General features: G+C 33.5%; 9 protein-coding genes, 2 long non-coding RNA genes and 4 pseudogenes across 17 annotated transcripts; 7 read left to right on the top strand and 8 right to left on the bottom strand.

Annotated features, from left to right (window-relative positions):
• Positions 1–11,585: 11,585 nt before the first annotated feature.
• Positions 11,586–12,981, bottom strand: LOC146925821 (aspartic proteinase CDR1 pseudogene; annotated as a pseudogene).
• Positions 12,982–16,690: 3,709 nt separating this feature from the next.
• On the top strand, positions 16,691–21,224 carry ZML2 (ZIM-LIKE 2). Of its 3 annotated transcripts, none has more exons than XM_085758275.1 (8): positions 16,691–16,884; positions 17,572–17,908; positions 18,221–18,307; positions 18,388–18,521; positions 19,998–20,129; positions 20,285–20,390; positions 20,722–20,790; positions 20,889–21,224. In XM_085758275.1, the coding sequence occupies exons 2-8, from the start codon at positions 17,594–17,596 to the stop codon at positions 20,946–20,948; spliced, it is 903 nt and encodes a 300-aa protein (XP_085614401.1). In that variant the 5' UTR covers positions 16,691–16,884; positions 17,572–17,593; the 3' UTR covers positions 20,949–21,224. The 3 variants fall into 3 exon arrangements, with proteins under 3 accessions (XP_085614401.1, XP_085614402.1, XP_085614403.1); XM_085758276.1 differs by having other exon boundaries at positions 16,692–16,867; XM_085758277.1 differs by having other exon boundaries at positions 16,777–16,888.
• A 62-nt stretch (positions 21,225–21,286) lies between these two features.
• LOC146925819 (KH domain-containing protein HEN4-like) lies at positions 21,287–25,666 on the bottom strand. Its single transcript, XM_085758273.1, has 7 exons — positions 25,149–25,666; positions 23,563–23,949; positions 22,751–22,999; positions 22,216–22,617; positions 22,014–22,087; positions 21,786–21,900; positions 21,287–21,705 (listed from the first exon to the last, which is right to left on the bottom strand). The coding sequence occupies exons 1-7, from the start codon at positions 25,596–25,598 to the stop codon at positions 21,562–21,564; spliced, it is 1,821 nt and encodes a 606-aa protein (XP_085614399.1). The 5' UTR covers positions 25,599–25,666; the 3' UTR covers positions 21,287–21,561.
• A 5,449-nt stretch (positions 25,667–31,115) lies between these two features.
• On the top strand, positions 31,116–36,846 carry LOC146925818 (uncharacterized). 4 transcript variants are annotated; one of them, XM_085758269.1, is made up of 6 exons: positions 31,117–31,660; positions 33,004–33,135; positions 34,080–34,235; positions 35,398–35,529; positions 35,731–35,836; positions 36,313–36,846. In XM_085758269.1, exons 1-6 carry the CDS (start codon positions 31,299–31,301, stop codon positions 36,334–36,336), a joined length of 912 nt encoding a protein of 303 aa, XP_085614395.1. In that variant the 5' UTR covers positions 31,117–31,298; the 3' UTR covers positions 36,337–36,846. The 4 variants fall into 4 exon arrangements, with proteins under 4 accessions (XP_085614397.1, XP_085614398.1, XP_085614395.1 ...); XM_085758270.1 differs by having other exon boundaries at positions 31,118–31,660; positions 34,092–34,235; XM_085758271.1 differs by lacking the exon at positions 33,004–33,135 and having other exon boundaries at positions 31,116–31,660; positions 34,092–34,235.
• A 1,170-nt stretch (positions 36,847–38,016) lies between these two features.
• Positions 38,017–40,059, top strand: LOC146925817 (uncharacterized; annotated as a pseudogene).
• A 3,308-nt stretch (positions 40,060–43,367) lies between these two features.
• LOC146925816 (uncharacterized) lies at positions 43,368–46,173 on the top strand. Its single transcript, XR_015008091.1, has 3 exons — positions 43,368–43,715; positions 44,326–44,396; positions 45,914–46,173. It is a non-coding gene; the product is annotated as an uncharacterized LOC146925816 (long non-coding RNA).
• A 1,706-nt stretch (positions 46,174–47,879) lies between these two features.
• Positions 47,880–49,022, top strand: LOC146925815 (uncharacterized). The gene is made up of 3 exons (XM_085708048.1): positions 47,880–48,031; positions 48,209–48,361; positions 48,567–49,022. The coding sequence occupies exons 1-3, from the start codon at positions 47,977–47,979 to the stop codon at positions 48,890–48,892; spliced, it is 534 nt and encodes a 177-aa protein (XP_085564174.1). The 5' UTR covers positions 47,880–47,976; the 3' UTR covers positions 48,893–49,022.
• Positions 49,023–49,761: 739 nt separating this feature from the next.
• Positions 49,762–52,016, top strand: LOC146925814 (myosin-12-like). Its single transcript, XM_085701832.1, is given in 9 exon segments — positions 49,762–49,806; positions 49,954–50,103; positions 50,191–50,327; positions 50,409–50,555; positions 50,665–50,834; positions 50,893–51,020; positions 51,103–51,140; positions 51,286–51,663; positions 51,737–52,016. Coding segments are annotated over 8 exon segments (939 nt in total). The 3' UTR covers positions 51,410–51,663; positions 51,737–52,016.
• Positions 52,017–53,071: 1,055 nt separating this feature from the next.
• Positions 53,072–53,916, bottom strand: LOC146925813 (uncharacterized; annotated as a pseudogene).
• A 1,922-nt stretch (positions 53,917–55,838) lies between these two features.
• On the bottom strand, positions 55,839–57,334 carry LOC146925812 (uncharacterized). The gene is made up of 5 exons (XR_015008090.1): positions 57,114–57,334; positions 56,951–57,019; positions 56,763–56,862; positions 56,594–56,668; positions 55,839–56,475 (listed from the first exon to the last, which is right to left on the bottom strand). It is a non-coding gene; the product is annotated as an uncharacterized LOC146925812 (long non-coding RNA).
• Positions 57,335–79,463: 22,129 nt separating this feature from the next.
• On the top strand, positions 79,464–80,582 carry LOC146925811 (B-box zinc finger protein 32-like). The gene has a single exon (XM_085758268.1). The coding sequence runs from the start codon at positions 79,678–79,680 to the stop codon at positions 80,428–80,430; it is 753 nt and encodes a 250-aa protein (XP_085614394.1). The 5' UTR covers positions 79,464–79,677; the 3' UTR covers positions 80,431–80,582.
• Positions 80,583–87,036: 6,454 nt separating this feature from the next.
• Positions 87,037–88,094, bottom strand: LOC146925810 (aspartic proteinase CDR1 pseudogene; annotated as a pseudogene).
• A 517-nt stretch (positions 88,095–88,611) lies between these two features.
• LOC146925809 (uncharacterized) lies at positions 88,612–94,116 on the bottom strand. 2 transcript variants are annotated; one of them, XM_085758265.1, is made up of 9 exons: positions 93,825–94,116; positions 92,233–92,370; positions 90,989–91,946; positions 90,649–90,896; positions 90,369–90,572; positions 90,174–90,266; positions 89,968–90,072; positions 89,496–89,876; positions 88,612–88,897 (listed from the first exon to the last, which is right to left on the bottom strand). In XM_085758265.1, the coding sequence occupies exons 2-9, from the start codon at positions 92,365–92,367 to the stop codon at positions 88,865–88,867; spliced, it is 2,157 nt and encodes a 718-aa protein (XP_085614391.1). In that variant the 5' UTR covers positions 92,368–92,370; positions 93,825–94,116; the 3' UTR covers positions 88,612–88,864. The 2 variants fall into 2 exon arrangements, with proteins under 2 accessions (XP_085614391.1, XP_085614392.1); XM_085758266.1 differs by having other exon boundaries at positions 88,631–88,897; positions 89,795–89,876.
• Positions 94,117–97,898: 3,782 nt separating this feature from the next.
• LOC146925808 (uncharacterized) lies at positions 97,899–98,237 on the bottom strand. The gene has a single exon (XM_085701769.1). It carries the CDS (start codon positions 98,235–98,237, stop codon positions 97,899–97,901), a length of 339 nt encoding a protein of 112 aa, XP_085557895.1.
• Positions 98,238–99,377: 1,140 nt separating this feature from the next.
• On the bottom strand, positions 99,378–104,068 carry LOC146925807 (beta-glucuronosyltransferase GlcAT14C-like). Its single transcript, XM_085758267.1, has 4 exons — positions 103,327–104,068; positions 102,875–102,950; positions 102,593–102,708; positions 99,378–100,197 (listed from the first exon to the last, which is right to left on the bottom strand). The coding sequence occupies exons 1-4, from the start codon at positions 103,841–103,843 to the stop codon at positions 99,644–99,646; spliced, it is 1,263 nt and encodes a 420-aa protein (XP_085614393.1). The 5' UTR covers positions 103,844–104,068; the 3' UTR covers positions 99,378–99,643.
• Between the last annotated feature and the right edge of the window lie 5,770 nt (positions 104,069–109,838).

The following is a 109,838-nucleotide window of genomic DNA, read 5'->3' as shown; positions in this document are numbered from 1 at the left end:
TGTCTTCCATGTTTCGTGTCAATCACTGGAATGATGTGCCTGTAATCAAAGTACAACGTCTTGATAGACCCGCTCATGTGTTTACTATTGAAAATATGCCAGATCAAACTGATGAAGATGTGAATAATAAAAAGCCTTGGTATTACAACATCAAGCAATTCTTGCAGAATCGTGAATATCCACCTGGTGCTTCCAACAGGGATAAAAAGACCTTGAGACGATGGGCTAGTAGATTCTTTCTGGACGGGGAAATCCTATACAAGAGGAACTATGACATGGTCTTGTTAAGGTGTGTGGATAAACAAGAAGCTGAGAAATTGATGCATGATGTACATGACGGTACCTTTGGGACCCATGCTTCGGGTCACACCATGTCAAGGAAACTGTTAAGAGCCGGCTATTACTGGATAACTATGGAGCGTGACTGCCACAAGCATGCTAAAAGATGCCACAAATGTCAAATTTATACTGACAAGATTCATGTGCCTCCACATGCTCTCAATGTTATCTCTTCCCCATGGCCTTTCTCTATGTGGGGCATTGACATGATCGGAAGAATTGAACCAAAAGCTTCCAATGGACATCGTTTCATTCTAGTGGCAATTGACTATTTCACCAAGTGGGTTGAAGCTGCCTCTTATGCAAATGGTACCAAGCAAGTGGTTGTCAAGTTTATCAAGAATAACATCATCTGTCGATACGGTGTTCCCAACAAGATCATCACTGACAATGGCTCTAATCTGAACAATAGCATGATGCAAGCTTTATGTGAAGAATTCAAGATTGAACATCACAACTCTTCTCCTTATAGACCTCAGATGAATGGTGCAGTTGAGGCCGCTAATAAGAACATCAAGAAGATTGTTCAGAAGATGGTCACTACTTACAAAGACTGGCATGAAATGCTACCGTTTGCCTTGCATGGTTACCGTACTACGGTGCGCGGTTCAACCGGGGCAACTCCTTTCTCTCTTGTGTATGGCATGGAAGCAGTTCTCCCACTGGAAGTGGAGATTCCATCTCTTCGAGTAATCATGGAAGCAAAGTTAACTGAGGCTGAATGGTGTCAAAGTCGGTACGATCAATTGAATCTGATTGAAGAGAAACGTATGGATGCTATGGCTCATGGACAATTGTATCAAGTGCGAATGAAGAATGCTTTTGACAAGAAAGTCCGACCTCGAGAATTCAAGGAAGGCGAACTTGTATTGAAAAGAAGGATAAGCCAGCAACCCGACCCAAGGGGCAAGTGGACACCTAACTATGAAGGTCCTTATGTTGTCAAGAAGGCTTTCTCTGGTGGTGCTTTGATTCTTACACACATGGATGGTGTTGAGCTTCCAAATCCTGTTAATGCCGATATAGTCAAGAAATACTTTGTCTAGAAAGAAAAGAACAGCGTGGTAGGTCGAAAACCCGAAAGGGCGGCCTAGGCAAAAATGCGCTTCCCGGTGGATCGAAAACCCGAAAGGGCGATCCAGGCAAAAGTTAGGGACAAAAAAATGAATATGAAAGAGCTCGCTGAGATTGTACGCAACTCAGGCAAAAATGAGCGCCTCGATGAGCCGAAAACCCGAAAGGGCGGTTCATGCAAAAATGAGGTTGACAATAAAAGACAAGTAACTATATCTGGCAAATCACCATCACCTCTTGGGGCATCTGCAACTGTCAATGATCATCTTCATCAGAAGCTTCTGTACTTGTGAATTCAAAATTTCTATGAAATGTAGCGGTCATCGTGTTCAATGTATCACCAACCAATAAAATTACCATTTTCCAAGCTTTGTAAATCCGTGAAGTCATGCCTTTGGCTGACTTTCACTCTTCTACATCAGTTTGAGCCTTTCTACTGTTTGAAACTCCATTTTTCTTTCTACTTTCAATGCCATATACAAAACATTTTCTGTCTATTTGATAATGTCAATGTCTGAAACAAACATTTTTGAAAATTAAAAAATCTTTTTCTGTCTATTTTGAAAGCAAACCTGAGCAACAGGGTACATTTCAATGAAACATGCATGAATGAATGAATGTCAATGTCTATTTCAATACATGTTACAAGCAGGTTACTCCCCAGGATGATCTGTGGTCAATGGCAAGAATGAAAAAACAGAATGAAAATGAAAATGGAAAAAATGAAAAAATGAAAAAAAAAAGCTCGCTAAGTTGAAAACCCGAAAGGGCGGCTTAGGCAAAAATGAGCACCCCGCTGATTGACAACCTATGAAGGCAATTCAGGAAAAAATGGGGCAATGAAAAGAATTTATTCCCCGGTGAATCGAAAACCCGAAAGGGCGGTTCAGGCAAAAGTGGGGTTTGAAAATGAAAAATGAAAAGAATATTGAAAAAGTATTGACCACAGATGCGAACATCCAATGTTTACCCAGCACTGACACGCCTAGCAACGGCGACCTGTATCCAAGAACCCTCCAAGGGTCTATCCTCTACAAGTTTTATTGCCCTCAGCCATGGTTTTGATACGTCTCCCAACGACGGTCTCTCCAAAGAGGTTTTTCCCCTGTGAATATGTCGCAGCACGAGCCACTACGTGCCCAATCTTCCAATGTCTTGTCTGCCTTTGTGAAACTTCTCTGCCAAGTTACAAACCAATCATGCATTTCAGGCATTCATACATGCATAATCATGCATTTTATGTGCTCATATATCCAAAAATCTTGCTATACCATACATACATGTTGCATATCCAACTGTCAACTGTCAAATTCAATGCCAATTTCAATTTCAATTTCAAATGTCAAAATCAATTTCAATTTCAATTCCAACTGTCAATTTCAATTTCAACTGTCAAATTCGATGCAATCTCAACTCTCAATTTCAATGTCAATGTCAATGTCAAATGTCAATGTCAAATGTTAATGTCAAATGTCAATGTCAAATGTCAATGTCAAATGTCAATATCCAATGTCAATGTCAAATGTCAATGCCAATGTCAATGTCAATGTCGAATGTCAATGTCAAAATGTCAATGTCAAATGTCAATGTCAAATGTCAATATCCAATGCCAATGTCAATGTCAAATGTCAATATCCAATGCCAATATCAATGTCAAATGTCAATGTCAAATGTCAATGTCAAATGTCAATATCCAATGCCAATGTCAATGTCAATGTCAAACGTCAATGTCAAATGTCAATGTCAATTTCAATTGCCAAGCCAATGTCAATGTCAATGTCAATTTCAATTGACAAGCCAATGTCAATGTCAATGTCAATGTCAATGTCAATTTCAATTTCCAAGCCAATGTCAATGTCAATGTCAATTTCAACTTTCAATTCAGTTCAAATCAATGTCAATTTACTCTCAATTTACTCTTGGGCCAACAAAAATGGTCATGTCTATTTTCAAATCAAGTCAATGACAATTTACCCTCAATTGGTATCTTGTTAAAACAGACTTTCAATTTGTATCTTGTTACTGGTCAAGTGCCAGGTTCAATCCAAAAAGAACCACTTGTACCTGCTTATATACCTATGCTTCCGAACAAACGGCAAGTTCGATTTAAAGAACAGTTTGTACCCAGCTTATGCTTTGTTATCGGTCAAACGGCAAGTTCGATCTAAAAGAACAGTTTGCACCTACCCACATGATGTGATGATAATCCAACGGCAAGTTCGATCCAAAGAACAGTTTGTGTCTACCCTTTGTGTCTATATCTCCAGCCAAACGGCCAGTTCGATCCAAAGAACAGTTTGTGTCTGTCTATTTGTTTGTATCTTCAATCAAGTGTCAAGTTCGATCCAAAGAACAGCTTGTATCTGCCTATATGTCTATGTTTCCGGTCAAGTGCCAAGTTTGATCCCAAGAACAGCTTGTGCCTATCTCTTGTTTTGTATTCCTTGGTCAAGTGGCTAGTTCGATCCAAAGAACAGCTTGTACCTTATTTTTTATCCCCTGGTTTGTCTACCCTGTCAATGTCAACCTGAATCCCCAGTGACATGACATGTTCTATAGACTCCAGTCGTTTGTCTTGCATTCATAATCAAAGTATTGCATGACATTCATATTTTTGAAAATCTGAAAGCGTATTTTTATGTCCAAAAGCAGTGCAAATGTTAATATTTAAGTATCTTCGTCCCGTCAACTCTAAGACTTCGTCTCTTGACTCTCCGGACAAAGAAACTTAAATAGGGGCAGCTGTTATACCCTAATTTTGGACCTAAAAATACCAACTCAATTCTTCTTTTTGCATTTCAAGTCATTTGAACTATCTCTGATCAATTACATCTTTCTCTGCACTTTATTTCAATGTTATTTGCAAAATTCACATGTAAGGGTATTTTAGTCATTTCCTATGTCAAAATTTCTTCCAGTCTTTTAAAATTTTGTTTGAGTCCTTTCAAGTAGTTTGAATAAGTCTCTGCTTCAATCTCATGTCAAAATCCATTTTAAAAAATTGCATTTGAAGTCATTTTGAGTCAGTTTTGCCCCTAGGGGCATTTTTGTCTTTTCATGTGTTAAAGCCCTGTGTAAATTCTAAAAATTGTCTCTGAGTCTTTTAATTTGCTTGCACAAGCTCTTGCTTCAATCCCTTGTTAAAAAATCATTTTAAAAATTTCATCTGAGTCATTTTTAGTCGTTTTAAGCCCCTAGGGGCATTTTGGTCATTTCATATAATATCTCTGTTTCATTTTAATCTGCTTTGTTGTTTTTAATCGTCTCGCTTTACGTTAATTTTCAATTTACTTTTTCAATTCAATTTTGGTTTTAATTTTCATTTCGGTCCTTGTACTTTTGTTATTTACATTTTAATCCCTTTTAAGTTTGTTAGAGTCCAAGTGCCATGTGTCCAAATGCTATTGGTCCTTAAGAGTTTGTTACAAGTCCAAGTACACATGGCATTGTCTCATTGGTCCAAGCATTCCCACATCACCTATAAATAGGTCAAAGTTGGTCAAGGTTCATTCAACTAATCATTTTTTTTTTCCACTAATTATTTTTCAACCCTTTTTCACAAAAATCACAAACTTCTTCTCTCAATTTTTCCCTCCCATTTTCTCATCTCTAACTAACTTTCCTCCACCATCTTCTTCCTCCCTAACAACCTTCAACCACCACTCCACAACCTTTAACCACCATCTCCATCATCCATAACCACCACAAAATCACCACAATCATCATCTTTTCTTCATTTTTTTCCCTTTTCTTTCTTCTTGTTCATAACAGCAATGTATTATTGCTCAAAGTCCATCAACAACCTTCGATAAACCCTCAAACCACAAGAGGTTCATAATCAATCAACAACAACGATTCCTATACCATTCGCCAATCCACCGAAACACAAATTCATCACCACCAATATAAAACAAGTCTGAACCAAAATGAAAAAGAAGGAGGAATGGAAATCGAATTGAAGCAGTAGCAGATTCGCAAGACAATAGAAGACAGCCGTGAAGAACAACAACAGTTCGGACCGGATCGGAATCAAGTTCAAGAAAGACGAAGCGGAAATTGAGCGGCACCGTCGAAAGAGAGGTAATTTCGTGTCCGTCGTTATCTGTACTGCTTTCAAACTGTTGAACATTAGAATCATCTTTCCTAATTCTTTCTTCTTCGAATCGGATCCGGATCGATGATTTTCGTGGAAATTGATTTCTAAAAAGTGAAAGGCTTTGAAAACTGTAGAGATCTTGAACTCCGGCGTAGTGGTGACGTTTCCGGCCACCACGCCGGAGGAACAAGCTCACCGGAACTGTAAGAAGAAGAAGAGATAGCGCAAGGGAGAAGAAGAAGTGAGAACTTTGCTCACGTGTTTTCTGTTTTAAAACATTCATGCCATTTTATCCTGTGCGTGCTCACCTACCATATTACCATGCTCCCTAGGCCTCACGATGGTTGGATCTTGGATCCGATCCAGTTGGATTGATCCAATGATCCCTGTGCTTCCTGATGACCCGTTTTTCCACCTTGGACTGGGCTTGGGCCTTAACTGTTTGCTATTTTCGTTTTTTAGTGAATTTTGTGCTATTTCACACACTGCTTTCACTTTTTACACCTCTGCGTTGCTTCAAAGCTTCATCAAAAATTCTAAAAAAATTGCTATTAATTTTCTTGCATTTTTTGATCAATTTTGACATATTGCATGTCAAGATTGATCAAGAAATACCGGAGAATTATTTTTTGCTTTGGTTTAAAGTGTTTCTTTAATTTTTGATTGAAAATCTTGTTAAAAAACTTGTAAAAAATGAGTGAGTTCTTGTTGCAATTGTGTCGGTGGATTTGGGATCGTTGCATAGGAATTTTGTATGCTGGAAATTGTTAGAGAAAATACAAGGAGAAATTGTTTAATTTTTGTGTTGTTTTGTCCAATTTTGTGAAGTTTTTTTTTGCATATTTTAATTCCATTTGTTTGATTCATAATAATTGTGGTTTGTTGAATAATTTTGGGGTATCATTTGGTGATTGATTGGTGGTTTTGGTGCTGTTTTGAATGTGTGATAATTGGTTGCTTAGTTAGCAAGTTACTTGTTATTTTTAATATGTGAATTAGTGTAAAATTGGCTTAATTTCATACCATGATTCCTTGACTTATAATTCTCTTGTGACTTTCACAATCGGGGCTGAACCTAAAAACCCTTTGAAAATGCCAAAATGTGAGAGTCATGGACCTTTTGCTTGCTTAGGAATTTTTGGTGTTTTATTAAGTGCATTTTTACCACTTTTTGTCGTTTTTTACCATGTTGATATGCTTTATTTTCTTGCCATTTTTTTACTATTCAATGCCTATTATTACTAACCCTTTGTTCATTGTTTCATAAGCATCTCACACCATATTTTCATCTCTCATTCCTTGCACTTCAATTTCTTGCATATTAATTTTTACCAAGGCCTAGAATGTAAAACTTAGGAATCTTGTAATATCTTACCTTTTATGCAATTTTAATTTCTTGCAAGACCATAGAATGTAATTAGGGCATGATGTAATAAGGACAATGGACTCTAATGATGTACACCGACACAAGCACCGACACATGCACACACATCACTATATAGTTAGAATATGCATGTTTAGATGTATGTTTAGGATTGTATGTTTAGATGAATGTTTAGGCTTTATACTTAGAAAAATCAATTTTCCAAAAAATGTAAACAAACTTCACTCAAATCATTTTCAAAATAAACCTTGGGATCAAAATCCCATTGTATTTTCCTTTTTCATTTTCTTAATCAAATTTCTAATGAACTTTAATCATACTTAGACCTTTTTGCAAACAACTAATTCCACCTCACCTTTTTCTAAATCTCATGCCCTTGAGGCCTCTTTCTATTCTTCAAATTCCAAATTTTCAAACTTAAAATCAACCAACAAAAACAAAAACATTTTTGGAAGAGAACTACGGTGGATTTGATCCCTTAAACGGGTACGGAGGCAAGGAACAAAATTCCTTCAATTCAAATAAAATAAAAATCCAAACACATTCTTCTCCCTCCAATTCTTCACTTAGAATACCTTTAGGTTTAATACCACTTTCAAAATAGCATTTAAAAATAAAGCGCGCGTAGAAAATAAAGACGGTTCCTATAGGATACTATAGTCGTTATGGGTGCCTAACACCTTCCCGTAGCGAAAACAACTCCCGGACCTCGATTCTCAAGGGTTTTGCTTATTTTTTCCCTTCCCAAGAAAAAATGAGATATCACCGGTTAAAAAGGTTCAAACGTAATCAATGTTTGACACCCGAAAACCAAGATAAAACATGTGTGTGTGTGTGTGTGTGGCGCGCGCGCGCGTGAGTGTGTGTGAATGTGTGCGCGTGCGCGCGCATGAGTTCTAAGATAAGATTTTGTAACTTACGTTGTGCATTATCTATTAATATTTATTTCTCCAAAAAAATTTAGTCTTTACTTCCTTCAATCTCAGATCCGTCCCTGGTGAGTGGATGAGAATAATGTATAATTTCATGTTTATCTCTGTTTTGATTATAATGATTGAATAAGAATGTCAAATTTCAAATTAAATGCCATAGTTTGTTGTTTCAGAATTGCTATATAGTGCGAAAATTTGTAACGCGACTGACACACGATACAGGCAGCTAGTGTTGTTATATTTTTCAAATAAATGAAAGTCAACACAGCATGCAATCTCAAGCATATCCAAAGGCTGATATTTATTTAGATGATTGACTATGAATTGATTTTATACATGCTATGATCGATTTAGGTTGCTGACTTGCTGTCCTTATAAATATATTATACTGTTTGTTGTTTATATGAGTGATTCTTTATATGATAATCATAAACCCTTGCTGCTATCTAGTATTATGGTATATGCTATATATACTTCTTTTCTTCTTGACAGAACCGTATATAGGCAAGTACTTCATTTGCTAGTTATTACTATTTCATCATTATAAGCTTATACACTATACCCACAAGATATGATTATTGCTACAGGATTATAAACAAATTATCATATGTAGCATAAGTTTATGTACTGTATATAGGTATATATTCCTTGACGTACTGTATATAGGTATATGTTCCTTGACGAATTGTAGAGCAAATTAATAGAATTTATTTTTATAGTGATTTTATGGAAATGAAAGTTATAATGAAAATTATGTCTACTAAGATGAGCTATGTGCTCCATATGGATGAGTCTTGAACTCCACAGTCACTTACCCAGATGAGCTTCGTGCTCCATATAGATGAGTCTTGTACTCCACATGAGACGAGCTTTGTGTTCCACATGGATGAGTCTTGTACTCCACAATTACTTACTCAAATGAGCTATGTGCTCCATACAGATGAGTCTTGTGCCCCACATCAGATGAGCTTTGTGCTCCATATAGTTGAGTCTTGTACTCCACATAAGATGAGCTTTGTGCTCCATATGGATGAGCCTTGTACTTCACAATTACTTACCCAGATGATTTATGTGCTCCATATAGATGAGTCTTGTACTCCACATGAGATGAGCTATTTGCTCCATATAGATGAGTCTTGTACTCCACATGAGATGAGCTTTGTGCTCCACATGGATGGGTCTCTTACCCCATATAGTTACTTGCCCGGATGAGCTATGTGCTCCATATAGATGGGTCTTGTACCCCATATTAGATGAGCTAATGCTCCACATAACAATGATGTTTTGATTGATTTAATAGTATTAACTATATATATTTTAAAGACTATTTTGGAAAGAAAGCGGATACCAAGGTTGATTTTTTCAGTTACTGTGCCAGCTGAGAACAATACTCGTTTTTAAACTTGTGTGTATTATTCACTGGGATTTCGTATCTCATTAGAGTGTTGTTTTCAGATTTAGAGATTAAGACGAAGACCACCGATGACATCGAAGCTGAGGAGTTCGCCATTCTAGAAGTATCCCTTCATTATATTAGGTTGATAGTTTGGGAATTAGTGGACAAAATGCCTACATAGTACTCTGATTTTGGTAGTAGTTACTAAATGTCCAGTTTTGAGTATTTTCATCGTTTATGATTTTTGGATGTATAATAATTAATTATGAATTTTACGAAATTTGGTTATCAAAGGATTTATAATTAATTTTTCGTCTATTTCTTCAGAAAATTATTCTTGATATTTTCCCCTAATTTTAAAAAATTAAAGTTTTAAAAGTGGACGTTACATTACACATAGCTCATAGCATAACTTAATCGTATCATGTCATAATTATTCATAGTTATTCATTATGTTAAAAGGTTAGCGTGTAACAAAAAATATTATATTGGTTCGTTTTACGGATTGTCCCGAGTGGAGAACCTTGGAAATAATCCCATGACATAACCGGTGAAATTCCTATCTAAGGCTAACACCGGTACTCCTCTCAATGCCGTGCAGGCATACCTTGCGGAGCGTATCTCCTCCCCCCTAACGTGAACCTTTCGTATCCCCATGGCGTGGATAACGGAAAGACACGAATGTTCATATTACTTACATAGTCTTAATCATACATGAAGGATTTAACATAAACTTGCTTGAACGATTACTGCGGGTCTATAACCTGCCCGATTATCGGTAACTGCTTACATAGTTGTTCTTGTCCATACATAACTTAACCTACCATGACTAGGTTACATACTAACATGATTATTCTCGACTATCTAAGTCGAGGCTCTAGGATTTCCATACTTATGAATCAAGTTGCTACCCGGACATAATTCATGCCTATGCTATCACATGCCATTCCCTTGATGAGTTTGTTAATGTTTGCCTATATATTTCATTTGGAAATCTTTGAATGTAAGGTACAACAAGCACTTGATGTTCGAGGGGTTTCAATGATAGAAAAGACTGCAAAAAGATGTCTCGGAAGACATCACAGGACCTCTGAAACAAGCCAAAAACTTCCAAGAGGCTGTTAAACTCGCCAATGGCAAGTTGCCCTTGGAGGTTTTTGGCTATTAGTGAAATATTTCGCTAATAGCGAGTTTCTTCAGACATGCATTTCAAAATTCGTATTTTTGATCTAAAACCCTCAAAATCAAGTTCTTGGCACCCACAATACATCCAGAAAACGTGGTAAACAATATAAGTTCATTGCATGGCAATAATTAACGCAATTGTAACAAAATCAATGGCAAGAGGTACTAATTTCTCTAACTTACATACTAACATAATTCATAGTTCCTCACAAATCCAATGGTAGGAAAGCTATCTATAGAACTCACCTTAACATGATCTGAATTTGATCCCAAGCTTCCAATATGTTAATGATCCAACTTCTCTTCAAGTTCACACAAAACCCTAGCCCTTTGATTGGTCTTGGAAAGGAAGAAATTGGATTCAAGTTTACACCAAGTCTTTAATCTTTCTTGTATATAATCACCAACACCACCTTAAGCTAGTATAACCTTGATCTTGTCATGATAAGAGGATGAATTGATGCATAGAGGGAGAGAGAGGGTGATGGCTAGAGAGAAGGAGGAGAGAATTGTTGAGTCTTTAAACCTAGAGATAGAAATATTCATGAAGAATGAATATTAAACCACTTATATAGGCTCCTCATGAATGTACCATAATACCCTTCGGTCTTAAACATGTTTATTCTGACACTGATAATTAAACCCGTGCTTAACTGACATTGCACGATAATATTTTCTGTCATATCTATCTTTCCTGTATACTTGTCCTCTGACACGTTCAACTGATAAAACTCTTATTGCTGGCGAGTGGGATATTACAGGTTTGTTTGGGGATTGGTTGGCTGTCTTTTCTTTTCTTCAGGATTCGTTATTGTACTCTTGATCTGCTCTTCTGTGGACACCTTATTCTAGGGAGTAGAATTTGTTCTTTGTGGTAATATAATTCATTTTTGCTTGTTCAAAAAATAAATTATAAAGAGATGTGCAGTATCACAATTAAACATTATATAAGAACATATCAAGTAATGTTGAAACAAACATGTTGACTTTTATATATGAATTATGTAAATTTGTAGCAATTAATAGTTAAATATATGCCTAGTGAGCAGTGTCTTAATACAACACTACTTTTTATATTTTAATTAGTATTTATTGTCTTTTTCAAATATTGTCAAATAAAAACAAGAACAAATATAATGGACCAACCCAAAGTAAATTAACTTTAATAACAAAGAGAGATGAAGCAAAAAATGAATTATTATTATTATTATTATTATAAATTCAAGGAGTAAAGTAAACAAAGTCTACACTCAATATGGTTTGGTACAATCAGTAGGCTTAAAAGACACAATTTTTTGTTGAAGATCATAACCAACCAACAAATTCTGTTGAGCCAAATTCCCAAAGATGCCTTTATTGATTCGAGATGGGACAAGAGCCAAACAAACAACCCCATCGGCAACTTGAACAAAGGTGCTATTAGAATGCAACTTAATATCTGCACCTTCAAAATGTGCAGTGATTATAGGAAAATCATTTTCATTTGATGCAAATGGATAACAAAGGTTTAAAATACCACCAGTTGGATCCTTTGCACGCTTCAGTTTAACCGATTTTGCCACAGCTGATTTCAAATTATGATAAATACCAGATGGTACAATTGTCAATGTTGTACCTGAATCAACCACGATGTTACCATCAACACTACCATTTGATTGCTTTGAAAATTCTACTCTTTTGTTTCCAACACTAAATGCTTTCAATGTTATTAAGTAAGCAATTTTTGGGTCTTTTTTCACTAAAGGAGTTGACACAACTCCATGACCAGAAACTACAGCAGCTTCTCCAAAATTGAGTTTGCTTGTCGAGTTAGACGACTCTGGCCCCAAACAATAAGAGAACTTTCCACCAATTGATGAACCCAATTGATTTATTAGAGACACAGGTCCATTTCCAAGGCCAACCACACCAGAGCTCTTGCCTTCAAATGACAATGTATTGTTATGTCCAAAACCTATCACGGTTTTAGGAAATGAAATAGAAGAACCAGAGGTGGAATCTAATGTAAGAGTTTCCAAACTAAGATCTCCTTGTGATATTGATCCATCACCATACTTAATAGTATATTCGCAAGTTTTATTTTTATTACAAGAGGTAGATTCAAAAGACTTACATTTTTTAGACGAACAAGGAATATTGTTTTTGTAACTTGATGATTTCAAAGGATTAAAGATAGGAGTCGTTTGGTTGTAACAGTGTTCACAAGGCTTAGATTGAAGCCAAACCATGTCACTACCTGTATCAACAATACCATATAACTTAAATGGTGGGGTACCGACTGAATAGGTCATAAGAAACTCACCTTTAGCGGGGATCACAGTGGATTTGGGTGTGTTAGTAAGGGAATGTTTGTAGTAATGATCGACACGATCGATGGAACGACGCATGGCATTGACAACACGTTGGTATTTGTTTTGTGTAGGTTGGTAGAGTGGTGATTTTGAAGAGTCACGGTGGATGAGTTCAACACTAAAGCCATTGCTTAGAGCATTAGAAAGAGAAATCATAAAACAAGAAAAAGAAAAAAGCAGAAGAGTAAGAAAATAACACATACTCATTGTTACTATCACAAAAATATTTGGAGAGTTTGAATTGAAATAAACACATACTCATGGCCTTTTTATAAGACTCTTTGTCACGTTTGCACACAAAAATTACCATTGTTAGTTCTCAATATAATAATATTAATGATTAAAATAAAGAAATTTGTTTTAGGAAATTTTTATATAGAATTTTTTTTTGAAGGAAAAGAAATTTGTTTTAGGAAATTTGTTTTTGAAGGAAATTTGTTTTAGGAAATTGTTATCAATGAATAATGATATGGTCAAACTTATGCCACATATTTTTTATTTTTTTGGAAACTTATTGAAGGTAGGTAATTTGATAAAATTGATAGTGCATGGCACGACGTATACTTTTTTTTTTTATTTAAAAAAACGACTGATACTTCACGGTACCAATTATTGTTTTTAATTTTTTAAACTCCGAAAGAGAAAATTATTATCAACAACGCTGATGATATTAAAAAAAAAAAACGCTGACGATGATCAATTTTACACTTTGTCTCTTGAAGTTATAAAATTAATCTTTTACCACTAAACTGATATTTCATGAACAATTTTTTGAGTAATAATACTTCATTAAAATGACACCACCTATCTATTAAAATAAAATATATTATTGTATATAGTATAAAGTAAGGTTATTGCCTTAAAAAATATATATTTTTTATTGTCAAAAAAAACTTATTTATTTTTTGAGTAATTTTTTTTTGAAATTTGTTGTATATAGTATAAAGTAAGGTTATTGTAAATATGGTAATTTAAAAGTGTCTCTCTCCTATGCATCTAAATTTACATGATTTATTTTTTTTATTTACATTTGAATTGGAATATATATATATATATATATATATATATAATAATTTTGGAAATTTTTTATATAGAAATGGTTGTTACAAGATAAATATTATATTATAAGGAAAGGTTTTGTAAATGTATTAACTTACAAGTGTCTCTCATATTCATCCAACTTACACTTGATTCATCTTTATTTTCTTCTCTTTTTTTCTTGCAAAAAAAATCTTTATTTTCTTTTTGAGTAAAAAAATCATTTTGTTTACATTTTAATTGAAATAGAAAATTTAAAATATATAAAATATTTTTAGGAAGCTTTTCTATAGAAAAATATTATTACAAAACAAAATTTATATTATATAATATTATATTATATGTCCCCGTGAGCTTAGCTCAGTTGGTAAGGACGATGCATAAGATATGCAAGGTTATGCTTGATCCATCTTTTTTTAATTTTTCAATTAAAAACATTTTAATTTATTTCCATTTTAAATGAAATAAAAAATTTAAAAAATGAGGGTACTTTTGTAGAGAAAATGGTTGCTACATATCTCTCGAGATGTCACTTGGTTGAGAATTTATCTTTTCAACCTCGAGGTACTCGGTCCGAGATCCGGTGCCGAGAAAAAATGGTTGCTACGAAATGAATGATATACTATATTTTTTTTTGAGGAAATATATACTATATTTTATATCCCTTTGAAAAAAATATTATGTATTATAATTTATAGTTCTTCTAAATATCTTAATTGACTAGATGTTCATCCAAATTTCTTCTTGATTAACCTTGTTTTTTTTATTTAAATTGAAATTACGCAATATAAAATAAGGTAATTTAAAATAAGATATTTTACAAGCATTTCTCTCGTCTTTGTAACACATTAAACCTCAACTTTGATTTATTAAATAATAATAATTTATTTAAATAAAAAGGTGTTACACATACTCATCATCTATCATTTCATCAAACAATAATAATTCATATTTCAGCAGCAGAAATAATCCAACATATCTCAATAATAAACAATTAGGTCTTCAACATTAAATAATATCAAGGTTCACAAGACTTTAACTCCATGGAAAATAAAATTCAACGTTTAAACCCCAACCCCTAATGTTACAGACCAGAGCGTTGACCCAAATTACACTCCTAAGAAGAGAAAGACTGACGAACGTCATACTCCAAGCTCGCAACATCTAAAGTCCATTGTCCTGCGTATCTATACCACAAGAGCACATGCGTCTGATGGTCTGATTATGCAAGTGTACCAAATCGTTTACCAAGTAATAAAGTGATAAGTAGAGTATCGTATCCACAAGGGTTGTTGTTTCGTCTAAAAAATTCACGTTACTTGGTTTGTGTCTTTCTCTTCTCTTTCTCTCTCTTTACCTTATACGTTGCATAAGACTCTGAACCTTGTTCCAGACTCTAGACATTGAACTTAGTTTTAAAAAGAAAAAAAGCTAACACAATTGAACCCCCCCCCCCCCCCCCCCCCCCCCCCCCCCCCCCCACACACACACACACACACACACTTTTCTGTGTTTTTCTCACCTTACTATCCACCACTGCTTGACAATTTTTTTTTTTTTTAAGAAACCTGTTTGACAAAGTTAATGCACATTCTTATGAGTGGCTGAAAGCTATGCTTTTAGTTACCATATGTGTTGATTGAATCCTATTTTATGTTTGTAATTAGTTTTTATAGCATTCTTTTTGTGTTTTATTTCGTTATATGATGTAACTACACTTATATCTTTACTTCTTTCTAGCATCCCTTGTGCAAGGAAAGTAAAGTTGTTTGGTTATATAATTCCATTTTAACTTCTTTAAAAAAATGAAAAATCTTAAATTTATAATCGATATCTATACTATATATAAAGAAAACTACCCCTTTCTGCGATTTTGAGCTGGATTTATCTTTCAAAAAATGCCCTCAATTTTCAATACAAATAAAACATGTAACAAATAGATAACAACAAATTTAAATATTAAGAAAATGTAACAATCACGAATATATCTTGTCAAAAAACCAAACATACATATATATATTCGTATCTTGTCAAATTTATATATATATTTTTGACAAGATACGAATATATATATGTATGTTTGGTTTTTTTCCCTTATCGATTAAAAAATGTAACAAACTAGATGATTATATTTATACTTACTTTTTCATCATTTCAATTATACCCTTAAACAACTTTTTTTCTATAATAAATATTGTTGTTGGTGTCATTAAAAAAAAAGAGTTTAGATTATATTTTTTTGTTATATTGTTGGTGTCATTGAAATAGATAATCATGGTTAGTTTGATTTGTTATAACTTGAAAGCAACAACCATTTATATTTTTAGTTATAATCAAAATCAAATTTTCATAAAAAAACACCGTTCATAATTTTCACGTGTCTGTCTTTTCGCTAATCTTTTAATGAAATGATTATCTAGAATTTTAGTTTAGAGAACTTGTATCATCATGAAATAAGAATAAGAAGCATGTCACATTATTTATGGAAAGTTTATGGATATTATGAAAATGTACTAAAACTAGAGAGTTAACTCTTCTTTATGATCTAGTATTGTAAATTTATGATTCATTTGATTATATTAAAAGTTAACTCATGATTTAACAACTTTAGATGTGACAATGAATCATTGAATACATATGTTAAGTTTACAATTAAATATACATTAAACTTTAACGAATAGCGGAAAAAGTAGTTTATAATAAAAAGTAAGGATTAAAAATAAAATTGAAGCCAAAATCTAAACAAAATAAATCTTGCATTATACACAATGTTGTTATGCGATTCGATCAATAAATTTTACTATTAAATTAAATAAAATATAATAAGATTTATCGATCTAATGATAAAAAAAATATACGATGATGAAATATTTGTGGGGTGGTAAAAAATATTTTGAGTTGGAACAAACAAAGGCTTTATATGTCTCTATCTATCTCTGATCTCATTCCTTGTCGTTATATTGCCCCTTACTCAATCTTCATCTTCTTCTTCTTTTTCCATCTTCACTTACTCACCTGAACATCACGTGCCATCACATGCTTCTTTGTTGTTATTGTTGTTGTTCAGATCAAGTTACAATCAACAATCCGTTGGTTCTTTCTCCTTAAACAAACATGTCTTCTTTTGGTTCATGCATGTTTTTGTTTTTCTTATTATTGTTTCTGATTCAAATGTGTTTCATTTAATTTAAGTTTATTTCTGATTATCTCTAGAAATGTTCTTTAATTTGAACGAAATTTTATCCATTTACCTTCGTTATGATACTATGATGAAGCACTAACATGGACACGAGTAATAATTTGAGAAAAGTAATTAATTGAATGTAATCGCATGTGTCGGTGTGTGACACCGACACATGTTGAAACATTGGAACACGGACACGCCTTCTACCATAAGTGTTGTCATTGTCAGTGCATTAGAGCTATGATACTTTACCTGTTAATTGGTATATCAATGCCTTTTTCTTATTGTATGTGTAGTTTGGTTTGCTGTAAGAAATTCATGCGTATAGTACTTAATTTTTACTATGCTATCTCAATGAACTTTTCTTATTGTATGTGTAGCTTGGTTTGCTGTGAGAAATGCATGCTTTCCATAGTAATTGATTTATAACCAATGAAGCATGGACATTGACATTCATCATATCTGTTTCTGATATGTTCGGTGTCTGTGATACATAGTTTCAAAAAATGTTTTTCATTTATTGTTCTTTTATGTTACTTTTGTTGTTGATTTTCTTTGGCTGCCATTAACAATCTTTATGTCACTTTTTTAGGTAATTTTGGCTCTTCCAGTACATGGATGGTATTCATGGTGTTGATTCGCGGATGCAGATCAGTGATGAACAACATCCTATACATATGCCATATGAACATCACGGGTTGCACCATATGAGCAATGGGAATGAGATGGATGACGATCAAAATAACGGCGGTGGCGGTGATTCTAACTGCGGAGGAAGTGAGCGTGCGGAAGGTGAAATCCACTCCAACAATGGAAATCTTCATGACAATCACACTTTAATAATGGATCAAGGGAATGATATTGGAGATCAGCTTACTTTGTCTTTTCAGGGACAAGTTTACGTCTTTGACTCTGTGTCGCCAGAAAAGGTTCATCAACTTATCTTCGCTTGTTTAGTTTCAAAAAAACATTTTTAGTTTTTATTTTCTAAAATGTGTGTTCATTTTAAATTTCTAACAAGGAGATGAAAGACTCGTGTAGTGAATAATTATTTTATAGATAGTATAAACCCTCTTATTTTATCATAGATAGTATGCAGTTTAACACGCCTTGAGGCGTGTGTTATAATTTATCTAAGATGATTAATGATTTGATCCATTGTTAATCCTGTTATGGACTATTCCCTGCATAGGGTTTGATTGTAGAAAGTAATTTATAATAATCTTAGGTGTCATTGCTAGGTTCAATCTGTACTACTGTTATTGGGAGGGCGTGAAGTACCTCCAACCTTACCTTCCATGCCAATTTCTCCGGAGGAAAATAACCAGGTATTACTACATTACTTGGTTGGAGTTCGATTGATAGCCTTTTGCTGGTCAAATATCTGGCTCATGAAACATTTTATTAGGCATTTATTGGTACACCAGAAAAATTCAGCGTCCCTCAGAGATTAGCTTCATTGATTAGATTTCGTGAAAAGCGGAAGGAACGAAATTTTGACAAAAAAATTCGTTATACTGTTCGTAAAGAAGTAGCATTAAGGTATGGTTCTTACTATCATTATTTTTAGATTGAACTTGCTTGGAATATTTGTTTGCATTGAAATTTTAAGTTCACTGTTTTGAATTATATTCGTAAATGCTTTTCGTTACCGATACCAGTGAAAGGGTGGAACACAGGACATGGTGGCAAGTTCCTTGATAAGTCTAAAATAAGGGAGTCCCTAATATGGACCCTAAAAATAAAGGTCCACCCATGGACCTGTACATATTACCTACTACAACAGGTTACCTTAAAAAAAATTACAAAAGGTTAGAGCAAGGAATGAGAGGGACAGTTTGGTAGTTTCATAGAAGGCATTGGAAGGTGGAAGGAATTGAAAGAGAGTTGGAAAGGAATATTTGGTTGGATCTTACAAGAAAATAACCATCGAAAATTTTCTACATAGATCTATGATGTTGGATTTTGAACTTTCATCATCACCATTGCATTTTGCACATAAATTTTCTCTGGATGTTGAGAACTTGGAACTTATTTCTTCTTCTTTTTCGGTAGCTCAATTTTTTTCCCTGAACATTAATTTTAATTCACATATGTCAATCCTTTTATTATCCTGCCTTGTGTAATCTCTTCCTGCATAACAGAAACAAAAACCCAACTAATTTCTGTTATTTTAATTTTAATTTCATTTAAATGTAAAAAAAGGATTCCCCAGGGAGAATTAACAACATAAAATAGCAACCCAATGTCACTTAGTTGTTGTTAAGCTGTATCCATAAGCTTGCTTATCAAATCTCAAATGACTTTACTGCAAATCAATGTCATGCTAGCTAGTGCTTGGAGAAGAGTGAAGTGGTTGGGTGATTTTGTGATGAAGATAATAAAATTCAATTTTTACTAAACTTAGGGTAACCTGCTATAGCAGGTAATATGCATGGGTCCATTGGTGGACCTTTATTTTTGAGGTCCATATTAGGGGCTCCCCTAAAATAATATATATTTGCTTTTTAAAGAAGCCTCATAATATAGTGCTCAAATTCTTTCGAAATCCATAATTGATTGCAGGCAAACTAAGAAGAGAGAAGCTAGAAAGAATACATATTCAAAAACTATGTTTTGTCATTTTCAAAATTTCTGAAAAATGGTAGATCTGTTTTTAAAAATTGTAATAAGAAAATGGTAAAGAAAATATTAAATCTATATTCTCCTATGATTATTAGTTGAAATGGACCCCAGCACTCCAATGGAGTTCTGTCCTAACACCGTATGTATGATAATCTTCTGGCTCTGGCTTTCTTAAAGCAGTGTAATAATATAGTTGAAGTGAATATATGATATCTGTCGAGTTTATATGCTTAAGTGCTGATGTCTGCTTACTCTAATATGCCTAAATCCACATCATGACCGACGTTGTGCTGATGTCTGCTTACTCTAATATGCCTAAATCCACATCATGACCGACGTTGTTATTTTGCTATATTTGCAACACTTGCTAACAAATACGAAAAACTTCTTTAGGATGCAAAGAAATAAAGGCCAATTCACATCTGCCAAGTCCAATCCGGATGAGTCTGCATCAGCTGAAATAAATTGCGGAACAAGTGAAGGTTTGACGGCAGACAATAATGGATCCCAACAGCAAGATACTGTGTAAGTTGACTGGCTCATTTTTTAACAAGTGGGAAGAAAAACTGAATGAGTATTCTATTCTATATATTATGGTTGACTCGATGGCTTGAAGATAAAGCCTTATTTTGAAGAATTTCAACCTACACTGAAATGGTCTTTCTTTCAACTCATGTCAGTTGTAGGCATTGTGGCATCAGTGAGAAGTGCACGCCAATGATGCGGCGTGGACCTGAAGGGCCAAGAACCCTCTGCAATGCTTGTGGACTTATGTGGGCAAATAAGGTAAATGGTAACTCTGTTAATTCCTCATGTCAATTGCTATCTTTTTGTTTATCCTATGTTGCTATACAAAATTATTGATCAATGTCCGAAAAATAATCGAAAAGTTCCATGACTGTGGACTGTGGTTTATATCTTTCCATTTTATCATTGATATGTCGATACTTATTTATTAATGTACATGTATACCAATTCATCGTAAACAGATCCATTCAACTTGATTCAGATTTGGCTTTTATACTCGAATGGTAGATACTACATTGTACCTTTCAACAAAAAACTGTGCCTTCTTTTTAATTTATTCGTTTATATGTTTTCATTTTTTGAACCACAGGGAGCGCTTAGGGACCTATCAAGGGCAGCAACCTTGCCGGCACATAATTCTCCATTAAACAAGAATGAGGTTGAAAATCATATCATGCATTCATTAAATTCATTTTGATGTTTCTCTTGCCAACATAGGAACTTAGATCTTCACATATTTAAGTTTCCTATTTTCAGAATAATAATAATTTGGAGGCCAATCAGACAGTGCTTAGAGATGCTGCTGAACCCTCATGACAGACCTTTACATTTTGGTTCCGATGGAGGGTGATTCCATGAAACAAGGGACATGGTAGAGAGTGCTTTCCGCTTGATGAGAAGTTATAGGAGAGCTAGTTACATGCCTTTTTGGCGAAATTGATTAGATGAGCATTATGTACTTGATTTTACATATTACACAGCTATTTCTTTTGGAGATTTTTATTGAATGGCCTAACATCTCCTTTGCACTCTTGTATACAGTTTTATTTACACTGTCGGCGGCTGCAGATGATACAGTTGCATTTTGAGAAATTTGGTCTTTTATGTTTAAATAATGAAACAACTCAAAATTCAGAAGAGAATGACAGGAAAGGTTTAAGCCAACTTTATAGAGATTTTTTTTTTTTTTTTAAGGAAATGGAGTGATTTTTACATAACCTTCTTAGTTCTTGAACACAGAAACTTAGGATGGATTATCATCCAAATTTTACATATACAATGATCAAAACTAGCAACAAAAACATGACGCCTATTGCACACTGTCAACTAAAAGTTCAATTCATACAATGGCAAGACATCCCTAATACAAACATCTCTTAACTTCTCATGATGATGCAACAATTTTAAGATCTTAAACTAAAACTGCAGACTAAGGTGCAGTCAGTCCGCAGAAAATAAAACCTTGAATTAGGCACTGAGCAGAGTGAATTTGATCTTGTGTTCCAGATACAATCACAAGTCCTTCTGTTGCACCAGGTATTGGATCATGAACAACCACGTTTGCACCAGAGATCTGAGGATCAGGAAAGTCCAAAAGTCAAAACACTGTAAAAAGCCGATAAGAAATTGATCGATAATCAGATATAAACAGACCTGTCGAATTTGATTTAGGGTGCTGTTGTTCTCCCCGTACACATGGATTAAATACATATGAGGGATGGTGATCTCAACGGGTGAGTTATTTGGATTCTGTGATGAGTTTCCAGTCCTGGAAATAACAGACATATCAACATAAAATATCAGGCAATTTTGACGTATGTTGAAGCACCTAACAACAACTTGTATAAAATACTATGGTCACTTTAAAAGTCCTAAACTCACATTCCAGGAGTCCCATTTCTTGAAGGCAAATTAAAACTATCAGCCGTTGCCCCTGAATTTCCTCTGTTAACTGCCTGAAACACAAACCTAAAGGGTTAAAACATGTTCTTGAAAGCACGAAGGGCAGGCACAAGAAGAAGGAAAATTTGCTTTGTCTCCAAGAAAAATGCTTGGACTATATATAAATAAAAGTAAAGCTGACCTGAGGATTCCGTGATCTTGGAGAATTGGGTCCTTCATAACCACGAGGATAAGGAACTCTATCCATGTTTGGCGGACCGCGATACATACCATGTGAAAATGCATGCTGATGATCAACAGGCATTGGCGGACCAGCTGGATGGTCAATTCCATGAGGAGGTGGAGGAGGCATAGGTGGACCAGCTGGATGGTCAATCCCATGAGGAAGAGGAGGAGGATGTCCAGAAGGCAACATGTGATTTCTTGGCCTGTATAAAGGAGGAGGGGGTGTCTCTGGGAACGGTGGCACAGGTGGTGGTGCACCAAAATTTGGAGGAGTGTTCTTCATTGGGATAATAGTTTCTCGAATTCTGCTGGTTATGTGAAACAAAGCATCTTGCACAGATTGTATGGTCCCAATAACCTGGCGAGTTTAAAGCAAAATAACAAACTCTTAACAACCACATAACAATTTAATCAACTACCATCAAGTTTTGATTTATATCACATCAAAGCCGTATACAGTTAACATTGCAAATGTGTAAAGTGCAAATTACCTGTACAACTTCTTCATTGTGAGAAATGTACTTGATCTGTTCCTTCGAAAAGATACGTATATTGGCACCAGTGACTCTTCGCATTTCTGAGATAACATGACCTCCCTTGCCCAAGAGGCACCCTACCTGTGGTGAACGCACAAGGAGCCTGGCAACAACTGCATTACTATGCTCAAATCCAATCTCTGTAAGTCGACCATGAACGCGAATAACAGCATCTTGAGCAGGAGAATGCTTTTGCTCAGAATTCTGCAGAAATTTAGATCATCTTTAGTTCAGTTTCCTTAACAAATATCATATACATTGTATGTCAGGTTTTATAATATTTTCTTTTAGTCTTCTGCAATTCTCCCAACAGATGCCAACATGCTCGTAATGAAAACTATCAACACAGAAAAGTTACCATGATAAGAATAACTCAACAGCAACTCACAGAGTAAACAATCCGATGATGGACCCCAGCCACAAAAATCAGACAAACGTTACCTGTTTGATTATGACAAAAGAACAATCATATTTTAGATTTTTTTTTAACAAAGATCCCCAGAATAATTTAACACCAGAGAGCCGGCTATCAATAGTATCAACAATCATTCAAAGTGACAGAGTGCACACATTTATGAGACAATGCCAAAGAGCCGGAACAATTTAACGCTATGGAAACAAAATTAAAGAAGAAACTTTACACACAAAATTTAGCATAGTTACTGGCCTCTTTATGCAAAATGACATCCTTATCCTATGTACAAGTACGGTTACGGTGCAAATTAATAGATAACTAATTATCAATGACGTTTAAGCAGTTCTCATACCTCTAGCGCAGAGATGACGACCACACGCTCATCTGAATCGGGTCCAGCATCAACTATTTGTATAGATGCACCAGTTTCGTTTTGTAAAGCCCGCACCACAGAACCACCTTTCCCAATAAGACTACCAACTTTATCTTGCTGACACAACATCTTATAGACAACTTCCTCTTCCACAAACATTCTATGAGCAGGTCTAGCGCTCTCAGAACCCGGAAAAGAAGAATAGCCTCTGGAATGATGATCAGGAGGATGAGGACCCCGTTGAGGATAAGGTTCAACTTGAGCACCGCCAGACGATTTAAAACCACCAGAATTGCCTACATTATCCTGAAGACAGCTTGAAACTGCGAGAAGTGCTTTCTTTACTGCGTTAAAATTTCCGGTCATCTGCATACACCATAAACCTCAACATTAGTTTCCCATGGCTCGGCAAAAAAAAAGAGTAAGACCGCTACAATTTACAACAACAACCAAATCTTAGTCCACTAAGTTGTATTGGCTAAATAGATCAAACGACATCATAATGTTATATCATCAATGATGTCGATAGCCAAACTATCAGCCTCCAAATTTTTCTTGATATTTTCACATGTGACTTTTCTTAGCCTTCCCGTATCTTTAGCAACTGGACTTCTCTCCAATCTAATCTACCCTCTTTACTACAGAATTAACAAATCTCCTCCCCATATGCCCAAACCACCTAAGAAAAAAACTTAGCCCTCTTTTCTACAATAGTCGCTATGTTGATTCTCTCTAGCAATACCATTCTTTTCTTACAATAAGTAATATCATTCTCAATAGTATCTAATCTAATATTTCCACTAATTCAGCAACATTCTCGTATCTGCCACATTGAGATTATTCTCGTGTTGGTTTATACTACCCATCTAAACCAAAGAGGGATAAATTTTGGCTTAGATGCTTTTTTACATCTCATCCAAAATTGAACCCTCTTTTCCACAATAGGTGCTACGCCAACTCTCCCTCTCACCAATACCATTCCCAATCCTATCTTGTCTAGTACTTTCACTCATTCAATTCAGCGCAACGCTAATATGATAAATGCTACATTGATTTCATTACTACCCAACAATCCATCCCATCAACAACAACCAAGACTTACCTTATCCCACTAAGTGGGGTTGGCTACATACATCAAACGATGTTATAATATTTTATCATATACCACATTCTTATCCAATTCACCTCTAGGTCTTCATCTGTCTCTAGTGATTTGACTACGCTCTATCTAATCTACTCTCCTTACTACGAAATCTACAGGTCTTTTCTCTACAAGCCTAAACCACCTAAGCCGACTTTGTATCATCGTTTCTACGATAGGTGTTACCCCAACTCTCTAATGTTGTCATTTCTAATTCCACCGTGTCTAGTCTAACCACACATCCAACGTAACATCCTCATCTCTGCTACGATTATTCTATTCTCGTATTAGTTCTTTATCTCGACACATACAACACTTGCGAATCAACAACTGTACGATATTTGTAATTACTAATTGAATATTATGTTATATACTACTATAATTGTGCATTAATTAATAATATATATTAGCTTAAAAAGAATACCTGAATGAACTCATCACCAGGTGGAGGAATAGGAGAATGATCTTTAGGCAAAATCCTAACCTGAGCACCACTTTCTTGCCTAATCTTTTCAATAATCTTACCACCTCTACCAAGCACACACCCAACCTGATAACTAGGTGCTAACAATCTACACCCAACCGATTTCTTACTATTCTCCTCATTATTATCCTTCTCCACCATTCTCTCAAAAACCCTAATCAAAGCAAGCTGTGCAGCGGATTCCTCGGCCGCGGCGGAGATAATAACAACGATGCGGTCATCGGAGGAAGTGACATCTCCGGCGAAGTCGTCAATTAAAATCTTGACGCCGTCGCCGGAGAGGGAGAGTAGGGAATCGGATTTAGCGGCGGGACAGAGAATGCGGAAAACGGTGTCGGGTTGTGTCGGAGGAACATGATAGCGTCGCTTGTTGTTGTTGTTGTTTGACATCGCGTACGTTGTATGATGTCAGTGTACACTAACTACTTGCTTAGTTACACTTCGAAACTCAAACGCACACACCACTTCCTCTCACTGTTAGTTGGTTACAAAGTGGAAGTACACAAACTGTGAATTACACCAATTTTTTACCTTTTTTGTTTTTCGTTTCGCATCGCTTTAAATATACCCACCCAATTTCTCTAGTTTTCTAAATGTTTTTTAATTTCTACTAGACTCTTGACCCGTGCTACCGCACGAGTCTTTCCAAGAAGAAGTTAAACGAATAAGTCGCAACAATGTAAACATATATAGTTTAATAGAAGTCATATAAAAATTAAAAAATAAAATGAATTGAAAATTGATTTCATCGGTTATGGCCATTATTTGATGGTGAAATGTCAAAAATTTAAAATTACAAAACAGGTTGACACTATTAAAAATTACAAAAGAAATTAACAGAGATAAATGTTGCAATAAAAATAAAAATCTTCATAACATTTGAATCTTACCAAAACATCTATTTACTTTTAGCAGATCCAAAAACATACTCCCTCCGATCACATTTATAAGCAAAAATGCACTTTTTAGGTTCATTGAATAAATAATGAATTTGGTCTATGTATTGACCAAATACATTAAGTATTGAATGAATCTAAAAAGTGATTTTTTGCTTATAAATGTAACCGGAGGGAGTAATTTATTAAGCTTATTTGTTTGCTTTTTGATAACAAAAGTTAGGAAAATATTTTTTTTAAAAGGAAAATTAACACACATGTTAGCATGATCTCGAAAATCAAAATAAGTAGAACTATAACTAATAATTAAGACCCGTTAACTATAAAAAACCACATATTTTATTGATATTAACTAAAATTTGAAGTAAAATTGGTGATGTCCTTTTTTCAGTTTACAATAGGTGGTATGGCACCCATGTACTTTTTTGGATGATGACTAAACCGATTGTTAGAGATTCCACATTGAGGCTTAAAGTCAATTATATAATCCAGAAGAATAATTATTTATATATAAGTTAAATATATGTATTAAGTTTAGAGATATATACATAGAATTTCCCATTTTTTACCATTAAACAATAGAATTTTCCATTTCAGAATCTCAACAATAATAATGTGGAGTGACTTAAACTTTCTATTTTTTGGTCATTGCTACTATCTTTCTTCCATTGAGAATCATGCTATGAGTATCCTATTTCTTTTCTCTTTCTGAAAAGCTTTTTGGTTACATTCTCTTTCTGAAATGCTACAATATGAATCTGTCAATGTGAAAGAAAAAAAATTAATACCAGTAAAAAAGAAACAGCTTTAACTTGTAAGAAGCAACAACACAATGATACATGTACACATCTCATATTCCCTAACACTTAATCAACACCCTATTTTATCTTTATGATCAAAAGTTTATGCATAAAAAAAACAACAAAAGATTCATATTCATCCAATAAAACACAATTAAGCTTTTTTTGCAAAAAAAAAAAAAAAAAGATTCGTATATTTCAAATGAGGATTAGTGCTATTACATATAGTTTTTTGGCTCCCCAATTCCATTATATTGGGGAAAAAATGTTGTGGAATATACAAAGAACTTAGATATCAAGGACTAAAGCTAATATTATTTCAAAAATAAAAAGGACTAAAACTAATATGCAAAATGGAGTTATATATGCCCTTCTCAATGTCAGAGTCATGAGTGATCACTCTATTCGGATGGCTTCAAATAACACAATATACCCAACCTTTTGTCTCTGCATCAAAAGGCTCTGAAGTATTATCCTCCTTATCAATCATTGTTGAAGAATTTTTTTGGTAAAAATCGCCAAAAATATTATTAAACTGTTTCTAATCAAACCCATAAAACAAAATAAAAAATGAAAATGAAAGATGATTCAACTTACATAATTTGTAGAGGAGGGAATTTGGATCAATATTAAAGACAATACACACTTGAAACTGCAATAGTGAGGAGGGACAACATCAATGTAATTGTAGCCCAAACCATGTTGTCGATGAAGAACAGTCCTAAAACTCACTATTCCAAAGCAAATTAAGAAAACAATTTGTACCTCGAATGAATCAATAATCCATTTTAGCCATTCAGATACACATTAAGAAAAAGGTCAACAATTCAAGATAAACCAACTATCCTCGAAAGAAAAGGAATTGCACATGAATAAAAATGATGAGAGAAAATTACCTCAACGACAAAATATTCATGATTAGATTGATTAGAACAGAAATTGTATGGAAATCCATTAAGATTAATTGTACCACAAAGGTATGTGCACGCCACTATTTAAACCGGACTCATAGACAAAATGAATTTGAATCATGGTGACATGTGTACACAATGAATTGGGGAGTTGGAGAGACTTCTCGTGGAATACAAATTCACTTGCTGCATGGAGAGATATGGAAGGCCACATTAAATGTTTAATGGATCGGTGGGTAGTTGGTAGGAATGACCGAAATTAATGCAAGAAAATTTTGTTAATTTTGTTAACAAAGGTTGGAGCGATCTGTATTGTCAAAAAAATAGGAGTGGATATGCAACAGATAAATGGGAGTGGAATTTGTTAAGAAGGACTGTAGCGACAGATAAGAGTGGATATGCAACAGATTTGTTGTTTTTATTGTTAATAATATTTTGTTAATAGGAGTGGATAGGAACAATTTGTTAATAGGAGTGATTTTTTTTATGTTTATCTGTTTAGTAGGAAACGATTAGGAACAATACGATTTTTGGCTTGCAAAAAAATAGGGTTAATAGGGTTAAACAAATCGGAATTAAGCTTTAGGGTTAAAACAGTAAATTTTAGCAATAGGGTTTAGGTTAAAATTAGAGCTAAAATAAGCTTTCGGGTTAACTTTTATAGATAAATAGATTAGGGTAGAAAATATTTGCTTCATAAAAAAAAAGGCAGGAGGATAGGAATAAAATTGGTGCTATGAATTTTTTTAGATGGAATTTGTTATGTTAAATAATTGCAAACTTAAAAGTGTAGAAAATATGTGCTTAAAAAAAAGAAGGATAGGAATAAAAAAAAAAGGAGGATAGGAATTAAAAAAAAAATAATAAGGATTCGGTTGGCCAAAAGGAGGATAGGAATAAAAAAAAAGGAGGATAGGAATTAAAAAAAAAAAAGGATTCGTAAAAAAAGGAGGATAGGAATAAAAAAAGGGGATAGGAATTCAAAATAAAAATAAAAATAAGGATTCGGATGGCCAAAATTATAGCAAACTTGATAACAAAATTCGGCTAGCATTAATCAAGTAAGATGATCAATGGCTAAAATTGAATGGCGCCTAAATGTGCAAGATCCAATGGCTCAGAAAAGTGGAGGGAGAAATGGGGGGAAAATATTAGGGTTAGAAATAGCTTTAGGGGTTAAGCTTTATTATATAAGATTTGTTAGGTTAATTCGGATGGCCAAAACTATAGGAAAACAAATTTTGGATTTAAGTGAATTGATAACAAATTTCGGATATGACCAAAATTATAATTAGAGATAAATATGAAATAGTTGTTTCGGAAAATAGAAGAGATAATTACGAAATAGTTGTTTCGGAAAATAGAAGAGATAAATATAATATGATCAATGGCTAAAATTGAATGGCGCCTAAATGCGCAAGATCCAATGGCTTAGAAAAGTGGATGAAAAAATGGGGGGAAAAATTAGGTTTAGGGTTAACTTTACGGATTAAGCATTTACCACGGTTTAGGGTTTATTTTTATTGAGAGAAACAGGTTTAGGGCTTCGTATATATAACCAAAATATTTGCTTCATAAAAAAAAGGCGAGGATAAGAATAAAATTTGTGCGATGCATTTTTTTAGATGGAATTTGTTATGTTAAATTGCAATCGTAAAAGTGTAGAAAATATTTGTTTCAAAAAAAAAAAAGGAGGATACGAATGAAATTTGTTAGGTTAATTTTTTTTTTTTGAAAGGGAAATTTGTTAGGTTAATTAATAAATAAGGATTCGGATGGCCAAAACTATAGGAAAACAAATTTCGGATTTAAGTGAATTGATAACAAATTTCGGATATGACCAAAATTATAATTAGAGATAAATATGAAATAGTTGTTTCGGAAAATAGAATAGATAAATACGAAATAGTTGTTTCGGAAAATAGAAGAGATAAATATAATATGATCAATGGCTAAAATTGAATGGCGCCTAAATGCGCAAGATCCAATGGCTTAGAAAAGTGGATGAAAAAATGGGGGGAAAAATTAGGTTTAGGGTTAGCTTTACGGGTTAAGCTTTAGTAAATAAGATTATATAAGATTTGTTAGGTTAACTTTTTTTTTTTTTTTGAAAGGGAAATTTGTTAGGTTAATTAATAAATAAGGATTCGGATGGCCAAAACTATAGGAAAACAAATTTCGGATTTAAGTGAATTGATAACAAATTTCGGATATGACCAAAATTATAATTAGAGATAAATATGAAATAGTTGTTTCGGAAAATAGAATAGATAAATACGAAATAGTTGTTTCGGAAAATAGAAGAGATAAATATAATATGATCAATGGCTAAAATTGAATGGCGCCTAAATGCGCAAGATCCAATGGCTTAGAAAAGTGGATGAAAAAATGGGGGGAAAAATTAGGTTTAGGGTTAGCTTTACGGGTTAAGCTTTAGTAAATAAGATTTGGAAAATGTTAACGAGTGTCTCGGGTCACTGGTTAACGAAACTAAAAAAGAAAGTGAAAGTCAAAAAAGACACTTTTTAATCTTTTAATGCATTGATTACACAGCTTTCAAGACAAATATTACTATATTTACTTCCTTAACCAGTGCCCCCGGACACTGGTTAACAAGACCCTTTCTATTTTTCTTTTTATAAAAATCCACGTTTTTTGTTGCAGAAGACTTTTTTTTAAAGACGTATCATTGATAATACTATATAAGATATCATTAGTTTATCAGTTTAATAATTTAACTATTTAATCTTTAATTTGAAGTTATATATTTTTTGACAAATTTTGAAGTTATATATAAATTAATAAAGATTAAATAGTTAAATTAATAAAATAATTATATTTTAAGGTTTTATAGATTATATGTGGACTTTGTCACAATTATAGACATTTTTTCACTGTATGTTATTAATCTAGGTGTTGTGAGTTTATTCGCAGATAATCCTTTTTTATTTTAACGATTTTGAATTTGTGTTTTTTTGATATATTTTCTATTGATTTGAATTAATGAATGAATTTTTTTAGTAAGAGTAGAAAAGAAAAAAAGTCACCATCTCATGTTGTGTTATAACCCACGGAAGTCTTTGTAAACTTAGCTCAATTAATACAAACAATGCAAAGTCAAAAATTCAAACCTTGACTACCACAAAAAAAAACCCACTACAACCAGAGTTTAATTTTTCGATGTAACAATTTTTATCGGACTCTATTTGTTCTTGTCTGAGTACCATAACTTTATTTTTTTTCGAGATTGAAACCCCTAACCTTAAATATATTATACATAGTCGGAACTAATTCCAGAACTCCTTTCTCCATAGAAAATGAGGCTTAAGACCAAAAATAAAAAACCCACCAGATTTTCGTTTTGCCGCCAGGGTTTATGAGTTCCTCCACAACCCATTTTCCTATGTTGTGAAATCCTCTTCTTCATTTTTATGATTCAAAACCCAAAACCCTAACTTCCTCTTTCTTCAATTCAATTCAACAATGGCGTCTCAGAAACTCACTGAGTACGAACACAAGCGACTCGAAAACATTCGACATAACAATGAAATAATGGCCGCACTCAAACTTCAATCCAAAGCCTCCCAACTCTCCAACGAGAGGGTTATTACCAAATCAGAGAAAAAACCAAAAACTGAAACCCCATTTCTCATCAGACACTCATTTCGAACAAGAGGTATTCCACCCGATTTCAAAGGCTTAGATTTCCATCATAAAACTCCTACTTCACCCAAATTTACACTTTCTCACAGATTAGCTTCATTGGTTACATTTTGCCAAAACCGGAAGAAACCAAATTTTGACAAAAATGTTCGGTGTAATGTTCGTAGAGAGGTAGCATTAAGGTATGTGTATAGGGAATATTTGTTTGTGTTTAAATCAACATGTTGTACTGGCTTGTTTGGATAAACAACTTATAACTTATAGCACAAGTGTTTATGTATAAGCTTGCATAAGCTATTTTTATTGTATAAGATAATTCAACTTTCAATTATTTTTGTATATAAGTTATTTTTATAATCTATATGGAGAACTTATGAAAATAAGTTGAAAAAAGCTGATGAAAATTGCCATAAGTTATTTTGATAAATTTTCCCAAACAGAATCACAAAACTTATGTTAGTTCAAAAGCTCAATTAGGTCATTCCAAACAGAACATTGACCCATTTGGATTGGCTTGTTTTTGAGTTTATGCAAAGCAACTTATGCAAATAAATAAGCTTTTATGCATGATTCATAAGCTTGTCAAGGTAGTTTATGAAAAAAATAGCTATGAAGATACAATTTTCGTTAGTGAGAACTTATGAAATAACATAAAAGCTTATTTATTTGTATAACGTATTTTTCATAAGCTCAAAAGTATGTCAATCCAAATGAATTCATAGTGGCAGTTCATCGACCTACAATGATGGATATTTGCTTTTAAAAGGAGACTCGCTCAGTGTTTCTTTTGTGGTAATAGTGTTCAGGTTCTTTAAAAATCAATGAAGTATAGATTGTTTCAGTTTCAGTTCATATTAGTCAAGGACCTGGATGTTTTTCTCTGATGAGACCATCTAAAGCTTAACTGATATATTGCATCTATAAAGTTCCTTATGTTATGAAGAAATATACAACTTTGCAAATTTAAAGTGGAGATTTGATGGATATATTGGATTTGTTTACTTTCTAAAAACATTTTTAGTTGTTATGTTCTAAAATTTGTGATAATTTTAAATTCGTAACAAGGAGATGGAAGACTTATGTAGACGTATGTGACAGAGAGAAGATAGAAAACAAATTAGAAAGAATGCATTTTCAGAAACAATGAAAACAATGTTTTGACATGTTCAAAACTTCTGAAAACGATTGATCTGTTTTCAAAAATTGTATAAGAAAATGGCGAGGAAAATGTTGGATCTACATTCTGTTGTATTTATTAGTTGAATTGAAGTAAAAATGAAAGCAGGAAACATTAAAAGTAAAGAGACCCTAACACTGCCCTAACACCATATGTAATGATAATCTTCTAGCTCTGCCTTTCGTAAAGCAGTGTAATAGTACAAATGTAGTGAATATACGCTACTTGTCAAGTTTATATGCTGAGTTGCTGATGTCTGCAAACTTTTATATGTATAAATCCACGTTCTGACCGACATTATTTTGTTTATGTCCAACACTTGCTAACAAATACAACTAACTTCTTTAGGATGCAAAGAAATAAAGGCCGATTTACATCTGCCAAGTCCAACCATGACGAGTCTGCATCGGCTGAAATGAATTGTGGAACAAGTGAAGGTCTGATGGCAGTCAATGATGGATCCCAACAGCAAGATAATGTGTAAGTTGATTGGTTTATTTTTGAACAAGGGAAGAAAAACTGAATGGGTATTCTAATCTATATATTTTTGAACAAACATATAAGCTTTTATGTATGATTCATAAGCTTGTCAAGGTAGTTTATGAAAAAAATAGCTTATGAAGATACAATTTTTCGTTAGTGAGAACTTATGAATTAACATAAAAGCTTATTTATTTGCATAAACCATTTTTCATAATCGCAAAATAAGCCAATCCAAACAAGTCCATAGTTGGCAGTTCATTGACCAGTCTGCAATGATAGATATTTGCTTTTAAAAGGAGGCTCACTCAGTGTTTCTTTTGGGAAATAGTATTCAGGTTCTTTCAAAATCAGTGAACTATAGATTGTTTCAATTTCAGTTCATATTAGTCAAGGACTTGGATCTTTTTCTCTGATGAGACCATCTAATGCTTAACTGATATATTGCATCTATAAATTTTGATAAAGAGAAGATAAAAAACAAACTTGTAGTTCATATTAATTTTGAATTCCTAACAAGGAGATGGAAGACTTGTGCAGCAAACATATGTGATAAAGAGAAGATAAAAAACAAACTTGGAAGAAATGAAAAAAATAAACTTCTGAAAATGTTAGATCTGTTTTAAGAAATTGTAAACGAAAATGGTGAGGGAAATATTGGATCTATATTCTGTTGTATAATTTGAAGTAAAAATGTAAGCAAGAAACATCGAAAGTTAACTGACCCTAACACTCCAATGGAGTTCTGTCTTAACACCGTATGTAATGATAATCTTCTCGCTCTGCCCTTCTTAAAGCAGTGTAATAGTCTACATGTAGTGAATATATGATACCTGTCAAGTTTATCTGCTGAGTTGCTGATGTTGCGTACTTTTATATGTATAAATCAATGTTCTGACCGAAGTTATTTTATTATATGTGCAACACTTGCTAACAAATACAAGCAACTTCTTTAGGATGAAAAGAAGTAAAGGCCGATTTACATCTACCAAGTCCAACCTTGACGAGTCTGCATCAGCTGAAATGAGTTGCGAAACGCGGAAGGAACAAAATTTTGACAAAAAAGTTCGGTATAATGTTCGTAGAGAGGTAGCATTAAGGTATGTTTAGAGGGAATATTTGTTTGTGTTGAAAAAATATATGAAAATTGTCATAAATCTTATGAAAAAATCTTATTTGTTTTCATAAATTCTTCCAAAGAGTCTCGCAAAACTTATGCTAGTAGATAAACTCAATTAAGTCAGTCCAAACAGAACATTGACCCTTTTGGATTGGCTTATTTTTTAGCTTATGCGAAGCAACTTAGGCAAATAAATAAGCTTTTATGCATAATTCATAAGCTTGACAATGTAGTTTATGAAAAAACAGCTTATGAAGATACAATTTTCGTTTGTGAGAACTTATGAATTAACATAAAAGCTTATTTATTTGCATAAGTTATTTTTCATAAGCTCAAAAATAAGTCAATCCAAACGAGTTCATAGTGGCAGTTCATCAACCTGCAATGATAGATATTTGTTTCTTTTGGGGAAATAGTGTTCTGGTTCATTCAAAATCAGTGAACTATATATTGTTTCAGTTTCGGTTCATATTAGTTAAGGACTTGGATCTTTCTCTCTGATGAGACCATCTAAAGCTTAGCTTATATATTGCATCTATAAAGTTCCTTACGCCATAAAGAATGATATAACTTTGGAAATTTAAAGTGGGGATTTGATGAATACATTTGGTTTAAACTTTTCCTAAAAACATTTTTAGTTTTTATGTTCTAAAGTTCGTGTTAATTTTAAATTACTAATAAGGAGATGGACAACCTATGTAGCAAACATATGTTATAGAGAGAAGATAGAAACAAACTAGGAAGAATGCATTTTCAGAAACAATGAAAACAATGTTTTGACATTTTCAAAACTTCTGAAAACGCTTGATCTGTTTTAAAAAATTGTATAAGAAAATGGCAAGGAAAATGTTGGATCTACATTCTGTTATATTTATTAGTTGAAGTAAAAATGAAAGCAGGAAACATTGAAAGTAAACAGACCCTAACACTGCCTTAACACCATATGTAATGATAATCTTCTAGCTCTGCATTTCTTAAAGCAGTGTAATAGTATAGATGTAGTGAATATATGCTACCTGTCAAGTTTATACGCTGAGTTGATGATGTCTGCATGTACTTTTATATGTATAAATTCATGTTCTGACCGACATTATTTTGTTTTATGTGCAACACTTGCTAACAAATACAAGTAACTTCTTTAGGATGCAAAGAAATAAAGGCCGATTTACATCTGCCAAGTCCAACCATGATGAGTCTGCATCGGCTGAAATGAATTGCGGAACAAGTGAAGGTTTGATGGCAGACAATGATGGATCCCAACAGCAAGATAATGTAAGTAGACTGGTTTATTTTTGAACAAGGGAAGAAAAACTGAATGAGTATTCTAATCTATATATTATGGTTGACTTGATAGCTTGAAAATAATCTTATTTGGAAAGATTTCAACCTATACTGAAATTGTCCTTTATATTATTTTATACTGAAATTGTCCTTTATATTATTTGATAAATAGTCTTTCTTTCAACTCATATCAGTTGTAGGCATTGTAACATCAGTGAGAAGTGCACGCCAATGATGCGGCGTGGACCTGAAGGGCCAAGAACCCTCTGCAATGCTTGTGGACTTCTGTGGGCAAATAAGGTAAATGGGAACTATGTTAATTTTTCATGTCAATTGTTATCCTTTTGTTTTTCCAATGTTGCTCCATACAATTATTACGGGTTAATCATGATTTTGGTCCCTGTAATATTGAGCCAATTCGGTTTTGGTCCGTATAAAATAAAAAATTTAGATTTCATTTCTCCACTTTTTTCCCCTCATTTATCTGTCATTGTGAATGTGTTAAAGTGGCGTACTGATTTGGAATATATCATTATTTTATGTTTTTATTAATGCCACCTGGCATTCTTCTTCTTCCTCTTGGTTTAGGTTCGACCATTCATCTTCTCCTTCGTTGTTTCTTCTTGTCTCTACTTCAAACCCTGTTTATGCATCTTCACATTTTTGCTTCATCGTCATCGCGTTTCTGCTTCATCTTCTACTGAATCGTATGGCTAATGTTAACGATTTATGTTCGTAGCCATTGACTGGGCTTATGTTTCATGCCTTCTTTTCAGATTTGCAGGAAAAATGGGAGGTAGTAGAAGACTGGGCGTACAACCTAAGGTTATATGCAGAAGTTGTTAGTTGGGATGATGAATTTGACGTGGTTAATGGAAGAAATACAATAGTTTTTAAAAAAAAAATGGAAGAAATACAATTCCACCCAATGTTGACGGTGATTGCAACATACATGAAATGAAGGTTTTTTTGAAGCAATTTGGGAATGATTTTGGAAAAGAATATATCAAGGAATATTGACAAAATGAAGAAGTTAGAGAGGGAAAAGAAGAACTTACTCATGATGGCTTTGATGATGTCTTGGATTTTTTGCTGTAACTTACAAGTCAATGTAAAATTTGTCGTGTACTCTCAATATTTTTTGGTTGTAACAATCCAAGTCAGTGTAAGCTTTAGATGTTGTTGATGTTAAATGTTATGTATGCTTTGTGACTTATGTAAATTACGTGTAAGGATATGAATTGGTCCCCTTATTTATAATTGTGTTGGTCATGATGACACAGAATACCGCCAACATAAGTTTATGCCAAGATTATGAAACAATTTTTGTGTTTGTAACACAGAATTGATCCTCTTTCTATAAGATTATGTGTCACAAAATACAACCAATCTATAATTGTGTAAGTGAATGTTCTGATTAGGTTGTGGGGATACAATATTAAAAGAGACATGAATTGGTCTGAATCTATCTTGAAAAATCAAAACATATGCTTGAATAGAAGACATGAATAAGAGGAATCCAAAATAGTAGTAGGAATCCAAATTGAATTTTTTTTAATACCCTAGTCCCAAAAAATTTAATAGAAATTATTGTAGTTTCTAAAACGAGTCTAAGTATGATAGAATCTCTTTGTGAAATGGTTTACATCTATTTATATAAAAGTCTGAAAAATGCAGATTCGCCTAGCGAAATCTGCTTGCCTAGTGAATCTGCTCTTGCATCTCCTTGGAACTTCTCTAAAGTCCCTCGTTTTAGCCTCGCTCTTGCTCGTCCAGCGAATCTTGGAAAACTTGACAGTTTCTTCTGATTCGACCCCAGAAACCTTTGAATTCAAAATTGCAACTTTTCTTTGGACACGACTCTAAATGAAAAACATCCGAGCACAATTTCATCAAATAAAAAATAGAATAAAATTAAATGATGTTGATTGATGTGATTACTTTTTTAATTTTTTTTCATTTTATGTGAGATCGCCCAAATATTTTTGATTGAGTTATGACCGTATAAAACTTGCTCTTACCAAAGATTTTAATTTCAATCTGCTCACTTATCAACTAAAAAATAGTCTTTAAGACATCAAGTTATAGTTTAATTTTACTAAACTGAATATTTAATGTTAAAGAAGAGCAAGAGTGAAACAAAAATTCCTTTGTTATTTATTTATTTATTTTGACAAGAAAATCTCAGCTAGGCATGACAATGGGGTGGAGTGGGGACAAGTTTTACCTTCCCCGTCCCCATACCCGGTTCTTATATACTTAACTGTTACCCTACCCATATCCAAAGGGGATGAGAAATTGAATCACATCTCCATCCCCGACGAGTTCGGGTATCCCCGTCCCCGCATTGAATAATTCTTTTTAATAAAAAAAATAGAAGTTTTTTTTTGCATCCCCAAGAGAAATGTTGTAATACATTATCCAAAAATATGCTCACTTTAACATTTGTTAAACGGAATGATTTATTTGTTCCTTTATAGATGGGAAACCTAAAAGAGGCGTTAAATGCTTATGCAGTTATGAACCAGAGTGGTCATGTTTCAGATCACTCTACAAGTATTGTGTTAGTTGCCTCTTTTTGTAGATGCGGGAGACTTGAAGAAGCCGAGTATTTTGTGGACCACGTGAGCAGGATGGGTCTTGCTCCTAGCTCTGTTACTTTTGACTGCATTATAGATAGCTACGGAAATTGTGGGGACGCATTAAAAGCGTTCTCTGTGTTTGATAAAATGAATAGTTTAGGCCATTTACCAAGCCAGTTCACATAAGAGGGTCTACTGAAAGGACTTCTTATTGGCGGACATATTAATGAAGCCAAAATATTTATGCATAGACCTAGTAGCATTCCATATGCCATTGGTAGTACTTTCTGCAACACGATGCTTACTTTGACATCAAGATCAGGAAATTTATCGAATGTGGTTGCCCTTCTTGATGAGATGGTTATGAATAATTTTGTGCTTGACAGCTTTACATACACCAGTCTTATTGCAGGACTATGCATGAAGGGTAAAACAGTCCCTGCCCTCCTTTTGTCAGGAAGGGCAATTGAAAAAGGATTATTATCTCCAAATCCTGCAATGTACACTAGTTTAGTTGATGGTTTTCTTTAGGAAGGACATTCAAAAGCTGCTTTATATATGTTTGAAGATATGTTAAACGAAGGTGTTCAACCTGATGCTATTGCATTCAATGTTCTTTTGGATCGATACTCAAGGAAGGGAAAAATGTCAAAGGTAAATGATATCCTTTCAACAATGAGGAGTAGAAGTTTATGCTTCAACTTGGCTACTTACAACATTCTCTTGCATGGATATTCAAAGAGGCACGACATGGCAAGATGTTCTAAGTTATACAATGAAATGATCATACACGGTTTTGCACCTGATAGGTTAACATGGCACTCTCTAATTCTTGGATATTGTAAGTCTGGATCATTGGATGTTGCCGTGAAATTTTTAAGAAAGATAACAGTTGAAGGTTTCAAAGTTGATTGTTTTACCTTGAATGTGCTTGTTAGTAAGCTGTGTGACGGAATGAGATAAAAATGGCCTTTGATCTTGTAAAACAACTGAATATGTTAGGAGTTACTCCTAATGTAGATACATACAATGCCCTTTTTAATGGATTCATTAGAACTTGTTCTTTTGATGAAGCCCGTTGTATTCTGCATGCCTTGTTGGAAAATGGCTATGCTCCTACATGTAAACAATTTACCACGCTAATTAAGGGCATGTGCGGAATGGGAAATGTAAAAGGAGCAATGGAGCTTCAAGATGAGATGAAAATACTTGGGGTCAGCTCCCAAGGTGTTGCTATGAGTGCTATTATCAGAGGGCTTGCACGTTCAAGGAAGACTGACGACGCTACTCGCATTCTTGATATCATGCTCGAGATGCGAATCATTCCAACTGTTGCTACTTTCACGACATTATTGCACACATATTGCAAAGAAGGTAATGTTGCCAAGGCATTGGAATTGAGAAGTGTAATGGAACAATGTCATGTGAAGCCTGATGTTGCTGCATACAACGTTCTTATATCTGGCCTTTGTGCCGATGGTGATATTCAAGCTGCTTTTCAACTTTATGAAGAGATGAAACAAAGAGATATTTGGCCTAATACCTCTATATACATAGTTCTTATTGATTCATTTTTGTGCACTGGAAACTATAACGTTGAAAGTGAAAAGCTATTGAGGGATTTACAGACCAGGGAATTGATGTCTTTGGATTTACACAGAGGCATTGAAATACTGAATGAATTATTGATGATCGCAAGGAAAGAGTTAATTCATACGAGGTACAAAACAAAAAGAAAATATGGTTAATCACAGGATGCGTTCACCTTTTCCAGAAATGTGAGTTGGCAGATGATGCTGAGATAACAGTATTGTTCCTCAGCTAATATAACTGATCTGGTTTGCATTTTATTCATCTAGTCACATTATTTTGTTTCTTGAACAGTATCTTGCACCCTTGATTCTTAATTTAGTTGTAGTAATTGATATCTATTCAAACCCTATAACAACCTTCATCATTGAGATTGCGAGATCCAAAGGTTTCTCCCTCGATTCCGTTCACCTTGTTTCTTTCTGCGTAGTTATTACCACTATATTCCAATTCTCTTTAATTAATTTTGCATCACTTTCATCAAATTTTCTACGCTTTTTTATCCCCAATTTTATGCATCACTTTTTGTTTTATTTCAAACCCTAATTCAATTGTTCTTAATGCTCTGTTATCATGTTTATTGTTCAATTGGATTAAACATGATTGTTTATCTTTTTCTCTTTGATCTGTTTGTTATAAATTCTTAGGGAGTGTTTGGATTGGTTTATTTGAGTTTATCTACTACGTGTGAGACTTTTCGGAAGAACTTATGAAAATAGATTATGACATGTTTGTAGGTTGTTTTCAGCTTATAACTTATACGAAAACAAAGTAATTTAAATTTTGTTAAAGAAATAACTTATAATAACTGCTTATCCTTATGAGAGTTTATGCTATGAGCTGTAAATTAAGCTATTAATCCAAACAGGGCCTTGATATGTTAAGTTACGCCCTTTTGTCTTGTTTATTTGGCACAACACTTGGAATGTTTTACCGAATTCTAGCAGTTTAGTTAGTTTTTGAGTTCAGCATTTTGAGACGTGTTTTGTGTTTGTTTGCTGCTATTAATTTCATTATGCCATCGAAGAGGTTAATTGAAAACTTATATTTCACAGATCATCTATTCGTTAGTTATGATTTGTGAAACGTAGCTGATCCATGTGTTGTTAATAAAGTGTGTTGATTTTGCAGCAATTCAACTGGGGCAAGCAAGAAGTATGAAAGGGGTATTTCAGATATAGTGCCTCTATCTATTGCGTCTCGATTGGTGCAGGAGACTGGTGATAATATCTCTTGTGGCAATATTGATGATAAAGCTGATCCGAATTGTGGAATGGAGTTGAGCTGCCCATCAAATGTTAACAGCGATGTTTCCGTGTGTTCTACTAGCACAGTTAATATTTCACACTCACACCAGGGTTTACGTGGCTGTGCAACAGCCTGTTTCTGTCAGTGGATGGATGTATGTGAATGAACATGGACAAATGTGCGGTCCCTACATTAAGGAGCAGTTATATGAGGGTTTAACTACCGGATTCTTGCCATTTGAGCTTCCTGTGTAGCCTGTCATCAATGGCACAATACTGAACTCTGTACCGTTGAATTATTTTAAACAGTATCCTGACCATGTTTCCACCAGGTTTGCATATTTGAGCATGGATTTCTCTAACGCAAAGATGTCGACAAATTGCTCCTCTTCTCAGGATATGGTACATGGGCAAGATCGGTCTGTTGAGCTTGCTGCTGTTATGGCTGTTAACCCTGATTCAAAGTCTGTTTCACAATCATATGTCAATGAATGCACTAAGGAATCCAATCACGTGGATTTAAGCTCGGAGGCATTCAACAGGATGATTTCTTCTCAGATGGTAGTGCAATATCTGTTCTCTGTTCTGTTAAATATGAGTCAGTTTGACATATCTGTTGCTTATTCTGATGGGTGTGTATTGCTTTTTATTTTAGTTGGGAGGAGAATGTTGTTGGCTTTATGAGGATAAAAAGGGTATGAAACATGGGCCACATTCCATTTCAGAGTTGATTTCTTGGCACCACCATGGATATCTTGAAGATTCAACAGTGGTGAGATGCAATAATTCATTCAGTGAAATAAAATACAAGCTGTAGATCTGGTACAGGAGAGAAAATGATGAGTTGATAAGTTTTCTTAAAGCAATTATGGTTATTATCAGTTTTACTTTTATAAAAAAAGATAGATATATATATATAGAGAATGTTTACTATGAGAATGACTATCTTATATGAGAATGATGATTTTTTTCGCAAGTTTATTTATGAAGCTATGATTAAATTTTCTTTTAACGCAAGGGTTTTGGAGGTGTCTACAGTGTTGGTGGAGTTTCAGGGTATGCTCGATTAGAAACTCATGTTCTTGAAAACTTAAAGTGGTAACGTTTAATTCCCTTGCAGTTTTTGAAAACTTACAATTTTGTCCTTTGTGCTAAATCATCGAATATTTTCTTTAACAGCCTGTTTTTTATGTGTAGATGAATAAAGGTGCTTCCATTCCAAGTGAGCCTGCACCTTCCCATATTTTGAATGGTCAGGCTTGTCATGAAATTTCCAGACCATCTTCAACGAATGTTAAGTCAGTTGGAAGCATTGAAAATTTTTGGTGGTCATATGATGTTGTTCGTAAAGTACTTTTTGATCATTCCTTGCAAGTCATGTGGAATGCAGTGTTTTTTGACATGGTGACAGAGTTCTTATTTTCCTGGAGGAAGAAGAAATATTTAAATTATTGAATGTCAAAATCATTTTTATTTTAATCCGTAATAAACAGACCTTATGAGGTCGTCTATTATAACTTTAAAAAAAATACTTTAAAGATCATTGTCTTTCCGCTTTTTTATTGCGCTAATGCGTGTATATTATCAACAATATTTTATCAAAATTTGCGTGTAAATTACAAATTCAATTTGTATTTTACTTGAATATCATTTGATTCCATGTTCAACCCTAGCAAACTCGAGATGGTTCGGATAGGATGATGAACTTATTATTTGGAACAAACCTCTTAACCCGATCCATTCATATGTTAAAATGTTAAAATGTTAAATTGTAGAATTTAACCAATTCGTCATCATATTGGGTTGGATCGAGTTGGTTCAAGTTTGATGCATATTAATATATTAATAACTCGTTTTGCTAAAATCAATTCATATTCAAATTCAAATTATCTAGCTATCAAATTCAAATTAAGAATTTCCTTTCAAAAAAAATTCAAATTAAATAGAATGGTCATAATACGATATTAGAGTAGTTTCATTATTAAATTCGAGTGACCTTAATAGCCATATTTAAGGGTGTAATTCTCGAACGGTTAGCTACAATGCAATAGTTAATCGCATAGTTGTCACTAGGCTTGTTTTATCCTTGGGCAGTGCCACAAAACGACGTAAATAGAGTGACATGGCCGTGACACAACCCGATAATAACTTTGATAGGTGAAAAAAATAGACTTTGAAAATTAAAATACAATAGTTTGAAAATCCAGAAACCACCGTAACTTACGTTACCATTTCCATATAAAGTAGACCTTGAGGCTAGCATTAGAGCTACCTCGTCTTTTGCTTTTGGAGTCTTAGTGTCGGGCTCTGATTAGGATGTCTGTCTGTTGTTATTTATGTTTTATGACTTTATGTGTAACACCCCAATTTTATATTAATATATTTTGGTAATGATTGTATTTTTAAATACTAATATCTACATATTTTCCTTTGAGTTTGCCTGAGTGATATATTTAAATAATTAGATAAGCTTATAATGAAGAAAAATAATAATAAGAAAATAGAATGTAAATGTGGAGGTACGAAAAAGCTTTCAACCACTGTATAACCCATAACCTAATTAGCCCAACACCAAATATAAATAGTGTTTCGTCTTGTAACCTAATAGAAATTCATTCATATATGAGAACCATTAGAGTTAATGGCCGCCACACGCATATACAAAGAAAATAAATCCACATACCTAGTAGCCAAATGCATCTAAGGGCTCAAAGAAAACAACAAAGTAGCATTGTACTATTTGAGAGGATAACTGCCATCGTAAGTACTCTAATAATTCTCTATTGTTTCTTGTTTCATTATTTTTGTTATTCACAAATTAGCCTTGATAGTTATTATACATATACATCATATAAGTTGTTATCTTGAGTTTCTGTGAACCCTCACCGCATCAATCATAGTAGGTATAGGCCTGGTAATTTTAGTTTTTTTTAGGGTTAATAGTGTTTTATCATATACCAATTTTAAGGGAAACAAGTACTTTTACTATTGAGATTTCTAGTATCAAGATAGAGAAGTAATGATTGACTATATTTTAGTTTACACGGTTAATCTAGGTTCTACCTTTCAGGTTGTCATTATTATATAAAAAAGATTTTATCATCTTGATGGCATGCATCCTATTTTGTAAATATAATTTATTTATATTCGATAGGTTTATAACAGGTATTAAACCGGAAAAGGTTTAGAAAACATATATGATTTTAAATCTGATTCCTTTAACCTAAAAATAAATCATAATCACTTTGTTTCCACTTTCACAATAGAAAGATATTTAGTATTTTAATTAGTTAAATTTTTGAACTAATGGTACATAGTTCACTTGTATATGGCTGTTTGTATTTATAGTATTTCTTTTACGGATTGTTAGATACAACAGCTGATGAAGAAGAAACATGTCAAATAAGATGTTCGGGTTTGTTCGGAGAATCTTCAATCGAGGTATGGGGTGAGAGAGAAGAGTTCGAGATCATGAGTGTAAATTAATTGGGATGAACGGGAAAGCCGTATTTCCCAAAGTTCATTTGGGGCTCACCGCGACGGTTGTAGCCCTTTGAGAGAATAATTAATTATTGTGCAAATTTAGATGTGGGAGGTTAGAAGAAGAATTAGAAATATTATTAAGGAGTTGCTTGATTTAAACTATGTGAATATGTGGTATTTGAAGTCATGGATAAATTTTGTGGGTGCTTATGCTTGATTTGCTGCAACTATTTAGATTGATGACTTATTTAATGATTGATATAGATGTGATGTTATGTATTAGAAGTTGGAATTGTAGTGGTGCCGTATGCCTAGTATAAATAATAGTTTATTTTTTTAAGTGATTTTATAGAGATAATAATTGAAATTATTCTTACTATCTTTGAATGTGTTTGAAATAAGATTTATTCTCCTTATAGATGTGTCTTGGATACCATAGTGCTAAATGTATTATTTTAAGATGTGTAAATGAAATATATTATTTGACTATGTGATAATTGAAGATGTATATGGTTTAAAGATGTGGTATGTAAAGATGTGAAATTGATGTGTTAATTGATGATGTATAACTGAAGTGCTATTTAATGATGTGTATTTGATAATGATGCTATTTAAAGATGTGTTATATAATGAAGTGCTATTTGGAAGATGTGTGATTTAAATATGTGTTATTTATGATGCTTATGTTGATGCGATGTTTAAGATGTTGATGTTTGTCGTTTGATGTTGTTGACCATTAATGTCATAAAGTTGTAAGTGTCGGTCTAAGTTGTGAAGTCGTAAGAAGTTGTCCAAATTATTGGAATCATATAAGTTGTTTAAGAAGTTCAAGATGTCTAAGTTGTAGGAGTTGAGTCCATTGCATACTCATTAAAGTTGGGGGCTTTAGGCCCGGCAGCCTTGTGCTCAAATACGTTGGGGGCTTTAAGCCCGACAGCTTTATGCTCACTTGTTGAAGAGCCTAATTACGCTCATATATGTTGTTGAATGGTACCACATGCATTTGCATATCAAGAAGTTTCACGATGATTTAAGTTGTTAAGTTGTTAAGAGTGCATTGTCAAGTTGAGTCGTGTTGTCGAGTCAAGTTGTTAAGTTGTAATGTTTTAACGAATTACTTTGTGATGTCTATTAATGTAATTGTGTGAGACGATGAAGGTGATTATTTGTTGATGTTCTTATGAAGATGGTTATTGGTGACTACATGTGTTGTGACTAGTTGGAATTGAATTGTGACGTTGTGTTTGTGAAGTTTTTTTTTGGTTCTTAAGTTGTAATGATATTTTCTACTAATATAGATTGAGATGATATAGTATATTCTTCAAGGTTCTGAATATTATGTTTGTGATGAGAAACGACTTTGACTTAATTACTTACGTGTTCTTCTCATTTTTTTTATACTATTACATGTTCTCGGAACTCACCCCTTCGTTGTTTGTGTTTGCTGGCTTGGCCCTGCGGTTGCGAAACCGTAGTTATATAGGTTATGAGTCTTGGAGTCAAGTGCATGCCTTTCGTGAGGACTTGTCTTATGTCGTCGATTATTTTGGGGAAAAGCACCGCTCTGATAGTGACACGGGAAAAAGGATATGCTTACTTATTTAATTTTGTGCAAGAAAACCATTGTCTATGATATATCTATGATGTAAAATGAAATATTTTCAAAAGAAAAAGATTCGATGTTATTATTACTATAATTTTTAATGAAGTGAAATATGAATTATGTTTGTTATGAGTCAATGTGATATCCTAAATTTTGTGGAAGAATTCCTATATCATTAGAGAAGTTTTTATTTGACACTTTCCGCTGCAAATCAAACTTTATTTTTAATTAAATAATAGCAATAATTATTAATTGGGATTTAGGGTGTCACATTATGAGATTTATCACTCAGTTTGTTGAGATTTTAGATTTATTTTGGTGATGTATTATGAAATATGTGGCATGGCTACTTTGGAGATTTTTATTATCTGTTGATGAGATATTATGATATTATTCAGTTGCGATATTTTGAAAAATTATTTATGCATGTTTGGACTTATAGAAGAAGTATCATCTAAATCCTTTGTATGATTGTATTATTTGTGTGATTTATCGCTTTAAGGGTTTAGGGTGTTACACCCTAGGCGCAAGATATGCCCTAGGTGCATGGCTATGCCCTGGGTATATGGCACAACTCTTCGGGCCGAGTTTCTCTGATTTTCTGTCATTTTAGGTGTTTCTCTTCAAATAACTTGCCTCAAAACTTGGGAACAGAATTCCTCCCACTGTAAAGTCTCCTGAGGCCTATTGAATCTTAATTCTTGGTCTTTCCAAAGTCTTCACAAATCTCCGTATGTTCTTGATTTGCAGATTGCATGATTTCTTCGTGAATTACTTCAAAAACCCCCTAAAATTGCTACGTTTTGGGAAAACTAGAATTACAGACTCAAAAATAAAAAACATTACAAAAGTCCCGAAATCGTAGGCAATCATTCTAATACTTCTCCTTTTTGCTGTTAAAACCTACTGAAAATGACTGAAAAAATGATAAGAATAACATAAAATGATCTGTCATCAGCCCACCTCCGAGTCCCCCCTCTTGTACATATTATTTTCTCTATTTTTAATAATATATATAGAGTAGGTGTAGCGGATGGAGGTTACAATTGGATGTCAACTTAGTTGGGATGTTTCGGTAGCCTCTTGATGCCCCCCTTCTTCTTTGCTTATAAAAAAATATTTTGGTTTATAAATTGCTCGTTCAAAACTGATTTTGGTTTAAAAAATAATTTATTTGTAAGCATAGTTGCGTTTTTTCTGTTATTATTTCATAATTAAATAATAGATTCTTAAAAAAAAAAAAAAATTAAAGAATAGATGGTGTAAGAATAATGGGGGAAATTTGATATTTGAAACAAAGAAGGCTCACACCTTCTAAACCAAACAAATAAGGCTCACGCGTCCGTCTTTCTGCTCTTTTTATTGCGTTAACGTTTGAAAATTATTAACGGTGTTTTTTTAAGAAATTTTGATTTGGATTAAAACTAAAAATATAAATGTTTGTTGCTTTCAAGTTATAATAAACCAAACTAATCATGATTATTGATTTCAATGAAACCAACAATATAAAATATATATATATACAATCTAAATTCTTTTTTTAATGACACCAACAACGATCTTTATTAAAGAAAAAGTTGTTTAAGGGTATAATTGAGATAATGAAATAAAACCAGACATATATATATATATATATATATATATATATATATATATATATATATATATATATTGATTTTTTTTTTTTGAAGGAATATATATATATATTGATATCGTGTTTGTTACATTTTTTTAATATTAAATTCAGCCCAAATGAGTTGAGAGGGGTTTGTTATAGCTTGACAGCAGCAAAATGGGAAATATAGTATTGGATTAAGATAAATTGAAATTAAAACCTGGTACCAGGTTGTAACATAAATCGTTTGGATTAAGGATTGCGTCGTTTCTTCGTTCCGTCAAACCCTATCTATCAAAGGTAAGTTTTCTGCTCCAGAAATGGCCAAATTTGCTGCTCCTGAAGGTCTGATGATTGAAGATGAAAACCCCAAAAGTAAGTTTTGCACTGTTTATTTAATCATCTTGTCACTCCGTGTGCTTAATATATCTGTTTTTTTATCCATTAGGCGATCTAGACATCAAACCCCGGGTTTGTTAAGAGTCCCACATTTGATGAAATATGAATTAAAAATTTGTGTTTTATTTCAATTTTTCTTTGCTTGGAAAATAGAGGAAGAAACAAATTTACCCGGCTCGGATGTTCTTAATGCTATGGAGGACCTTTGGTTCGTACACGATCACACTAAGTGCATTGAGGAGGATCAGGCACCTCGTTGGATTAATTTCATTGATGATGATGATGATGATGTTTCTCCATTTTTTGGTAAGACTATCTAATTTTCTTTTCATCTGCATTTGGTGCATTAATAAAGTATTTCCTGTGCTGCATTCTTCAAAAGTAGTTTACTTTGACATCAACTGAACCAATATCTTAGCTTTTAGCATCAAAATTACTTGTGAAACTACTTGGTCTTGAATATTGTGATGTATAGTATAGTGCCTTTTGGGATTCCACATTTTGTGTGCAGATGTTGATGACGACGTACTCGAAACAGATTCCTACACATTCCCAAAACCAACCGAAGAATGCTACACATTGCTAGAACTATTCCAGAAATCACAAAAGCCCCAGATCCCTGTTTCTCTTCCATTGTCACCACGCGCTATTGTTTGGTCAATGCCACCCATTCATTCTTCTCCACTTGAATCCTTTGAGGTCTTATACGATCGATACTGTAAAGAACGGAAGAAGAAGATTAAGGATATGAAGAAGAAGTTAAGGAAGAAGAAGAAGAAGAAGAACAAGAAGAATAAGAAGATGAATAAGAAGAAGAGATTGATGCGAAAAATTTGATGCCCGAGTGTAACCTACTACTTTCTGTTATGTTTGATGCCTAAGTGTAACCTACTTACTCTCTGTTATGTAATACAATAAGTGGTGGATTGTACCTTTCTTTTGAATTAATTGGTTCTTCTTTCTTCTACTACTGCACGAGCCATTTATGTGAAATAATTTTAAGTTATTTTAACAATTTACATATCTAGTGACTCGGCAATGTTATTCTATCCCCAAAGTGATGATGTGTCTATCAAAATATGGCAGCAATTCCATTTTGCACCTTTACTTTTTTTTTAAGCAAATATGGCCACTTTTAAGATATCAGAGTACTATCATCTCTATTTTTAATTGAATTGAGTGGAATCCTAGCAAATGTACTGTTGTGATCTGGGGAAAATTTTTGTGAGGATAAAACACTTGTAAGGAAGAAAAGTAATGAGAATTACTAGGGTTAATAACAATTTGATTAATTGTATTGTACTTCCTCTGTCCCAAAATGTAAGGAAAAAAAAAAAAAAACTCACTTTTATCCGTTTTTTTTATTTTAAAAAAAGTCAATTCAAGAAAACAAAAGTTAAAGGATCAAACTAACAAAATGTCAATAAAAATCACATTCAATTTTCTCTCTATTCCATTTTCTCCATAATCAATCGCCAATAAAAATTGTTTTAACATCTTTCCATGAAACTTATTCTAAAGAAAACACAAAACTATACTTCAAATTCTTATGTTTTACTTTTCTTAACAAGTGTGATTTAATTTTTTTTGCTTACAGTTTAGGACGGAGGGCATATGGTATTGTCTTAAAACTTGACAGCTGGTGAAACTTTGTATGATGGGGTAAAATTATGTTTCCAAAGTATCATATAATTGATCACAATACTATGAATGCGAAGGACAAGTTTATATGTTGTATTGGATGGAAGGGGGTGTTTTTTGCCAACAGTTTTATAGTCCTACATTTCCATCATAATTTCCATTTGAGTTTATCTTTAAAAATTATTGGATTTTTAATGTTGTTGAAATTCAATTTGACAAGAATGGGAAAATATTAACTGTTAAAATTTGCTTGATAGGATGTTAAGAAGTACAAGTTAGGGGATCCAATGAAATCTCGCTATCTTAATCAATCAAGCTGTTATGAAGTTTCAAATGTAGACGATGCAAAAGAATACTTGGAGACAAGAAATGCAATGGACATTGTAGGCATCAACCAGGATGAGCAGGTATGTATTACGTCAAAGTGCACCACAGTTTCATGAAGCATTGATTTGTCCTTATGAAGACATGATCGAACAAAATTCACTCCACAGGATGCTATCTTCCGTGTTGTAGCTGCGATTCTTCATCTGGGAAACATTGACTTCGTCAAAGGGAGCGAATTTGATTCGTCCAAATTGAAAGATGACAAATCACTCTACCACCTTCAAACAGTTGCCGAGTTATTCATGTACAAGCTTTGATCTGACTGTCAAATTAATATAAGTCCTAAGCTTGGCCTACATTATCTCTTTAACATGTTTATGTTCAGGTGTGATGAGAAATCACTAGAAGACTCACTTTGCCAGCGCGTCATTGTTACCCCTGATGGAAACATTACGAAACCACTAGACCTTGCTGCAGCTTCTTTGAGCCGAGATGCTTTGGCGAAGACTGTTTACTCGAGATTCTTTGAATGGTAATTAACCATAACCATGTAATAAAGAATTTCCAGTGCATACGGTGTCTATCAAAATTTTGTGTCAAAATAACACTTTTCTAAAGTATACATTCTTCTAATATGGCAGGATTGTGGATAAGATTAACAGTTCAATTGGTCAAGACTCTAATCCAATTAGCCTAATAGGAGTCCTTGACATTTATGGATTTGAAAGCTTCAAAATCAACAGGTAAGTGTGACAATTATATCTGTCAGAAAGGAAATTTATACATCTCTATATTATAATTTTCAGGAAAGGTTATCCTTCTAAATACCGTTTGTGCATCCTTATTGTTGCAAATCAATAATAATATAGAAATGGAACGGTTTCAATTTCAACAGCACGTATTCAAGATGGAGCAAGAAGAGTACACGAAAGAGGAAATTAATTGGAGCTATGTAGAATTTGTTGATAATCAGGATGTTCGTGATCTTATTGAGAAGGTAATTATTAATCAGAGTTATTATGTATCAACGTTGGTTGTTCAACACAAATTCTGAAACTATTTATTTGTTCTGAATGCAGAAACCTGGTGGAATTATTGCTCTTCTTGATGAAGCATGGTATGTCATTTCTTACTGAAAAATCTTTGAATACATTAAAATTTCAAAATACATAACCATATTTGCTCATAATATGCCTGTAAAAGATGTAAAAAAACACCAAAAATTAAAAGATGAAAATTTAATTATATTCTTGTTTTTTCAGTATGTTCCCAAAGTTAACTCATGAGACTTTTGCACAAAAGATGTACCAAACATACAAAGGACACAAGCGGTTCACTAAGCCAAAACTTTCCCGAACAGACTTTATAGTTAATCACTACTCCTGAGATTTAAGTGTACTAAATTCTAACTGATTTTGTCAAAAACGAAAGATGATAACTTCTTTTCACATATCCTTTTGACGTACACGGTAACATACCAAGTAGATTATTTTCTTGATAAGAATAAAGATTATGTTGTAGCAGAACATCAAGCTCTTTTATGTGCTTCAAATTGCACATTTGTTGCTAATCTTTTTCCTCCTTTATCTGAGGAAACATCAAAGCAATCAATATTCTCTTCCATTGGCTCACAGTTTAAGGTAAGAATATTTCTGCTTGTTTCCAGAAATTCTCGATCCATGAATTACTTCTGAGTTAAGTTTTAATATCCAGCAACAACTGCAATCTCTCATGGAGACACTAAGCACCACATAACCACATTACAAGTGCAATCTCTCTTGTAGGGAGTACTCGAGGAAATTAGGGTAAGTTGTGCTGGATATCCAACTAAAAGAACATTTGAAGAGTTCCTTGATCGATTTGGAATGCTAGCCCCTGACGTCCTTGACGGGTATTGATGGCAATTTTCGCAAGTGTACGAAATCGTTCAAGTAGTAAATTTAAAACGGTAAGACCGAGTGTCGAACTCGAGGATTGTGTTATACTGTCGAATAATACTCTTTACTTAATTGAACAAAAAAGTACGAGATTTGTTTGATAGCAATACTGAAAATTAAGAAGAATAAAATTGGTTTCAACTTGTGTGTGCAGTCCAACTTCTTCTTGCTTATGTGTAAATAGCATCACAAAGAATAACCCTAATCATGCCACTAAACATACGAATCAAATGATCATTTTCTTTCACATAAGCTAGATGGGAATTTTATTTTATAATTGTGTTTCCCACACTAATTTATGCTACTCTATGTGCATTTCAGACTTATATTTACCAGCATGCATGATTTTTGTTATTCCTTAAAATGCAAATTTCCATTCTCACTCAAAGTTGCAACTTCGTGTAATTACCAAATGGGATTTTTCACAAGGCTGCATCGTAGGGAGACCAACAGAGCTTACTAATTCACCATAAAAGTCATCACTGGATCCTAACTCAACCTGAATAAAAATACTAAATTCAAAAGATAAATGCTACAAATACGACTGACAGAAACTACCTTGGCCTACAACTCCTAACCCCTCCCCCAAACTTGAATCAAGCTATGTAAACAAAACTCAAATTCAAAGTTTGTAAAGAGGAGTTGTGTTCATACGAAGAAAGAAATGACACAGATAATAAGTGCACTAATTGCATGTTCTAAACATGAAAATAAAAATAAAGAGTTAAGGAGAAAGATGAAATAAACTGATGAAAGTAACTCATGCGATTCTCCCTCCTGGTGAGGATAACTAGTCCTCACTGAACTCTTACTGCTCATTTCCTTCTTCAGACTCTTTGTCACTCTCTTCAGTTTGGATTTCATATGATGGTTGCATCGACATAGAGACCAAGCCAACGAGTTGATCTAACTCCTCAGATGTCCTTGCTTCTGGAACAGTTACCTTCAAGCTCTGACCTATTACCCCCAGCGCCTTCATGACATCTTCATATTGGATTTGACCAGCTCTACGAAGGGCTTGCACATTTCCTTCTAAAACATCAATTCTCTCCTCACGACTTCTTGAAGTGGTTTGGGCTGATTGGTGGGAGCTCTCTTCACCTGACTGGCGTCAAATCCTTTTCCTTTTCGGCTCATCAACATCGTCATCCACCCCACAATATTTGCAGACATAGTTCCAATCAATAACAGAATGTTTCTTCAAAGGAGGGAGAGATTTCATGTCAACTTTGGCCTTTTCACATAACAAGGTGATCAAACGAGGGAATGCCAACGCATTTGTTGCAGAGTTGGCGATGTTTTGAATCTGAGTTTGAATGATTTTCCCGACATCGATTACTTTCCCGGTCATAATTGCTAAAATGAGGGCAGCTTTCTCCACTTTAATATCCTAAACATTCGAGCATGGGACTAGATTAGTCCCAATGTATGCTGCCCAAATTTTTGGCAAAGGCACAAGAGACGAAGAGAAAACCTTTTTGGGCTTTCTGGTTGAATCCAAAATCCAGTCAGTTCCATCCTTACATAACTCCTTCAAGAGACTATCAGTGTTGACATTTTGTTTGAAGGTTGGCCATTGATCTTTGGTCATGTGTAACTTGCTTTTCAACAGACAGTTAATGGTGCCAGCATCAAAAAGAATGTGTTTCCCTCTTACAAAACTTTTACCTTTTTGCTTATCTTTCTGTGGACAATACGCATTGCAGTAGAACTCAGCGACTAACTCAGCATAGGCCTCCTTGTCTCCAGGATATGTCACTAAATACTCCCAACCTCTCTTCTCAATCTGATTAGGGACTGGAGGCATATCATCTCCGGGTATCGAGAGCACCCTTCCATGAATGATATTCCGACGAGCAAATAACCCCCTTCTGCTTTCACATTCTGCAGAGAGAAATTTTTCGACGTCGAATCCTGGCACCATATGGTAGTTTTACTTCTCCCTTTTCGAGACATGGGATAATCTACAAAGCAAAGTAGAATAAATGCTCTTATATTGCTTTATATTCAGAACTTCACACCCTCACAAAATTACTAGAACGAACTCATTTCAAATTGTTCTATACTAATTAATCAAATCATTTTTTTATTTAAATAATACCAGTGAGATTAACAAACGTAACTCTATTTTACATGTTTTCTTTAGCATTTACAAAAATGATATATATTTTTTTGTTGATAAAACGGTAATTTCACAATCAATACTGAACCTTCTTGCATTTTGATTTTTCAAAGGGATAAAATGTAGAGATAAATTGAGATAAACGTTTCTGAGGGGTTTGCACGAAGAAACAAGTTCGAGAATGGAAAACTGGGTATTTAGCACGTATAAAATAATGAATACGTCACTTTATGTTGCACTCCCTCCGTCCCATATTTTGAAAACATTCACGTGACAAATCCAACATCTTATATGCTACCATTTGTCTTTATATATTAGTAGAAAATATGGTCATGGTTAAAGTATGTCTTTATATATTGTCTTCACTCAAACAAACAATGCTTTGTACACATGAAGGAGGGCTCGTGTGATTTCGCAATTAACTCCGCCTGTGTCTCATAAATGATATAAACACAGCCGGTCCCCAGCCCGGACAAAGGAGGAGGGTTGCAATGCGTATGACGAAATTTAAGCTTCATTTGACTTATTAGTTGTTTGGAACGTGGATACAATATTAAAAGAGACATGAATTGGTCTGAATCTATCTTGAAAAATCGAAACATATGCTTGAATAGAAGACATGAATAAGAGGAATCCAAAATAGTAGCAGGAATCCAAATTGAATTTTTTTTAATACCCTAGTCCCAAAATATTTAATAGAAATTATTGTAGTTTATAAAAAAAAAATGACTGAAATGCCCTAGTTTGCGTTTGCAGACAGCAGGTTTCCTATTTCTAAAACGAGTCTAAGTATGATAGAATCTCTTTGTGAAATGGTTTACATCTATTTATATAAAAGTCTGAAAAATGCAGATTCACCTAGCGAAATCTGCTTGCCTAGTGAATCTGTTCTTGCATCTCCTTGGAACTTCTCTAGAGTCGCTCGTTTTAGCCTCGCTCTTGCTCGACCAGCGAATCTTGGAAAACTTGACAGTTTCTTCTGATTCGACCCCAGAAACCTTTGAACTCTCTGGCTTGTCTTGCTTCTGACTTGCTCATATGAAAATGTGTTGAGGTTCAAAATCTCTGATAAGGTTCCCAAAAATAATGAGCAGGAGTGGAGCCAAAATTTAACGACTAATTTAAAACTCAAAATATACAAAATAGACGTTCACGAATTAATAACTTTCACTTCATTAAAAAATAAAGGTATAGAGTGTAAGACTAAACCAAGCAAAGCCACATCAAAATTCTACTTTAGCTAGTTAACAGTGTTCTCGGAACATCCAAATAACAGTATAAACTAGAACAAAGTAAACAAAAAATTGAAATTGCCACAGCAAAACTGCTATTAAATCTGTCAATTATGTCATTACTCAACCAATATGCTGACCTTCAGCAACTCAACAATAGAAGGAAGCATTTCCCTTGAATCTTCTTTCGAGCATTTTCCTTGATTCTTCCTTCAGCAACTCCTCCATGCTATTGAGCACATCTCTTTGTTGTTCAGAGGGAAGCTGATAGGAATAAAATCATTATAAGTTTATCAACAATTAAGAAGAAGAAAAATCACAAACATTCCACTGGTTGAAACCTACATTTACCTTGCAACCCAAGATCTATGAAGTTAACCGGTTAAAATATCATGATATGATTCCTTATTCATATTTCTCTAAAAAAATTGAACATATTAAATTATCTAATTACCTTATCTAAAACAGGTATTACTTCCTTGTTTATGAAGTAAATAAATTTGCTGCTAGATGCTCCCCTCTGCAAGAAAAATTGAGTTGGTTGAAGAAAAAGTAAAAAACTAAACATAAGTGAATATGAGAGAATATAAACAATACTTACGCGGACAATTGGAAGTGCCATGTGAAGGCATGATATCAACCTCTCCATATGACTTGCATCACTTACCTACAAGTGTTATTTGCATAACTTCGAATTTTATGTGCCAGAATAGAAGTCTAAAATCAAGCGAATTTTTCACAAATGTAGAACCAATGTTTTAAAAACCGAACTGAAGGTAGAACCGTTGAGACCTTCGTGTCAAGATTTATCAAAGTATAAGACTTGGGAGCTCTAGTAAACTGAGGTTACCCTCTATTAGGGTTAGTTACTCTCTATTATAGTTAATTAGTTAGGAGGCGTCCAACCGGTTGAACGGTCTGCTTCGGTTTTATAAATATTGCGAAAACAAACTCTTGTCCCATCTCACATATAAAACAAACATAAAGAGAAATGGAAAAAAAAATAATCACCATGAATATAGCATCTAAATCAGCTTGATTTTCCATGATTGTAATCAGCTCTTGCATCCGCTCAGCTGGAGCATTTTCTCCAAATAGGCTCAAACTCATCAGGAAATCCATAAATATTTGAAATTCCATATCATTTACATCTTCTAAACTCTGAAATGAAATGCAACCATAACATACATCAACTCCAATTATGTTACAAAAAAAATTATACAATAATAATTCAACAAAAATGAACTCTTTAAAAACAATTCAAAGCAATTGTGAATACCTTTTTTATTAGATCGGTTATGTATCTTTCCATTTCTTCTTGGGGCTTCAAGAGTTCTGCTTTAAACGGGAAGACCTGTATTGAAAATATTTAGAATTGATCAGTGTTCATTTCTATATTAAAGACCAATGATAATTAACATTTATAAATCAAACACATGGTTTCTCACCTTATCTTTAAGAAAGTTCATAACCTTTTCACGAATAACATTGTCTGTATTCGGCTCTATCATAACGGAAGTAACATGCTTAACAAAGCCTTCATAGAAGCTGCATTTGCAATTGCAATTATACTACTATAAGCAAAAAACCAAAAAGAAGCATTTAACTGTATATTGACATGAAGACATCAAATGACCTTTCACATCCTGCCTTAGAAGAGACATTAGAGCACAAACCACAGCATCAAGATGCTCCGAGGACTCCGCTAAAAGAATCAAGTCAAAAAAGAAAAAAAATCACAATCAAGACCACCATAATCTCAACTCAAGAATGCAATATATTAACAAACCACAACTTACCAGTCCCAAGAATTTGCACAAGAATGTCCACGACATTTTCAATATTATGATGTGAATCCTCACATAAAATAGGAAGTCCTTCTATCACTTTCAGCAGAAACTGCAAGCCGAAAACATCAAATCATGTTTTATTTAACATTCCTTAACCAGCATTGACACTCAAGGTTTTAAAAAGTGCCACAAGAAAAAGGTATAGGGTAGTGATACCGTTTCTGTCTTTTAACAAAGTTAAGAGCGCGGTGAGTATTTATAGAGGGAAAGCACCATAGAGCAACTGACCCAACCCAAGCCTGACCCAATTTTAAATCATTTTAAATTAATCATTTCTTACACGGGCATAATAGGGTTCAAGGTAACAGCTCAGTTTAGGAGAAACCAAGCGAGACGTGGTTGAAGTGCAATGTCGATGCTGCGTTCCATGACCGTAACCATATTACAATTTTTGCATGTTGTATTAGTGACTCTCGCGGGAAATTTATTCGGGCTCAAACGAAATGGCAGCTACCAAATATGACAGTTTTGGAGGGTGATGCAGTAGCCTTACTCGATGCCCTTAACTTTGTTGATGCGAACAGATGGGACCGAGTTGTCTTCGAGTCCGACCCATCTACTCTAATGCAAGCTCTTTCGTCTTCGGGCCATGGTGATTCAGAATTTTGTGTTATTGTTTGTATTATTTATCAATTATCTTTACATTCCAACTTCGAGGTGAAGTTTGTTAGGAGACAAACGAACATGGTTGTTCATACTTTAAATAGGGCGGCCTGTTTTTGGGTTAGTCACCGTATTTTTTATTCTTATCCTTCTTGTATTGAAAATTGGTTGACTAATGATAATAGTTAACTTTGCTTCGGTCAAAAAAAATTAATCATTTCTTTTTTTTTTTACAAATTTTAGTCAATGTTTAGCCCTGTGAATTATAAAAAAATATATTTTAAATACATAAATATTTTTTGGGTTAAATAAGTAAACGATCTCCGTAAATATACAAACATTTGATTTTAGTACTCCTAAAATACTTCTTAGACTTTTTAGTCAACTATTGTCTAACCTTCATATTTTTTAATGAAATTTTCATAAATTGGTAGAATATTATGACAATCTCTTCCAAAAAAATTATTTTTTTAACAAAACATGAATTAAATATGAATTTTTATGTTTTTGGTGCTAAAGAATTCATATTAAATTTATGTTTTGTTAAAAAAAATTAGTTTCTTTTGGAAAATATGGTCATAATTTTCTACTCATTTCTAAAAAAAATCATAAAAAAATTTTGAAGGTTAGACCTGAGTTGTCCAAAATGTAAGGACTAATATCATGGATGTAAAATTTGGAGGGACCAAAAGTCTAAATAATATTTTAGGGGGACCATTTACTTATTTAACCAATATTTTTGTATGACTCATATTTTTTTGAAACTGCACATATTACCCTCAAGCCCCAAGCTATGGCAGTATAAGACACCCAAACAATTACCCTCAAAACCCAACAATAACAGCGACAGTGACATTCAACCAGAAAAAATATTCAAAACAAACAAAAACAACATAAAAAAATATAATAACAGAAAGAGAAACACAAAAAAATATATATATATATATATATATATATATATATATATATATATATATACAGGTTCAACTATGAATGAATAAAAAACATAATGGAATTGCTAACCAAGGAAGAGGGACCTCACTTGTTTAGAGATTAGAGAAGAACAACGATTAGGCTGTGAAAAAATAAAATAATAGGAAGACTAGTCTTTGTGTATATATAGCAAAACAAGGATTTGATTGGAATTTTAGTTTTTCTAAAACATATCTTTTATCTTAAAAATTCCATAACAAATTTCTCTCTCCTCTGAAAATAATCTATTAAAAAAAAAAGCTGCTCACAACAGCTTCTCATTTGAAGCTGTTTTTAGATTTTTTTTAGATTCTGATTTTTTTTGAAAATCTGTAACAAACAGATGCAATATTAAAAAAAGTGATTATTTTCTTAAAAAAAGTGATTTTTTTATAAAAAAAGCTGTAACAAACGGGCTCTATACGAAATTATGGTAATTTATCAACAACTAACACTTTTTTTTTAAAGAGTATCAACAACTAACATGAAAACCATTGTCTTTCAACGAATATATGAAATAAAGAATATTTTAGGAAGACTAAAATCAACTTGTGTCCATAACATTAATTATTCCCATAACATTTCACCATGGACACAATTTTTTCTTATATCTCTTTTTCTATGGTACAACGGTTTCTCTTTCTTTCTTGAGGAATCAATTTCTAATTTTCTAGTTAACTATTATTCGCTTGGGATCTGGAAGTGTGCTTCTCCTCAAGGTCTCGGGTTCGATTCTCACCGGTGTCAATTTGGGTGGGTTAATTTAGCTTCTTCAAAAAAAAAAAAAATCTAGTTAACTATAAAAAAAAAAAGTCAAAAGTTACATTAGAAAACTAGACTTTTGACCCGTGCGTCGCACGGGTTTTCTCGACTATAAATAAAATAGAAGAATCATACGTGATCATTGATATGGTAGAAAATATTTTCTTCAAAAAAAAAAAAGGCAAGCGGATAGGAATGAAATTGGTGTGTAATGCATTTTTTTAGATGGAATTTGTTAGGTTAAATAATTGCAAACCTAATAAAGCAAATGAGCGGGAAAAAATTAGGTTAAGTTGTTGCAGACGTAACAAAATTAATAAATAAGGATTGTCTTCGTGGTGGTTGTGTGATGGCTAGGGGTGTGTGGTGGTCGCTGATGGGAGGGTCAATGGGGTTTATTGGTTTTCGTGGTCGCTGGTGCTGTTTTTGGTGAGGATTAATGGTGGTTTTTTTGGTGGTTAATAGTATTTTTTGGTGGTGGTGGTGGTTCTTGTGGTGGCTAGTGGTGGTTATGCTTTTTGTGGGTTTTCTTCTATGAGTTTGTTGTTGATGGGGTTTTCAAATACACAGATGTTAGATGGTATGACTTGTTTAAGGTGCGGTTACATGGGTTTTTGGTAAGTTTGATGGTTATTTTGGAGAGGTTTTTTAATGGTTTGGCACAAGATTTGTTCCTGCTATTCCACGTTTGGACTTTGGTTTTTGGAGATGACTTCTTGGTTTGGTGTTTAGTTTTTATTGGTTTTGAGGGCTCTCGGTGGAGGGTGTTTTTGGTTTGCTTGTAGAAGTTTGTATTTGATAGATGAGTGTTTGTTTGGGTGTTCCGCATATATACGGACACTTTTCCTTTTTCCTTTGTATGCTGCTTTTAAGTCTCCTAACTTAGCATTCCTTGTGCTTGCTAGGATTCTTTTTGTTTTAAATAAATTTCATTTTAACTTCTTCAAAAAAAATAATTGCAAACCTAATAAAGCAAATGAGCGGGAAAAAATTAGGTTATGTTGCTGCAGACGTAACAAAATTAATAAATAAGGATATATACAATAACAATCAAGCATTTTTCAATTAAATGAAGTTGATTACATGTATCAAATTACACCATAATATTCTATCATAAAACTTATTTCGATCAAACTCATTAATTTTTAAATTTTTTATAATGGTTCTTTTATAGTTTTTCTAATTTTTTCTCGGTCTCTAGTGATCTGACTACCATCTATCTAATATACTCTCCTTATTACATAATCTATAGATCTTTTTATCTATAATCTATATATATGCATAAATCACCTAAGCCTTTTCCCCTCTTTTTTCTGTTATAGGTTATATTCTCTCTATCTCTCTCACTCTCTCTCCCACTCTCTCTCTTTCTAATATTGTTATTTCTAATTCTTTCTCCGCCTTTAGTGATTTGACTATCATTCATCTAATATATTCTCCTTACTACATAATCTATAGATCTTCTATCTATAATCTATATGCATAAATCACCTAAGTCATTTTCCCCTTTTTTTTTATTATAGGTTCTACCCCAACTCTCTCTCTCTCTCTCTCTCTCTCTCTCTCTCTCTCTCTAATATTGTTATTTCTAATTGGCTTAATTACACTTTTGGCCCCCTAAGTATCCCAAAGTTGTGATTTTTGCCCCCTAAAAAAAAAACTCTTTTCAGGTCCCCTAAGTTTACTTTTTGTTGCAATTTTGGCCCCCCGGACCAATTTTGACTGGGTCAATGCAGACGTGGCAGACAAATAGGTGCCACGTGTGTTAATGTCTGATTTTTTTAAATATTAATGCCAACTTGGAAAATAATAAAATCAAAAAATTAAAAAAAAATAGATTAAATTAAATAATTATAAAAAAAATTAAAAACAAAAATAGATAAAAAATAATAATAACTCTTTCTCTTTTTCATCTCCTCCCAGATCTCTTCTCTTAGCTTCCTCTGCTCAGCAACAAAAGACGCAGCAGCGCTGCTATCCCAGCAACAAACTCCTAAAGAAAACAACACCCGACGACACTAACAACCACCCGATAAACACCAGAAGCCAAGGAAAAATTGACGCAAACTTATACCAATGGCTGAACCGCGAGCATACCCCTGCGTCAATACCCAAAACTACCAGCCCAAAGCACCATCTGCCATAAGAACACAACAACCGCATCTGACAGAAACAGCACAGGCTCCACCACTCCCCACTGGCAGCGAGCACTGCACCCCTAGCCCCTGCCTCACAACCAAAAAACCACCAGCTAGAAACCACCGGAACCTCAAAACTGAGCAGCCACCAAGCCAAAACCAAAAGCAGCTCCACAGCACCATCACCAAAATCAAAACACTCGAACCTGAATCACCATCACCACCATCACCCCCTTCCTTCACATCCTCCTTCTGTTTCTTCTTCCCCACAACAATGAATTTCCTTCGCCGGATTTTAGTTTGAGGGGAATTAGGATTAGGGTTAGGGTTAAGAATTTTAGGTTTCTGTAATTTTTTCACGGAACAAGAAGGGGGAGTATTAGGGTTTACATTCTTAGTGTGTTTGGGTGTTTGTTGAATTCTGGATGATCGACAAGCACGCGGTGTGATTGTTCCGGCGACGATCGAAGACATGTTCGTCGGAGAAAATGGTGGCGATTCAATCGGAGATGATGAAAGATGAAAAAGAAAGAGATTGAGAAACAGAAGATTAAAGAGAGTTGATGAAGAGGGAAGATGAGATTAAAGAGAGTTGATGAGAGAGGAGACGACAAAGAAGAGAAATAAGGGTTTTTTTTTTTAAAATTAAAACATTACACATGTGGCATTTTATTTATTTTAAATTAAAAATTACACATGTGGCGTCCACGTGTGCGTTGAACGGGTCAAAATTGGTCTGGGGGGCCAAAATTGCAACAAAAAGTAAACTTAGGGGGTCTGAAAAGAGTTGTTTTTTTTAGGGGTCCAAAATCACAACTTTGGGATACTTAGGGGGCCAAAAGTGTAATTAAGCCTTTCTAATTCTATCACATCTAGTCTTGCCAAGCATCCAACATAACAACATCCTCATTTTTGCTGTGAAAATTTTATTCACGTGTTGGTTCTTTACCGCCAACCCTTTGCTTCATACACTATTGTTGGTCTTACTTCTGTCTGATAAAATTTTCCTTTCAATTTGAGTGATACTTTCATATCACATAAAAGCTGAGGTTTTTCTCCATTTCAACAACCTATCTTGAATTGAGTAAATAAGCAATTACCCTCCTGAAATTGTAAATTTCGTCAATTACCCCCCTGAAATTAACAAAACGTCAATTACCCCCCTGAAATTGCACAACGTTAATCAATTTACCCCCTCCGTCAAATTTTTCTGTTAGTCAACATGATGTTTTGCAAATACCTCATGAAGTTTTGCACTTATGTGCAAAATGCCCCCTAAACTTAAAAATTTATAGGTTTTTTTCTTATCCTTGACTCAAAAGATATTAAAGACAAACAATTAAGGGTTATCTTTAATATTTAAGGTTACAATAATAATATATCCTCTAAAAATAATGCAGAATTAATAACTTCATATTACTTTAGTAAAATGCATGTTTAGTTCAATTTTTAAGATAGAATAATTTTATTCAAACTTATCTTAAGAAACTGCTAGAATTAATTATTCATGAGGAATGCGTTTCTCTAGCTTACTTTGTTGTAAATTGGCGTGTCTCTATTTAAATAAGTCATAAGTTATGGAGAATTGAACAATTAAATGGCATAACAGAAACAAAATAAAATAACAGACCCCTTTAAGAATGAAAGAGCAATGTAAAGTATTAAAGTTAACTGTTAATTGTTTGTCTTTAATATCTTTTGAGTTAAGGATAAGAAAAAAAATATAAATTTTCAAGTTCGGGGGCATTTTGCACATAAGTGCAAAACTTCAGGGGGGTATTTGCAAAACATCATGTTGACTACCAGAAAAATTTGACGGAGGGGGTAAATTGATTAACGTTGTGCAATTTCAGGGGGGTAATTGTGAAGGTGAGAAAAACACAAGAAGGGGGGGTTGAATTGTGTTTTGAAAAATTCTTCGTTTCTCCTAAACAACTGAATACACTGATCAGAAGCTAAGTGAGACAGCTTCTGAAGTGATGATCAGAATCTAAATGCAGCGGAAAAACAGAGAGAGAGAAGAAGAACGACACAAAGCAATTATACTGGTTCCTTCCACAATCCGGAAGTAGTCCAATCCCCCTTGCACTTCCAAGGAGATTTCACTAAGAGTAATATCTGATTACAATTGCTCAAGCACACAAGCAAGAGACTTCATTTGCTCAAGCACACAAGCAAGAGACTTCCTTTGCTCAAGAACACAATCAAGAGACTTCCTAACTAAACAAAATTACACAGAAAATTGTTTAAGGCTGAACACTTGATATACAATCAGAGGTGCTCACAATACAAATCAGATACAGACTCAATGGACTTAAGAATTTCTAAGATACGACTATAAGACACATAAATTCTAAGTGAATGCAGAACAATTTCAGCACAGGTTTGGCACTTGTAAAAATGTTGTGAGTCTTTCGTTCAGCGTTCTTGCATTGCCAAATCTCTAGGTCTTCACTCCTTTATATAGAGGTGTGAAAGAGACGTTGTGAAATTGCCAGCGCACCAAAGAGTCGTTGTTGAAGCTTGATCTTTCACCAATGATATATTGCCTGATTTGGTTGTTGTCCTATGAAGAACAAATTTGAAATCCATTCCTTATCCAAAGGAACATCTATGCAGGCGAAGCTGTATTCTGGAGCTGTTTTCTTGTCTTGTAGCGTGGACACAAAACAGAGTAGTGGAGAACGTGGTTGTACAATTCGTACAAAGTACAATGTCAACGCTTTCGTCCAAATTGCAAGCACGAGCCTTCAAACACCTTTGAAATGACCGTTGCAAAATTCCACTAATCCTTTGTTTGTGTTTTCGAATCCAATAGACAGCTTTTGCATTGATAATTCTTCAATTCTTGAATCTTTTGCAAATCCAGTTGAGATTCAGCTTCTGGTGAAATAGCTTCTGATGAGGCAGCTTCTGATGATGCAGCTTCTGATGATATGACTTCTGCAGCTTCTGATGATGCAGCTTCTGATGATATGACTTCTGGACTTCTTGTCTTCAGGAGCACTATTCTTACTTCAGAAGCGTCTTAACTTCAGGAGCACTATTCTCACTTCAGAAACAAGTTGCCTTCAGGAGCGTCCAAGCTTCAAATTTTTGTTGTTTCCTTTGCTCTTTATTTGCTCATTCAGAACCAATGATGATGTAACTTTATAATTATGGTCATGTACACTTGAACAAATATTAGCTAGTCCAATTTACAATTTTTTAATACCTTGTTATCATCAAAACTCTTTAAGGTTCATTGTTAAACACATTTTGTTCCAACAATCTCCCCCTTTTTGATGATGACAAACAAAAGTATTTAAAATTGATCAATTGTTGTTAATCTAATTAACAAGTTGACTTTGGGGTTCTGAGGTTTGTAAGCTCAGAGTCTGAGGTTTGTAAGCTCAAACTCCCCCTGAGTCTGATGGTCTTTAAGGTGAGGTTTGTAAGCTCCCCCTAAGTTCTATCCAGGTTAATTAAATTCATTTTTCGCACAATAAAATTATCAGAGCTTTTAAAAAAAATTGAATCATTGAAAGAATTAACTTATAGATAAGAAGAATGGTTCAATTAATTTTACTTGAATTTTGATACTTCTTCGTTCGTTCATAGCTTATACCAATAAGGTCAAAATGATAGAAGTTTTTCAAAAATTTCAAATGCCATTAATGGGGCTCAGAGCCTTTAAATACTTGTCACATATACTCCCCCTTTTGTCATTATCAAAAAAATGAGATAAAAAAAATAAGCATAAAAGACAAAAAGATTTGAGAAAAACTCAAACAAGAGAGAGTATACAAGAAATTAATTAAATAAATCAGATCAAAATATATGAGCATGAATATACAATTATCAGAAGCAGCTAAGCAGTCAGAAGCAGTAAGCATTCAGAAGCATAGAAAAATAAAACAAGATGATTTCAGAAGCAAGGACTAAGAATTTAAAACAAACAACAAACAAAAAATAACACAAAGGTGTGCAACTAAGGGTTGGTTTGTTGTTGTTTCTTCATCTCCTCCATTTCTTCAATTTTCATCTGCAACATTTCTTCAAGCTGTTGTTGCCTCTGGAGAAGAACCTGTTCCCTTTCTCTAGCCTCTTGCTGCTGCTGTGCCATCTGTTTCTTTAGAAGCTTACACAACCTTGCTTCTCTGGTTAAGTAATCCGTTTCTAAGAAGAAAGGCTGGTTTGCCAGGAGCAGTGTAGAACTTCTTACTCTGAGACTCTGATTCAAATGCTCCATTAGCCTTCTGACTGAAGCTTGCTTGACTCTAATGCATTTAGCCTTGATATTCTCAATAAGCTCAGCTGCCCGGTTCTGAAGAGATGCCCAGGAGTCTTCATATGCGTTGGTGAGATCAATTGACCTTCTTTGATCCACCAGATTATGCAATTGACTAAGGATTGTCAGAAGCTCAGAATTAATATATCCAGATTCCAGGATGTTTGTGGGTGGTTGTTCAAGGGTTTCAAGATCAGAATCACTGATTTCCAAATCTTGAACAGGGTTAGGAACTGGAATGGTAAAGTGTGTTTGTGTGTTTGAAGATGAAGGCTGGTCAGAAGCAATGTGTGTGGTAGAGGTTGAGGCTTGAACATTGACTTGAGAGATGTCAACATCCATAGGAGTTGGTTCTGGGGAGTGTTCAATTTCAGTTGGTGGTTGTTGTGGTGAAGTTGATGTTTGAGTGTTGAGTTGGGGGTCAATGGTAGCTATTGGTGATTGTGGGGGTGTTGTGGGTTTATGTGGTTCAGGTGTGTGTTGATGGGGGTTTTCTGAAACAACATTTTCAGAAGCAGCTGCTTCTGGAGTTGTTTCAGAGGCCTTTTCTGAGGTAAGCTCAACATTTTCTGGAGGAATCATGTTGAGAGGTTGAATGTTAAGGGGTTGAGGGTTAAGACGAAAGATAGTATCAATGACTCTTTCTCTCTGCTCAGCCAGTTCAGCCAACTTCTCATTAATTATGTGACCAACTAGTTCATAAGTAGTTGACTGAGAGGGCTTTTTGTTGGTTTTGGTTGATGTTGACTGGTTTTTTAATGGTTTTTGAAAAAGTTGGGCTAAGGGTATATCATCATCAGAATCATCAGAATCTGATAATGGTGTGGAAGCGGAATCTGATGATATATTAATTACCTTCTCTGGTTCAGGATCAGAATCCTCTTTAGCAGACTCACTGGTCATCAGCAACAGTTGCTTGGCTTCTGAAACTACAGACTCTTGTAGCTCAGCAGCAATTTCCAAGACTTTTTCAGCTGCTGCCTTCTTCCCTTTTAACTCCTTTAACTCCAAATCAGAAGCAGCTTGAGCTGTCAAAGAGATATGAGGAAAATCCTTGGTCCTCCTCAAAGCTTGCTTCCTCTTCCTCTTTGGTATAGCTGGTTGTATAGGGGCAATACCAGAACCTAGGACTGCACAAGAGTTGTTGTCTTCAGCTACCTCTTCAATTGATGGTATTGCAGAACCACCAATCTTAAGCTTGACAGAAGCAGGTCTTGCCTTCTTAGCAGATTCTTCAACCTTCAGATATTCTTCTTTGGTCATTTTCCTCTTAACACTTCTGCTTTTTGCCAGAGGCACAGTACCACCATACATTTCCTCAGGTACCTCATCCAACCTGATGACCTCTTTAGTTGCCACATAATGTTCCTTGATGTACCTCATCTGTACTTCAATAGGATCCTGTTTGCAGATGGGTGGAAAATCCCTCATAAGATCAGACATGACATGAGATTCACTTAGATCAGTCTTAAGTTTGGTGACCTTGCTGATTAGCTTCATGTTCTTGAGAGTTTGAGCATTTATGAATGCTCCAGTTTTTGTATCCAGCATCTGATCTGTGTAGCCTTGAGCTCTGCTTAAACTGTCCAAGACACCTCCTTGCTAGAATATCTCTGATAAGAGTCTTCCATAAGGAACCCAGGGCCTTGGTTTATCCTGCAGCTGACTCTGTTTCAGACACTCTACCAAGTACTTGAACATGTATTTGGGCACATTCACCTTTTCCTTCTTGATGAGGTGCTGGAGAAAGACCTTCTGAGCCAAATTTGGTTTCTCATTATCACCACATGGAAACAAATCTTCATTCTGAATCTTCAGAAGCATCTTGGTTTCCATGTTTAATTCAGCATATTTCTTCTCCTTTTCAGAATTGTATATAACCAAGTTAGCTTTTTCCTTCCAAATGCGTTGTTCAGCAGCACTTGAAAGATCAATTCCAGAGTAATAACCAGACGCTTCAACCTTAAGAACAGCTTCTATCTGCCATTGAGTAATTCTTACTGGAATACCGCAAATACTTGATCTGATTTCATCCTCAACAAACGGCGCAAGACCCATTTCTTCTCTTGTTTTCCCTTCTAATTCAGGATACATTAACACCATCTGACTTTCCTCAGCTAGGGATGCTGCTCTGTTGTAAAATTTTGCTCTTACCCAGAAGTGTCTAACCAGAGCTTCATATGTTGGTCCATTCAACATTTTGAAGTAATGCATGAGTCCTTGCTCTTCAAAGTAGCTTCTGATCCAACACTTATGAAAATCCAGAGAATCAAAATCCACTGGATTCTCTATCTGAACTTGTAAATCCCATTCTTCCAATTTCATGCTTCTTCCTCTGTAGTCATATTCAGGGACCATTCGTGAAGTAGATACTGAATCTTCTCGTTGCGAACTTGATGATGCCATTTGATGATTGACGAAGATTTGAAGAAGATGAAGATTTTAGGGTTCTAAGGTTGAGAGAATGCGCTTACTTCGCAAGAGGTTTGAGAGCAAATGTGTTTGTTGTGAGTGAGTAGTGTGTGAATTGTCAAAGTGTTAAAAGTAAAACGATTGCAATTCAAAAGAGACAAACAAACATAACATTAATGACAAAATTGGGGGAGCGTGAAAAGTACTTTCAAAGCTATTAAATCATCATTGCCCTTTTAGTTATACACCAACACATACAGGCCACGTAAGAAGTTCACAGAGTAACTACCAAGTTAGTGGGCCAGAAGTTACTTTTTAAAAGGTAACTTCCAACGTTTCCACTAATTCAACTATTCAGAAGCAACAAATCCAGCTTCTGGACTTCAGATGCTGACGTCATCATCAGAAGCGAGTTTTCCTCAGAACCTCAATAAAGAGCTTCTGATGGACTACCGCTTCTGAACTGACTTCAGAACCTAAAACCCTATTCAGGAGCAAGCAAGCATTTAATCAGATACAAAGTGCATGTTCAAATTTTTCTTTATAAAATCAAATCTTTCAACAGTTAAAGGCTTAGTAAATATATCAGCCCATTGATTTTCAGTATCAATGAATTGTATATCTAAAATTCCTTTTTGAACATAATCTCTGATAAAATGGTGTTTGATTTCAATGTGCTTAGCTCTTGAATGCAAAATTGGATTTTTAGACAAACAAATAGCAGCAGTATTATCACAATAAATGGGAATACTGTTAGCAGTTATCTGATAATCTTCCAACTGATGTTTCATCCAAAGTAGTTGTGTACAACAACTTGCAGCTGAAATGTATTCTGCTTCTGCTGTAGACATAGCAATAGTTGTTTGTCTTTTGCTAGCCCAGGATATAAGATTATCACCCAGAAATTGACAGTTGCCACTGGTTGACTTTCTTTCAATCCTATCACCAGCATAATCAGCATCACAGAATCCAATTAGCTTATAATCTAAGGATTTCCTATAAAGGAGTCCAAGATTAGTTGTTCCCTTCAAATACCTGAAGATTCTCTTGACAGCAGTCATATGAGATTCTCTAGGATCTGATTGGAATCTTGCACACAGGCATACACTGAATAAAATATCTGGCCTAGATGCAGTGAGGTATAACAAAGAACCAATCATACCTCTATACAGCTTCTGATCTACTTTAGCTCCTTCATCTTCTTTGCTTAAGTTGCACGTAGGGTGCATTGGAGTGTTCATCACTTTACAATCTTCAAGTTTGAACTTCTTCAGAAGCTCCTTTGTGTACTTTGATTGATGAACATAGACTCCATCTTTGCATTGATTGATTTGAATGCCCAGGAAGAACTTCAGCTCTCCCATCATGCTCATTTCAAATTCATCCTGCATTAACTCAGAAAATTCCTTGCAAAGAGATGCATTAGTAGAACCAAATATTATATCATCAACATATATTTGCACAACAAGAATATCTTTCTCAAGGGTCCTTCTGAAGAGTGTAGTATCAACCTGTCCTCTTTTAAAATCATTTTTGATTAAGAAATTACTTAGTCTATCATACCAAGCTCTGGGAGCTTGTTTCAAGCCATATAGTGATTTCTTCAGTTTAAAAACATGGTCAGGATATTTAATATCCTCAAATCCAGGAGGTTGCTTGACATACACTTCTTCTTCTACGACACCATTTAGAAATGCACTCTTGACATCCATTTGATATAATATTATGCCATGATTAACTGCATAGGAAAGAAGTAACCTGATTGCTTCCAATCTTGCAACTGGAGCAAACGTTTCAGTGTAATCAATGCCTTCTTGTTGACTATACCCTTGTGCAACAAGCCTGGCTTTGTTTCTTGTTACTTCACCTTGCTCATTCAGCTTGTTTCTGAATACCCATTTTGTTCCAATAATGTTCTTGTGCTGAGGTTTGGGTACCAGATCCCACACATCATTTCTTTGAAATTGATTCAACTCTTCTTGCATAGCTAGGATCCATCCATCATCTGAAAGTGCTTCATCAACTGTTGTAGGTTCCATCATTGAGATTAGTCCAATCATTGACTCTTCTTGTCTGAAATGTGATCTTGTTCTTCTTGGACTATCTTTGTTTCCAATGATTAGCTCCTCAGGATGTGAAGACTTGTGTTTGAATGTGTTTCTGGGAGGATCTTCTTGATGTGAGCCATCTTGTGCTTCATCAGAAGCAGTTTCATCTTGCACTTCTGATGTGGGTTCAGCTTCTGGACTTTCTTCAGATTCAGCTATCTGATCAGGTTCTGGAGTAGCTTCAGGAACCTGTATCTCTGCAGAACTTTCACCTTGCTTTGAAGTTTTATCTTCAAGCTCCTTGTCATCAAATTTAACGTGCATAGATTCTTCAACACAAAGTGTTTCTGAATTATACACTCTGTATGCCTTTGACCTTTCAGAGTAACCTAAAAAGATTCCTCTTTGGGCCTTGGCATCAAATTTCTTTAGGTAGAGCTTGTTGTTCAGAATGTAACATGTACATCCAAATTGATGAAAGTAAGAGATATTGGGTTTTCTTCCTTTAAAGAGTTCATATGCTGTTTTCTCCAAAATAGGTCTAATATAGATCCTGTTTTGAACATAGCATGCTGTATTCACTGCTTCTGCCTAAAAATATTTTGGTAAATTGTTTTCATGAATCATGGTTCTGGCCATTTCTTGTAAAGTTCTATTCTTTCTCTCTACAACCCCATTTTGTTGTGGTGTTCTAGGAGAAGAGAATTCATGGAAAATTCCATGTTTTTCACAAAAAGCTTCAAATGGCTCATTTTCAAATTCTCCACCATGATCACTTCTGATTTTCAAAATTTTTGATTCTTTTTCAGATTGAATTTGAGTGCAGAAGCTACTGAATACATCACACGCAACATCTTTACTCTTTATGAATTTCACCCAAGTCCATCTGTTGTAATCATCAACAATGACTAATCCATATCTACTTCCATATAAGGATGCAGTACTCACTGGTCCAAATAAATCAATATGGAGTAATTCTAAAGGTCTTGAGGTTGAAACAATGTCTTTGGTTTTAAAAGATGATTTCACAATTTTCCCTCTCTGACATGCACCACAGAGTGCATCTGAATGATAGTCAATGTCTGGTAGCCCTTTCACAAGTTGTAACTTACTAAGCTTAGAGATTAACCTCCAGTTAGCATGTCCCAACCTTCTGTGCCACATCCATTTCTTATCATTCACTGATAGTAGGCAAATCACCTTCTGATCAGCCAGTTCAGAAAAATTGATTTTATAGACATTGTCAACTTTCTTTCCCTTGAACACAATGGATTTGTCTTCCTTGTTGATTACTGTACAGTTGGGTTTTTCAAAAAGCACATCATAACCATTATCACAAAATTGACTAATGCTCAAAAGGTTATGTTCAAGACCATCTACCAACCATACATTATTAATTGAGGTAGAGGAATTACCAATAGTTCCTGTACCTATGATCTTGCCTGACTGGTTGCCTCCAAATTTCACATTTCCTCCCTCTTTCATTGTTAGGCTGAGGAACATGGACTTGTCTCCTGTCATGTGTCTTGAGCAACCGCTGTCTAGGTACCATGATCTTTGCTTTGGCACTGCTCTTAGACATACCTGCATCATTGACATTTTTAGTTTTAGGTACCCATTGTTCTATGGGTCCTGGAAGGTTAGTACTTAAGGCTTTACTCTTCACTTCTTGTACCTTGTGCTGTGAGTTGGGTTGCTTCTGATTAACCATCACCTTAGGTTTTGGTACTTCAGAAGCAGTAACTGTCTTCTTCTGAAACTTAGACTTCAGAACCCCAGATTTTGGTTTCACCAGACTCTGAGGAATAGGTTCTGATCTTTTCAGGATCCTAACCTTTGAAGTCTTGGAATCAGATTTGATCATAGCCTTTGACTTAGAGTTCTTTGGCTTTGAAATAATCTTAGCCTTAGAACTAGAAGCTTCAGGTTCTGATTGAACAACAGTTTCCAGCTCAGCCCCTTCTGGTACAAAGAATGTTTTCAGACCTTCCTTGATGCATTCACAACAAGACTTTAGATTGGTTTTCTCAAGTTTCACCTCTGGAAAACCAATTCCTCTGCCATTGTTCTTGTAAATGCTATAAATCATAGAAGCTACTCTGCTTCTGTCAATGCCAGATATAATGAAATCTTCAAGAGCAATTTCATGATTACTTAAAGGTTTTTCATTACACTTTTCTTGTAGCTTCTGACATAAGAACCTGAGCTGATCTTCATATGTTTTACACATGAAGTCAAAACCCCTAAGTCCTTGTTCAGAAGCTTTCAGATCCAATAGAGTTGATTTTTGCTGTTGTACCAAATCAGCATATTTTTCTTTTAAATCCCTCAACTCATTGGTTCTTACTTCAAAATGTGTAAGAAGTTCTTTAAGTGACTCAACAAGTTCATCTCTGGGAATTTTGGAATATACCTCGTTTTCATCTTCTGAGTCTGAATCTGATCCAGCTTCTGAAGTTGCTGTTGCTACCAACCCAACAGCTACCTTTGCATCTTCATCAGCTTCCTCTTTATCAGATCCAGATTCACTACCCAAATCATCCCAGGTTGCCATTAAACTCTGCTTAATCTGCTTCTTGAATTTGCTTGGTTTGAATGTAGACCTCTTTGATTTGTCCTTTGACTTTTCTCTTTGAAGATCAGGGCATTCAGCAATGAAGTGTCCAGGCTTCTTGCAGTTGAAGCATCCCTTCTGATCTTCTTTCCTTGAGCTTCTGGAGTTACCCCTTTTGGCGAGAAACTTTCTGTTCTTCTTGGCCAGATATTGAAGTCTGTTTGAGAGCATGGCCATTTCAGCAGCATCTGGTTCAGAATCTGAACTTGACTGTTCTTCCTCTTCAGATTCAACCACTCTGAGAGCTTTTGATGACTTGCCTTTGGATGGAAGAGCTATTGATTTACTCTTCTTAGTAGACTCATGTTCATTAAGACTTAACTCATGAACTTTGAGAGAACTAACAAGATCTTCGACACTTAAAGTGTTTAAATCTTTAGCTTCCTCAATGGCAGTCACCTTCGGTCTCCATCTGGCAGGTAAGCTTCTGAGAATCTTGCTTACATGATCAGAAGCAACATAGCTCTTCTTTAAAATCTGTAGCCTAGAAACTAAGGTTTGAAACCTTGAGTACATCTCCTCAATAGTTTCATCATCCTTCATCTTGAATAACTCATACTGATGTACAAGCAGAAAAGCCTTTGCTTCTTTGACCTTCTTGCTCCCTTCATAATTTGAACAGAGAGAAGCAAACATAGCTTTAGCAGTGGATTTGTCACTCATTTTCATGTACTCCGCTTTGGGTATGGCAGTGACAAGAGCTCCTCTGATAATATGATGCTTTTGTAGAGTTTCCTCAGTTCTGGAGTATGTTTCTTTCTATCCACAGCAGCTCCTTCTTCATCAAGGACTAAATCACCAACACCATCTTCCAGAATATCCCATAATTCTTCATCTAGGCTCATGATGTAACTGTAAAAATTGGTCTTCCACCAACAGAACTCTTCAGCATCTCCATTGAACTTTGGAACTTTTCCAACACTGGTTTTCTTACTATCACTATAATCATGTGAGACATTTTTATAGCTAGTATCACTAGAACCAGAACCATTAGGAGGAGGAGTAGTCATGTTTTTCTCAGATCTTTGACTGTTGCACGGTTAAGTGTTACACAACAGACCAAGGCTCTAGATACCAATTGAAGGTGAGAAAAACACAAGAAGGGGGGGTTGAATTGTGTTTTGAAAAATTCTTCGTTTCTCCTAAACAACTGAATACACTGATCAGAAGCTAAGTGAGACAGCTTCTGAAGTGATGATCAGAATCTAAATGCAGCGGAAAAACAGAGAGAGAGAAGAAGAACGACACAAAGCAATTATACTGGTTCCTTCCACAATCCGGAAGTAGTCCAGTCCCCCTTGCACTTCCAAGGAGATTTCACTAAGAGTAATATCTGATTACAATTGCTCAAGCACACAAGCAAGAGACTTCCTTTGCTCAAGCACACAAGCAAGAGACTTCCTTTGCTCAAGAACACAATCAAGAGACTTCCTAACTAAACAAAATTACACAGAAAATTGTTTAAGGCTGAACACTTGATATACAATCAGAGGTGCTCACAATACAAATCAGATACAGACTCAATGGACTTAAGAATTTCTAAGATATGACTATAAGACACAGAAATTCTAAGTGAATGCAGAACAATTTCAGCAGAGGTTTGGCACTTGTAAAAATGTTGTGAGTCTTTCGTTCAGCGTTCTTGCATTGCCAAATCTCTAGGTCTTCACTCCTTTATATAGAGGTGTGAAAGAGACGTTGTGAAATTGCCAGCGCACCAAAGAGTCGTTGTTGAAGCTTGATCTTTCACCAATGATATATTGCCTGATTTGGTTGTTGTCCTATGAAGAACAAATTTGAAATCCATTCCTTATCCAAAGGAACATCTATGCAGGCGAAGCTGTATTCTGGAGTTGTTTTCTTGTCTTGTAGCGTGGACACAAAACAGAGTAGTGGAGAACGTGGTTGTACAATTCGTACAAAGTACAATGTCAACGCTTTCGTCCAAATTGCAAGAACGAGCCTTCAAACACCTTTGAAATGACCGTTGCAAAATTCCACTAATCCTTTGTTTGTGTTTTTGAATCCAATAGACAGCTTTTGCATTGATAATTCTTCAATTCTTGAATCTTTTGCAAATCCAGTTGAGATTCAGCTTCTGGTGAAATAGCTTCTGATGAGGCAGCTTCTGATGATATGACTTCTGCAGCTTCTGATGATGCAGCTTCTGATGATATGACTTCTGGACTTCTTGTCTTCAGGAGCACTATTCTTACTTCAGAAGCGTCTTAACTTCAGGAGCACTATTCTCACTTCAGAAACAAGTTGCCTTCAGGAGCGTCCAAGCTTCAAATTTTTGTTGTTTCCTTTGCTCTTTATTTGCTCATTCAGAACCAATGATGATGTAACTTTATAATTATGGTCCTGTACACTTGAACAAATATTAGCTAGTCCAATTTACAATTTTTTAATACCTTGTTATCATCAAAACTCTTTAAGGTTCATTGTTAAACACATTTTGTTCCAACAAATTGACGTTTTGTTAATTTCAAGGGGGTAATTGACGAAACTTACAATTTTAAGGGGGGTAATTGCCTATTTTTACTCATCTTGAATTCAATGATTATGTATAAGCAGTCCTAACTTCTTTCTTCCATATGACTTTATACAAAATATCTCTAGACACTCTATCATACACCTTCCCCAAATCAATAAAAACTAAGTGCAAGTCTTTTTAACCATTCTATATCGCTTCATCACACGTCGTAGTAATTAGATCGCTTCCATGGTCGACCTCTCAAGCATACAACCAAATTGGTTATCAGTAACTCGGGTCTCTATCACTCTTTCACATAACTTCATGGTATACCGCATAAGTTTCATTCCCATATAATTTACACAATTTTGTATATCCTCCTTGTTCTTATAAATCAAAATTAGAGTATCTTTTCTCCACTCATCTGATATTTGCTTTGACCTAATAATTTTGTTAAGAATAAAAGAATAATCAAATACCTTAAAAAAAAAAAAATGCCTAGGGAGAACTTTATGATTACACGTGTAACACAACCATGGAATGACTTGAACTCTACAGAAATTGGTTGTGAATCTTGTGATGTTGGATTCATTCTCCTTAGCTGTTAGAGGGAGATATTTTGCACCTCCCCCTTCACACAATCACAAGTTAAACATTTATTAATATAACTAGTTACAAACCCGTGCTTCGCACGGGATAAATTACCTTTTTTCCGAAAAAATTTGTTCTAGAAAAATAGATTATTACAGGCAAACATAGATTCCTTAATATGCTTAAAAGCAAATTGATCTCAAACATATATATTACAGGCATATAAGAATATGGCAGTTGCTTTCAAATTGTTCATTTAGCAGCATTTTAAAAACAAAGATACATAAACATAGAAGTTGGATGCTAAACTAAAATCCTAAAGTTTTGACATATAAGGATTCATAGATGTTTAATGCTAAAGAATGTAGTGCTAACAGTTCTAGCAATTAAGTGAGTGATGAGACAGTACTTTGGTAAAGATTCATAGGATGTTTTCTATTCCATATTTGGGGAGTTTCCACGTGGTAGAACCTCGTCAAGGAATATAAGGTTTTCATGAGGCTGATCTTGAGCCGCCATCTAGTCTGGAATATATATAACACTGAGAGCATCATAATAGAAGCAAATCCATGAGATGCCTTTACGGAATCAAACAACTACAATAAATACCAACAAACGGGACCAAACACACCTTCTCGGTCTTTAACAACCTTAACAAAATTTTAAAATTTGTATCAACGGCTATTTGACGCATGTTTAATATTTATTTTTAACTTATTATCGTGACAACTCCTCCCGTGTATAATGTATGTTTTTAATTTTAATTAGCGATAACTTATCCCGTGTTTAATAATTATTGTCTGTTTTTTCTAACGCCAACTCTTCCTGTGCATAATTGTTATTTTAAAATTTATATCAGCGACAACTTATCCCATATTTTATAATTATTTTTAAATTTTTATCTGGTACAACTTGTCCCATGTATAATATTATATTATTTTAAACATTGTATCAACGACAATTTGTACTGTGTTTAATCATTTTTTTTTTGGATTTTTAGTAACGAAAAATTCTTTGGTGTATGATAATTATTTTAAATTTTGAATCAGCGACAACTTGGCCCGTGTTTAAAAGTATATTTTCAATTTTTTATTAAGAATAACTTGTCTCCATGTATAATAATTATTTCAAAAAATTATCATTGACAACTTGTCCCGTGTTTAATAAATTAATTATTATTTTAAAATTTATATCAACAACTTGTCTTTTATTAATAATTATTTTTAAAATATTTTCATAAATAACTTGTCTCGTATATAATATTTATTTGGAACTTTGTATTAGAGACAACTTATCCCGTGTATATTAAATTAATAACTATATTACATTTTGTATTGGTGGCTACTTGGGCCATGTTTAATAGTAATTTTAAAGTTTGTATCAACGACAACTTGTCTCATATATGCGAGTTTAAGCAATAATAAGGGAGATGAAGACTTGGAAAAAAAATTCTTTTTAGCAATGACAATTTGCCTTTTGTATAACAATTAATTTAAAATTTGTATGAATGACAAGTTGTCTTATGCATAATAACTATTATGAAATTTGTATCAGTGATGACTTTTCCCGTGTATAATTATAATTTTAAAATATAAACAATGAAAAAAATTAAATTTTTAATAGTCTTAATCTCATGTACCTGAATGAGAATGTTTTATAAATTGAATTTTTAATTTTACCATTAATTTCTTAGCCCTTCAATTGAATTTAAATTTGTTTAAATTTATATTTTAATTTTACCATTAATTTTTTAATTTTAAATTTGTTTAACGTATCTTGTAAAAAAATTGTTCCAAAAAAAAAATGAGTAAATTAAGGAACATTGCACAAACATTATAAATATTTCACATAACAAATAGTTTCTATTGTAAATTGAATTAGAAATTTAAATTCCATGGAAATAAAACACAATAATAACAAAAAGTATACCTAAATTTAACCAAAAAGAAACAAATCTTACCATCGGCCAATAAAATCAAAACAAAAACAAAACATAAACATGAGAATAAGCAGAGTGTAGGAATAACCATTCTAGAGCAGAAATTAAGCAATTAAAGGATAAACCATACAACAAGAATTCTCCAGAAAATTAATCACCAAATGCCTCCAAGGTTAAATAGCCTTTGGGAAATACATTAACATAAACATCTTCCTGACGTTGCATCAGAAGATGCCCACTCCCTTAGGCCAAGCAGATATGCTCTGAAAGCTCAGCTTTGTACAAACCAACTCATATATGTATCCTAAGTACTTAATTGATAGTTAAAAAAAAAATTGGTGAGGTAGCACTCAACCCAGCAACACTAAAAAAATTATATGCATTAGTGTAACAGGAAAACAGACTGACAGACATAAAATATTACTCTAAATGTTAGAGGTTGAAGAAAGAAAATAAAAATATTTGGGATCATTAAATGACAGCGTGAATAAAAATATTTATGAGGTTGTGATGATTAAATGATATTAAAATTAAATATATAAGTGATAAAAAGATAATAAAATTTCTTTGAAAAAAAGATAATAAAATTAAATGGAATCTCTTTAAAAATGTAAATGGAGCGGTTAAAAAAAATAAAGTTAAATGGAAGGAAAAACATATTGAAATATAATATTAAAAAATAAAAGAAAAGGTTCCCAGCGTGAGTTGAAAAGAGGTGCTCGTGAAATAAGTTGTCGAGAAGTAGTTTTTTAAAGTAACATTCAATAGCTTTTGGCAAAAGCTCATTTCATTTAATTTTATGCGCTCAATAAAATTACTTCTTTTAGTAAGTACTTAATTGATACTGTGTTTGGCCTAACTTCTCCTTAAAAATGTAGAGAAGTTGGAAAAAAGCTTGGTCAAACGATACTTTAATATCCCACAACGGCAATGTAGAAACAACTGAATTTGGGAAAAAAAATTAAAAAATAGTTAAAAACATAAAAACTGGAAAATAGTTAAAAATTATTAAAAATATAAAAGTTATAAAATAATTAAAAAAATTAGTTAGGGGTAAAATGGTAAATTGAAAATAAAAAATGAGGGGCAAAATGGTAAATTCATGGGACATTAATTTTCTTATGATCAATAAACATTTTTTTCATATAAATTCAAAAATAATATTTGTATAACTATTTTATGACAATTTTTAAATAATTTTATCTCTCAAATTTACATTGTTTTTTACTTTCTCTATTATTTTGATTTTTATGTCAATATCTATATTTTTTTATATAATTTGATTGTACCACAAGTATCGCAAAAAATAGTTGTTCAAATATAATGTACGCGTGTATATTTCTCTACAAACTTTGGATCAATGTGTAAGTGAGGCCACGCAAACAAATAAAATATTACAAGAAAACCAAGGTGTTGTGTGGTATAAATTAAATAATTTATGGGGTCTCAGTTACCATACAAGTACCACCCTTCACAGCCACAAATTCAAAACATGGAGTAGAAAATAAGGTATGGTTAGTTTGTGTGACATCAATTCCAGTGGATCAGTCACATAAATTATTATATATATAAGCTCACAAGTGTAAAACTCAACATTACATTACACTACACAACACACATTAAATTTTTTAATTATAGAACCATTTATAAATTAAAATACATAGAAATTTTCATATTCATATTCATATATGAAGATGAAGTGCAAACAATGCGAACTTTGTAATCAACAAGCTTCTTTCTATTGTCCTTCCGATTCCGCCTTTCTCTGCCGGAGCTGCGACGACGCCGTTCACGGCGCTAACTTCCTCGTCGCTCGTCACCTCCGTCACATCTTGTGCTCCAAATGCGACGGTTTCACCGAAATTCATATCTCCGGCACTACACTACACCACCGTCTCTCATCAACCTGCCGCTCTTGCTCACCGGAAAATCATTCCTCCGGTGAGGCGAGTTCTCAATCTTCTTCATCTTGCGAGTCTTGCGTTACAGAAAAGAAGAAAACAAAATCTCGAAAGATAATGAAGAGTTTTTCAATTTCGAATTCTGTTACCGATGATAGATCTCCGGCACCGGAGAACAAGAACAAGAGGAAGAAGATGATTGGGACTGAAAGTGTTGGATCGGTGGCGGAGGAGATATTTTCGAAATGGAGGAGAGAGTTAGGGTTAGATTTTCCGGTGAACGGTGATCGTGTAGCGGTGGAAGCTATGGCTGTGTGTATGAGAACGTGGAAGTTACTTCCGGTGAAGGTGGCTGCTGCGACGTCGTTTTGGTTGAGGTTAAGATTTTGTGGGGACAATAGTTTTGCCACGTGTCGGAATTTGATGAGGTTGGAGAAAATATCAGGGGTGCCAGCTAAGCTGATTTTGGCCACACATGTGAAACTCGCACGTGTCTTTACTCAACACCTTGAATTGCAAGAAGGGTGTGATGAGTCCTAAGATTATATTTTTTGATATGATGAGTCATAAGAATTAAATTAAAACTTAGCATTTTTATATATCCTAGTTAGTGGTTAGTTTACTATTATGATATTGTTATTGTTATTATCTATCAAAATATCATATTAGAAAAAATTATTATAGTGTAAAAATGTGTTTAGCCAACAGCCACACAATATAATTGTTATTGATTATTGATTAAAACTTTAGGATACACTAGATAGTGAATAATCGAAAAAATAAATTACCTATTGTTGTATCAACATAAGGATTTCATCAATTATCTTCATTTTGTTTACCTTTTTAAAAATATTTGAAAAGTTCAAAATGTTGATTCTTTGATTCTGATACTTTGATGGTGTAATTTACGAGATGATCAACTAATTCACGAGAACATGGAAAGTGAATCAATTGCTATGAAAGGAAAAAGGAGTTTACAACGAAGCATGGGACTGACGCTAAATTTCCATCCTCATGTCATCATGTGTATCATTCACTCGTAACATGTTTATTAAGATATGGAAAATGATCACAGATGCACCGAACACTCGTTAAAAAAACAAATATAGTAATATGATATTGGAGTTTATATAGTCAACTTCTCAGAAATCAAAAAAGTATTAATTTCAGCTTAATTTTTTTTTTCTTAACCAATGTCTCGAAGGTACCAGTTAACATGACCCAAGACTTCCAAGTAAGTATCTCATAACTTGGATACTTTGTGCTTGCTATAAAACTAATGATCGAGTCAATAGTCAAACATCTAAAAAAAATGAAGTAAAATTACCTCTCATATGAACGACCTTAGAAATCTAACTCGAATTCTTTTTCTACGAACGAATGATGTTGTCAACTCTCTCGACATCCTGTTAATATTTCACATGTTAACTCAATATACACGAAACGCAAAGTACATGTTACATTTTTTTCGAAAAACGTTAAGCAAATGTCTGGATTGATAATGAACTTCACGAAATTATATGCAAAAAACTCTTACAAAAATGAACCCCAAATGCATGCAGCATGACAATGTCATGATTTTTTTTATTTTGCTAATCTATATGCCACTAATTTATTATCTTCTCTTAAATAAAATTAATCTTGTGAACACAATTATGTGGCTGATGCTTGCATGTCATATCTGGCTAGTACCGATTTTGAAATTAAAAGGAAGCATTGGCTGGTGATAATTCATACTAAACAAATATCTAACTCATCATGCTAACAAAATTAATCTTTGTGTAGGAGGGTGTGAGGTAATGCATTAATTTGCTTTTAAACATGCACCAACCATAAATCCATAATTGATGTTCTATTACTAACTATCAACTATGGGTCTATGAGCACCAATTTTATAACCACACGTCACCTATCGTAACTATATATACTTAATTTGGTCCCAACTTGAAATTCAAACCCACACAATTTCTACAGTGTAATTAATAATAAATGAAAGACTCAATCAAAGTGGTCTAGCTACCACAAAATGGGTTGGTATCTATGGTGCATAGTCATTTTAAACGTAACCAAGAACAGATGTAGTATAAATATGTAATAATAGAGATAAATGTGTGGTCTAAAATGTGTTTCTTTTTAAAGTAATGCTTGAGATGGGTCCATATGAATAGCAAAAAAGCACTTCATTGTGGTTGTTGTTGGAAGTTTCTAAAAGAATCATTTCCATTGAGTGTGAGACGTTGGTTTTTTTGTGTATTGAGATTCTCTCTTTCCCAATGCGGCTATGTTTAAACCACATGTTTTGTTTAATTATTTGAATTTTAAAATCATGATGTTGGTTAAGTTGTCATGGCTCATTCTTAACCGTGATTTGATCTCTTTAATTATTCATTTAATTCATGGCTATAAACTTTCTACTTTCTTAGGAAAGAGAGGCGCGATGTGATCTAAGAGTTTCTCCAAAGATTAACATTTTTTTTTAAATAAAGTTGCTTATAGCATTTCATTAATAATAATAGTCTCGATATAACTTGGGATAACATAATAAGTTGAAGGACTAGCTAAGGAAGTGACTTCTCTAGCCAAAGCATGAGCCGCCGCATTCGCTTGTCGCCTAATAAACTCGACACTGGAGTTTGCAAAAGAAGATGAAAACAACTCTCTACAAGCCTTGATAATGCTTCCAAATTCGGTAATATCCGTATTGCGGGAATGGAAAGCATCTCATGTAACTTTTGAATCTAGTTCGAAATCAATGTTATCGAACCGCATATCTTGCATCCATTGGAGAGCATGAAGAAGTTATTTTATTGGAGAGCATGAAGAAGTTATCGAACTGCATATCCTGCATAAAGATGAACATTATAAATGGTTATTTTACAAGTTTTCATGGTGACACATCATTTTAAAGTAATTCCTTCATTTTTTTTTACCTTAGTGGTGAATTTTAAATAACTCATATTAGGTTCCACAAAAGTGCATATGTTGTGTCAGAAATGCAAACTAAAAAACGTCATTTGTTGAAGTAACGAACATTATAAACTGACGGACCGCAATAGATAAACTTGAGAAAATGTAAAAATTGGGTTACTCCACCTAGCGGACTGGGTTAACATACCACCGCTAAAGTTGCTCTAAGTCCCTTAAAAATTGGACTAGTAATTAAGAGGTAAGATCAAACGATAAATGAATTTCAATTAAGGTCAAATTTTTTGGTAAAGCCAAAATTTGAATTATGAGTGAACAATTTTTTACTAGATACTCCTCGTATGGGTGAAGAACCAAAATGGCTTAAATTATGGAGTATGTTCTATTTATCTTTCTTGAAGAAAACTTGAGAAAATGACTAAAATAACATGAAAAAAAATGACTAAATCGTTACCTAAAAATTAAGTTAAGGGATCAAATAAATAATTTGCCAAAATTATTTAGAGGCATTTTCTTTCATATGGAGCAAATTGTCTTTTTTTAAATATTACTGTGGATTGCCAAATAGTCCTTTTTTTTTTTAAAGCTGATTCAAGTAACGACTAAGTTGTCTTAATTTTTTATTCTAACGGGCTAAAACTTGTTTTTTTTTTTGCTTTTTCAAGATGTCCTTTTTTTTTTTAAGCTGATTCAAGTAACGACTAAGTTGTCTTAATTTTTTATTCTAACGGGCTAAAACTTGTTTTTTTTTTTCTTTTTCAAGAACTAAAATGAGTATCACAAATTTTCTAGTGACTGAAATTAGTATCTACTCTTAAATAAATGATTTTAATTAAGTACAAATAACTCCGACTTAAATGTGATCTCGAGTAATATTTAGCAAATCATACAATATTTTCATGAAAAACATAGAAAAGAAACAAAGTGAGCAAATTTACTTTTAAATTAATGGAATAGGTATAATGGAAACAAATTGCTTAGTAGGCTCTAAGTTTGAACTTGAACACCATTCTCATTGAACAAATCCATTTAAAGTTCTATTAAGAGCCAAATCATCAATTTTCTCTAGAAACAAGATCACCTTCACCAAATGGACGTGCAAATGCAGCACCAGTTTCCATCATTGTATCATAGCGTGACATATCAAGTAATTGAGATTCTGATGGATCAGTGTCAAAAAGACTGAAAAATAGATTATTGTCCACTGTGGTGTTTTTGAAATCTTGGGAGTTACATAGGACTGTGTGGAAATAAGTTGAATTTTGCTCTTCTCCCGGCACATTTTGCTCGCGCCCAGTTGATTTGCAAATTATACCCCTGCATGAGTTAACTCACGCACCTTATAGATTTGGGTGACTTAAGTCATGCTTCTTTGGCCTGTGCGCGAGCTAACTCACGCAAGTTGGCCGGTTGGTCAGAACTCAAGAATACACGTTTTTGGGACTTTGGTCAATGCATTTTAATTGGTTTTGCACTTTTTTTTTTAAGTTTTTCACGTGTTTTGACTATATTTATGGTAGATATAACCTATGTTACAATCCCCCCCTATAAATACACCTCTAAACTTCCCAATTTTCTCACATCATCTCACATTCTCTCCTCACTCTCTCCCCCTATTTCTCTTCTTCTTTTTTCTTCGATAGTTTCTAGTTTCTTTTTGCCCCTTTGAGGTATATAGTGGTCAATCTTAAGGTAAAAAGTGAGTAGCCGACTTGGGAAAGTGATCAACCCTTCGGATAAAATTAAATTTGCTTCTTTTTACCTCAAAATCTTTTTACCGTGGGTAAAAAAAATCTTAATTCTTGGGGTATAAAAAGAACCAGATTTAGATTTAGCCCAAGGGTTGATGATGTCTTTTCCCCAAGAAGGCTGCTCACAATTTACCCCAAGGCTGATCACTTTTTACCCCAAGAGGGTAAAAAGAAAATGAAAATTGTTGTTCACACATATCATAAGGCTGAGAAACACATGTAAAAGACGAAATTGCCCCTCGGAAGTTAACTGCGGAGGAATTCAATAATTAGCTGCAGTTAACTACCGAGGAAAACAATTATGCAAATAGTGGGTTCTGCATAATTCTACCAAGCCATTTTTCGGTCAGTTTTTACCTGTAATTAAACCAGAGCATTTCAAGAGGCAATACTATTCGTACAACATTTATACTCAGTCATAAACAAGAAATATGCATTATCTTTTACAGTTATCCATAATTATATCAAACCGACATTTGGTTCAAAATACACAAAAAGTTTGAAATTCATCAAAACGTTACATGGTGTCCATAATTAATTAACACATTACAACTCATTACATATCATTAAATTAAATCTCTACGTACATTCAACGCAATTGCATATGGAACGAACATACATATATAATATATTATCTTCCACCATATTCCGAAACATAAATCTGACGTCGCTATCGTTGTGAATAAGCCAAGGCATATAGCTTGCCGTTTTCCATGCATATTCATCTCTATCTTCTCCTAGGTCTATGCATGGCATTTGACCAAACAAGTGATGTGTATATTGATTTTCACCAAGATGCTCAAAATAAGTGTTAAGTTGTGCCTTCAAATCATCAAGAGAGTCGGTCGGCGTTATCATAACCTTAATTGTCTTTTTAAAAGCAGAGTACCTAACACGGCCTTCAATTTTTGCAACCTCAAACATGTTTCACTTCACAAAAGCTTTATGAAAAAAATCATACATTAGGATGAAATTAAATGAAATGTAATAACGAATAAATCATATGCGTAAACATTAATAACGAATAAATAAGTATTGCACTAGATTCACCACATAAATATCATATGCGTATTGATGATGAAATAGTGTGTAAGGGGAGCAGGTAACTGTTTCATTTGATGAAATATTTTCTCGGCAGTTAACTGCTGAGGGGCATTTCATATTTTATATGTGTGTTTCAGCCTTATGATATGTGTGAACAGCAGTTTTCAAAGAAAATAAGTAGATTTAGTGAATTCGAATCAAATGTATCATTTATTGTATGAATTCTATTAATAAAATGAGATGTTATATGTATTAATTTTGTTCGTTTCTTTTTATTTATTTTTGCTTTTATTTTCTGATTTTGTATTTAATGAATAAATTCGAATAAATATTAATTTTGTTCATTTCTTTTTATTTATATTTGCATTTATTTAATTTAGAATAACGTAAATAAATAAATTATAATAAAGTAAATAAATTAATTTGAATAAAGTAAATAAATTAGAATAAAGTGAACAAATAAATTAGAAAAAAGTAAATAAATTATTTTGAATAAAGTAAATATATAAATTAGAATAAAGTAAATAAATTATTTTGAATAAAGTAAATAAATTAGAATAAAGTGAACAAATAAATAAAAAGATTAAAAAATCAGAATAAAGTAAATAAATTAATTTACATAAAGTAAATAAATTAGAATAAAGTGAGTTAAGTCACGTTGCGTGACTTAACTCACGCTGCATCATTTAAGTTGCGCAATTTTTAACACTTGCATTAGTTAACTAACGCAGGGGTATTTTAGGTATTTCAGTTGGGCGCGAGCAAAATGTGTTGAGAGAAGAGAAGGATTCAAATAAGTTTCCATAGGATAAGCCACATTGCTGAAAAACATTAGTAGCTTTCTTGGTAAATTGTCCCATCCATTCACACAATACTCCATAAAAGATCTTGTAAGAATCATCCAAGGAGAACCTATTAAATAATTAATTAATTAAATGACATTAGAAATTACTACTAATTAACAACTATAAATCCATACTCCTCTGTGCCAATTATAAGTAAATTTGACTTTTTAGGTTCAATTAATGATGTATATGGTCCACGGACCTAAAAAATTAAATTTGCGTATAATTGGCAACGTAGAGAGTATGGAAAACACAGTCAAATTGTTTATACAATACTCCATAAACAAGCATGGAAGGTCATATATATTAATGTTTTTTTTTTGTCAAGTAGCTTAGTAGTTAGAAATTCACATCTTAAATCACATGAACATATATCAATGAATTGTTGTGGACATATATAAATACATGGCTAGTGATAAGTGTCTTAGTAAAGCACTACTTTGATATTGTAATTAATATTTATTGTCCTTTTAAATATTGTCAAATAAAAAGAACAAATATAATGACCAACCCAAAGTAAATTAACTCTAATAACAAAGAGAGATGAAGTAAAAAATAAAGTACTACTATTATTATAAATTCAAATAGTAAAGTAAACAAAATTTGCACTCATTATGGTTTGGTACAATCAGTAGGCTTAAAAGACATGATTTTTTGTTGAATATCATAACCAACCAACAAATTATGTTGAGCCAAATTCCCAAAGATGCCTTCATTGAGTCGAGATGGGACAAGAGCCAAACAAACAACCCCATTGGCAACTGAAACAAAGGTGCTAATAGAATGCAACTTAACATCTGCACCTTTAAAATGTGCAGTGATTATAGGAAAATCATATTTTTTTGATGTAACAGAATAACAAAGGTTTAAATAACCATTTGGATCCTTAACACGCTTTAGTCTAACCGATTCTACCACAGCTAATTCCAAATTATGATAAATACCAGATGGTACAGTTGTCAATGTTGTACCTGAATCAACCATGATGTTACCATCAACACTACCATTTGATTGCTTTGCAAATTCTACTTCCAACACTAAATGCTTTCAATGTTATTAAGTAAAAAATTTGTAGGTCTTTTTTCACTAAAGGAGTTGACACAACTCCATGACCAGAAACTACAGCAGCTTCTCCAAAATTGAGTTTGCTCGTCGAGTTAGACGACTCTAGCCCCAAACAATAAGAGAACTTTCCACCAATTGATGAACCCAATTGATTTATTAGAGACACGGGTCCATTTCCAAGGCCAACCACACCAGAGCTCTTGCCATCAAATGACATTGTATTTTTATGTCCAAAACCTATCACAGTTTTAGGAAATGAAATAGAAGAACCAGAGGTGGAATCTAATGTAAGAGTTTCCAAACTAAGATCTCCTTGTGATATTGATCTATCATCATATATAATAGTATATTCGCAAGTTTTTTTTTTACTACAAGAGGTAGATTCAAAAGACTTACATTTTTTAGACAAACAAGCAATATTGTTTTTGTAACTTGATGATTTCAAAGGATTAAAGATAGGAGTCGTTTGGTTGTAACAGTGTTCACAAGGCTTAGATTGAAGCCAAACTATGTCGCTACCTGTATCAACAATACCATATAACTTAAATGGCGGGGTACCGACTGAATAGGTCATAACACTACAACATTTTTGAACTTAGGCCAGACTTCAAAAAGCGTAGCCAAAGCCATAAAATCCGTGGCCAAAGCCTTACACCACGGTTTGGCCACTATTTTTCAAGTGTGGTATATGCGCCCGTGGCCTATTCCCTATGGCCACGGATTTTTTACTATGCCCACGAAATTGTAGTATCCGTGGCTTAAAGTACTTCAATAGGGCACGGTTTAATGGCTTAGTTTAAACCACGGATTTTGGCATTTGATTTAGGCTAGGTGTCACCTGAACATTAGGCCACACTTTTATGACCGTGACTACTGTTTTTTATCTATAGCCAAATGTTCAGAGTCAGAATGGATTTAATGGCTTTAGTTCTAGGTATTGCCCTTTTAGTTACACTACTCATTCGTTGACTAAACTTTTGATATTAAGCGATGCTCTTTCTTTTAGGCCGCAACATTGTCTATTTATTTTTGCACCTTTACTCAATATTTTCTAATATTTTTAAAAATAAATAAACATAATTAAAAAATCATTAAAAAAAGGAACATAAATTAACATAATAGTGTCTTCAAATATATATTTAACTACGGAAAGACAAAGTCGTCTTTAACAAAATACGATAACATCCACAAAAAACCAGTTCATGGTTTCACAATAAACATAGCGGTCAAGTGTCTTGTCTTCCAAAAGAAAAAACAACTAAGTTTTTGATTCGAAAAAGTAAAATACGACCAAGTCTTGCATTTCCAAAACATGAAACAAGTATTACTTGCAATCCACTAGCTTCATTCCTCTTGAAGATCATCTTCGGGTCCAAACTGTAAAAATCAAAAAAATTACGTTAATAAAAATAATACAAAAAAATATTAGATCACATATACAATCTTTTAATAAAGGCACAAATGTTTTTAAATCTTTTAATTTTTTTACTAATTTATTTTATATCTTATAATTGGTATTTTATTTGCATTTTAGATCACATATACAATCTGATATAAAATATAGTCCAAAATATTAGAGACTAAAATTGTGTGTGAGCATTATAGATATACCCGTGTCAAAGACCATAATAAAGACAGTTCATTTTAATGTCGGAACAACATAAAGTGCACCAAAGCCACAAGAACACAACTGAAACAAACAAACGCTTCACTAACTAACATCATTCCTCCAATACTCATCTACTGCGTATTCAAGACAACTCATATACTATCATGCACAAAATTATTCAAAATTATCCAATTCATTGAGTTAATTAACCTTCTATATAGAATGTCATCAACAATTAAAGCATATCCAAAATTCAACATTCTCAGTCCCAAAACACTAATATTCTATAAATAATGTCTTTTACCATTCTTTTACTAAACAATTATCTAATCTTAAAATCAAATAACTCAAACTAATATATCATACCTTTTCAGGAACATGGGTTGATGCAGACGAATGGTGTACTGCACTATTTGCAATGCCTAAAGCATGTCCCATCATGTTCTCCACATCATCTTGACTTAAATTTGGATTTTGTTGCACTAATACACATTTTAGAAGTGACTCATATGCTTCCATCCTCTTCTTTGTCAATGACTCGTATGCTTCCATCCTCTCCTTCATTCTAGTCATTTCACCTTCATAGTGTTTCTTAATGTTGGCAATTTCTTCATTCTTCTTCAACATTGACGGTGTAGCTGTTCTTCCAAAACAACGAACTCTACCGGGCTTTTCTTTACCAAACAAAGACTGAAACACTTGGTCTGGAGACTGATTGGAATCTTGGATTGAATCCTGAAGTTTGGCCTTACATAAATAACAAAAAAACTATAAAGATTAAAAAAAATTGTAAGTATTTAAAAGAATATATTAAGAACAATAAGAAGAAGAAACATACAACAGCTGCCTCTGTTTCTTCATCAATTTTTCCTTTTCGAGGTTGACGTGTTTCGATAAACATTTCTGCTTGGGTGACTTCCTCCCCGTCATCCTTCTTTGCACGCTTTTCAGGTAAGAGATAAAAATTAAAGTAACAAATATTGATTAAGAAAAATTGTTGTTTTAAATACAACAACAACACGCAAATAAATCAAAACTCGTTACCAATTTTTGTCGAATCATAGCAAAAATTTTCGGCCCCATTCGGTGTATAAACTTCTGCTTAGCCTTATTGACAGTATTTTTCTGGCTTATCTTCTGCAATGTAGGAGAAAAAAAAATTCAAAAATATATAAAAGAAGATATTTACCCACCAGATCAAATCTTTAATATAGTAACTTAAAGAATATACACATTTACTTGGATAGTAGGATGGTCCCAAAATTTCAACAATTTCCTGAAATGAGGTTCTGGTACTTCTTCAGGCCTGTGCTTTAACCTATCCTTTAAGGTTGAATATGGCAGATAATGATTTTGCTTGATTTGACGTTTGTAACGTCTCCAAGCATCATTGATTCTAGAAAAAACACCTTTCCTTCCTTTCTCGGGAATAATAAATTTACGCTGAAAAAAATTATTGACATTAACATGCGACATCCATTTTACGATCAAATAAAATATGATAGGTAAACTCTTATACCTGAACAAAATTCCATATATCTTCCCCGTGATTCTCTACAACTTTCTTAAAATTTGTGTAAAGGAAGGGACAAAAAGCTGAGTTCCTAGCGACAGTGCCAAGAAACATACTCAAGTCAGAGACAACTTTTTCGTCAGGTCCAATCGGTTCTCCAATATCATCAAGTATAACTTCTTGACGATCTTGAATTTTTCTTCCATGAATTTTCAAGCATTGAGTAGGTCCACGTGTTTTTTTCTTAATTGTACCTATTCCAATATTAAACTTATAACATGAGATAAAATCTTAAAGACGAGTCACATAAATATATAACAAACAAAGTTCATTGTTTTCACATTACCATTATTTTCACCACCTTCCTCTTCATTTTCTTCTTCCATAGCATATTCTCCATCTTCGTCTTCATTTTCCAACTCTTCTTCATCTTCTTCGTCACTAAGTACATTGTTTTCCTTAAGAAACTCAACAATTGTCGTTGATTTGCACAACGGAATTCTTTTTGTCTTCTTTGTTGCACTTTGCTGACTTTCCATTACCTCATCGTCTTCATCCCCCACCCGTTTTTTGGGATTCTCTCTTGTTCCTAAATTTTCATTTTCAGCATAATTAATTTTCATGGGTGACTCAACTTCTTCAAGAACTACCTTTCTCACAGGTTTTTTCTTTGGATGCTGATTCTGCACAAATCCTTTGGTTTGAGTCATAAGGTTGCCAATTTGATCATGATATTGTTTGGACCCTTGGTTTTTAGTCACCGATGCTTCATTCGTGACTCTCTTGGGATTAAGCATCTCTTTTTTCTGCAGAGATCCTTTGATTTGAGTCATAAGGTTGCCTTTTGGATCTTGGTTTTGTCTTGACTCATGGTTTTTCGTCACTGATGCTTCATTTGTGACTTTCTTGGCATCAAATTTCTCTTTTGTTGGATCAGGACCCCTGTTTGAGGTTAAATCCTTTTGACCAATTGTTGTGAAATTCGATAATTTGATTGGTGCTTGAGGTGCAATCCTAAACAAAGGCTTTTGGACTCTGTGGATTTCCTTGTCTAATCTTGTAGCATTAGACTTAACAACATTTGTAGTTGACAGCTTGTTTTGATTTCTAACATTTTCTCTAGTTCCAACCACTTGTGCAACAGATTTTTCAATATTATTAGCTAAATTTTCACGCTTGATGCTGAATATCCTAGCCAATTCAATGCTTGATCTTGCATTGGGTAGCTCAAATTTGGAAGTACTTGTTCCACCCTTGTCTTGAGCTTTCAGCTTTGGCTTTAAACTTTTTTCCTTATCAATTTTCTAAGGAAAAAATTCAAAGAAAAAATTAATTACCATGCTGTATCATAAAAAAACATAATTACAAAAGTACACAAACAAGATATTTTATGTTTTAGTACTCATAGAAATGCTTCAATGCTTATATTAAAAATTATAGCTAAAGAGTTGGATTAAAAAAAGATGAATTCAGAGAGTTGTTTTTTTTTTTTTTAGGGAAGAGAGTTGTTGAAATATTGGATTGGAAATCAAACATCATAAGTAATTTTTAGAAAACTATAGAATCAGATTGAGAGAATATGTTACTGACCGAAGATGGTTTCGAAATCGAAGAAGACGGTTTGGATATGGATTGCGATAGTTGACGCAACTTGAGAGCATTTATCATTTTTTGATTTTCTTCCATTTTTTTGAGTCGGAGTTCTTCATATGGTGGTGGCTTCATATTCTACAAGCATCGAAGACAAAGTCATGATGGAAAAGATATATATAATAATTGCTAAAATAACATAAATACTACTAACACAAGAAGGCTTCACTCATAGCCATGGCCATGCGAAGAAAAAATTCCTATAAGACAATTTCCCGGGTCACAAAACAAACAAATACGCCTTATCTAAAGTGGCAGTACCAAACATGTACTGATACACTCGTATCCGACCACAAGTCGTACCTGAATGGAGACAAATTAACAATAAATACGCACTAGCAGCAATAATGAACATATGCTCAATGACTAGTTTCAAATTGTGGAGTTTTTCTTTTCATACACAAATTGTGGATCCGTTTTTTCATGTTAAAAACTTAAAGAAGCCACACATAAATACAAGTTTTCATTTTATTCAAAGTATCATTTAATAAAGAGATTCACTACATAAATCTAAAGATTTGGAAGATCAAAGAATATAATACAAGTCAATACAAGATCTAACACCAATTCAGACGGCAAAGTGCCCCTTTAGGCTTTTTTTTTTTAATTAATTCCTTAGAATAAGATATATTCATCTCATACAATTCATATTAGATCTAAACTAACTTTAATTTCTCTCTATCCTAATAACATGACAACTCCAAATAGGCATATAATCCTACAAATACCCCTCCACCAAAACATTACTAATCCTAAAAAATGTCATGTCTAATATTTCTAACAACAACATGATTATTTTTATTTCATTTTTGATAAAAGCCAAGAAAATGCAAAAAAAGATCATGAGAGGGGGCCTGAACCCATATGCATAAAATAGGATCAGCAGCTAAGATGAGAAAAGACAGTACTGCTATTAAATCCAAAATTCAGTATGCTTTAAAAAGAACAAAACTAGACCAATTTCTCAGCAAAATCATCAACTCTGAGTTAAACAAATGAATTGTATACTGCCTAACATACTAGTCACTGCTAGAGCACGAGTGATCAGATTTGTCAACATAAATGTCAAAGAAGAATGTTGCATACAAAGTTGTTCTGGATTCTAGTAATAGTGCCATGATGAAGAATGTTGGTATCCTCAAAACACTAACGTGATGTGATAAATGAAGAGATGGTACTAATGAGGTGCAAAACCACAAAAACAATGTTGTTCAAGAACAAGTAACTATTTGTATGCCTTACATGACAAACAGAAATCAAGTATATTACTAAAAAAAGGGAACCTTCCATGACTAGGAAAAAAAATTACATTAATCTCATATACTCTCTTATACACAAATAAGAACAAACTAAACAAAATTGTCAAAATTTCAAAATAATTATGCAAAGTAAAGAGATTCACTGCAAAACCTAACTATAAGAACAGATTGAACATCAATTTTACATTTTGGGGGATTTTGAAATTTTAGGGTTTTCAAATTTGAGATAAATTAATTTGAGTTAAATCTAAATTCGAGAGAAATACAACTTACCCCAGAGAGAAAATGACTCAAATTGATGAAGAGAGAAGTTTCAATGGAGGGTTGAGGTTGAAGGTCCGGCCGAGGTAAAGTGAAGAGAGAAGAGGCTGAAGGTCCGATGGAGGTTAAGAGAGGCTTTGAGAACAGTGGGTTGCCGGAGACAAAGAGAGTTTCACCGGAGGAAAACGAAGGTCCGTCGGCCGGTGGCAGAGATCGAAGGAGAAAAGAGCTTAGCGGAGTGAAGCTTGGTGTACAAAGTGATTTTTTTTTTTTTACCTCTTATGTCTTTTTAGATGATTCTTATGTCTTTTGGCTTTTAGATGATTCTTATGTCAATTTTTTGGTCATAGTGCCCAAATGAAAAAAGTTGCGCCAAAAACCAATTTTTTCATTTTCAATTCCCGCTACTTCATTTATGAAGGTTTTAAGGCAGGGTTTTTACAATTAAATAGGGCAGGGTTATTCTTTGTGGCTACGTCGTTGTCTAAAAGGCTATAGGGCACGGTTGTTTTTTTTTAGTTATTTAGTGTATTGTGTATGTAATTTGTAAGCCACACCTTCAAAATCCATGGCCTATTCCTATTTTTAGCCACAACTTTTTATCCGTGGACAAGTAAAGTGTGGTCTAAACTCAAAAATGTTGTAGTGTAAGAAACTCACCGTTAGTGGGGATCACATTGGATTTGGGTGTGTTAGTAAGGAAATGTTTGTAGTAATGATCGACACGGTTAATGGAACGACGCATGGCATTGGCAACACGTTGGTATTTGTTTTGTGTAGGTTGGTAGAGTGGTGATTTTGAAGAGTCGCGGTGGATTAGTTCAATACTAAAACCATTGTTTAGAGCATTAGAACGAGAAATCATAAAACAAGAAAAAGAAAAAAATAGAAGAGTAAGAAAATAGCACATACTCATTTTTACTATCGCAAAAATATATCGAGAGGTTGAATTGTAATGAACACATACTCATGACCTTTTTATAAGACTCTTTGTCACGTTTGCACACAAAAATTACCATTGTTAGCTCTCAATATAATATTAATGATTAAAATAAAGAAATTATTTTTTGGCAATTTTTATATAGAATTTTTTTTGAAGGAAAAGAAATTTGTTATAGGAAGAAATTTTTTTTGAAGGAAAATTGTTTTAGGAAATTGTTATCAATAATGATGATATGGTCAAATAGGGCTGGAAATGAGTCGAGTCGAGTCGAACTCAGCTCAGCTCGACTCGACTCGATAAGATTTGGTTCGGCTCGAAACTCGGCTCGAGTTCGTTACGAACCTTTTTTTTGGCTCGAACTCGACTCGGTTTAAACTCGTGAACAGTTCGGTTCAGCTCGTTAGGTTCAGTTCATTTGCTCGAATAACGTAATTTAACAGTCATTTGTCCAAAAAAAATATCTCCTAAAGTCCTAATTCGCCTGGCTCATTAACTAGCATTGTTTGGCTCATTAACAAGCATTGTTTTGCCATTATTTTCATTTTCATTATTCAGGTCAATCATATTAATTCAATTTTTTTAAGAGCATAATTCAATTTCGCTCTGTATTCATAATCATTTTTTCCACTAAATAATTTTATAGAGTTCATTATGTCTAGCAAAGTTATGAAATCGTTGGATTGCCACGCCCACTACAAACTGAATTACAATTAAGCATTCCCTATTGTTAAGTTTCTCAAAGTAAATGAAGCAACAAACACTTTCTTGACTGGACAAGGTTAGCATAATATTAACATTGTTCAATAATTCACATCAATATGAGCAAGATAATAACAACAAAAAATGTCAATAGTTAACATTTTTCTTTTAACAACAATAGTTAACGTTAATATAAATAAAATGGAGGGTTGTTTTTTGTTTTGCAGAATAATAAACTGCAATATCGAAACCAAAGCAAAAAAAAAAAAAAAACTGGACCATCAACAAAATTAACCCCACCGCTGCAAAGTAGTCGTGTATTTCTTAATGTTCGCCGCTGCTGCAAAGTCACAACCTTCTCTATCGTGTGCCAACCGTTAGGTTGTGCCCCTCTCCGCAAAAAAAATTGTCACTTTACTCGGTCGTTGGACTGTTGTAGATTTTTATCTCCACTTAGGCACTCAATCATGTAAGAAAGGAGTTGTGCGAAAAGGATAAGTCCTTCTATGCTGATTTGAGAAATGAATTGTGTAATAGAAGGATGCAAATAGACGGGCTGTTGAGGGTCCAGATCTGCAACTTGCTTATTTTTGCTGTGTAATATCTCTGGTTGGATAGGTTGCTGTCTTGAAAAATGAGGAGTAAGGGTTTAAGTCTTTCCAATTCATCATTTCCAATTTAAAGGATTAAAGGCAATGGAGGCATAGTAAAGTTAAAGTTCTACTTCCTAGGTTTTTAATGATTCATGGAACAGAAACGTTTCTCAAGGATTTTTTTTTTTAAATATTTAATTAATATAAAAATTTATAAAAGCTAGTTAACAAATTATATATATATATATATATATATATATATATATATATATATATATATATATAATCGAGCCGACTCATGAACCAAACGAGTCGAATCATGTGTAGTTCAAGTTCAGCTCATTTAATCAATGAACTTAATTTTCAGCTCAAGTTCAGCTCGTTTGGTTCATGAACCAAGTTCAACGGATTAATTGTCGAGTCGAATTTCGAATTTTATTCGAGTTGGTTCGGTTCATTGCCAGCCCTATGGTCAAACTTATACCACATTTTTTTTTTTTTTTGGAAACTTGTTGAATGTAGGTAATTTGATAAAATTAGTGTCTGGCACGACGTATACTTTTTTTTAAGAAACGACTTGTAATTCATGGCACCAATTATTGTTTTAATTTTTGAAACTCTGAAAGAGAAAATTATTATCAACAAAGTTGATGATATTTTAAAAAAAAAAACGTTGATGATGATGAACAATTTTATACTTTGTCTTTTGAAATTATAAAATTAATCTTTTACCACTAAACTGATATTTCATGAACATTTTTTTTAGTAATAATACTTCATTAAAATGACACCACCTATCTATTAAAATAAAATCTAGACGATGCATAATTAATAGTCTGGGGTTCAAACCCCGGGCATCACAAAAAAAAAATTAAAATAAAATCTATTATTGTATATATATAAAAAAAAAATATTAAAATGACATTTTTTTGTATGTGGCACGTGATTATGAAGTGGTTAGGGGACACGTGTGTGGTGTCTGATGCACGAAGGTGTGCTTTACTGCGGTGACATGCATCAATTTTGGCCACATGTCATCGTTGGATTGGTCTTCTGACCGGTCCAGAACATTATATAATATTATATCATATATTCCAAAGGTAGGTTATTGTAAATACCGGTTCAATTGGTTGAATCGGATAATTAATAGGTAAATAATGGTAAATAATAATAAATAGTGTTAAGTATAAAGAAAAAGTTTAGGCTTTTTTTTTTTTGTGGTGGTCGGGATTTGAACCCCGGACCTTGCATATTTTATGCATTGTCCAAACCAACTGAGCTAAGCTCACGAGGACAGAAAAAGTTTAGGCTTAATATACCTAATAAAAATAATTGACATGGTAAAAAGTAAAAATAACCTTATATTATGTTTTCTTATTTTTTGCTTGTATTTTGCTACTACTTTTGGGCCCAAGCCCACTTATAAGTTATTAAAACCCTAATAAGCTAGGCTTTTACTTTTCCAATCATATGCTATTCTCGTGCGTCATATTTTTTTTCTTCCAAAAAATATCGTCTATTCGGATTCTAAAATCTGAAACATATTGTTAGGTATTTTCGGAATTTAGAATCTGAAATAAAACGAACAATATTTTTTGTGTTATATTTGATATCAAAGGTCTCTGCTGACCCCCATAGAATCCCCGCATAAAGTGCAAAACAATTACTTAAATTCTATGAACGGTCAGCGATGACCATGACATCATAAACACTCCTAAAACTAAAAAAAGTTTAAGAAAAAATAAGAAAAGTTTAAGATCACGGATCAGCTAAACGAATTTGTTCGTCGGGTTTCTCTAGCAGAGCCCTAATCTCATCATAGTTCCTGAACCGGATCAAACTTTTATGAATTTATTCAACATATCTTACCAATGAAGCGTCCAACTCGATTGGTCCTTTTGTATTGTACTGACCAAATATCGAGAACATAGTTCTCACATCGTCGTAGTTCTTGAGCTTCATCCGGCTGAAGCGCAGAGTTCCGGCTGAGTCGGTCGATGGACGTCGATAGCAAACACCACCCACCCTCTTCGTGTCTCTCTGGTTGAGTTGACGGTTGATTTGATCCAACTGATCCTTCAATCCGAATAGCGTGACATTAGTGAGAATCCTGAACAAATGGGGTGGTTTTCCCCCGTTGTAGTAAACTGCAACTAGCTTGGTGTTCGGATCAATGACAAGAATTTCCATGGTTTTTTTTTGGTGTGGTTTACTGCTTAAGAAAACATGCACACTTATTTATAGAAGATTATGGGGTTATGGACCACAGAAACTGTCGGTGCAATGTGGACCACAAAAAATAATCATGTCTTGAACTATTTCGGATTGTATAATCCGAAATATCCCTCACCCTACACAAAGTGTGAAGTTGCACTCATTTTCACCCATTATTGAAGCATTTCGGATTATATAATTGGAAAAACTTTGATAATATTCGAAACAAGTCAGAGTTTTGGACGACAAGAGTAACTCATGGAACACGTTTTTCAAAGGGTTATACCAGCTTTAATGGCTGGTAAAACCCTTTGAACACGTCTTTTGACTCATAATTAAGAGTCATTACACTCTATGCAACTCATTCTTCACAAATTTCCCCTATAAATACCCTTCAAACATTCACAATTTCTCACACCATCGTCTCACACTCTCTCCTCATCTTCCTTCTACAACAATGTGTTTTCATCGTTGACCTTTCATAAAAAAATAAAATAAAGGCTACTTTGAAAATTCAGAGATTGTATGAACAATCAATGAGGATACGAACTGCAATGGATGAACTTGAGAAAATATGGAAATTGGGTTACACCACCTAGGAGACTGAGTTGAAATACCACTGCTAAATTGCTATAAGTAACCTTAAAATTTGGACTAGTAATTAAGAGGTAAAATCAAAAAATTAATTAATTTCAATTATATAAGGTCTAATTTTTTGGTAAAGCCAAAACTTGAACTATGAGTGAAACAATCTTTTACTAGATAGTCCTCAAATGGGTGAAGAACCAAAATGGCTTAAATTATGGAGTATATTCTATTTATCTCACTTGATCAAAACTTGAGTGATTGACTAAAATGACGTGGGAAAAAAATGACTAAATCTTTACATAAAATTAAGCTAAGGGATCAAATGAATAGTTTTGCCAAAATTATTCAGAGATATTTTCATTCGTGTGGAGCATATTGTCTCTTTTTAAATATTATTGTCGATGACCAAATCGTCCATTTTTTTATGGTGATTCAAGTAAAGACTAAGTTGTCATAATTTTTTATTCTTACAGAGTAAAACTGGTTTTATTTTTTTCAAGAACTAAATTGAGTATCATAGTTTTCTCGTGACTGAAATGAGTATTTATTCTTATCTCAAGTACAAATAACTCCAACTTAAATTGAGTAATATTTAGAAAATCATACAACATTTCATGAAAAAACATAGAAAAGAACCAAAATGAGCAAATTTAGTTTTGAATGGAAACAAATTGCAAACAAGGCACAATGTTGAATTAATCTTCAACTCCAATCCTAAATAGCCCATTTAGTTAAAATTGGTTAAAAATGAATTCACCATCAAAAGTGATTCTAGCAACATTGACATTTTTTTGTCATACTAATTGCAATTGACATTGGCTAGCTCTATATCTCCCACTATTAACAATTTCACTTAATAGAGTTCTAAGTTTGATGCCAAACAATCCTGGCTTTACAACATCAATGTTACCATATACTAAACATACACTTTCCTCATCTTCTATAACCTTTGTAGTTTTATTTATCTCTAAATTTGAACTTGAACACCATTCACCTTGAACAAATCCATTTAAAGTTCTATTAAGAGCCAAATCATCAATTTTCTCTAGAACAAGATCACCTTCACCAAATGGACGTGCAAATGCAGCACCAGTTTCCATCATTGTATCATAGTGTGACATATCAAGTAATTGAGATTCTGATGGATCAATGTCAAAAAGACTAAAAATTAAATTATTGTCCACTGTGGTGTTTTTGAACTCTTGAGAGTTACATAGGACTGTGTGGAAATAAGTTTCCATAGGATAAGCCACATTGCTGAAAAACATTAGTAGCTTTCTTGGTAAATTGTCCCATCCATTCACACAATACTCCATAAAAGATCTTGTAAGAATCATCCAAGGAGAACCTATTAAATAATTAATTGATTAAATGCATTAGAAATTACTACTAATTAACAACTATAAATTGATATGGAAAACACGTTTTACACTAATTGTTTACACAATATTCCTTAAAAGAGTTTGTAAAAATCATCCAAGGTCATATATATCAATGCATTGTTATGCCATAGTTTTATTTCTTAAAACTTATTTACATTATTAACCAATACCTGTGAAGCATGGACACTCCTCGGAGTAGGTATGTCTCGATCTCGGACACGTGTCGTGTTTGACACCGACACATATAAGTACACCGAATTATGTGATTTTCTCAAATTATTAGTAGTGTTGGCATGTCAGTGTCCGTATCGTGTCCGGTATCCATGACAGTATCCGAGCTTCACAGACGGATACACTCAAATTACTTTTGGTGTATATACTTCCGTAAGGGACAAAAATCTCGTGGTATATATTTTGTCTATTCAGTTTTTCTTAAGAGCCAATGTACGGTACATCTTTTTTGTGGTACCTATAATAAAGATGAAATGCACCAAAAGATAATAAAAGTTAAGGTTCTGTTTGGATATTCTAAAATGAGGGGGAGCTGAGTGGAATGAGAGGAAATCGAATGGAAGGGAACAAAACAGAAACATTAAAAATAGTCTTTGTGAACTTAGTTAAATTGGCGGAGACATTGAATAATATATGTATGGATTGAAGTTCGAACTCACACTTATTTATTCACCTTAAAAAGATAAATTTGTAACCACTAGACTACTTGACAAAAAAAACACTAAAAACACAATTAATTGTGAATCTAATTTTTTATCTATTTAATGATATTATGCTCCTATATATCTTATTTTCAAACGTTATTTTTGTTAAAGGATATTTTAAACGTTACTAATCACCTATATGTTGATTTTTTGTTCATGACAACGATAAAAAATCTGCCATTAACCTAAACTATGTTCTAACAATATCAATATGCATGGTGGATGGTGTTCTAGCCTATAGGGGAAGCAAGTCAGGTCAATGGAAGTAAATAACTTTAAAACTACTTCATTCGTTTTTTTTTTTTTATCATAAGGAAAGAAAAAACAAAAACAACAAAGAAACTAAGAAGCTCGTTGTAGTAAACTCCGGAGACGTTTTAAGTAAAGATAAGATTCAATTGAGGCGGCAGAGAAGTCCACAAATTCAAAGTATTCATGTTATTAGCTCTAAATTTAGCCAATCAATCAACACGTTCATTTCCTTCTCTCAATGTATGGTTAAAATTCACCAACCAAGGGAGTGAAATTAGCTTCCTAATGAAGAAAGAAAGTAAAGTAGCACTGGGATGGAAATCCTTTTGATGATTGCAATTAGAAATCAAGTCCAAAGCAATATTAGAGTACGATAGACATATAACCAAGATCTCAGGCCAAAAGAATGCCGCCCTAAATAGTTGAGGGTTCTACTAACAATTTAGAAGCTCTACCACATGATTGAGAAGAAGAAAACAAACCATATAACCAAACTTCACTATCATCTCTTAAAAAGCCTCCATAACCCGCGTTCGTTGATTATTGAAGGAAGAACCGTCCAAACTTACATCGATACAACCTTCACGAACAAGGTACCATCTTACAAACTAACCATTGATTCACCCTAATGGATATATCTATATCCTTCTAGAAAATAGATATTCATCATCTAAAATATCTAATGTAAATTGAACCTAATGTTCCACAACAATCAAACTTGGACCATAGGTAACATGCTTTGTTAGATATACTCATAATTGATGCAGTCAAATATCTCAACAGTTAGACGATCGAAGATCTCATAACTTGTATTTTGAGATGAGTTAGATTAGATTTAATTGAGTTTAGATTTGAACTATTCAAAGTGAATTTGACTACTAAAATTGTGTGACTGTGAGAATGCAAAGTTCTCTTGACGGTAAGAAATCCAAGTCTGATATATTAAGACGATTGCTCACGTAGCAATTGCACACATAAACCTACCGAGCATTAACTGTCGTTACGCACTTTTTAAATCAGTTTAACCGATTTAAAAAGTGAAGCGAACGGCAATTAACCACCGTTCAACCTTTCTAGGTGTCTAAAGAGCAACATTCATATATCAGTTTGTTTTTTAATATGTGACTAATGCATTAAAACTAAGATGTTTTAACGCACCATAAGTGACCGGATATGTTTGGATTGAGAGTGAGTTTGACAAAATTACGTTAATTTTGTGAATATTAAGATTTGTAACTTTTACCAAAATTATGATGGTTGATCATAATTTGCCAATTTCACCACCAATTCAAACACACACTAAAAACTGTTGTTAACTCTCAGTAGTCGATCATCAAGCTTGTTTCATAATATATCTTATATCTAATTAGAATGTTCTTGAAAGTAAGCTGACCTCGAAATATCTTAAAAGCATCAGGAGTATCTCTGGCCTCAACAGCAAAGTAAAGTGAACTACTCTTTTCTTCATGTAAACTTGGGTCTACCACTATTTGATTCATGTTTCGTTGCCTGCATAATGTCATCAACTATTTTATAACACTATGATTGAGATATTTGAAAATTATTGTTCCCATTTTTACAACATTCACTATGATTGTGTTATTAAAACTGTGTTTGTAACATGGGATTATAATTAAGGAAATAATCGAAACCTTATAACTTGGAAATTACTTACTCGTTACGTAGTGTCTTGTTAGTGTAATGAATAAAGTTGAGATTTTTGGGTAGGGATGTGAAAGCATGAAGGATATCTGCACAAAGCTCATTTGAATATGAATGTGATCACTATCTTTTTTGGTAAGTAAACGATGTCTATAAATATCTAGAATTTCGTTTCTTATCTCATAGGGACAAAATAATTATGATAGAAAATTTTACAAGAACTATAAATACTAATGAAAATCTTAACACAAACTAAAAATGCCGACGGAAAATTTAAGATGACTAAGAAGTACGATTTTTTTTTACCAACTAAAAAACAAAATTATGAATATTGCCATTTACTTTATCAACTCAAAAATTTAAATTGACTTCAATCTGTGACAAAACTCATGGATATTTATCACTAAATTATCATGAACATTAGAACAAAAATGTTAATAACACATAAACATTAACAAAACATACCATCTTGAGTCATGAGAGGATAATCAGAAGCACTTAAGGTGAAGAACCAATCCCAATCTGAGTTCACTTTAAGAAGTAAAGCAGCAGCATGTAAATAAGCAGAAAGTGAAGAAGATCCCATCTTATTTATAGCATAACTCTTCCCAACAACATTCACATTTCCAAATTTTTCAAAAACCATATGAGATTTAACATAAAGAGCTAAATCCATTCTTTCAGAGTCAGATGAACAATCATCAAGTTGAAGTAGGTATTGATTTCTTGGATGATATATAGCTTTCAACAATCTTATGATCTTTTTACTCTCTCCTTTCGTGCCGAAAATCCAATATGCAAACACAGGAAGGTACCCTTTTCCTTTTGATACAAGAACTTTCTTAGGATCATTGTAGTGTTGTTGTAAATTTGTGACTGTGGCATAATAAGAGACATTAGGAATATTCAATCTTGAAACTGTTGCAAATAATAGCAAACAAACAGAAACAATTAGAAGACATGCAAATTTTGATGTTCTCATTGAAATGCTTGTCTTGTGGATGTGAGAAAGAATCAAAGATTTATCAAATAGCAAAATCCATGATATAAAGATGGAAAATACATTGATTTGAGATAAACTTGTATGTTTAATAGCATAATGTTTTGGATCAATGGTTGAGCTTAAAAGTGAGAGGAGTAAGGTGAAAAATCAGTGTAGAAGGGTGTGAATGTGATTGAGAAAGAAAAAGGTGAGGGATGTTGAAACATGTACCTAACCTTTGAAAACTTGTACTTGAAGGTATCAAAAGTGGAATTGGAAATTAATATACTAATTAAAAGTTATATGGAAAAAGGGGTTTATATAAACAAGTTTTTAGTGATTAAAATGGTATCTACTATTAATTTATGTTATCTTTGTGTTTTTCAATTGGTGTCAAAGTGAATAGAATAGTGCCTTTTTTGACAGAAATGAAAGCAATAGTACTAAATTTTATTATTTGGATCATTTACATTATGATAGAAATTATTGCAAAAATAAAATGCCAATTTTACTATAAAAAAAAATAGAATACTAATTTACTTGGTATATTATTCATGAAGAAACATGATAAATAAGACAACACAACAAAGGAGGGACACATAAAGATAAAGGATTAACAAGATAAAATTTACAATTTTTTATTTAAAAATTATAATAAAATAAGAAAACTTTTTCTCCCCAACATACATAACTAATTTTGGAGGTTCAAAGAGAGCTCCAAATAATCTAGCATCTAGCCTCCCCAATTTTTGTTTTGCTTTATATACTTAATTTAATTAATTGGAGCTGGGTAGTTGAATTGGTTTAAGCTAAACATTAAAGATGTAGAGGTTTTTAGTTCAAGCTCGAACGAAGAAAAAAAATTAATTTATCAACTCACTACTAACATTAATCATTTCAAAAAATAATAATACAATGAATTAAAAAAAAATCTAATGCATAAAATGAAAAAAAAAACTTCTAATGCATAAAATAAAATGAATAAACTATTATTTTTTCCACCCTATGCTATTCTCGCGCGCCCTATTTTTTCCTCCAAAAATGCCCCTGTGATTTTTGGATTTAAGAATCTGAGTTGAGTTTTTCCTTTGTTATGGGGTGTAAAAAATGAGTTTTTCAACAATTCGGATTTTATAATCTGAAAACCTCAAAAAAGAGGGTGCATTCCTTGAATTTTTCAGATTATAGAATCTGAACACCCCTTAAACACCATTTTTCAAGGGAAAAACAGTTTTCAATTATATAATCTGAATTGTATCAGCACAAATTTTGAACATGTTTGTAACATGGATAGTCATTTTAAGGACAATATTAATCTTCCTAACTCTCATCCTTCTGTTTTGGGTCATTGTTAGCTGTTCTTAGTCAAAAATCTGGTTTCTGGGCTACTTGATCGGATTGTTCCGAAACTTCCCAAGAAAATCAGGAAAAAATCAAGGATCAAGACTCCCCTAGAAGAGACTTTCTACGAGACTCCGCCCCTCAAAATTCAAAATTTCATCGTTTAAACTCATTTTTTATGTTTTTTATTTTTCATTTTCTCAGAAAAATCTGAAGAAAAAAAAATTGCATTAGTTTTATTTGATTTTTATAAATTTTTTATGGTATTTTTATATTTTTATTTGACAGGTTTTTAGCATTTTTTTTACTTTGTTTTTTTTTTCGTTTTTTTAAAAGCAAAATTCAAAACTGCTGAAATGTGAGAGATTCTGATTGTTAAAATCCGAATTAGTGAAAAATCATTTCGGATTTTTAAATCCGAAAACCTCATGGGCATTTTCGTAAAAAAGTAGGGCACGCGAGAAATAAATAGGGTGAAAAAAGTAATAGTCAAATGCATATGCTTGCCTAACGTCATTTGGGCCATAATTGCACTTCTAATGAGACCCTACTATTAGGCCAGAGTTGTGCTATCCAACAACGGAAAATTGCTCTATAGACCCCTTCGTTTAAACACAAGTCCCACAATTTTTTGAAAATACCCTCATTTGGCCTTACGACCCGATCCTATCAAGATTTATGTTCCAAACGGTGAGTTTCAGGTTTTACGAACCGATTTGTGTCATATGTGTATAAGGTACCACCTTTATGAACTAGACTTCTTTAACACCCTACCTTTTATTTTCATCCAAAATTCAAATCTTTTTGCGATATTTGTGCCCAAGGTTTTAAAAAACGGGACGTTACCGCAAAAACGGCCGTTACAAATCGGTATCGGCAGCGGCCGTTACCGTTTTTGCCCCTTTTAACGCTGAGAAAGAAATTCACAGCAATATCGCCGTTACAGCGTTACGGAACGCCGTTACGACCGTGAAACGCCGTTACGGCCGCGAAACGCCGTTACGGACTCCAACTTGAAAATTCAGTCAAAACTTTTTTCTCACTTTTCTCTCTGTACAAACATTCACTGTGAAATATAAGCTTAGATTCATGATCAGCGTGAAAATCCAATCAAAATGGTATTTTAGTTTGTGAGATTTGGTGAACATTTGAGGTTTTAGAAAATTCAACAGTGGTGATGTTCTTGTTGTTGTTCTTCACGTGAAGAAAGGAAGAAGAAGGAGTTGACCTCCTTCCTTCCTTGTTGACCGCGGGCCCCACCTGCAGTTTTGTCCTATATGCTGTTGCTTATGCACCCCCTTTTTCATATCTGCACCCTTGGTTTTTTAACTATATGTAGGAATTAAATTTGGACCCCTTGATGCATCAAGTGGTTCAGATTTATTCCAGCTGAGCCAATTTTGTTTTTATTTATTTCTTCACCATTTTTATTATTTTTTACACCATTTTTGGCACTTTAATGCCTCTTTTTTATTCATAAAAATTTATGATGTGAACTAAATGTAGTTAATTGATCATGAACTATGTTTAAAGATATGCTATGAGTAGTAATTTATTAGTTAATTTCTTTTCAATCTGTCAAACGTTCTATCTTTACTAAATGTAGTCTATTTTTATTATTATATTCACTTTAAACATGTTATAATTATGGAAAAAAAAAGTATTAATCTAAGTTATTATACATTATATGATAACATAAATAGTTTTAATACGTTTTGTGAAACATTTTGACTAATTCACACCGCGAAGACCGTTATTTGTATCGCAGCGTCCGTTACAGCCGAAATCGCGACAACCTTAACGCGACCGCGATCGCGACCGCGACCGTTTTTTAGAACCTTGTTTGTGCCTCAAATCACCATTGTTAGATTTATAAAGACTTTCTACACTCGTTTGGTATATAATATATCTTTCAAACCAATTGCATTGTTTTTTTAACAAGAGCCAACACTATCGATAGTGACAAACCGATCCAGGATCATAACGTAACCACCGACCGTTTGCGTTGGAAAACCAGCACTGTTTTATTCAATATTCTATTATCTTTATATCTTTTAATTTATTGTTTTTGGTTTTGTTTTATGATGTAATTATAGTTATGGTTGAACCTATTGTTGAATCGAAACCAAACGTTGTTGAACCTCCTGTTGAATCGAAACTGAACATTGGTGAATCTCCCATTGATTGAAGTATGAACAACGTTGAACACGATGTTGTTGAACCTGAGGTGTATGATATTGATAGTGCGAAATACTTTTTTAATGATCGGTTATATATAAAGTGGAAGAAATAGTCACAAGAAATGGAGGATTTGAATTGTGATCCTTTTAAAATTTAATCATACACTTAAATATTTTTCTCATGTTTGGACGTAGAGGAACAACATGTTAGAGAATCTTCTCTTATAGAGAATGTTCTAAAATATGTTTAGTAATATAAATTTTATTTAATAAAAATACTTAAGTGTAAGTATAGTGTGATTTGCGTGGACTAAAGGTAAGGAGTAGAGTTAAAGAGATCATACATAAGAAGTATATTATTTCCTCAATATTTGGTCAGTCGAATCATCACAACTATCATAATTTCACTTTAGTGCTTTGAGCTAAAATATTCTCTTCGGTCCAGAACGTTCTACTTTGAATTTTTCACTTAATCAAGTACGATCTTTCACCCTTCAATCTAGAAAGAAGTTTTTACAATCATCTTTCAACCTATAAAGAATTTTTACAAAATTCCTCTCATTCTAACATTAAAGATATACTTTAGAAAATTGCAATGAGTATGATTGTGTTTGAGATATAATTTACATTCAACTTGTGTTTGAGGGTATGTTGATATGAACACACTCAAAATATGTGATCAACAAATATGTTATGAGCTGAAGTGAGTTAAAGATGAAGATATTATAATATTTTCACTTGAAAGTGGATTATGGTTGAAGATCAATCTCTTTAGCTTCAATGGCTTCTCAACTTGTGTTTAAGATGACTTAAGATAAACTCATAATATATATGATTCATAAATATATTGATGACCTTGGAGTTTTCTTGATTAAAGAGTTTATGACTTGAGTTTTTAGAACAAGTTGAATATTCAATGTAGATTGAACTATTGTTTTGATCTTTCAAACTTTCTTGTATTTATAGATGATGAGAAACGTGGAGACCAAGTTTAAAATTGATTATAGCTAACGGACATGTTTTCCAAGGTATTAACTACTTTTTGCAACTATCTCGTAAAGTACAATGCAATTCTTTCCAAAACATTTTTCTCGTCCAGTACATTTTCCTTTAGGGTATGTTTGGATAGTGGAAAGAAAGAAAGATAGAGGAAAGAAGGTTAAAGGAAAGAAAGTAAAAAGAAAGTGAGTAGAAAGTGAGATGATTTGTTGGTTGTTTGGTAAGGTTGAAAGTAAAAGAGGAAAGAAAGAGATGAATTTTTTAAATGAAATAAATAACCCTATATTATTGTGTTATTTAAAAATTTATCAATGAAAATACATTTAAATAATTTTGGTATAGACACTGTATTAAAATTGTTCACCAATACCAATCTATGACTTCTAATTTGAGTATGCCTCATAAAACTGAGTATAAGTATGAAAATAATAAAATATTGGTTGAGAATATGGTTAAAAGAAGAAGAAAAAACGTTGTATTATATGTTGTAAATATACACAAGATTGGAGGGTGTTTTAGTACATCCAACAAAAACAGTGGTATCATTCCACTTTCTGCTCATACTAGTGCGGAAACATTTCTCTTGTGGGACCCGCAAAAAGCTTTCTTTCCCTGCCTTTATGAAAGTGTGCCAAACAGTGGAAAGTGCTATCATTCCACTCTCTTTCCATCCACACATCTTTCTTTCCTTGGAACCAAACATAGCCTTAGATGTTGTTGATATATGATCATTAGAACAATAACATAGAATATTGGTACATAAATGCCGCGTAATAAAGCTATCTATAGTTGTTGGACATGCTTTGCAAGATGTTAACAAATCTACATAACTCTCTCTTTAAGTATGATGTAATTCTGTCTAGAACATTTTTCTTAGAGTCAGATCATTCTAGAGTATCATCTAGCTGCTTCAAGGAAGTGATAATGATTGCAAGTTGTAGTTGTTGGGACGTGATTGATGTGATCGTTGATGTCATATCATTCTCTTTGTGGTATGACCAGATTTATTGGCATGAATCTGCTTGAGATATATCCTTTTACTTATTTGTTTAAGGATCAAAATTAATAACGTCTTGTAGTTGAATCTTTCCTTTTAAACGCAAAGGCCCATAATGCATATTTTGCAGTTTGCTTACATGAAAAATATATTTATTTAAGATATAGTTCATCATTCATAACATCAAAACGTTACAGTTTGTCTTTAGAATGTTCTCATCTAGTTTACTTTGTCTTTTTAGTCGAAAACATTCTTGACCATCATAACATTCTCTTCTCTTATGAACATTCTAATATTTTTAACATAAATGATGACAAGAATGTTATGTTCTGTTAGGAACGTGAAAAACCTTTTTCAACGTCAAAATTACATTGTTTGATTTCTATTGCCCAAATTATTTATTGAATAGTAATGGAAGATTCTTGGATCATCGTAAGTCATTTATGATAGATATGATCATGAATATTCTTGTTTGATA

This window comes from Medicago sativa, chromosome 4 (assembly GCF_051527215.1).
Source record: "Medicago sativa cultivar Bolivia chromosome 4, Bolivia_mono, whole genome shotgun sequence".
Classification (NCBI taxonomy): domain Eukaryota; kingdom Viridiplantae; phylum Streptophyta; class Magnoliopsida; order Fabales; family Fabaceae; genus Medicago; species Medicago sativa.
This window is presented reverse-complemented; position numbering and strand designations above follow the sequence as displayed.

Bases quoted from the DNA above. Each gene is read 5' to 3' on its own strand.
- ZML2 (XM_085758275.1), top strand. From the start codon at position 17,594: ATGGATGGTATTCATGGTGTTGATTCGCGGATGCAGATCAGTGATGAA. The intron at 18,308-18,387 runs GTATTACTACAT...ACATTTTATTAG, and splicing joins CTCCGGAGGAAAATAACCAG to GCATTTATTGGTACACCAGA. The intron at 20,130-20,284 runs GTAAGTTGACTG...AACTCATGTCAG, and splicing joins TCCCAACAGCAAGATACTGT to TTGTAGGCATTGTGGCATCA.
- LOC146925819 (XM_085758273.1), bottom strand. From the start codon at position 25,598: ATGTCAAACAACAACAACAACAAGCGACGCTATCATGTTCCTCCGACA. The intron at 23,000-23,562 runs GTATGAGAACTG...AAATTTCTGCAG, and splicing joins TCGTCATCTCTGCGCTAGAG to AATTCTGAGCAAAAGCATTC. The intron at 22,088-22,215 runs GTCAGCTTTACT...TTTGTGTTTCAG, and splicing joins CAAGATCACGGAATCCTCAG to GCAGTTAACAGAGGAAATTC.
- LOC146925818 (XM_085758269.1), top strand. From the start codon at position 31,299: ATGGCGTCTCAGAAACTCACTGAGTACGAACACAAGCGACTCGAAAAC. The intron at 33,136-34,079 runs GTAAGTTGATTG...AACAAATACAAG, and splicing joins TCCCAACAGCAAGATAATGT to CAACTTCTTTAGGATGAAAA. The intron at 34,236-35,397 runs GTATGTTTAGAG...TAACTTCTTTAG, and splicing joins CGTAGAGAGGTAGCATTAAG to GATGCAAAGAAATAAAGGCC.
- LOC146925815 (XM_085708048.1), top strand. From the start codon at position 47,977: ATGGCCAAATTTGCTGCTCCTGAAGGTCTGATGATTGAAGATGAAAAC. The intron at 48,032-48,208 runs GTAAGTTTTGCA...CTTGGAAAATAG, and splicing joins TGAAGATGAAAACCCCAAAA to AGGAAGAAACAAATTTACCC. The intron at 48,362-48,566 runs GTAAGACTATCT...TTTTGTGTGCAG, and splicing joins TGATGTTTCTCCATTTTTTG to ATGTTGATGACGACGTACTC.
- LOC146925811 (XM_085758268.1), top strand. From the start codon at position 79,678: ATGAAGATGAAGTGCAAACAATGCGAACTTTGTAATCAACAAGCTTCT.
- LOC146925809 (XM_085758265.1), bottom strand. From the start codon at position 92,367: ATGAAGCCACCACCATATGAAGAACTCCGACTCAAAAAAATGGAAGAA. The intron at 90,897-90,988 runs GTAATGTGAAAA...ATATTGGAATAG, and splicing joins GGAAGGTGGTGAAAATAATG to GTACAATTAAGAAAAAAACA. The intron at 90,073-90,173 runs GTAACGAGTTTT...TTACCTGAAAAG, and splicing joins CTATGATTCGACAAAAATTG to CGTGCAAAGAAGGATGACGG.
- LOC146925808 (XM_085701769.1), bottom strand. From the start codon at position 98,237: ATGGAAATTCTTGTCATTGATCCGAACACCAAGCTAGTTGCAGTTTAC.
- LOC146925807 (XM_085758267.1), bottom strand. From the start codon at position 103,843: ATGAGAACATCAAAATTTGCATGTCTTCTAATTGTTTCTGTTTGTTTG. The intron at 102,951-103,326 runs GTATGTTTTGTT...AGCTTTGTGCAG, and splicing joins TCCTCTCATGACTCAAGATG to ATATCCTTCATGCTTTCACA. The intron at 102,709-102,874 runs GTAAGTAATTTC...GACATTATGCAG, and splicing joins AACAAGACACTACGTAACGA to GCAACGAAACATGAATCAAA.